This window comes from Meles meles, chromosome 4 (genome assembly GCF_922984935.1).
Source record: "Meles meles chromosome 4, mMelMel3.1 paternal haplotype, whole genome shotgun sequence".
In the NCBI taxonomy this organism is placed as follows: domain Eukaryota; kingdom Metazoa; phylum Chordata; class Mammalia; order Carnivora; family Mustelidae; genus Meles; species Meles meles.
Window position 1 is genome coordinate 86,253,497 of NC_060069.1, and position 144,179 is coordinate 86,397,675.

The 144,179-nt window shown below is 38.3% G+C and overlaps 3 protein-coding genes, 1 long non-coding RNA gene and 1 pseudogene across 5 annotated transcripts; 2 read left to right on the forward strand and 3 right to left on the reverse strand.

The window, feature by feature from the left end:
- Positions 1-19,630: 19,630 nt before the first annotated feature.
- SELENOT (selenoprotein T) lies at positions 19,631-44,624 on the reverse strand. Its single transcript, XM_046001537.1, has 6 exons — positions 44,390-44,624; positions 25,938-26,048; positions 25,189-25,315; positions 22,726-22,813; positions 20,854-21,007; positions 19,631-20,348 (listed from the first exon to the last, which is right to left on the reverse strand). Exons 1-5 carry the CDS (start codon positions 44,524-44,526, stop codon positions 20,883-20,885), a joined length of 588 nt encoding a protein of 195 aa, XP_045857493.1. The 5' UTR covers positions 44,527-44,624; the 3' UTR covers positions 19,631-20,348; positions 20,854-20,882.
- Positions 44,625-44,647: 23 nt separating this feature from the next.
- Positions 44,648-69,647, forward strand: LOC123939730. The gene is made up of 3 exons (XR_006817960.1): positions 44,648-44,760; positions 68,763-68,897; positions 69,511-69,647. It is a non-coding gene; the product is annotated as an uncharacterized LOC123939730 (long non-coding RNA).
- Positions 65,321-99,870, reverse strand: EIF2A (eukaryotic translation initiation factor 2A). 2 transcript variants are annotated; one of them, XM_046001533.1, is made up of 14 exons: positions 99,737-99,870; positions 89,617-89,686; positions 87,681-87,755; positions 84,516-84,634; positions 82,787-82,886; positions 82,346-82,428; positions 80,902-80,975; positions 80,624-80,768; positions 80,332-80,448; positions 77,440-78,011; positions 73,759-73,872; positions 67,891-68,019; positions 66,833-66,898; positions 65,321-66,231 (listed from the first exon to the last, which is right to left on the reverse strand). In XM_046001533.1, exons 1-14 carry the CDS (start codon positions 99,762-99,764, stop codon positions 66,166-66,168), a joined length of 1,758 nt encoding a protein of 585 aa, XP_045857489.1. In that variant the 5' UTR covers positions 99,765-99,870; the 3' UTR covers positions 65,321-66,165. The 2 variants fall into 2 exon arrangements, with proteins under 2 accessions (XP_045857489.1, XP_045857492.1); XM_046001536.1 differs by lacking the exon at positions 87,681-87,755.
- A 421-nt stretch (positions 99,871-100,291) lies between these two features.
- On the forward strand, positions 100,292-105,787 carry SERP1 (stress associated endoplasmic reticulum protein 1). Its single transcript, XM_046001538.1, has 3 exons — positions 100,292-100,517; positions 100,828-100,903; positions 102,172-105,787. The coding sequence occupies exons 1-3, from the start codon at positions 100,434-100,436 to the stop codon at positions 102,210-102,212; spliced, it is 201 nt and encodes a 66-aa protein (XP_045857494.1). The 5' UTR covers positions 100,292-100,433; the 3' UTR covers positions 102,213-105,787.
- Positions 105,788-112,712: 6,925 nt separating this feature from the next.
- LOC123940718 lies at positions 112,713-125,240 on the reverse strand (annotated as a pseudogene).
- Between the last annotated feature and the right edge of the window lie 18,939 nt (positions 125,241-144,179).

The window sequence follows — 144,179 nt, forward strand, 5'->3', positions numbered from 1 at the left end:
TAACCATTTTCTTCCCCTATGATTCAGAGTGAAATCTAGGAATTAGGATACCCTGATTGGAGCCAAACTGGCAAATCAAAAGAGGGTGATAAAGAGACTGTATGTGTGTCCACAGCTAGAAAGAGAACTGCTGAACTCTCTCTGTCACACCTCGTGGTGGCCCAGCAGTAAACGATTCACAGAAGAGCCCAGGTGCAAACCAACCCTGCTATTCACACCCGCTTTTTACACACTGCTCTACAGGACTGGCACTGGGACATGAAAACAGTGCAACATCCATCCAGATTCTTCAGTGAAGATGCTCAAATGAGTCATTTTCTGAATACCCCAGGCACATCCTCTGTGAAACTATTAAGCAAAGTGATAACAGTGGGAAAACAATCAGCCTCTTGCTCCCTTGTTCATGTGAAAACATACCAACACCTGACAAATGCTGAATGAAGAAACAAAGTGAAATCTCCACCAGGGACATACACGGCCTGGAGCCGAATTCTGGGTGTCTCATCACTGCTCCAGCCGTGCTTGGCATTGTGGGTGTAGGACAGACTAACAGTGCCCCATTCAAAGGCTAGTTCTTACCTCAACAGTGTGTGGAGAACCTGGTTTTTCTCTAAAGCTGGGCTATGACTGCTTACAAATTTCAGTTAGACACACAGCTGGCAACTCTCTCTATATAAATCAAATATATTAATAAACCGGTTTTCATTCCAGGTCCAGAATTCACCCCATCCATTTATTTGTTCATCTGCTTAATAAACATTTATTAAATGACTACTTTGTGCCAAGTACTGGTGATACAATGCTTAAACTCACAGTTTCCTCTTCTCAGGGAAAAAGAGAGCATAACAGAACAATGAGGTAAGTGCAGTGATTGGGAGTAGTGCAGGGAGCACCCAAAAGAGACCACCTGTCCCAGCCCAGGAAGGTGAGTGAATCAACTGACTGATCTCAGAATAATCACAGTACTTTCTCCATAAGCAACAACTAATCCCTTTAGTAGATCAACTGGATGTAGGAATCACAAGTGATTCAAATGATGCCCGCAAAGTCACCACTGCCCGGACATTAGTAAATGAATCTATCCTCAGTGCCTTGAGGAGTCTTCCACACCTATCAGTTAGCAAGAAAGGGACAGAGGTGAGTCAGGCAAACCTCATCCTTTACTAAGCACTTATGGAAGTCACAATGACCTCCAGAAAGATGGTAGGAGTCACGGTTCTGGGCATTGCAGGTACAGGGGGATGACCTGACCTCAGTCCAAAGAGAAAGGTTCAACTGTGGATAGAGTCAATGCAGGAGATCTTGGGACATGTCAGAAGGAAACAGATAGCACTAGACAGGGTGTCTGTATGGATACCATCAGGGTCCTCTACATTCACCCTCATCTACACACCAGTGGTCAGCAAAATGCTGGAACAGTGAATGTGGGAGAAGTGACAGGAAGGGGTAACAAGTCACCAAGTGGAGAAGGCATCCATATATACATTCACTCATTCAATAAAAATTTGGCACATGTCAGGCATTGTATGTGGCCTTTGCAGAGTTTATATTCCAGTGAGCAAAAACAAACTAATTTCAAATTCTGATAAATACAATGGAAAAAAAAAAACCACCAAAAACCACAAACCAACCCAGTAATGTGAATGAGAGCTATGGGGTTAAGTAGGAAGATAAATAGAAGGACTATATTTGTATTACGTGATCAGAGAAGGCCTCTCCAAGGGGTTGCTATACAAAAGTTGAGAAGAAACCAGTCATGCATGGAGATGGAAGTAGAGTGTTCCAGGCGCAGAGAACAGCCAGTTCGGAGGTGGAAAGGAGTTTGCCTGCATGTCCCCGCCATAAAAGGACACCCGGAATGAGGTGAGGCTGGAGAGGCTAGCCAGGTAAGAGGAAGCCAGGTAAGGCAGAGGCGTGCGTACCATGGTAAGGAGTTTGGATTTTATTCTATAGACACTTGTTCTTTTAGGGCATCTGACCGCTCATCACCCTGCACTTTTTCTCTGTCCTATCCAGTAACGACAGCTGGGAGCAAGGATGAAAAGCCATGGGAACACTCAAGTACCTCTGGAGAAAATATAAACTGGCAGCATCACTTTGGCCAGCAATCTACCTAGTAAGGCTGAGGACATGTATACCCGACATAAGAAGACAAAAACAAGCTTGCGCACTGCCACAGTTTGTAATAGCAAAACAAACTATCCATCAACAGAAAAATGGGTAAATTGTGGAGTGTTATGGACTGAATGTTTGTGTTCCTCCAAAACTCCTATATTGAAATTTAATCCCTAATGCAGTGGTCTTTGGAGATGGGGGCCTTTGGGAGATTATTAGGTCATAAAGACAAAGACATTCTAGCTCTAGAATGGAGCTAGACCTTATCAGAAGAACCCAAAGAGTTAGCTCACACTCTTTCCTCCACGTAAAAATAAAAGGAGAAATCAGTCTGCAACCCAGAGAAGGGCTTTCACCAGAACCCAACTATACTGGCACTGTGATCTCGGACTTTCAGCTTCCAGAACCGTAAGAAATAAATTCATGTTGTTTATAATCTATCAAGCCTGTGGTGCTGTGTTACAGCAGCCCAAACTAAGACATGTCTCCATACAGTGGAATTCCATACAACAGTGAAAATGAATAATCTAGAACTATCTGAATTAATATAAACAACCCTCAAAAACATTCTCATTTTGAAGGAAAAAAATCATAAAAGGGAAGAGGAATTCAGTATTATTCTATTTATATAAAGTCTTAAAACATGTCAAGCAATCCCACATATCACTGAAGTAGATACACCTATTACGAAGAGAGGCATGGCAGTGGTAGACATCAGGTGTCAGGCTGGTGCTTCCCGCTGGAGGGACACATGATGGGGAGAGGGATGCAGGAGCTTTGACTATCTCTCAAGCAAGGTGGTAAGTTCATGGGCCTCCATTAACTCTTTATATATAAAGAATTTTTAATATCCCAAATGCTCTTCTTTTCTCTTTTAAAAGGCTAGCCAGAAGCAGGCAAGCAAACATAGAGGACATTTGAAGAATTTTTTAGGAGAAGCAACAATTCTTTGAGTCAGCAGAAGCTTTATCTGGATTCTTAAAATTAGAGTCGGGAACCAGATCATGTAAGCCAGAACTTGGAAATTTCTTCTCTCCTCATCCAAAGAATAAGTGATGTTCCTTTAATACATGACATTCTTGTTTTTTAACTCTATCCTTACATAATTCACCAGAGACAGAGACCAGATTCAGAGCTTAACATGAACAATTTAGAAATTCTTTACTCGGGTTCATTCAATTCATGTATCTAGAATGCTCACATGTGATATTCTTCTATTTAAGATGTGCTACATTTCCCTGTGTCCACATTACCTGACTCCTTTCCCCAATGCCAGAATTAGACAGTGATACTACATACTTCCATACACTTCCAAGCTCTTGACAATCCATTCATAGTAGCATTCAACGGAGATGGGGAAAAAAAATCTCATTCCTAATTCCGTAAAATCAAATGATGTATTATGAACTCCTCTGTGGTCAAAAAATAGATATGATGGTATCTGACTAATTCTACAACAAAGTAAGAGCTGGAGACAGAGTAAACTAATCTTCTCTCATACTCCTATATTGATTACAGTTTAAATCTCACATAATCCTGCAAATTTCCAACAACAACACAGACTGAAAGATGCTAAGTGTCTTACTTAGGTCTCACAACTGACCAGGCAGTGAATTAGAAAGAGAGCCTTGATCTTCAGATCTGATCCAATGTTCTTCCTTCTGTTCCTCACCTGGATGCTCTTTGCCCACAGCCAGAGCTCCGAGAGCCATGTGGCTGAAGTGGAAATCATCGGTTAGACCATCCAGGGGCGAGTCCTGCCTCTCCGCTAACTAGCTTTGTGTCCTTGGGCTAGCCCCGGTACTCTCAGCTGTAAACTGAAAAAGATAAAATCAACTTCCCACAGCTATCATGGCCATTAGAGAGAATACAGGTACAGTGCTCAGCCTGCAGAAAGCGGTGTTCAGTGATGGGAGCCACTGTGATTGCTACAGAGACCCAGCAAAGCCCGTGCAAGGATACAAGCAGCCTGTTCACACAGTCCTTCCTAAACCAGGAAATGACCTCACCTCTCTTCTGAGGACCAAGAGAATTAGAAACAGATCACAGAATAATTTAAAAGTAGTTAATAGGAATGGAAAGCTGATTTCAGAAGAGAAAGATTTCATTATTACTATTAAAATTATATTAATAAATATTAAAAACAGTGATAGTAACTTTGTATCATACAAACGCACTGGCTTCTCTGTTACCCACAGATAAGATAACAAAGTGCTAATCAGGATGGCCTGAGTGGCTCAGTTCCTTTGGCCGCTGCCTTCGGGAGTCTTGATCCCAGAGCCCTGGGATCAAGTCCCATATCCGGCTTCCTTCTCTGCAGAGAACCTGCTTCTCCCTCTCACTCTGCCTGTGCTCTCTCTGTCAAATGAATAAATAAAATCTTAAAAAAAAAAAAAAAGAGAAGAGAAGAAAAAAGTGCTAGATCAAACATATGCACACAATTCTGTAAGGGCACATTTAAGTTTCTGCTGCATTTATTCTTTATCAATCCTAAAACAGATAAAATTGTATGTAGAGTATGGATCTGTTTCTGCCTCACTGAACTACAAAGACAAGGTTTAAAATTATATCCTAGTGAACGGCTGTAGGCCCTTCAAAAAGAAAAAAGCAATCTATCCAGAGGAGTGATGATCAGACTTTTCCCTTCTCATGCCCTTAAAAAAATTTTTTCAATGCATGTTCTCCCTTGCATATCCTTTATTGATGTCTATAAGGATTCATAATAAGTTTAAGAGGTTGTGAGGAACGTAATTTCTAATGTACTGTGAATCTTGACAATTTGAAATAAAACATTACTTTCTAAGATGAAGTTGGTGGAATCTAAATGCCACCAACCTTAATGTGACACCCACCCTTAATGTATTTAAAAAATATATGAACTAGCTCTTCCTCAGCACACCACCAGTGTGACAATCACTATTCTTTCCACTTTGGGATATATTTTAAAAATTCCACATAATAACTAAACAAACAAACAAAAACCACCACACACAACATAAAAATACATATACATTTTGTATTTATATATATGCATATTTTTAATAGTTAATACACATATACACATACACATGCGTAAAATCAGATGGCCTGGATTCTAAATTTAAATTGGTCTGGTATGTAGATGGGCCTCAGTATTTTTTTTAAAGCTTCCTGTCTGATTCTCCAGGGCAGCCAAGGTTGATAACGACTGACTGGATTAGAGCTAACATCAGGGAGAAAAACCATTTCCCTAAAAGCATCATAATGAGAACAGACTCCTGCCGACACTCGGACCAGCACTGCAGGGAGGGGCAGCAGGGCCTACTCCTTGTGTTCTCTCCCTTTGTGCTAGAAAGACAAATCACCATCTCTACTCTGAAGATCTCTGGGACACAGTGGTTGTCAGGAATTCAGGGACAGCAAAGGGTTTTCTCGTAAAGCATACTGCCTGCCTCATGCAGAGATCAAGCTGACATCCTCAGACTCAAAGGAAATGTGCTTTTTTTAATCAACTTCTCTAAAGAATCAATGCAACTGTTTCAAGTGTAAGGCTATTCCATCATCTGCTGTTGCAGGGCTTCATATGCCCCTACGAGCAATGTGTCTGGTGTTCCACTGGCTGCTTTAAAGATTTTTCTCCTTATTATTGGTTTCCAAAAGGTAGAAAGCAATAGAAAAAAAATATCAATGAAACCAAAATTTGGTTCTTTGAAAAGATCAACAGAATTGACAATCCTTTAGCTAGACCAGCCAAAGGAAGAGAGAAGACTCAAATTACTTCAAACAGGAATAAAAGAGGGGACATTTACCAAACTTACAGAAATAAAAAGGATTATGAGGGAAAACTAGGAGTGGCTGTATGCTAACGTATCAGATAATTTAAATGAAATGGAGAAATTGCCAGGTTACACAAAATACTGAAACTGGCATAAAATGAAATGGGAAATGTGATTTGGTCTATAATAATAAGAGATCAAATTAGTAATTTTCAGATTTCCACAAAGAAAGGCTTATCAGGCCCAAAGAAAAGATAGTATCTCTGGTAAGTTTTACAAAATAGAGAAGAATTAATAGGAATAGACACTTCCAAACCCATGTTTTGAGGCCAGTATTATCCTGATAGCAAATCAGACAAAAATTGCACAGGAAAGTAAAGATCTATATTGCTTGCGAATAGAGATGCAAAAATTCTCAACAAATGCTAGCAAACCAAATCCAGCAACATATAAAAAAGATTAAACATATGACCAAGTGAAATCTATTCCAGAAATATAAGATTGGTTTAACATCTGAAAATTAATGTAACAGACCATAATACAGTATAAAAGGGAGAAAATATGATCATTTCAATTAATGCAGAAAAAGCAGGGAACTTCCTCACCCTGACAGAGGACATCTCTGGAAACTTAACAACTAGGATCAGGCTTAAAGGTGAAAGACTGGATGCTTTCCACAAAGATCAGAAAAGAGAAGGATGTCTGCTCTAGTTACTTCTAATTATCGTTGTACTAGAGGTTCTGATCAGGGCAAGAAAAAGAAATGAAAAGTATCCAGATCAAAAAGGAAAAAAGTAAAACTATCCCTATTTGCAGATGGAATGATCTTATATACAGAAAACCCAAAGTAATCCACACGTACAAACAAGTATTAGAATGAAGAAACAAATTCAGTCAAGTTACAGAACACATGATTAATATACAAAAATAAATTGTATTTCTACACACCAGCAATGGACATTCTGAAATGAAATTAAGAAAACAGTTCCATTTATGATACCATCAAAAAATACCTAGTCATTATAACAAAAGAAGCCAAGACTTATACACTGAAATTTACAAAACAATGTTTAAAGAAATTAAAACCTAAGTAAATGGAGTAACCCACGTTTGTGGATCAGAAGACTTAATATTGTTAGGATGGCAATATACTCCAAACCAATCTACAGACTGACATAATTTCTACCCAAATTCTGGCTTTTTTGTAGAAATTGACAAGCTAATCCTAAAATTCATGTAGAAATGCAAGGGACCCAGAATACCCCAAACAGTTTTGAAAAGGCAGAAGAAAGTTGAAGGACTCATACACCCCTATTTTAAAACTCACTACAGGGGCACCTGGGTGGCTCAGTAGGTTAAGCATCCAACTCCTGATTTTAGCTCATGTTACCATCTCAATCTCTGAAATTAAGCCCTGCATTGAGCCCTGCATCAGGGGTGCTCTGTGCTCAGCAGGGAGTCTGCTGGAGATTCTATTTCTCTCTCTCTCTCCCTCTTCCTCTGCCCCTCCCCTCACTCTCTTTCTCTCTCTCAAAAAAAAAAATCTTAAGAAAAAAACCAAAAAACCTTACTACAAAACTACAGTGATCAAGATAGTATCATCCTGGCATATAACTAGACATATAGATCAATGGAACAGAATTGAGAATCCATTATAAACTCTTGCATTTATAGTCAATTGATTTTTGACAAGGTGAGAGCACAATTCAACAAGGAAAAATAGTCTTTTCAACAAATGGTCTGAGATAACTGAATATTCACATACCCCCCCCCCCAAAAGCCTCCCCCCTGCCCAAATACAAAGATTAATGCAAAATGATCCCAGACCTAACTTTAAGAACTAAAACTATAGGGGCACCTGGGTGGCTCAGTGGGTTAAAGCCTCTACCTTCAGCTCAGGTCACGATCTCTGGGTCCTGGAATTGAGCCCCGCATCGGGCTCTCTGCTCGGCAGAAGCCTGCTACCCCATCTCTCTGCTGCCTCTCTGCCTACTTGGGATCTCTCCCTCTGTGTCAAATAAATAAACAAAATATTTTTAAAAAAAGAACTAAAACTATAAAACCATTAGAAGAAAACATAAGCATAAATCTCGATGACCTTGAATTAGGCAATGGTTTCTTAGACATGACACCAAAAGAAAAGACATCGATTCATCAATATTAAAACTTTTTGTGCTTCAAAAGACATAAAAGAAAATGACAACCTGCAGAATGGGAGAAAAAATTTGCAAATCACATATCTAACAAAAATCTAGTTTGCAGAATATATAAAGAACTCTTACAACTCAGAAATAAGACAAATAACCCACTTAAAAATGGGCCAAAGAACTGAACAGAGATTTCTCCAAGGAAGATATACAAATGGCCAATAACAGATCAACATCATCTAGTATCAAGAAAAAAATGCAAATAAAACCCTCAATGAAATACTACATCATAACCACAAGGATGGCTATAATCAGTGATATAAGATAACAGGTGCTGGCCAAGGATGTAGAGAAATGTACTACTTATACAACGCTAGTGGGAACGTAAAATGGTACAGCCACTTTGGAAAACAGTCTGTTCATTCCTCAAAATACTAAACATAAAGTTACCAAATGACCTGGTAACTCCACTCCTAGTTATATACCCAAGGGAACTGAAAACATATTTCCATACAAAAACTTTCACACAAATGTTGATAGCATTATTCTTACCAGGCAAAGCAAACAACCCAAATGTTCATGAACTGATACAATAGAATGTGGTGTATCCATATAAGAAAATAGTATTTAGCAACAAAAAGTACTGACCGCATGCTACAACATGGATGAAACTTGAAAATATTACACTAAGTGAAAGAAACTAGTCAGGCAAGACCACATATGACATGATGACTTCACTTATATGAATTATCCAGAATTAGTGTATCTATAGAGACAGGACATAAATTAGGGTTGCCTCCAGCTGGAGGATGCCAGAATAGGGAGAGGATAGGTAATAGGCATAGGCTTTCTCTTTGAGTTGATGAAAATACTCTAAAACTGACTGTGATTGCAGGGTTTGTTTTAGGAAGGACAAAAATGATTTAAAATTAGGTTGTAGTGGGGCACCTGGGTGGCTCAGTCATTCAGCATCTGCCTTCGACTCAGGTCATGATCCCAGGATTCTGGGATCGAGCCCCGCATCGGGCTCCCTGCTCAGCAGGAAGCCTGCTTCTCCTCTTCCACTTCCCCTGCTTGTATTCACTCTCTCACTGTCTCTCTCTGTCAAATAAATAAATAAAATCTTTAAAAAAATAATAAAAATTAAAAAATAAAATAAAATTAGGTTGTAGTGATAGTTGCGTAAGCCTGTAAATATACTAAACCTCAGACTGTATAGTTTTAAAGAGTGAATTGTATGCCATGTGAATGATATTTCAATAAAACTTTTAAAATTTTGGAACATTTTCATGTATTTCCATTATGGAATAATGGAATAATATTTCCATTATTTTTCAAATATTTTCTTCTCCCTGCCCCTTTGAGATTCTAGTTACTCAAAAATTGTATCTCATAGTAGGTCCCACAGGTCACTGATACTCTGTTAATTTTTTCAGTCTTTGGTCTCTTCCTTCAGTTTAGTTTCTTTTGCCGTATCTTCAAGTTTGCCAATCTTTTCATCAGTGTTTAATCTTCTCTTAAGCTCCTCCAGTGAATTATTCATAAAAGATAATGCATTCTTTCACTGCTAGAAATTCCATTTGGTTCTTTTTTTTATACATTCAATTTTCTCTCATCACTGTATTCATGTTTTTAAATATTTGAACATATGTATAAAAAATTATATTAGGGACGCCTGGGAGGCTCAGTCAGTTATGTGTCTGCCTTCAGCCCAGATCATGATCCCAGAGTCCTGGGATCGAGTCCCCCATCTGGCTCCTTACTCAGCAGGGAGCCTGCTTCTCCCTCTGCCTCACATTCCCCCTGCTTGTTCTCTCTCTCTCACAAAGGAATGAATAAAATCGTTAAAAAAATTATATTAAAATCTGCTTATTCTATCATTTTAATCATTTCTGAGTGGTTTCTATTTATTGGTTTTTCAAATGGCCATGACTCACATTTTCCTGCTTTCTATGTGCAGCCATTTCTTATTAAATCAACATTGCAAATTCTTTGTTGGGGAGTGTTAAATTTTGTTGTTTCTTTTACAGGGTGTTAAGAGTGTTCTGTAAGGCATTTGGTTTAATTTTAAATCATGTTGAGCCTTCCAAGGCTTGTTATTAAGCTCAAGGCTTGTTATTAAGCTCACAGGTGTCTTTACTCTGGGCTAGTTTAGCCCTGCTGCCAAGGTGTGACCCTTCCAGAGTCTCAACTGAATGCTCTATATGTATAACTCCATTCTGGCAGCTCAGAACACAAATGTTTCCCAGCCCTTTTGAGCTCTGGGAATTGTTCAGCCTACAACTCCCCGTTCTTTCTGCAGCCTCCTGGGGTTTCAGCAATACTCAAGGAAACTCCTACAGAGACTTCTGTGTGTCTTTCTTCACATAGCTCCCACTTCTATGGTTTCTGCCCCAAAAAAATCCAGAAGGGAGGCCTCACCAGGAACCAACCCTGATCTCACCTTGACTTTGGCCTTCAAATTTTCAGAACTGTGAGAACATAAATTCCTATTGTTTAAGCCAACCACTCTGTGGTTGGAGGCCAAAGCAGCCTCCAAGAGAAAGCCTGGACCACTATATGTAGTTCTTTGCTATTTTCCTCTTAGGGATCAAGGTCCTGCACTGCCTGCTGTCCCATTTCTGAAAACAGCCATTTCACCTATTTCATCTACTTCTACTTTATTCAGGAAGGCTAGTTCAGTTCCAGTTAATCCATCATGGCCAGAAGCACGAGTCTCTTTGCAACACGTTTTGTATCTCTTAACTAAATGATTTTCAGAAATTATGGAGAAGAGGAAAAGATGGAGAGTCACAACCCCACCATGAGGGACACTTGAGAAATCTTCAGTCACCACCCACTATTCTCCAAGAAAAAAAACAAGTACATTATGCCATCTTGATTGGGGTGGGAGTGAGGATCCTACATATATCAGGCACCCCAGCACAGCCCTAGCAAGATAGCAGATTTCAGCATGATAGCACTTCCAGTCCAATTCATACTTGTACTGACATGGAGTTCTCATTTAGTCCAAAAGGGTAATCAATTTACTTTCCATCATACAATTTTCCTTGGAATTAAGAAAAATGAATCCCTCCAGTGAATGTCTAGGGTCAGTGCCCTTCCTGAAATCAGTACTCAGGGGACATGTATTGTCCCTGGAGATTAAAGCCAAGATTATATCCTGGGATGGGCAACAAAGGGCAAGGATGACTTCTCAAAAAAACAAGAAAGAACAATCACACTAAACCACAGGCACTTTAATTACAGTGAATTTCATGCTCTCAGGGCAAGAAGGGACACTCCTTAGCCAAGTAGCAGAAAACAGATACCAAGAGGAATGTAAATGATATCCAAGGGTTAAAAGCTAGATCGTAAACATGAAACTTTTGATTTAAGGAGGAGAATTCTGAGGGAGTCTAGTTTCGGCATGATACTGAACCCTAAGATAAAAGAAAACCCTGGAATACAAAGGGACTAAAAGAACACAAAAACTGACAGTGATTTTTTAATTGAATAAATTACTTTATATATTTCCAAGGTCAAAGATGTCTAAAGAAATACAAAGAGAATGCCAGAATAATGTTTTTGTTAAGAGCCTCTAGATATTTCTTTTCCCTCTGCTGCTGCCTCTCCATTCCCACACCCATATCCTCACTATAGACAGAATCATTTAAAATCCAGATCTGATCGTACTGCTCATCTGCACAAAAATTTTCCATGGCTATCATCCACAGAATGCCCCCCAGTTCTTCAGCTCTTAATGCCCTCAATCATCTTCCCCCAGCTTCCCTTTCTAGCCTATTTCCTACCATATCACCCATCCCTCCTCCTTTGCCCCCCACCCCAATATGCTATGCTCCAGCCCCCTTCTCCTACAGGAATTACCACAAAGACCCTGTGCCTCTGTGCTGAGATGCTGATCCTTCTGTGCCTTCCCCCTTCACATCAATTTATTGAAAATTCTGTCTTCAAGGATTTAAATCCAATGCCTCATCCCTCTGTTCCCGTAGCCCTCTTGTGAGGCTTCTTTTATCAGGATTTAACATGTTTTGCTGTTTGTTATTTTTGAGTGGTTATCTCTTCTGCTATAAGCTCCCTGAATGGAGAAACTGTGTTACACATCTTCACAACTTTTATCTTCCTCATTACCAAACACATAGGAAATCCTCTGAAAAAAGCTTTTAAGAAACTAAATGAAAATGTTATTCTGAAGGTGGAAAATTCCAAGAATAGAGTTGACTTACAAGTGTGGATTTGCTTGGCTCTCAGTGCAGATTCCAAAGCTAGTTTTCCCCGTTCAGTCAGCCTAAGGAAAGGTAGAAGCCCAGAGGATTAAAATACAGGTTATTTTGTTTGTTGGAAAGCATTTCTGGACTCCAGTGGTTCAGAATGTTACCACTTCTTACCATCCAACTCATTAATACAAAAGCTTTGCAGGGAGGGGGGTAGCGAGGGACTCTACACCGAAAGTCTTTTTTTTCCCCTTAAGTTACAAACATTTCAAAGCTGCTTCTGATCACAGCTTTACTTTCCCACACATTCCAAGGAATAGGAACTTCCCTAGAAAGCATTGTGAAACCTCTTCTTTCTGTACCCCCTTCTGCCCTCTGAGGTGGCCCCTATCAACTTTAAGTCCTCAAAGTTCCCTGGCATCTTCCCCTATTCAAAAAGAAAAAGGATTTAATCAGAGTCATTTCTCTTTGTTGGCTTGTTACATCTGAGTCTTTCCCATGAAAATGTTAGTCACCTTCAATTTAGCCTTTATTTAATTACTGGAATGAAAGACTTGCTCTGTTAAGGTAATTTAAAATATTAACACAGAAAAACTTCTCAAAGAGGCAAAGGAGATGCTTTGAAGGCACACTAGGCCTGATAGCAAATCCCTTTCAGGCTTGGGTAGAAAAGAAGGGCTGCCCTCTCTCACCCCATCGGGCAGATTCAGCTGTTATCTGCCCAAGTTGTAACTAGAGGCTGTGGTTGTGAGGCTCCATTCCAGGACCCCAAGAGGCCACTCTGCACAAGCATTTCTCTGAGCATGTGCCCCCTGACTAGTCTTAGTTGTTGTTTTGTTTTTTTTTTCTTTCCCAGCACTCTCCTCCAACTCTCCTAACCTTAACCCAGAGTTCTCAACACTAGCCCTACTGGCATTTTAGACCAGATTATTCACTGCGGTGAGAAGCTGTCTCTGACATTATAGGTTATTTTGCTGCACCTCTGGCTCTACACACAGCTGCCAGGAACAATGAACCCCTGCCTCCCAGTCATGACAATCAAAAGTATCTCATCACCAATGTCCTCTACAGAGTAAAACTCCCAGTTGAGAACCAATGGCGTAACAAAACCCATTCCTTCATCTACCCATTCACTCATAGGAGGCATTTATTGGACTACCATTTTTGCCCTCCTTAAGACTTTCAGAGGCTTAAGTTCTCAGCATGTTTGTCATTACTTTACACTGTACAGTATTTAATTAGCTTTTCAGTATTGTGACTCTATGTAACATTTTATAACTCACAGTTGTGCTTCTCATATGATCTTTCCACATGCATCTTCTGGAAACAAATCTCCTGGAACATACTCCTTCAGTTACTATATTAATTCTTAAGCATAGTGCTTTACTGCAGATTATACAGAAAGTTCATATAAACTTAAAGAAAGTGAGTCTATAACATAGATCACTTTGTTTCCTAGGATGTGTACACACAAGCACACTCCCCCAAACCCCAAGAGAAATAGATGCAATGGAACCAAAGTTACACGTAGCCTGAGGAGAAACACGGTTTTTAGGAGTATGAATTTTGCTTGAAGCTTTAGAAAGTTATTAAAACAAAATTTTTATGTTAAAACTAATATGAACGATTTGGAGTGAAATGAGGGTTTTTTTTTTTTGCATGGATTTTAAACTAAAAGATATCAACAAAGTTTCTTTGCACTTGGGTCACAGAGCCATGGTCCCAGGCAGACCTGTGCTTCAAGAGAAACACTGAGAAACCCTAATTTGGTGACATGAAGAATCTTCATTGAATTAAAAATCCAAGAGCCTAAAGAGAACATATGATCCAAACTCTAGCTCAGAGGCAGGCATGGTGTTTTTAAACTCATCTTATGGATGAGGTAACTTCCCTGCCTAGGACAAGTAAATGCCTATGGAGAGATTTCCATAAATCTCTGAGAGAGATTTCCTCTCTTTCCAGAGAGGCTTTTGCAATTATCACACAAGCAGTAAAGAGCAGAAATGGTCAGGAAAACCACAATTCGTGAATCCGATTTTAGGAAAGGGTCTTTCCAGGTGGGGAAACAGGCTGAGTTAATCTGTAGCTTGCATTTGCTTGTGTTAGGATAAGAATTTGTCATGTCAACTTGCCTTCTCTCCTGGTATTTCCTGTAATCCCTCGCCTTTTTTAGTTTGGTTGATTTGGAAAATTCCAATCCATTTTAGCTAAAGTAAAAGTAAAATAAACAGTTGTGAAGTGAAGCTGAGATTAAAATTTTAAGTCTGCTTTGTTACTGTCTCTTCCTACCCGAAGTAATTTTTTTTTTTTTTAAAGATCTTATTTATTTATTTGACACACAGAGAGAGAGATCACAAGTAGGCAGAGAGGCAGGCAGAGAGAATGGGGGAAGCAGGCTTCCTGCTGAGCAGAGAGCCCAAGGTGGGGCTTGATTCCAGGACCCTGAGGTCATGACCTGAGCTGAAGGCAGAGGCTTAACCCACTGAGCCACCCAGGTACCCCTACCTGAAGTAATTTCTAACGAAGCCCTCTTTGCTGTCATTCCTTCTTCCCCAAGCTGCACCAAGGATGCAGTTGTTTTTCTTTTTGTTTTAGCACTGCACAAACTATAGAATCACAGCAAGATACTTAGCCTCTCCTGTCTTTTCCTTCAAATACTGAAGTACATCTCAAAATCTTTTACAACACCAGATTTCTATATATTATAGAATTTTACTGGGACAATCACATTTATCCATAACCTATTGTTTAAGCATATATTTTAATGCCTTAAAAAAAGTGACTCTAGATTCCATTTAGATTCCATCTCTAGAAAATGTCATCAGCACACTTACCTGCAAACAGATGTACTCCTAGCAACTCAACAGTAACAAGAAACAAAGGAATAGCAATTGTTTTTTTCTTTAGTAAGTGTTGCTAGTACACAAAGTCAATGAGCACAGCCAGTGGCCGCCTGAGGGAATTTGAGAACTGGCTGCCCAGGTTCTAATACCTGTATTAACCAGGCCAAGCAACCCAATGCTGGCTCTATCCATTCCAGATTAATTCCCAAATAGCTAAACACTTAATCTGAGCAGTTTATAACCATAAAACCATAAAAAAGAATCATAATCCTGAATAACAGGAGGTTGGGTGGAGGGAGTAATTAGAGGAAAGGAAGGGTTAACACAGAGCCCGGTATTTTTAGAGTGGCTACCAAGTGAGAAATAGGATTCAAAGATAAGAACGTGACTGAAGTTGCACCAGAGTAGTTTTATGAGACTTTATCATGCTCATTCCTCCCCTATTCACCCCAGCTCCCCCCCCCCCCCCCCCCCCCCCCCCCCCCCCGTCTTCTCTCACTTGGGTGAAGGCTCATGGAGAAGTGAGACCAACTTAGACGGAGAGTTCTGACAATCACATTTGAATCCCGAGGACAACTCTACAATGGATTTTTCAGTTACATGAACTAATAAGTCCTTTGCTTTGGTGGGAAAGCTGAATTAAGTTCAGATTGGGTATCCCCTGATTTTATGGGTTCTGTTATGGTTATTACAATGAAACTAGAAGTACATACATTTCTCTACTCAGAACTATAAACATTTAAATAGATTTGTTTTGGGATGCGTGGGTGGCTCAGTCAGTTAAGTGTTTGCCTTTTGCCCAGGTCATGACCCCAGGTCCCAAGGATATAGCCCCACAAGGAGGCCCAAAAAGGGCTCTTTGCTCAGTGGGGAGCCTGCTTCTCCATTTCCCTCTGCCTGCCACTCCCCCTGCTTGTGCTCTCTTTCTGTTAAATAATAAAATATTTAAAAAATAAAAATGTGTAGATTTGTTTTATGTAAAAATCAAGATTGGTGGGGCACCTGGGTGGGTCAGTGGGTTGGGCATCTGCCTTCAGCTTGGGTCATGGTCCCAGGGTCGAGTCCCAGAACAAGCTCCCTGCCCAGCGGGGAGTCTGATTCTCCCTCTCCTTCTGCCCCTTTCCCTGCTTGTTCTCTCTCTCAATAAATAAAATCTAAAAAAAAAAAAAAATCAAGATTGGTTGTGACTATTAAATATAAGCATCATGTAGTGTCTGGGAAAATCTAGCAATTAAAATCAATTTTATATCCAAAGATTTAACATTTCCTTTTAAAACATCCATCTAAAAGGTTTGCAAACTCAACAAAGTTTAACTAACAAATAGGCTGCACTGATAAAACAGATCACTTGGGACAATGAAGTCCTCAATGTTTTCTAGAAACATAATCATCTCGTTGTGTCTCTCCTCTTTGAGTTCCCATTTTGCTTCATTTTTATTAAGTCATCCTTTTTTAAAAAAATATTTCATTTATTTATTTGAGAATGAGGGAGCAGGCACAAGCAGGCAGAGAGGCAGAGGGAGAGGGAGAAGCAGGCTCCCTGCTGAGCAGAGAGCCCATGTGGGGCTTGATCCCAGGACCCTGAGATATGACCTGAGCCAAAGGCAGATGCTTGACCAACTGAGCCACCCATGCACCCCTCTTATTAAGTCATTCTATTAATGGGAATCAAATAGAAAAAATTTTCTTCTGCTACGTGAATTACATTCTCTTCCAGGATGAGTCATTAATTCTTTTGCCTTGTGCTCTAGGTACAGGGCTCCTCAGTTAGGACCAAAGACTGAGAGCTGCCAGTGTTACCCAGAAGCTTGTCTGAAATGCAAATTTTCTGGTCCCATCTCAGACCAACCTAATCAGAATCTCCAGGGATGGAATCCCAGAAGCTTGTCTGAAATGCAAATTTTCTGGTCCCATCTCAGATCAACCGAAATCAGAATCTCCAGGGATGGAATCCCAGATTTTGTCCCAATGATTCTTAGGCACACAAAAGTTTTAAAACTAATGCTGCTATATGTTTACATAGTTATCAGGTTTCTTTTTATTTTGCTCAAGCTTAACACAGGCAACAGAAGACATTCCATAAGCTTTGATAGCGCAGGGTGACTTAACACTCCTCCCACTCTGAGACCAGTTTATATTTTTCTTCAAGATACAATTCGGAGCTGAGTATCTATTTGCTTTTCTGAAGCCTAGCTAAAAAGAGCCAAAGACTGTTAAGGGAAAGGCTCACCTGGATTATTAAAAAATGTCTGAACTTCGTTTTCTCTTCTGAGATTAAGTTGCCTCCATTAGTCAAGAGGGACAGTCCTCATACTATTTTTCTTCCAGATTTGGGAATGTGAGTATTACTTTCTCAGAATTCTGGAGGTTGGGGGTAATGAAGGACAATGATGTAAATTGCTGCTCTCTGCTCCAACCCTGCACAGAATTACACTACAGAGCTGTTGTTAGTTCCGCAACACCCAAACACAAATAGACCGACCATAATGCTTGAGAAGTAGTTTAAGGTTCAAGAGCAGTAAGACTTGAGTGCCAGACTTGAGAGGGAGGGGTGAAGTGTTAGCACTGCTTGGGTTAAGAAGTCATTAGAAAGTGAACATACTATTTGATACCAACAATTTTTACAAAACAAAATTTCCTAAATACAGTTATCATGTGAAATGCTCTATCGTAAGATTTAATTCCACAAAAAGAGGGGTTCCTTTTACATCAGCTTAATAAGGTATATTTTCACAATGCTATGGTAGTAAGCCCCTAAACTTTACAATCCCTCACGTTTCTCTCAAGAGATATTTTTTAAAGCCTTAGTGTTGAATAACATCAAACCATGCTTAAAAATTCTGCAGGCTGGTTTTAAAAACTGAATTAAAATTATGACAATGATTAAATGCTAACCAATCGAGGTCCCAAACTAACAACATTCAAAACAAGACAGAATTATTACTGGAATCCTGTTATATTTTTGACAACGGTAAAGGCTGACCAACTGCTGTCATTAATGTTAATGCCATAAAAAATGTATTTATATTCTGAAAACGTTATCTGTCTTGCACAACTTGACACTGAGGTATAAAGCCATGTTTTGTCAACATTTTTTTTTTAATTAATCTAACAATTTCTTCCACAACAGCGACTGTGGTAAAAACTCCAATAATATTAGCCAACCTACTGTAATGTTCAATGGTCTTCTACTTAATATAGTACATAAACATTTATAACCTACATAGCCACACCAATTTGTAAGCAACTAATGAATTCTGAAATGTTAGAAATATAATAAAACTAATTCTAAATAGTTTCTTTTTAACTTTCCCCTTTTCCTTGTTTATATTCATGCTTCCCTCTAATTTTTTCACTAGACTCTACTAAATCCTAGATTTAAATAGGGTCAAAGATAAACAATATTGAGATGAGTGTCAAAAACATAACACAACTGAGTTTTATCAGTGTCTAAGCCATTTAAAGCTATTCTCCAAAAGACAAGTTATTCAGCCAAGACAAACATGAAATAAGTTAGAATTTAATCTTGAGTTTTTCGGGGCTGATCTGTCAGATATATGAGAACATCCAAGGCTCGAGTATGGAAGGTCTAAATGCCAAAATGTTAATTTGTCACTAGTGGAACGGCCATCTGCTAAAGAAAGGCCCTACACATGCTGAGCACTGTGTTCAATGTGCAGAAGATAGATATTTGTTTTGGGCTTCTACAAATGAAAGTAATGAGGCTTTAAGCCTGACTAGCCTTATAAAACAGTACACCTGAATAATAACCTCTAAGTAACTTCCAGCTTAACCTCTATTGACTCTTGCCACTGTATCAACTTAGGTTAATAGTTCTGCAGTCCTAATTAAAAAGAGAAGTCGTAAAATCAATAAAAAATTATCAGATTACCTTCCTGTTAACTAGAGATTACAGTATATTCTACCTTGAGGCTGTAAAATCATGAATACCAGACATTATTCAACAAATATTCAGTGACAAACGAAGTATACGATTGTGCTGTTTGGTAGACCAAATGTTGAATTATTTCAAAAATTTTCCTCAAATCCCTTTATTTCTAGCAACAAATCTAGATCTACCTTTTCTATTCCCATATGGAAGCTAAAATATGTTAAGACTGCTGATATATGACTATTTTTCTATATTATGATCCTATCTCTGCTAAATTACCTTTATAGTCCAGCAGTTTAAGTTTTTTGCTTAAAGAAAAATATCTTTTTAGAACTCTGAAAAGATATTAAATTCACTGAATAAAAAACTTTCTAACTTTGTTCCTTAAATATAATAAAATTCTGATATATGCTGTTAAGCAAGTTAAATTATTAGACAAGTACTCTCTACTCACCTAAAATTAATGTTGTAAAGAGATTTAACTGATCTTTCAAGGGAACTGAGTTTCAACTACCCTAAAAATGGTAAGTGACTTATTATTTGTGTATAAAGTATGTTTCTTATGAAATTATCTGTAAGTCAAAAACAAAAATTGAGGAAGACAATTTTTAAATATAATGTTAATAGGTACGCTGGGCAATAAATTCAAACTTTTTAACTTACATCGGCTTAGTTTTTTATTGAGTTAAGTATAAAGGCCCAGTTAATCAACTCATTAGATTGGTCAAGGCAAGACACTTGAACTACATAACAGTATTTAAAAAGCAGTTGGTCTTTTAGTAATTCTCTGGTAATCACACACGCACACACGCACATACACACAAATTGGTAGAGTACTCTGGATATAGGATTTCCCCCCATAATCTCATATAATGCACTGTTCACAATCTGCAGTATTTTGAAAACTATAAATTGGAAATGACCAAATTAAAGATGCCTGATAAACTCTTATAAAGTATTTGGGAACTTCAGCTGTATTCCCCAAAAGATCAATTTTAAACTATAAAAAAGGAAAATTCATATAAAATCACAACAGATTTAACAGACATCTTTGAAAAGAAAGTCAAATTGTAACTCCATTTTCTACTTTTCCAAATATGACTAAGGAAAAAAACGGTACAAGTGGTAACGTCCACATTTTTTAAAAACTGTTAACTGAGTGGATTTGGGGAAGAAAAAAGAGCTATACAGTATTATTGCACTCCACGAATGTGCAGAATTCCAAAATGTGCCAGCACTGAAAAACTGTCTTGCATTGAGGTTTTTCAAGAGGTACAACGAGCCTGCCAAAAAAGCATCTGGTCTGTACTAACAGCTTGCTGTCTTCAGTACAGGCCTTCATAATGTCAGTCACGCTGCTCTTGCAAAAAATCCCTTAATGTCTGAAAGAGAAAAAAGAGTATTTTATTTCAAAATTCACTCTTATAAAATCAACTCATTGATAAGAACTGAGAATACCTCCGGTATGCAAAAGTTAACTAACATCCACCTCTCTGTGTTCACACACACTTGCTTATAATTTTCTATCTCGAGCATGTTAAAAGATTCTGCATACTCTTAGAAACTAGTTATTTGCAAGTAAAGAGAAGATATGTATATAAATATTCTACAATAATATACCAACTCTGACTATTAGAAGTTCCAGTCAAAAAATGATGTTATGGGCCCAGGTTATTAAGCCTTGAAGATAATATTAGTAGCATAACCTTACCTTGTTTTGGCAGGTCCAAGTGCTCTTATCATTTCATAAATTTTAATATAGAAAACATCCATCTATTACATCTTAAATTGGGAACTCAAATGGTAATATATGGAATATCTAGTATGTTGCTGATTTGTGATGAGAATGATACCTATAACTAGTTATTGTATTTTTAAACTACTTACAAAAGAGTTTTCAGTGCTGATAGGTGGGGCTATGATCTATGATGTGGGATTGAATCCATATGCACATTAAGCTTCATTTCATTGTCAAGAATTTGAACAAGCTGTTGCATGGATGGGAGGTGACCAGATTCCAGCTTAGACCACACAGGCACATCTATAATAAAAATAAAAATAAATAGTACCACCCCTTAAAATTAAAGATGAGTCTATAATAAATGTTCATTCCACAAATACTTATTGTCTCTATACAGTTGGGGATACAGCAGTGAACCAGAGTTACCTTTCTTGCTGCTATGGTGTTTACATTCTAATAGGGGAGACACAAAAAGCACTACACATACAGCTAGAAATCACAATTGTGCACTAAGAATTAAAACTAGAAGATGCTAAGGGATATAAGAAGCTAGAAAAGAGCCTTATTATTAAAAGTGAGATATCACTAAAATTGAGAAATACTGTCATTAAAAGTGAGAGCTGAAATATAGGAGAAGACAGGGACAACGGAAGCTGGAGAGGCGAGCGGGGACTAGATCAGGGTCAACAAACTATAAAGCGCCAGTAAGCATTTTCAGCTTGGGAAGACATACAGTCCATCACAGCTACTCAACTCTAATTGTAGTCTGAAAGAAACAACAGGCAATACATTAAGTGAGTGGGCACGGTTGTGTTCCAATAAAATTTTATTTAAAAAAAAGGCAGCTGAACATAGGGTCTACATGGCCATGGTGTGCCAATCCCAAGACTACATCAAGCAGGGCCTTTGGGTGTATTAAATGTTCTGGTCTTTATCTTGAGGACAAAGGAAAGCTACTTAATGAACTTGAGGCAGTGAAGCAATGAGATGGAAATGATTTGCATTGAAAAAAAAAATCACTGTACTGTTTGGAGCTGATATCAGCAGATTTTTCTGTAAGAAACCAGGTAATAAATATTTTAGGCTTTATGGCTCAACAGAAAATCAATGATATCACATAGGTACTTACATAACCAGAGAAATAAATTTCCCCAAATTTTTCACTGATGAAACTCAAAACTTGAGGTATAAACAATAAAATCTGAATTTTATATAATTTGATTTTTTGGTAACCATTAAAAAATTTTTAAAAATACTGTGGACTCATGGGCCATATTGGACAACCTCTGATTTATAGAATGTATTAGAGGGTAACAAAATAATTGTGACTTGGACTAGGGTAATCGTGATAAATATAAACAGGAGTAGAGGGGCGCCTGGGTGGCTCAGTGGGTTAAAGCCTCTGCCTTCGGCTCAGGTCATGATCCCAGGGTCCTGGGATCGAGCCCCACTTCTGGCTCTCTGCTCCTCGGAGAGTCTGCTTCCTCCTCTCTCTGTCTGCCTCCCTTCCTACCTGTGATCTGTCTCTCTCTCTCTCTGTCAAATAAATAAATAAAATCTTTAAAAAAAAAAAACAAAACAGGAGTACAACTCTGAGAAATGTAGAAGGTAGAATTTAGAATCAGACTTGGTGAACCATTAGATATGGAGAGTAAGGGAGAAACTGAGGTTATCCTAGCTTTCTGACATGGGCAACTGGGTAGAATGATAATGGTGCCATTATAAATAAATGAGCAATGCCAGAGCAGAAGCAAACTGGAGTACACAAGACTTGCAGGAAGCAACGGTAATCAACAGTCTGGGAGTAGCATAAGATTCCTGGGTATAGCACCTAGGAGAGATCTAGAGCTCTCTAGAGTTATACATTCAGGGGTCATCATATGGATATAATTCTCAAGCTACAGGAAGTGAGGACCATATAAGGTGGTAGTTTTGCATATTATGAAAAACAGAAAAGCCATATGGTCATTATAAATCATTTAAAATATGTTACAGAATGCAAACTATTCAGAACCCACCGTTCAAAGTTATCTCAAATGCACCTGTTGACATACACTGGTTCTCAATCATGTTGCTCAAGAAGAAAACCATCATACATGCATAGACCTAAAAGAAAATATGATTAAGTACAGCACACAAAGTTATTTTAAAGGCAAAAATTACAACTGAAGACACAGTAATCTTTAAAATATAGAGTCTCATTTTTATTTTTAACAGCTGTTTTTATTTTTATTTTTAGAAATATTTTACTCATTTATTTTTGAGAGAGAGAAAGGGTGAGATCATAAGTAGTCAGAGCGGCAGGCAGAGGGAGAGGAAGAAGCAGGCTTCCTGTTGAGCAGGGAGCCTGATGCAGAACTCGATCCCAGTACCCAGTTTCTATACAGGGGACAGGGGCACCTGGGTGGCTCAGCCAGTTAAGCATCCAACTCTTATTTTCACCTCAGGTCATATTCTCAGGGTCACGGTATCAAACCTCATGTCCGGCTCTGTGCTCAGTGCAGAACCTGTCTGAGATTCCTCTCCCTCTTCTCCCCTTCACCTCCCCACTCCTCACCCTGCTTTCATTCTCTCTCTAATAAATAAATAAAATCTTAAAAAAAAAAAGTTTCTATACAGGCTCTTATTGCCATTCTGTATGTTCAAATAACATACATAGAACAAGGAAAATGCAACATTAATTCATAACTTGATACATACTGAAGAACATATATTCATAATGCAGAGACAGAATTTCCAGAAATTTCATAATAGCCTTAAATAAGTTAAACAAAAGAATACCAGCATAAGAAGAGTTCATTTCACTATTTTTCTAATATAAGGCATGAATTCACAAGAGACTAGTGATGCAATAATCAGCAACTCCATGTATTCAATACAACCTGTCCATGTTCCAAACAAATTATTTTAAGTCAAATAAGAAAAAGGTAGATTAGAAAGCACTAGCATATTAAATTATATTTGCTCCCCTTTTGAAGGCAAATCTATACTCTAAAAAGAGACCAGAAGTTCCTTGGTGGACAGAAAGGTTTTAACAAAATCACCTGACTAAAAAACAGGAAGTAATGAGGATGTCAATTCACAGCAAGTTATTTCAAAAAAGTAAATAAAAATGCCCATAGCGAGCGAGAAAAAGCTCTCCTTCCAGTCTCACTTGAGCTAGGTGGGCTTGATTTCATAGACGTTACCCTTGCATTTGGGAACATTAAGTATATTTTCATGGGAACAATATATAAGAAGTGTCATCAAAGCTCTAGCATTCAAGTACATTCCTCTTCCACAGTAGATTAATAATGTTACATGTCTTCACAAGTAAAATGCACTAAAGCTGGAATCAACAGAATGAATAAATATAACACAAAACATCATGAGTACTTAACTTTCAATTCTTAATCTTGTGCATACCAATCTTACTAATAATGGCTAGAGACACAGTTCAATAAGAGGTAGCACCTGAGGATTTTATGTTTATGTTAAGAAGTCTTGCCCCTTACTGGAAATAAGTGGTTCCCTAAGAGAAAGAAGCAGAGATATGTAGGACTAAACCACTAAAGGTGGTTTGAGCCTAGAACTAAAGAACAAGACCAGATAGAGGACTCCAAAACAGAATACTCCTTAGCAGCAAACCTAAGCAATCTCATCCAAGAGAGAAATACAATTAGTACCATTCCTCAAAGCGGAAAGACCCTCTAGAAAAGATGATTTTAAGTAAAACAAAGAAATCTAAAAAGAATGCATGCCACAGCAAGGCCCTACAAAATAAAAAAGAATTAGCACAATTCATATATATACATAGAGAGAGAGAGATTAACAGAAGTCAAAGGACAAATAATAAAAACAGAAAATTTTAATAAAAACAAATCCAGGGAAATGTCATTTTTAATGTGAATAAAGCCATTAATTAAAAGGCCTACATTATATGTGTATTATGTTCTGTTGGATATGATTTGACCTAATCTATATAATCAATATCCGGTATTAAATTATTTTGTGCCCAGTTTCTACTAAAGTTATACATCCTTATCCTTCAAACAGTTAAAAGAAGGGGTGCCTGGGTGGCTCAGTGGGTAAAAACCTCTGCCTTCGGCTCAGGTCATGATCTCAGGGTCCTGGGATCCAGCCCCGCATCGGGCTCTCTGCTCAGCAGGGAGCCTGCTTCTCTTCCTCTCTCTCTGGCTGCCTCTCTGCCTACCTGTGATCTCTGTCTGTCAAATAAATAAATAAAATCTTTAAAAAAAAAAAAAAAGTTAAAAGAAAAAAATAAGACCTAATTATTCCTAATATATAATTATAAAATCTAAGGCCAAGAAAAAAAAAATCACAAACAAAAAACTAAGGTCAAGAAAGGCTAAATGCCATGCCCAAAGATTGAACAGGTGAATCAGCAACAAGTACTTAGAAAACCAAACAAAAAAGTCATTGAAATATTTTCACTGACAACCTAAAAAACATGCAACTATCAAAACTATTAGGTTACATACCTTATTTTCTTGGCCCCACTGCCAGATGCTAGGAGCTTGCATGCCAAAGAAAGCAAAAGGATCCTTGCCAACAATTATTAAGCCTATTAATACTAGTTTGAAGACTGACAGGAAAGATGCTATGTGTCTATTGAAAGAAAAAAGAAATTCATCAGAAGCCATAATTTTTCACCTAATTCAACTTTAACACACTTAAAGTTGTGTTTAAGACACAACAAAACCTTAAGACACTGTCGAAAAAAAGTGAAGACACAAATAAATGTAACTCAAAACTCAAGTATATGTGTATAGATATTTTCGAGACACCAAATCTAAAGGTTACTAAATTAGAGTGAAAAAGATAGAACTAAAGTTTAATGTGGAGATTTAAAACAAATGTTTATTATAACTTGCAAAATTATACAGCATTAGGCTTTAAAAATATTTATTTTAACAGTACAGAATTTTATACCACTGACTCTATATAAAAATTCAGAAGTTCTTGGTCTATTTCTGCAATAAAAATTATGTAAGAAAACATATCCTTAGAAGATTATCATCTCTGAAATAATCCTTCTTTCTTCCTTCTTAACAAAAAAAATTCTTCCATATTTGGATCAAATAAACTTGATACATATAAAACAGTGTTCTCTGTTTACTGTAACCAACTAAGAAATTATAATAACCAAGAAGAGTTAACTGAACCAATTCACAAGAGTTTACTCAAAAGTGAAAAATATTCACTTTTAAAATTCCTGAAATTTACTTACCTATATATGGGTTGAGGGAGGTAATTTTCTCCTTCAATGCGGATGTCTGGGTACCGCTGGCTTATAACCCGCATGTACTCCTCAAACACCCGCCTATAACCTCAGGAAACACTGCAGAAAAATAAATGTGCTTCTGTTAATCAATTTAGAATATGCCTACACTTACTTTGCATTTAGACAAAGCCTGAAAATTGCCAAGTGTAAAAAAGTGTTTCCCAAGAACAGTGACAAAGTAATAACAACTGATGCTGGATGATGGCAACACGGAGGTTTGTTCACAAATTTCACATATTTACCTCTCCACCATGTATATCCATCTATTAGAACATTAAACTTTATAGATTTGGGTTACTGTTGGGCAGCAGCAAATACCTATTCATATGGCAGCATATTTTGAGCTCTCAAATAAACCTGCTTTTTGCGGGGGTATCAATGAGTATAAATACTGAAATGAAAACAACTCTTATACATACATCTGAAATAGGGACTTTCAAAACTGGGGCACAGGAAGCTTAAAAAATACGAAGGCATGAGACATGAAACTGGTTCTTGTTCCTACTCTGCCCCTAAGTGGGCAAACATGCCTGCTCAATCACAATAAAAGGAACTTAAAAAACTCTTTTAAAGTTCTGACTTAAAATTTGCTTCTACTTTGCAAAGGAAAACAAACATTGGGAAGATAATTTTCAGCAGTATGACAGCAATCCATAACAGTACTAAAGAAATTAAGTCAACAGCATCAAATATCTCCATTAAAATCTCTGAACAACTATACTGTGGATATATGTTTCCCCAGGAAGAAAAGGGGAAAAGGCCACCAGAGTGCACCTGTAGAGGGAGGATACACTGAAAACTTTTTAAAAAACTGAAGACACAAATAAATGAAAGACATCTTGTGTTCACAGATCAGAACTGATATTGTTAAAATGTCCACACTGCCAAACACAATTTACAGATTCAGTGCAATCTCTATCAAAACTCCAATGGCATTTTTCACAGAAGTAGAACAAACAATCCTACAATTTGTAAGGAAATCATAAAAAACCCGTAACAACCCAAACAATCTTGAGAAGGAAGAACAAAGCTGGAGGCACCATGCTGCCTTATGTCAAACTACATTACAAAGCAATAGTAATCAAAATTGTATAGTAGCCCAAAAACAGACACATAGATCAGTGTGGGACAGAATCAAGAGGACAGAAATAAACCCACACAAATATGGCCAATTAATTTAAAACAAAGGAGCCAAAACTGAAGAAAGGCCAGTCTCTTTAACAAACAGCGTTGGGAAAACTGTCAACAACATGAAAAGAATGAAAATGGACCAACTATCTCCCATCATACATAAAAATGAACTCAAAATGGATTAAAGACTTGAACCTAACACCTGAAACCATAAGCCTTCTAGAAGAAAACACAGTGGATAATAGCCCCTTGACATTAGTCTTGGCAATAATTTTGTGGATTAGACCATAAAAGGTATCAAAAGCAAAATAAACAAGTGGGACTACAGCAAACTAAAAAGCTTCTGCACAGCAAAGAAAGCCATCAACAAAATGAACAGGCAACCTATAGAATGGGAGAAAATATTTGCACATCAGATATCTGATAAAGGGGTTAATATCCAAAACATATAAGGAATTCATATAACTCAATAGCCAAAATTCAATAATCTGACTAAACATGAGCAAAAGGACCAGAACAGATACTTTTCCAAAGATGACATAAAAATGGCCAACAGATACATGAGAAGGTGCTCCACATCACTAATCAATAGGGAAATGCAAACCAAAATCACAGACAGTATATCCCCATACTTGTTAGGATGCCTGTCATCAAAAAGACAAAAGAAATAGTATCTGTTGGCAAGGATGTGGACAAAAGGTAATCTTTGTGCACTGTTGGTGGGAATGTAAATGGAGAAGCCACTAGGAAAACATTTTAGAAGTTCCTCAAAAAATTAAACATAGAACTACCATATGATCTAGAAATTCCACTTTTAGATATACCTGGAAGGAAATAAAATCACTCTCTTCAAGAGGTATCTGCACCGCCAAGTTCATTTTAGCATTACTTAAAATAGCCAAGACATGGAAACAATTTAAACAAACGTCCATCGAAAGATGAATGGATAAAGAAAAATGTGGTATAAATACACATAGGGATATCATTCAGAAAAAAAAAAATCCTATCATTTGCAACAATATGGATAAAACTTGAAGCCATTATGCTAAGTGAAATAAGTAAGACAGAGAAACACAAATTGTATCTCATTTTACACAGAATCTTAAGAAAGCCAAGCTCAGAGACATGGAAAGTAGACTGGTGGTTGTCAGGGGCTGTGGAAGATGCAAAATGGGGAGATGCTGGTGGAGGATACAAACCTCCAGTTATAAAACAAATTCTAGGGATCTACTTTACAGCAAGGTGACTGTAGCTATCAATACTGTTTTGTATACTTGGAAGCTGCTTAGAAAATAAATATTAAATGTTCTCATCCAATTAAAAAAACTAATTATATGACTTTGTCAGTGGGCACATATGGATGCCTTAACTAACCTTACTGTGGTAATCATTTCGTAATATACATGTATATGAAATCATCACCTTAACTATACATAATTTCTTCTGTCAATCATAATTCAATAATGCTGAGAGAAAAAAAAAGGAGGTGGTACCACCAAATCAAGAGAAGAGCTTACAAATTCAGGTAAGCGAGTTAAGCACTTAACTGCATTATAGTCTAAGTCAAGGAACACATAAAATGAGCAAAGTAAAGAGGAAGCAGAATCAGTAATTAACAGTAATGTAAAACCTAAGGTGCCAACTTTGTCCATCACACTGTGATCAAGGAGAAACATACCAACTACCAGGATCAGGTTTATATCTGGAAAGGTCTACAGTCCAAATATTAGTAAATCTTAATTTTTTTAAAAGATTTTATTTATTTGAGAGAGAGAGAAAATGAGAGAAAGAGAAAGAGAGCATGAGTGGAGAAAGGTCAGCAGGACAAGCAGACTCCCTGCCGAGCAGGGAGCGGGATGTGGGACTCAATCCGATCTGGGGACTCCAGGATCATGACCTGAGCCAAAGGCAGTCGCTTAACCAACTAAGCCACCCAGGTGCCCCGGTAGATCTCAATTTAAGAAAAAACTCACTTGGGGCCCCTGGGTGGCTCAGTGGGCCACCTCTGCCTTTGGCTCAGGTCATGATCCCAGGGTCCTGGGACAGAGCCCTACATCAGGCTCTCTGCTCAGCAGGGAGCCTGCTTCCTCCTCTCTCTCTCTCTCTCTGCCTGCCTCTCTGCCTACTACTAGTGTTCTCTGTCTGTCAAATAAATAAATAAAATCTTAAAAAAAAAAAAGAAAAATTTTAATGTTGCTTTTGTTTTGAGGATATTACAAAAAATACCTATATGCCTAACTACCATGAAACCAAGAAATGGCAACTGATTTCAATACCCTCAAGTATGCATCAATGTTTACACAGAATTAATTATCTAAAATGACATTCTCTTTTATTTTTTTAATTTTTAATTATTTTTATTCACATATAATGTACCATTTGCCCTAGGGATATTCTCTAACTTTTAATGTAACATTGTGAGAGCTGGAGACAAAATTAATTGAGTTGAAACTTTTTTTTAATAGATGAAGGGGAAAATATGAAGCCCAAAGAGATGGAGTGACTTTCCATGGTTATACATCCATATGTACTATTTATTAATTCACTCACTCAAATACTTACTGAATGCCTACCACATGTCAAGCACTATATTAGACACTGGGTATGTAGTGCTGAGTGACACAGATGCTGTTTTTAGTCAGGGCTGAGAGACATGGACTTTGTGATTTGAGATCCTACCCCTTTCCACCAGACCAAATAAAAGAGTTGATGATGTAAGAGTTCTTCTCCCCTCTGTCCAGGAACTAAGTTCCCTTTGGTCAAAATGCCACAAGCAAGTACCCATATAGTTGACCTCTTGATGGCAGAGATCTCTGAGGTTTTTCCAAAATGAACATCTAGAGATTCTCCCTCTGGGAGAACTAAAACCTGTAAGGCTCCAGAAGTCCCTCATATTTGCTCTGCAAGTGCCAATCTGTTACCAAGGGAAGCCCAAAGAAGCCCAGCTAGAGAGGTGTACCTATGTGCAGGCAACACTTCTGGTCAGATTCCTCCTAGTCACCTACTTTTCTGGCTACTGTGCTCAGAATCCTAGCTCTATCCTCCGTCCTCCCAATCCCAAGTCTTCGGTATGGTCTCAGATCTTTGGATCGAACTCCAAATGGAATTAGCCCATAATCTTGAAATCCAAAAGGGACTTTAAAACTGTATTTTTTTAAAAAAATATTTTATTTATTTGACAGAGAGAAATCCCCTCTAGGCAGAGAGGCAGGCAGAGAGAGAGGAGGGAGCAGGCTCCCTGCGGAGCAGAGAGCCCGATGCGGGGCTCGATCCCAGGACCCTGGGATCATGACCTGAGCCGAAGGCAGAAGCTTTAACCCACTGAGCCACCCAGGAGCCCCAAAACTGTATTTTTTTCAAATTTCCAGTTATAAAACATGTAAGTCATGAGGATGGAATGTATAGCATAGTGACTACAGTTAATAATAGTATATGGCATATTTAAAAGTAGGTAGGAGAATGGATCTTAAAAGTTCTCATCACAAGAAAAAAAACTGTGACTATATGGTGATTGCTGTTATCTGAACTTACGATGGTAATCATTTTGCACCACATAAAATATTGACTGTTTATGTGTACAACTGAAACTAACATGCTAGGACTTGAGTCAAGATGGTAGAAGAGTAGCAGACTGAGATGATATCAGGTTGCAGGAGTTCAGTTAGATAGTTATCAAACCACTCCAAACACCTACAAATCCAACAGGAGATCGAAACTAACATGCCAATTATACCTCATCAAAAAACAAACCAAAAAAACCCCCCAAAATTTACCTATTTATTTCTGAAAGATGAAACAGTTTATAAAATTGATACAACATATTTTTAGACAAGTTTACTTACATATAAGAAATTTTCCTCCCTATCATTGCCTTCAGAATTGTGAAGAAAACCTAAGGAACTTTTTCCTATATAACTGTTTTCCCAAAATCAATTTTCCTGTTTTAAAACAGTAATCTCTACTGCTGACAGATGTTTTCCAAAACAAAACATACCTGGTGTTTACTGAGGTGGACAATATGTGAAATTCAAGGCACACATGGTGAGGACCCAGTCATTTTCACTTTTATTACCACCCTCAGCTCTTTTCAACTTACTTCATTCTTTCTGGCTCTGTGAGGAAAACTCTTAATTCTACTATCTCCCCAACACATAAATATGGAAACATGCTAAAAATATGCTGCAGCATCTGCCTCTTCCTCCTGCTGTGGGACCAAAGGTCCTTAAGAAGTAGATTTAAACTCTGAAATCTTAACATTAAGTCCTAATCACTTTGCACATCCCCAGTAATATAGAAATGTCTTACTATATGGAGTCTACTTGTGCAATTGCTCACTTTAAAATATTTTTCACAGTACTTTTCTAAAAGAAAAGACCTGCATACAAATTAGATGATCTATGTGTAAGGAAATTTAAGAAATAAAGAAAATGCCCTGTCTATACTATTTCAAATAGATTCTGTGCTTTTTGAGTCCATCATGCATTCAGTGTCCTGATTCACTATGCCAACCACCCCCCTTTTCCCCTTTCTACATTATATCTGCCCCTAACTGTAGTAAAATACTTATATCAAACTTGAACCTATCACAAACCCCAATCTCTCACATCTTATTAAAGGAAAACAGGGCATGAAAGAAATTGAGGAAGACACGAAGAAATGGAAAAACATTCCATGCTCATGGATGTGCAAAAGAAATATTGTTAAAATGTGTATGGAATTAGCTATCTAGAGCAATCTACACATTCAACGTAATCCCTATCAAAATACTACCAACTTCTTTCACAGAACTGGAACAAATTATCCTAGAATTTGTATGGAACAAGGAAAGATCCCAAATTCCCAAAGGAATGTTGAAAATGAAAACCAAAGCTGGTGGCATCACAATTCCAGACTTCAAGCTCTAATACAAAGCTATAATCATCAAGACAGTATGGTACTGGCACAAAAACAGACACATAGATCAATGGAACAGAATAGAGAGCCCAGAAATGGAACCTCAACTCTATGGTCAACTAATCTTTGACAAAGCAGTAAAGAATATCCAATGGAAAAAAAAGACAGTCTCTTCAACAAATGCTGTCAGGAAAATTGGACAACCACATGCAGAAGAATGAAACTGAGCCATTTCCTTACACCATACACAAAAATAGACTCAAAATGGATGACAGACCTAAATGTGAGATAGGACTCCATCAAAATCCTTGAGAAGAACACAGGCAGCAACCTCTTCAACCTCAGCTACAGTAACTTCTTGCTGGACACATCTCCAAAGGCAAGGGAAACAAAGGCAAAAATGAACTTTTGGAACTTCATCAAGATCAAAAGCTTTTGCACAGCAAATAGTCAACAAAACCAACAGACAACCAACATAATGGAAGAAGATATTCACAAACGACATATCAGATAAAGGGCTAGTATCCAAAATCTATAAAAAACTTATCAAACCCAACACTCAAAGAATAACCCAATCAAGAAATGGGCAGAAGACATGAACAGACACTTCTGCAAGAAGACATCCAAGTGGCCAAGAAACACATGAAGAAGTGCTCCACATCACTCGGCATCAGGGAAATACAAATCAAAACCACAATGAGATACCACCTCACACTGGTCAGAATGGCTAAAATTAACAAGTCAGGAAATAACAGATGTTGGCAAGGATGCAGAGAGAAGGGAACCCTCCTACACTCTTGGGAATGCAAGGTGATGCAGCCATTCTAGAAAACAGTATGGAGGTTCCTTGAAAAGTTGAAAATAGAACTGAAAATTGCCCTATGACCCAGCAATTACACTACTGGTTATGTACCCCAAAGATACAAATGTAGTGATCCAAAGGGGTACCTGCACACCAATATTTATAGCAGCAATGTCAACAATAGCCCAAATGTGGAAAGAGCCCAGATGTCCACCAACAGATGAATGGATAAAAAAGATGTCGCGTATGTGTGCGTGTGTGTGTACACACACACATGCATGCACACACACACTGGAACATTACAGCCATCAAAAAAAAAAAATGAAATCTTGCCATTTGCAACTACTTGGATGGAACTAGAGTTCCCCATGCTAAGTGAAATAAGTCAATCAGAGAAAAACAGTTATCACAGGACCTCGCTAATATGCAGAATTTAAGAAATAAGGCAGAGGATCATAGGGGAAGAGAGGAAAAAAATGATACAAGATGAAACCAGAGAGGGAGACAAACCATAAGAGACTCTTAAATCTTAGGAAACAAACTGAGGGTTGCTGGAGGGGACGTGGGGTGGGAGGATGGAGTGCTGGGTGACGGACACTGGGGAGGGTATGTGTTGTGGTGAGCGCTATGAGTTGTGTAAGACTGATGAATGATAGACCTGTACCCCTGAAACAAATAATACATGTTTATAATAATTTAAAAAAAAAGAAAAAGGGGCAAAAGCTCAGATATTTGTGAAATAAATATTTAAGATTTCTATTTTTTGCATCTCTTGAATTCACCTTCCCTTTTTATTTACAATAACCTCCTTTCTAACTGTCCTCTTACCCACACACAGAACTGAATCCTGTTTACATAATGAAACCAATCCCTTGCCATCACTGACAGTCCAGAAAAATGCAAACCTGTCAAAGGAAGGCTTGAGATCCCTCCCTAAAAGTGAAGAAATGGGATTTTAAAGTGACTATCTCCACAAAGGTGAACACTTAACATGTTTAATCTTTCAAAGGACTGAGAAGATAAGTGAATCTTCAGAGAAAACAAAGGATAAAGTACGACTTACTGAGAAAAAAGTACAGATGTGAACCAGGGAAGAGTGAATGACATCTCCACTTTCCAGTTTTCTATTTTAGCTCGTCTTAAGGCCTTGATAAATCCCTGCCTTTGGGTTCTAAGATTATTCTCTCAGTAATTTTAAAATGCATTTCCAAACGTATTGTTCAAACCAGTCAAAAAGGTTTCCGCTACTTGCATCCTAAGAATTTCAACTAATATTTCTCCCACACTGTACCTAGAAAATCAGGAAGATATTTTGTAAATACTGTGCTTTCTAAATGTCCATAGCATTGCTCAGTTCAACAGCTCACTGATCATTCAAAGCTGTGTTTTTAGATTTAATCTTTACTTTTTCCTTGTTCTGTTTAGTAGATGAAATATTATAATAATAAACATTTGTCTGGTGCATCACCTGCTCTAAGTGTTTTAAGGAATGAAATCTGCAAATGTTCTATAAATCACACAAGACACAAGGTATTTAAGGAGTGAAAAATAGACTAAACTGATAAATGTTTTTAAAAGTTGCAAACAGGAGTGCCTACACACTTTGAAGATTAAAATGTGGGCCAGAATTTGCTGTTTTTTAAGAAGCTGCAAGAGCAGCACCGAAAACGTATCAGCTTGTCAGATTAAGGAAAAGTAATTATACGAAATCAAGTGATCTCCCTTTTAGCAACCTCAAATCTTGAAACATTACAGTGGCCACCGCAGTGAAAACACATACAGGAAATATGCCTAAAGGAGCTTCTAAGATTCCTGGCTTCTTTACTAAATGTATTCCAAAGATGTGACAAACCTAAAATTTTATTAGTAATCTGTTTTTATTCTCTCCATTCTTCTGGTCTTATTCTGGAGGTCACTAGCTTCTAGCTCTGTATCTCTGACATAACATTTTAGGAATCCTTTTGCCTATTCCACCAAGAATTTATAAATTGCTTATTAGCTCCTTCCTGGGGAAGGAATTTTACCTGTTTACTCTGGAAAACACTTATTAACAGATTTAGAAGGTATGCAGTCACTCAATAAAGATGACTTGATTAAAGCATTCAATAAATGGTGACAACCACATTTTGTAGAATTCTTTGTTTCATCCTAAAATGCTCCATATATGATGCCAAGCTTTTACTCTTTTCAATACATTTTTTAATTGAAGGTATGATTCACAGGCCACAGAACTCACCCTCAGTGTCTTTCTATAAGTTGTTAAAGGGTCTGACAGTGTTCTATGTTGAGTCAATGGCCAAACTGAAGAAATCTCTGGGCTGCTTTATACCGCTTTCCTATTTGACCTGTATATTTATTAATTGGTTGGTTGTAGACTGATTTCACATGACATTAGATTAAACTCAGTAAAAAAAAAAAGCCAGGAATCTTAGAAAGAAAGCCACCAACAGGATAATGCAGTTATACTAATAAGTAAGGGTATGTCAGGTATCAGAGCAGCAGAAAGATGACTGGCAGTAGCACAATGAATTCTGGTAGCTTAACCCCACCAGTAGAGGCATGCAGACCAAGCCAAGAGTGTTACTGATAAGAGTTACGTTCAAAACTGAAGTTTTACATGTATTACATTCTATGCCTAACAGTTTCCAAACTGGAACAGAAGTCAACCAGGTAAAAACCTACCAGAAATGAACAGTATTAAGTGATAGCTATCGCTAGTCCAGTTAGGAATATGGGGCAGGAGGGGACAGAGAGGATAGTTAGGTTATTTCAGGGCAAGCCACAGTGGACCACAACAGGCTGTACTCACTTTTTCAATAAATACTGACTGAAGACAGTCAAAAGAGAAAGAACCTAGAACAAGAGAAAGCAAAAAAAAAAAGTCCATGCCTTTTTGGTGTTGGCAAAATTCTAATGAAGAAGACAGTAAACTGGTAATAGTCCACTGAAGAGGATACAGTTCATCATTTTAATATTGATAATACTGATAATATCTGAAGCTGTTTATCTGAATATCTGATAATATCTGAAGCTGCCACTTGTGTGGCAGGACAAACATCTATTTAATCAAACATCTGCTCCTCTGGGGTGCCTGGGTGGCTAAGTGGGTTAAACAGTATTGATAATACTGATAATATCTGAAGCTGTTTCTCTTGTTTGGAGAAACAGAAAAACGAAGACAAAACCTGAGGGACTATGGAAACTACATCATAAAACCAAAATGGAGAAACAGCAAACAGAAGTCGAAATAAGAGCCTATATTCAAAAATATTCTACAAGAAGCAGTAGTAAGAGGTAAGGCAACACTACCAGAAATTTCAAAACCAAAAAGCAAAATCAAAAAATATTTTGAGGCAATGTATCATATATATATATACATATATATATTTATATGTTTATATTTTTAGGCCCTAAAAAATTGATCAGTTAGAAAACTGTTGAAGATGAATAATAAAATTGCAGAAGACCTGAATACTATCATTAGCAGATTTCATGCATCCATCAGGTTTTATTATCAATAAGAAAAGGGGCGCCTGGGTGGCTCAGTGGATTAAGCCGCTGCCTTCGGCTCAGGTCATGATCTCAGGGTCCTGGGATTGAGCCCCGCATCGGGCTCTCTGCTCCGCGGGGAGCCTGCTTCCTCCTCTCTCTCTGCCTGCCTCTCTGCCTACTTGTGATCTCTCTCTCTGTCAAATAAATAAATAAAAATCTTTAAAAACAAAAAAAAGAAAAAACCTCTGATAGCCCAAAGAGCATTTGCAACAACTGACCATGTTATATCACAAAGAAAGCCCAGTAAGTAAAAACAGCCAACGTCGTATTCTCATTACGTACTCAATGCTGTATTCTTATTATAGTGCAATAAACTAGAAATTTAAAAAACCCAACCTACTTCTCTAAGATCTTCCAGTAGGAGTTTAACCAATGTAACAATATCAAAATTTTAAATGTAATACCCTTTGACCTAATCATAATACTGTACTTCTGTGGATTTAGTTTACAGAAATTATTGGACAAGTATACAACATATCTAAGGATATTGACTAAGTAATTTTGTAAAAAATCAGGATCAACCTAAGAGTTAACCAAAAAGGCACTAGTTAGATAAATTAAGGAACACTCATCTTATGTAATACTATGCCTGCTGATGCATATCTATAATTACTGAACAGTAAGTGATGGAGGGGAAGGAAATTTTCCAAAAAAAAAAAAAAAAAAAAAGCATACAACTATGAACACGATCACTTCTGTAAAATTACATAATACAGCATGTCTGTAGAGTTGTCCTGAAGGCTGTTCTTCTAAATGTTAATAGAGGGCTACAAGGATTTTTCACTTTCTTGTGTATACTAAGGGGAGAGCAAAATATGTGACCCCAAAATATGCCACTTTGGCATGTGGCTTATTTTGAGCTGAAGGCAATTTAGACCAAACAGACTCCAAACAAAAAAACTCACTGCTCCCTTAAACTAGGTAAAAGAATCTGGATAGGCCCAAACAGAAAGCTATTAACAGGGGTAACTTTTTATCTGAAAGACTTGTGTAGCAGGACAAACATCTATTTAATCAAACATCTGCTCTTCTGGGGCGCCTGGGTGGCTAAGTGGGTTAAGCTTCTGCCTTCAGCTCAGGTCATGAACCCAGGGTCCTGGGACAGGTTCTCCGCTCAGCGAGGAGCCTGCTTCCCTCTCTCTCCCTGCCTGCCCTTCTTGTGATCTCTGTCAAATAAATAAATAAATAAGATCTTTTACTTAAAAAAATCTGTTCTTCTTATTGTCCTGTGAATCACCCTCCTCCCCTCTAGAGCCCCAGGCCCCCATCCTATTTCTTCCCTCAGGATACTATATAAATCTCAATTGCCCAACTTATTCTTGCCTTTCATGTTTTTATAGGGCTTTCCTAAGTATGTAATTAAATGTTTTCCTGCCATTCATCTGTCTTACGGCATTTTAATAGACCAGTCAAAAGAACCTAGAAGGGCAAAATAAAAATGTCCCCTACACTTTTTTATTATTTTTACAAGAAACCTGTATTTTTATAGCCAGAAAACTAATTTCATTTTTTTAAAAGATGGAAGTCTCAGAGTAAAGTTTATTTACCAAAGTTCTCATCACAACATTAAAGACAATAAAAATAACACATTATAACAAAACTTGAAAAATGATTGCATTTATGCTACGCTAGTTTTTAATAGATTATCTGCCTCCAGCTTTATTTCCTGTCCCCTCCCCCTTCTCTGTGCTGAGTCAGGTTTCATTTACATATGATCTTCCCTTACCTTTATAAAGCTCTTTCTCTACATCTCCTGGTGCTTTTCCCATACCCTTCAAGATTTCATTTCCTCCGGTCAAAGCCTTTCAACTCTCTGGGAATAACCTTTCTTTCCCCTAGGGTTTTAAAGCCCTCCATTATGACCTCTTTTAGAACACTCTGAACAGGATACTTTACTGTAATATTGTTTAACATGTCTCTGTTTCTCCCATCAGACAATGGGCTTTCAAACAATTAGTAAAAAACTAATATTTATCTTCCTAAACAATTAAAAATAAATATTTATCTTCCCTGAACAAAAGGGGAAAACAAGTAGCATGTAAAAAAGGGCATAAAAAAACGAGGATTTGATTTCATCAGCAGTTCTTGATAAAACCTATGGCAAGATTGCTTCCTCACCAATCTTAGGCTGCACCCCAATCAAGGTAAGATATGTGAAAACATGACTTGATTTCCCTTTCTGGAAAGCAGAAAAGGTGACAGAAATGAAACACATATGCATGCTTTCATTTTTTGCCTTGAAGCTTCCTAACAGTATAAAACAGTAACAGAATATTAGTAATTGGAATGCAACCAACATTTTCATGTTACAGACAAACAAACTGAGAGCTACTAAAGAGATTCAATAATTTCCAGGAAGTCATTCAGAAGGTAAGAGTCAGATCAAATAAGAACCTGGACCTCCGAGCTGTTAGAGCAGTAAATACAGTTTTCCAGTAACTGTACTATTCAAAATTTATGAGGTTATCTTGGTATTTCCAAATGACACATTCAATTTGATTTCCACTACTTACCTTAATGGCAAATGGTAAGGAAAGAATATTTCGATTTTTCTGTAAGAGGAGATAAAACCTTTAAAACCATTCACATTTTACCTACCTCTAAAAGTTTTGGACTAAAGTACTTTGTGCATTATTAAGTACAAACCACTAGTATGTGTACATTATTCAGTTAGATACTGCAGTTTTTTGTTTAAATAGTAAAAAACAAAACGGTGACTAAGTTCTACGTAATTACAGAAAACTTAAAAAATCTAACATAGTGGTAGGTGTAGCAGCCAGCATTTTATTTGTTCTCCAGTAACACTCCATTAGTACTCTTCTATCTGAATCAACTTACTACTCCTTTATTTCAATGATTCTAAGAAGTACATTTCTCCTATTTAGCATCGTTGTGAAAAATCAGTATTTATCTTATAATCATCTGTGTCACAATTTAAATGGCAGTATTTTTCTCCCTCTGAGAGACATATAAAATAATGGTGTACCTTAAAATCCATCATATCTTAGGTTTGGTGAAAAGCAGTAACCCCTGGGTGGCTTAGCAGGTTAAATGTCTGCCTCTGGCTCAGGTCATGATCTCAGGGTCCTGGGATAGAGTCCTCATCCAGAGCCTCCTTCTCCCTCTGCCTATCCACTCCCCCTGCCTGTGCCCCTCTCTCTTTCTTTCCCTGACAAATAAATACACGAAATATTTAAAATAAATAAATAAACACAAATTAAAAATAAGTTTTTAGTTTTAGTTACTATGGCTCTTTTGGGGAGACAAAAATTTCTTTGTAGGATATTTCCCTGTTATCGTTTTAAAAACTCAGGATTCCTCCCATTCCTTCCCACCAAAAAGAAAAAAAAAAGTCCTAAAATTTGACTCCTTTGTTTATCATTCTAGTGAATGGCACAGCACAACTCCAGAACTCAGGAGCCATCTCTGACACTTCTCCCTCCATACCTCCTCTCCCTTCCCCCAGATATGTAACCCATCACCAAAACCCCAAAATTTATCTCCTAAAGATCTGTTAAACCTGTCCCTTTACATTCTAGTTCTACCACCACCACTGTATTCCAAGTTCCATCATCTCTCACCTGGGCAGCTCCCAATGGTCCCCCTAAATGGTTTCCCCATTATCTATATTCTTTGTCCCGTCTAATGTCTTTTCCACAGTGAGGCTAACTGATCTTTCCTTATGGTCTACCAGACATTCCAGGATCTGTGCCACCTTCTCTTTGGACTTTGAGGTCAGTAACCTTGGCCTCCTAAGCAATTACGTTCTCTTTACTACAAGGCCATTGACCATGTTATTCCTACAGCTTGAAAGCTCTCTAGCGATAAATTTTATCCTTTAAATCTCAGTTCAAAGTTGATTTCCTCATGGAAACTCTCCCTAATCCCCTGACTAGGCCTGTCTCATATAATATATAACCTTTCCTTTATAGCACTGAACACAAGTCTAATTTTATATGTTGTCCATGGATTAATGACTGCTTTCTATTCTTGCCTATGATGTCTATGAGAAAACTGAATTCCAAGAACCAAAGTACCTGCACAGAGTAGGTGCTCAAATATTTGAATATGCAAATATAAGTCTATGGTAACTAACATGATCTTTAGGGCTCCAATTTCTCAGATTTCTTCAACTCATCCTTTTACTAATCTCAGCAAATATCAACATCCCAATCAGCCGTAGGTCTTTATTTTCTTGCCTCCATATCATGAAAGCAAAGTGTGAGTGTGTATAATTTAAATAAAACTCTGTTCTTGGAATAGTTGTTTCATTTTACCTCTTAAAAATACTTTTAGGGGCGTCTGGGTGGCTCAGTAGGTTACAGCCTCTGCCTTTGGCTTGGGTCCTGATCCCAGGGTCCTGGGATCGAGCCCCGAGTCGGGCTCTCTGCTTAGCGGGAAGCCTGCTTCCTCCTCTCTCTCTGCCTGCCTCTCTGCCTACTTGTGATCTCTGTCAAATAAATAAATCTTAAAAAAAAAAAAAATGCTTTTAGAAGCTGGTTGCCCTAAAATTATAGCAATGGATTCTTAAATTAACAAAAACTGGAAAATTCCGTATTCACTTGTTTTGCAATCTTTAATTTATTATTCTTAGTGAATCAATCATTAAATATCCAAATAAGGATTAACTGCAAAGAGCTGTACCCGGTAAGCTCTTTATTTTTTTTTTTAATATTTATTTATGTATTTGACAGAGAAAGAGATCACGAGTAGGCAGAGAGGCAGGCAGAGAGAGAGAGAGAGAGAGAGAGGAAGCAGGCTCCCTAGTGAGCAGAGAGCCTGATGTGGGACTTGATCCTAGGATCCTGAGATGATGACCTGAGCCAAAGGCAGAGGCTTTAACCCACTGAGCCACCCAGGCACCCCTATTTTTATTTTTTATTTATTTTTAGGTGTTTTTTTTTGCCATGATCTCAGGGTGCTGGGATCAAGCCCCACATCAGGCTCTCTGCTCAGCAGGGAGCCTGCTTCCCCTTCTCTCTCTGCCTGTTGCCTACTTATAATCTCTTTGTCAAATAAATTAAATCTTTAAAAATAAAAAAGAATAAACTACAACTGATTGAATGCTGTAGGTATGACTACATGTTAAATCTCATATATGAGGAAAATAAAACATGCATACAAACATCCGTCAACCAATATCTGTCAGTATACATTTACACATAAAATGCATTTATACATAAAAATCACAAGAAAGGAAAATGTTACAGGAGACCTTTATTTTAAGCTTTGATTAGAGAACTTCCTTTTTTTTTTTAATGTTCAATGTTTAAACATCCAAGTAAGCAGGATAAGTTTTTCTCCCAAATATGAAGTCAATGTTATCAAACTCATCTAATTCTATTGCTCCATCAATTGACATAAACCAAAGACTTAGATGTGTGATGCAATACTGTGCACTTCTGGAAGCTTCATGGAGGATAATATGTATATTATTCACCAGGATTATCTTTAATCCTTGGCACAAGCAGGTACTGAATGAATATTTATTGAAAAAAATACATGAATATAGAATAGGAACGTTTGTTGTAAGCTGCTTTGCACACTCTCTCCCTTTAATTCCATTTGTGTGTTGTGCCTCTGTCTTATTCTATTAGCAATTATAAAAGTGACACAATTAATAGATGATATACTGAGCTACAGTTAAAGAAAGAGCACTCATAAAATAAAGGACACAAGCGATTGAAAAGAAGGTAAAAATAGCTCTCTCCTTTGTTCACAGTGGTAATTTTTTTTTTTAAGATTTTATTTATTTATTTGAGAGACAGAGATCACAAGTAGGCAGAGAGGCAGGCAGAGAGAGAGGGGTAAGCAGGCTCCCTGCCGAGGAGAGAGCCTGATGTGGGGCTCAATCCCAGGACCCTGGGATCATGACCTGAGCCGAAGGCATAGGCTTTAACCCACTGAGCCACCCAGGCGCCCTCACAGTGGTAATTAATGAAAAACTGCATTTTATAGCACTCAGATTTTGAACAGAATTAAAAGAATTTTCATATATTTATCCTCAATTGTTTTAGTTTCCTCTTCTTTCCCAAACTTGCAAATGAACGTCCAAGAGAGTCTACCAAAACCAGAAACACAATATTCAATCTACTATATACAGAGTAATCTCTGGGGGAAAAAGTACCAAAAACAAGCTGAGTATACCTGTATACGGAGGGCATACTAATAAAATTCTTTCTCATCTACGATTAAAAAACAAAACAAAACAAAACTGAAGAACTTTTGTATGTAATATGCTCCGGGTTACTGCATAAGAAAATTCTCATCAGATTTTTGGGCCAAGTTTGTACTTAAAGGAAAAAAAAAAAAGAAGGAAAGAAAAAATGACAGAGAAACTATGTATCAGAAACTCAACTGAAGTACTTAAGACTTTCTAAAAAAAGTTTAACTGAAGAACTAAATGCCCTTCCCTATAGTTGTTATGAACATCCTCAGTGGACGGTACACTTGTTAAATTATTCTGAGGAGTATTCCAATAGAAACAATTGTAAAAGAAGAGTACTTTGGAAAAGCACAAAACAGGAAGTGCAAAAGTAGGACAGAAAAATTACATACCTTGGAAATGCAGTCTTTTTAAACTACTTAATCCAAAGTATCACAATCCTTAACAGTAATTATAGGTTGAAAAAAATGACACTTTCTAATTTAAAAAAAAATTATGGGAAAAGTTGCAATGGTCAAGTCATAACTCCCATTTACAGTATTATATGAAAATGATATATGCTGGCCACACAGTAAACAGTACAAGGAGTTGTTCTGTTTTGTTTGTTTTAAATCAGGAGGAAAGTGCAAAGTTTTTATAGTTTTCACTCCAAAAATAAAGTCTCATCTCACCATCTCACTTTCTGACTCTAAGGGTAACTTAAATTGATTTTTTAAATTTTAAATATTTGCTTACTCTTTAAAGGACAAGCAAAAAATAGTTGGGTACACGGGAAATCTAACCTTTAGTACACTTAAATTAATAAAAGTTTAAAAAAGCCTATGATCTTGAAAAAATGTCATCTTTTGCGATACAAGATTCCAATTTCTACAATTTTACAATTTTCGTTTGCCTTTCAAATCTTCCCCCAACCCCACCTACCGTATTACATGCATCACTGCTCGGGTTCTAACACTTAACCATATAACGACAAAATCACTTACAGTACAAAGTCGAAAACTGCTGGGATTTTTTTTTTTTTCTGGTTTAGGTTTTTTTGTTTGTTTGTTTGTTTTTTCTTTTTTTCTGTTTCTCTGAATGCACAAGAGATTTGAAAGGTATAAAGACATGCGGGTACCCGCAACTCCTGGGAGGCGAGTGTCTGGGGAGTTGGGGGAACAGGTAAGAGTTGTCTGGGAGGGAACCACACTGTCGGAAGATGAACGTGCTCCTTTTAAAAGACATTTTGGAAACTGCAAAGTGAGAATCTGCCTCCCTGGACCTCTCGGCGCCCCCCAGCTGTCAGAATCCCCACTCCCTCACTCAACAGTCACCCTGGGAGGTCCTGGAGAACAGGCGCCTGTCACTCGCGGGTCTCCTCCAACGACCCGAACTAACCTTCGCCCAGGAGGGCAGCGAGGGCGCCTGGCATAACCCTGGGAAAGGGGAGAGGAAAGGGGCCCTGGGCGGCAAACGCACGCGCTCGTCCGCCGACGCTGCGCCAACTCATGCCCACCTCCGCAGGCAGCCGGGTGGCCATGGTGTGACGCCGCCGACCGGCCCTCGGTACTGACAAGGGGCCCCACGTCTTCGCCTTTCAGCACTTAACCTTCCCGTGCCCTCCTTCCCCACTCCCACCATTCTAGGAGGCAAAAAAGAACTGAGCCAAGAGAACGGTTATGCCTGGAGAAGAGAAGGGCGGCCTGGCAGTCCCGGGAAGGACCCCGGGGGAGGCAAGCTGCAAAAGGCTCCCGGCGCCGTTCTTCCGGGCCGGGGGAGGTTCAGCCCGCTAGGCCGCGAAGCCGGGGCCTCGCGTAAGGACAGGGGCCTCGCAAAGGCGCGACGGCGCTGCCGGGGCCCGGCACACATACTCACCAAATCTGGAACTTCAGCAGCGGCCCCGTGGCGTACTGCATCTTTAATCTTTTGCTAGGCACGCCGCCCAGGTTGGCCGAGGCATCGCTCCGGATCACCGCCGACGCCGCCACCAGGAGAACTAGCAGAAACCTCATCTTAAGCGAGCCAGCCACTTCGGCCGCCCTCAAACGGAGACTGCAGCTAGGCAGCCCAAAGCCCAGCGCGAGCTGCGAGCAGCTCCCCACCGCGCAGGCGCGATCCGGCAAGGTCGGGAGGGAAGCGGAAATGCGCCTGCGCAGGCCGGCGCCAACGCACGTTCTGGGAGGCAGAGCTGACCTGTTTCGCTGTCCTGACCCACCATCTTGGATGTGTGCGGAGACTGGGATGGAGTGAGTTGCGTGGGGAGGGAATGAAGTAGCTGGTGGGGTGTCAGAGAAGCCTTAGTCATTGCACATGCGGGGTCTAAATACAGTGTCACTTAATTCAGACATTAATCTGCCTGAAACACTTGGGAGAGCCCATTTAGCAGCCTTGATGCAGGTGCGGGAGATAAGAAAAAGCCCAAGCCTTCCCAACGGTTAAAGCGTCCCTCTTTGAGTGCCGTACTGTGGCTCTTGCTTTGATCTTACAATATTGCTCTTAGAGAGTGAATTATTTTAAAGAGACTTTTGGAAAATTTTGATCATGTAGAGGAGTAGAATAATTACTCATTAACAACCTTTAACAATTACTGGCATTTTGACAGTCTTCATTGTCTATGCATAGCTCTAACCTGTTCTTCCTCCAGGGATGCAAATATCAGACATCCTATTATTTCACTTGTAGGTATTTAAATATGTATCTCTAGAAAATAACTAGTCTTTGAGGAAGAAAAGAAAAATCTGACAAAACCATTATCCCACCTTTAAAAAAAACACAGTCATTCTCTGATACCACATAACCAGTTTGAAATGTTTTCTGTCTTAAGTATTTTTCTAAAATCAGGACCAAAATAAAATCCGTTGCCATTGATTGATAGGTCTTTTAATTTATGTTAGAGCAATTAAAACGAAGAATATACCAGGAATTGGGAAGTTTTATCATTTATTGCAGTAAAGGGAAACACACACCTTTGGGAACCAAGGGGAGTCTCAGAAAGATGGTATTAGAAAGACCCTTACAGTATATGGGCTTCAGTTTGATAATTTGGGGAAGAGTCTTGGGGGTAGCAATGGAAAATTTGATCATAATTTTTAAAGTCTTAGTATTAATAAATATAGGTCATTCTGGATCATTTATGCCAGGTATTTCAATTATGAAATACATCAGATAGGAGTTTGAGAAACAGTGGAATAGGAAAGTCTCAGTAAGTGTGTGCCCAAAGTTGCTTATATCTAATAGCTCAATTGTAACACGTGATCAAAATTTTTTTCTTATTTAAGGATGCAATGAGAGTCTGAAAACATTCCACAGCTGTTGATTTCAGTTCACTTAGACTTTAAGTGACAAATACAGACTTTATGTATATCTTAGGACAAAAGGAATTGCAAAACCAAAATCAAATTTTTTTCAGTAATTACACTGGTGGCGATACTATTTTGTTTGTATTATTATTCTAAGACTGCTGCATGTAATGTGGGATAAAGCAAGTGAGTGGTTATATTGGTGTCAGTGGCAATGGGACCTTACAGTAGGAGAAAGGAAATAGATTTAAATTAATGTGTTAAGAAACACATCACAAGGGGCGCCTGGGTGGCTGAGTGGGTTAAAGCCTCTGCCTTAGGCTCGGGTCATGATCCCAGGGTTCTGGGATCGAGCCCCACATTGGGCTCTCTGCTTGGCAGTGAGCCTGCTTCCCTTCCTCTCTTCCTCTCTCTCTGCCTGCCTCTCTGCCCACTTGTGATCTCTGTCAGATAAATAATAAATAAAATTTTTTAAAAAAGAAATACATCATGATAAAATGGATAAGAGTACAAGAATTTTTTTAAATTAAGAAATCTATTGGAGGGGCTCCTTGGGTGCCTCAGTGGGTTGGGCCTCTGCCTTCAGCTCAGGTCATGGTCCCAGGGTCCTGGGATCGAGTCCCAGGTCGGGCTCTCTGCCTGCCTCTCTGCCTACTTGTGATCTCTGTCTGTGAAATAAATAAATAAAATATTTTTTTAAAAAAAGTCTATTGGAATCATTTGCAATAATGGATTAGAGAAGATACATCATATAATCATTTCCATAGAATTTGATAAACTCATTTATTATAAAATTCTCAATGACTTAGAAGGAAATTTTCTTAACCTGATAAAAGTTGTCTAACAAAAAATGCAGATATCATACTTAACTTGAAACATTAGAATCCCAAGAAATTCCCAGTTCAACCAAAAACAGGTCAGATATACCCACATTCACAGCTCCTGTTCAGCATTGTGCTGAATTGTACAACTGTGCACTGTACCTTGAAAATTTAATAATAAGAAAAAGTAGAACATGTAAGGACTGCAAAGAAACAAAACTTCCACTCTTTATAAACAATATAATTATATACATAGAAAACCAAAAAGAACCTACAAATTCAGTGTCCAGAAAGGTTGCTAGATAAAAGTTCAACTTACAAATGCCAATAGTTATCTTTTATCAATAGTTAGAAAATGCAGGCTTTTTTTTTAAAAAGGGGGGGCTATATCTTAATATTTTCTGGAATAAATCTACCTGAAGTGTGTAAACCTCTCCAAAAAAAAAAATCTAAACCTTTCTACTAACGCTTCAAGGCAAATTCACTGAGCCTTCCCTGCACTGTGGCCCTTAAACACTGAGAACTGACCTCCCTACTTAGTCATCATATTTCATTGTAATCAGTTTTTACTATATTAGTCACTTCTGCTCTTAGCTGAGTTTGGTAAGGGCAGGAAACGTCATTTATCCTTGTACCCCAGGTGACCATGGAATTTTTGTAACTAACAATGAGGATAAAATGAAAACAAACACTATCAAGATACTGTTTATCAAATGTCTACCATATACAAGGTGCTGTTAAGGGCTTTGCCTATATTATTTTTATTTATATTCTGTAAGAAATTAATGGGAAACCAGAATGGGAATGTAGGCAGGGTAGATGGTAAAAAGTCTTAAGTGCCAGGCTAAGCAGTTTGAATTTTTTTCGTATAAAAAATGGGAGCCATTAGAGATTGGTGGCATTATCAAAGCACTATCTCTGGAAGACAAATGTGATAACAGTATGGGTAAAGATTGAAGTAACAGACATCTAAAGGAAAGGAGTTGTATACAACATGGAGAAAGTTAACCCAAAATACTTATTGTAAACCACCAGGCATAGTGCAAAACTAGGGCACAAAACTAACTAGTCTAATAATAAGACTTGGTGGATTCTTGGTCTTAAAGAAGGTCATGATTGGGTAAGAAAATATTTCAAGTGGGACCAATAAGATGTGCAGAAGTTTGGACACGTGGCTGGCTCAGTGAATAGAACATGTGACTCTTGATCTTGGGCTTATAAGTTTGAGGCCTACATTGGGTGTAGAGATTACTTAAAATCTTAGGGTACCTGGCTAGTGCAGTTAATTGAGTGTCCAACTCTTGGTTTCCACTCAGGTCGTGCTCTCAGGGTCATGAGATGGAGCCCCGCATTGGGCTCTGTGCTGAGTGTGGATCTGCTTGAGACTCTCCCTCTCCCTTTGCCCCTCCCCCCATGCTCGCTAGCTCTCGCTCGCTCTCTCACTCTAAATAAATAAATAAATAAATCTTTTAAAAAATGTATAAAAGTTGGTAAGTGGAGAATCTCATTAAGCCTAGATTTCCACAGCCGGTGCTCAGATTGTGTGGGGCCATGACTGGCAAACAGACAGATGTATATTTAGGTGGGGTTTGGGGGAACATGGAATTAATGCTTCTGGGAAATAATGCATTATAAGAGAAGAGGTCAAAGAACAAGAGCCCAGTCAGCAACAGAGCACTGGTCTCTGGAGAAAAGATGATTGCAGCCCCAGCACAGTGACCTGCACTCAAATTCCTCCTCATCCCAAGTAAATTCTAAAAATTGACAGATCTAAAAGTCTAAGAATGAGGCAAGCATTGGAACCCCAGAAGTGCAGCTTTCAACAACTGTTCTCCAAGAAAAGAATATAATGCAAAGAGAAGAGAGACATTCTCCTATCCAGAGACACAAAGTATGGCACCTTAAGGGATCTAGCATATTAGGGTTGTGATGGGCTGGATGTGCCCAGATACTGACTGATCCCAGTGGTCAGTGAAGTAGCTAAAGTGTGCCAGCAGGGGGCGTAGTGTCTGGCAAAGCAGAGGTAGCATTCTTCAGAAAACTTGTGGTGTGAGCAGGGTAATTGTGACACTTGATAAGAGTGAATTCACTTACCAAACGTAAGTCAGACATCATTGGGAGCCTCCCAGGCCATACCTGAAAAGGGAGGCAGGCATTAAATGGATCTGCATGTAGAGCCAACGAGTCAGTAACATATAAGTTGGTATTAATAATGTACTCCAAAAATATTAACAATAATAATGTACTCCATTTATTTTCAGAGGCTGCTAGTTTGACCCAAAATTCAAGTTATGAATTTTCTTAATCTTCTAATTCAAAGAAATAGTCAACATCCATAAGGTCAGCAGAGCTGGCCTGAGGGAGTTTCTTTGACAAATACAATTAATACAGTTAGCAGTATGAGGAAGGGTCTGAAGATTGATGGCTTTGAAAGCCGCACTGAAAAACAACAAATTCAGCAGATGGTCACAGGTACTACAGATTCTTTAGCAGAGAAGAAAAGTGCTACAGCTTTCTCAAGAAGGTCATTTGGGGGCTTTAGTGCAAGATGGACTAGAAAAAAGAATGGAGAAAGAAGAGCATAGGGGTGATGATCACTGGTTTTGAAGTCTGATCCTCCTCTCTCTTGCTAGCTGTGTGGCCGTGAGTTTCCCTACAGTTTTAATAAGGATCAGAGCAAATAAAATGATATATGTAAAACTTGTAGCCTGGTTCTGTGGGTAGTGATAGTTGTTACTGTTTGTTTAAAGTAGTAAGAGTTTGACTAGGAGATGCTACATGTAAAGGAAAAGGAGAGATTTTTTTTTCAGAGGAAATACTGGCTAATTTGGTGATTGCCAGTGGGTGGTCTAGAGAGTGAATATTATGGGCTGAATGTTTGTGTTCCTCCTCAAATTTATATATAGAAGTCCTAACTCCCAATATAATGGTATTTGGAGGTGAGGTGAGCTGGGTTTAGATTTGCTCATGAGAGTGGGACTCCCCACAAGCACACACAAAAAGAGGTCATGGGAGCACCCAGTATGATGGCTGCTGCCTGCTGCTAGCCCAGAAGACGGTCCTCACCAAGAACCAAGTCCACCAGCACCTTGATCTTGGACTTCCCACCCTCCAGAACTGTGAGAGATAAATGTCAATGGTTTAACCTAGTCTATGGTATTTTTGTTATAGGAGCTCAAGCTAAGACAGTGAGAATTCAATAATCACATCTCTAGCTCAGCTGTTTTTCTGATTTAGTTGGTCTAGCATGGGCCTGGGCTTCCATATGTTCACATTTCTTCAGGCAATTCTATTGTGCAGCCAAATCTAGTGAATTAGGCTTGAGGTCTCTTAGGGATTCAAACTGTGGTCCTCTATGTCTTCAAATCCCCAGAAAACCCAGCAAATTGCTCTGAGCCTAGAAGTTACTCGAACTTTTGTTGCAATGAATCGCAATGGGGAAATTGGTAAGCAATAAAAGAAGATAATTTTATCGTCAACATGTTAAATTTCAACTTTTGACTGTGTATCCATGTGAACTCATGCTGGAAATGACTGGTAATATGGCACTAGAAAGAAAGAATGTACACCTATGTACTTAGGAATCATTTAAATGCAAGTGGTAACTAAAATTATGAAAGAACATCCAGATATGGTTAATATGTCAAATTCTTGAGGCCTCAATTAAAAGCATTGGATGGAAGGCAAATTAATATAACCAGGTAAAACTGAATTTTAAAACAATATCTAGAGGGCATTTGGGTGGCTCAGTTGGTTAAACATCTGCCTTCGGCTCATGTCATGATCGCAGGGTCCTAGGATCGAGTCCCACATCAGGCTCCCTGCTCAGTGGAGAGTCTGCTTCTCCATCTGTCTCCCCTCCCCACTCATGCGCGCTCGCTCTCTCTCTCTCTCTCTTGCAAAAATAAAATCTTTTAAAAAATAAAAATAAAAACAAATCTAGAGAACATAGCTTGTATAGAAAACCAATATTTGGGTTTTTTTAAAGCTTTTATTTATTTACTTGACAGACAGAGATCACAAGTAGGCAGAGAGGCAGGCAGAGAAAGAGGAGGAAGCAGGCTACCTGCTGAGCAGAGAGCCTGATGCAGGGCTCGATCCCAGGACCTGGGGATGATGACCTGAGCCGAAGGCAGAGGTTTTAACCCACTGAGCCACCCAGACGCCCGAAAACCAATATTTGAAGCAAATGTATCCATTTCAAGATCAAAAGTAAGAAATAAAGTACCATGTACAAAATTTAATTGATTAGCAAGTTATCTTGTGGGAGCTTCTTCATTTCAGTATTAATAAAGTAGATATATGTTGTTGAAATGCTTCCCAATATTGACTCCTCTTCTTCTGGTAATTAAAAGTACTTTAGTCTCTCTTCCGGGGACCAGCTTGACTCCCTGCACACAGTGTTGTCAATTATGATGTCCAAAAGCCTTCCCAGCCAGAGCTGTGCCAATGTCCAAAGCCAAAACTACCGAAGTTGATTAATTCTGACAAAAGAACTCCGAGGACAGTGCTAGACTCCAAACTACTCAGCTTCCTCTCATCTCCAGGACCACGTTCTGTGTCTTTTCATTTGAATCTGTGAGTTGCAACATATTTTGCCTCTATGCTCTTCCCCATAAGTTAGAGTCCATTTCTCTTGCTTGCAAAGCCAGAGCTCTTAGAGCCATGTATCTTTTCTTTGCGTAAGCCTGGCTTAGATTTTCTAACTGCTGTCATTCCCACCTTCAAGTCTTAAGCCTAGAAATACAGACAGACATTATGTGGAAGTTCAGACGGTAGACTATCAATGTCTGGGAGGCCATTAGAAAGAGGGAAAGACCCTGGCCAGCAAGCTCAGAATCAAGGCCAGACCTCAGACTTCCTGAAGGGGTGACATCATGAGGCCTAGATAGAAGGCCTAGAATCAAACTCCTGTCCATACAAAAACCACAGTAATGTTTATAGCAACTTTATTCACAATTGCCAAAACTTGGAGATAGCCAAGATGTCCTTTAGTAGGTGAATGGATAAATAAACTGTTGTACATCCAGACAGTGGAATATTATTCAGCACTATCAAGCCACGAAAGAATGTTAAATGCATATTACTGAGGGAATGAAGCCAATCTGAAGAGACTGCATACTGTATGATTCCAACTAAATGGCATTCTGGAAAAGGCAAAAGTAAGACAGTAAGATCAGCAGTTGTCAATGGTGGGAGTGGGGAGATGAATAGGTAGAGCAGAGGACTTTGAGGACGGTGAAATTGTTCTGTAGGATACTATGATGGATACCTGTCATTAAACATTTGTCCAAATCCATAGAACATATGTCAAGAGTGTTGTATATTATGACGTGTGAACTATGGACTTCGGGTGGGGGTGATGTGTCAATGTACTCATCAATTGTAACAAATGTACAACTCTGGTGGGGATGTTGACAATGGAGGAGGCTATGCATGTGTGGAGGCAGGGGATATATGAGAAATCTCTGTACCTGCAGCTCAGTTTTGCTGTGAACCTAAAACTACTCTTAAAAAAGTTAAAAAAAAAAATCCTCCTTTCCTTAGCAGCTGCCAACCCAATACCATAACAGTCTTGTTAGGGTCAGGCACTATCACTTCCTCCTCCGGGGAGAGGGAGGATGTCCATAAACTAAGTAGACTTTACATCAGATGAAATTCCAGTAGCTTCTACACAAGGCTAGCTTCATGGCTGTGAGTCCATTTCGAGGACTCAGTGCTTAGAAGAGCCTGCTGATTGGCTGGCTCAGTCAGTAGAGCATGTGGCTCTTGATCTTGAGGTCATGAGTTTGTCCCACCTTGGGGATAGAATTCACTTTTAAAAAGGGGGTAGGGGCTCTGTACTCAGCTTATTAACTTTGCCATCACCATCTTAAAATTCTTCTTTTTGAACAAGGAAACTCCACATTTTTATTTTGCACTGGGGCCATTACTTCTACGCCCAAGGTGTATCACGTCCCTACCGTCATCATTACCAAACTATCTAAATTCCTTGAGAAAGTCTTTCTCTGCCAGTGTTCAAATGCAACGTCTGCCTAGGTTTTATGGTCCAAACATAAGATTTCAATCAATTAGGGGCTTGGGGGAGGAAGCACAAGCCAGGGACTTCAGGTTCCTTAAGTGGGTGCCAGATGTCAAAGGATGTGGGGAGGGAGGCAAAAACAGAAACAAAAAAACAGGCTGGGCACAATAAAAGATTCTCTCTGGCGATATCACAATTCTAGGACTTGACTTGTTTAGCTTCAACTGAACATGGAAAACAAAACTGTGCCTAGGAGTAATTTTGCCTCAGTGGAAATGTAAGCAACTCTGCTTTGCTAGTCTTTTAGGATGCTAAAAATACAGCTCCGTTTTCTCCAAAAAAGAACTAAATTCCTAAGAGATTTCTGAAGGTATTCCCAAGTCACATCATGCTTGATCTGCAACTAACTCGGGGTTACATAGTATCTATTTTCTCTTCCAAGTGTGCTCACCGTCCCTCCATTCTTTCCCGGCTCAAATAAGCAACTGAGAGGTTGCGTAAGTGTGACGACTCTGACACAATTCCAATGTCTTTCCTTCACTTCTCCTGCTTTCCGTCTTCCTCTGTGCATCTCCTGTGTATCTTTTTGTCTGTAATTCATTTTTGTTTCCTGGCTGCTTCCATTTCTTGCTTAGTGATCTTAGGAAAAGGAATCTCCTTTCTTTCCTTCATTTGTAAATACCAAATGACCTCAGTTGTAATTAAAGAATAGTGAAAACTTGTATCAGGGAAAAGAGAAGATATGTTTGTATGTATACAGTAAAGAACAAGTATCTAAAGCACACAAAAATGACCAAAATCACCCTTAGTAATATCCTAAAAATTATTTTTCTTCATTTAAATATATATATTTTTAAAGTAGCATTCAAAATTTCTAAAGGAATTGTCATTCTATTTGTATATATTTCTTATTCTGGTGCTAGTTTTTAAAAATTAATTTTTAAATTGCCTTAAAAAAATGTAGGGTGCCTGGGTGGCTCAGTTAAGCATTTGCCTGCAGCTCAGGTCATGATCTCAGGGTCCTGGGATCAAGTCCCACATCAGACTCCTTGCTCAGCAGGAGAGTCTGCTTTTCCCTCTCCCTCTGCCCCTCCCTCCAGCTTGTTCTCTCTCTCTCTCCCTCTCTCTCTGAAATAAATAAAATCTTTTTTTTTTTTTTAAGATTTATTTATTTATTTATTTGACAGAGAGAGAGATCACAAGTAGGCAGAGAGGCAGGCAGAGAGAGAGGAGGAAGCAGGCTCCCTGCTGAGCAGAGACCCCGATGCGGGGCTCCATCCCAGGACCCTGGGATCATGACCTGAGCCGAAGGCAGAGGCTTAACCCACTGACCCACCCAGGCGACCCTCAAATAAATAAAATCTTAAAAAAAAATGTATACATAGTTCTTCCATTTAATACTTCATGGGCTCACCTCAGCACCAATAACTAGTTACATTATTACCTCTCTAGGAAAACATATTCCATTTTGTAAATATTTGACCTATAAGCAACCTCTTGGGACATGATTCATTTGCAGCCAATAGATACCTGACAGAATCAGGAGAAAAGTAGAAATAAGTCTGATGGCAAGGGGATAAAGAAGGTTAATTCAAGGAACTCGGCAATGAAAAAAAAGAAAAAACAGCAAACCAGCCTATTAGACTGGCAACTTTTAAGTGAGCGAGCATATTTTTCGGTTTATGTTATAAAATTTCTAATTCTTTAATTTCCTTATACAACGCTCTGATTTTGGAGCCCTCTCGTGGCCATATCAGGAATTGTTTAGGTAAAACAAAAGGCTTTGAATTTTCAAATTCACTTAAAATATGATTCTATATGTTATAAACACTTTTAGAAGTGCACTTTTCTGACTCCTGATTTAAGAGAGCAAAAATAGGACATGGATTTGGCTCTGTCCTGTCTCGGGATCTCAGAGAAATGCCAGGAAAGTGGTGGTACAAGCAATACACCTATGGTAATGCTGGGATGAAGGCAGTAGGCTAGAAACTGCAAAAACTCTAGAAAACAGAAAGTAGATAGAGTCATACTAATGGGCTAACCGATCATCTCAACAACATGCCAAGAAAAAGATGAGGTGAAGATAGGAGCTGGTTGAGCCCCAGAGAGGTTTCATTAAGCTTTCACTGTAAATAGGTCCCCCAAATGGCAGTAGCGTTTCCATGCCTGACTCCTAACCTCACTGACCACACAGCTGCCCCTGAGAGGTCCCCGTAGAGGTGTAACACTGCTGGGGCCTGTGGCTGAGCCCTTGTGTGATGGGGTTACACACAGTCTCAGCAGGACTATGGCTGTCAATGGATTGTACCTATAGGGACACAGCTAAGGAGCCAAGATTAAAATGCTTACCTTACGATTTACTTTTGGAAAACCCAACATCTTCTTTTTTTTCATGTTTCACAGACTTTCTGGTGTAAAATTTCTTTTGGAATTTATGCATATTAACTTTTACTTGCCAAGGGATATAAATTCTGGAAGTATTTCATTCAAAAAAGGAATGTAGCAGTTTATCTGAAGCGGGTTGGTGGCCCATAAACTCCTTTTCATTAACCTTTTGAACAATAAAGGCTTAAATGGCTCAATCTTTATCAAAATCAATCTGGCCCGTTGTCTTATTTCTTAAAGAAAAAGGTTTAGTTGTTAATATACCAGTTTGCAGTCATTCATGAGATTCACTCAAGTAACTCAATCATACTTTGGTATGGTCTCAGAGTGACAGCAGTACCCAATATCAAAACAGATCAAATAAAACCCCCAAACAGGTGAGGTTGGTGAGGGAAAAAACAATAAAGGGAACATTTACATTTTTAAAAAGGATTTTATTCATTTTTTTGAGAGAGAGTGAGGGAGAGAGAGAGAGAGAGGGAGAGAAAGCACAGAGAGAGGAGAAACAGACTCCTTGCTGAATAGGAAGCCTGACATGGGGCTCGATTCCAGGACCCTGAGACCATCATCTGAGGGGAAGGCAGATGTTTAACCGACTGAGCCACCGAGGCACCCTGAGAACATTTAAATTTTTAAATATGATGTGACCCAGCAATTCCACTTCTGGGCATTTATATAGTGGGTAATATAAGAAACAAAACAATGATATACTGTATTATGATTATTTTAATGTTAGTTTGTACTCTTGTAAAGTGGAAGTTAGCAAACTTTGTCTGTAAAGGGCTAGAGAAGAAATGTGTTAGACTTTGCAAGCCACATAGTCTGTTGTGACTACTCAACTGCAGTTGTAGCATGAAAGCAGGTATGGCTGTCTTCCAATAAACTTTAAAGACACAGAAAGCTGAATTTCATATATTTTCATGTGTCACCAGATAATCTTTTGATTTCTCAAACATTTAAAGATGCAAAAACTAGGCCCCCTTGGGTGGCTCAGTCAGTTAAGTGTCTGTCTGGTATCCAGTCCCACGTTGGGCTCCCTGCTAAGCAGGAAGCCTACTTCTCCCCCGGCTTGTACTCTTTCTTTCTCTGACAAATACATAAAATCTTTTTTTAAAAAATGCAAAAACTACACTGTGCTACACAGAATGTAGCCCAAGGGCTGTTGCTGCTAAGCTCTGCTCTACAGCACCATTTTTTAAAAAGGCTGCATGGTATTCCATCCTATTAAGGATAACATAACAAATGTCACTGTTCTAAACATCACACATTTTTACAAACATTTACTTTCCTCTCATGCTACTTCAGACATCAGGAGATATATACCGAAGAGTAAATGAATTCCACCCAATCTCCGTAACACTGAGTAATCTTAGAAATGAAAGGTGTATGGTAGTCATATACTGAACTGCAAGAAGACAATTTCTTATTCTGAAGTCATCTCAGTTGATGATTTTTAAACTGTACAAAACTATAATCTTTCTTATATAAAAGAATTAATCATAACAAATAAGGCTAACGTTCCTTTTGATCACCCTCTACCCTAGTCAATGTCACCTGTTTAGTGTACAATCTCATCAAACTTTTTCTGTTAAGTTTACATGCTTAAATGTACCCATGGAAACGTCAGTGTTAGTTTGAAAATATTCAGTATCTTATTTTTTGGCAACATACATAGCATTTTAAAAAAAGATTTATTTATTTATTTATTTATTTATTTATTTATTTATTTATTTGACAGACAGAGATCACAAGCAGGCAGAGAGAGAGAGGAGGAAGCAGGCTCCCCACTAAGCAGAGAGCCCGATGCAGGGCTTGATCTCAGGACCCTGAACCTGAGCCAAAGGCAGAAGCTTTAACCCACTGAGCCATTCAGGTGCCCCACACATAGCATTTTGACACAAATGATCATCTCTTTTTTCTTTCCTAAGAAAAGAATTCCTTTTTTTTTCGAACAGTAGAGTTGGGTTTTGGTCTTTTTTTCTTCCCTCACTGGGAAGCTTGCTTAACTCATAAAAGATAAGGAGAGCCTTTGTGTCTACTTAAGTGCCTCTCCTCAAGATTATAATGTCCTTAGAGATGACTCTGATAAATACCAAAAACGTTTTTGAGATAAGTGTCAACTCTATGGTCAACTAATCTTCGACAAAGCAGGAAAGAATGTCCAATGGAAAAAAGACAGCCTCTTCAATAAATGGTGCTGGGAAAATTGGACAGCCACATGCAGAAAAATGAAATTGGACCACTTCCTTACACCACACACAAAAATAGACTCCAAATGGTTGAAGGACCTCAATGTGAGAAAGGAATCCATCAAAATCCTTGAGGAGAATGCAGGCAGCAACCTCTTCGACCTCAGCCGTAGCAACATCTTCCTAGGAACAACGGCAAAGGCAAGGGAAGCAAGGGCAAAAATGAACTGTTGGGATTTCATCAAGATCAAAAGCTTTTGCACAGCAAAGGAAACAGTTAACAAAACCAAAAGACAACTGACAGAATGGGAGAAGATATTTGCAAACGACATATCAGATAAAGAGCAAGGGAGATTTTTATGAGAATCTGGGATTTATAGATTTTCCTTTATAATGAATATAGCAACGTATTTAAAATTTCAATCTCAAGCATACTTTCATCACTTTATCCTCTTTTTTCTATCACCACACTCTTACTCCAAGAGAATAATATGTTTAAAATAAAAAAATACGTAGTCAAAGAAATCAGTGATTTTTATATTGACATGTGCTCAGAAAGGAAAACATTTTTTTTAAAGAGTTGAATAGATTAAATGATTACAGAAATACAGACAATTCTAAAAATATGAGCTGAGGAATTTTGGTAGGAGCAGTTAGCCTGGAAAAATATAAATGCATTTGACTAAAACAAAAGTCAACGGTACTATCTTTGAGATAAACATTTTAAAGATAATGTTTACTGTAAATTCTTGCTATAAGTGCATAATTAATTTTTTAAAAATTGTTAGGCTGCCAGGCCAAAAAATAATTATACTATCTCAGGATGTACGATTTAATATTTTATTAAAAAACAATTTTTTAAAAAGATTTTATTATTTACTTGAGAGAGAATGAGTGAGAAAGAGAGAGCACAAGTCAGGGTGTAGAGGCAAAGGGAGAAGCAGACTCCCCACTGAGCAGGGAGCCTCATGCCGGGCTCAATCCCAGGACCTGAAATCATGACCTGAGCTGAAGGCAGACACGTAACCAATTGAGCCACACAGATAACCCAGTAAAATAATTTTTAAGGTAATACATTGTAAAAGTAATCTATCTGCTTAAGTTTCTATCATCAGAAATGAATTGATATTGAAAGCAATTACATGTGTGTACATGTACACACACTTCCATCCACCCCCACACATATATACCCTACACACAAAACATTTAAAATTCCACAATTTTTCTATTTTGTTTTTTTCATTCATTTTTTAAAATTTAAATTCAATTGACGTATAATGTATTATTAGTTTCCTATATAATACTCAGTGCTTCTTAGATCACATGTCCTCTTTAATGTCCATCATCCAGTTACCCCGTCCGCGCACCCTTCTCCCCTCCAGCAACCATCAGTATGTTTACTATGATTAAGAGTCCATTATGGTTTACCTGCCTCTCTGATTTTGCCTTATTTTCTTTTTTTCTCTCTTCCCCTATGAGCCTCTGGTTTTGTTTCTTAAATTCCACATATCAATCAGTGAGGTCATACAATAATTGTCTTTCTCTGATTGACTTATTTCGCTTAGCATAATACCCTCTAGTTCCATCCATATGGTTACAAGTGGCAAGATTTCATTTTTTGTGTCTCGGTAGTATTTCCTTGTGTGTGTCTATATATACACATCTTCTTTATCCGTTCATTTGTCAAGTGGACATCTGGGCTCCTTCCATAGTTTGGCTATTGTTGGACATTGCTGCTATAAACATTGGGGTGCAGGTGCCCCTTCAGATCATTATATTTGTATCTCTGGGGTAAATCCCTAATAGTGCAGCTCTATTTTCAACTTTTTGAGGAAACTCCATGCTGCACCAGCTTCCATTCCTACCAACAGTGTAAGAGAGTTCCCCTCTCTTTGCATCCTTGCCAACATGTCATTTCCTGACTTGTTAATTTTAGCCATTCTGACCAGTGTGATGTGGTATTTCATTGTGGTTTTGATTGTACTTCTCTGATGCCGAGTGATGTGGAACACATTTTCGTGTGTCTGCTGACCATTTGCATATCTTCTGCCCATTTCTTGATTGTATTATTTGTTCTTCAGGTATTGGGTTTCTTTATAGATTTTGGATACTAACCCTTTATCTCCTTAGACATTTGCATATATCTTTTCCCATTCTGTTGGTTGTATTTTGGTTTAGTCAACTGTTTCCTTTACTGTGCAAAAGCTTTTTATCTTGACAAATAGCTCATTTTTGCCTTTGTTTCCCTTGCTTTTGGAGACGTGTCTAGCAAGAAGTTGCTGCAGTTGAGGTCACAGAGGAGACTGCCTGTGTTCTCTAGAATTCAGTGAATTCCTGTCTCACATTGAAGTCTTTCATCCATTTTGAGTCTATTTTTGTGTGTGGTGTAAGGAAATTTCATTCTTCTGCATGTGGCTGTCCAATTTTCCTGACAGAGTCTGTTGATAGAGACTTTTTACCACTGGACATTCTTTCCTGCTTTGTTGAAGATTGGTTGACCACAGGGTTGAGGGTCCATTTCTGGGCTCTCTATTCCATCCCATTGATCTATGTGTCTATTTTTATACCAGTACCATACTGTCTTGATGATTACAGCTTTATAATAGGCTTGAAGTCCGGAATCATGATGCCACCAGCTTTGGTTTTCTTTTTAAACATTCCTTTGGATATTTGCGGTCTTCTCTGGTTCCATACAAATTGTAGGATTATGTTCCAGCTTTGTGAAAGAAGCATTTTGATAGCGATTGCACTGAATATATAGATTGCTCTAGGTAGCATAGACATTTAAACAATATTTGTTCTTCCAATTAATGAGCATGGGTGCTTGCTTCGGCAGCACATATACCAATTAATGAGCATGGAACGTTTTTCCATTTCTTTGTGTCTTCCTCATCTTCTTTCATGAGTGTTGTATAGTTTTCTAAGTTCAGATCCTTTACCTCTTTGGTTAGGTTTATTCCTAGGTATCTTATGATTTTGGGTGCTACTGTAAATAGGATCAGTTCCTTAATTTCTCTTTCTTCTGTCTCATTGTTAGTGTATAGAAATGCAACTAAATTCTGTGCATTGATTTTTTATAACTTGCCACTTTGAATTCCTGTATGAGTTCTAGCAATTTTGGGGTGGAGTCTTCTTGATTTTTCACATAGAGCATCACATCATCGGCAGAGTGAGAATTTGACTTCTTTGCCAATTTGGATGGCTTTCTTTCTTTTGGTTGTCTGATTGCTGAGGCTAGGACTTCCAGTACTACGTTGAACAAGTTGTGATCGTGAACAACCCTGCCATGTTTCTGACCTTAGGGGAAAAGCTCTCAATTTTCCCCCACTGAGAATGATATTCACTGTGGGTTTTCTGTATGTGGTTTTTACGATATTGAAGTATGTTCCCTCTATCCCTACACTGGAAGAGTTTTAATCAAGAAAGGATGCCGTACTTTGTCAAATGCTTTTCCTGCATCTATTGAGAGGATCATATGCTTCTTGTCCTTTTTTAAAAAAATTTTTAAAAATTAAAAAAAAATTTTTTAAAGATTTTATTTATTTGACAGACAGAGATCACAAGTAGGTAGAGAGGCAGACCGAGAGAGAGCGGGGGAACCAGGCTCCCCCTGAGCAGGGAGCCTGATGCTGGGCTTGATCCCAGGACCCTGGGATCATGACCTGAGCCGAAGGCAGAGGCTTTAACCCACTGAGCCACCCAGGTGCCCCTGTCCTTTCTTTTATTAATGTACCGTATCACACTGATTGATATGCGGATGTTGAATCACCCTTGCAGCCCAGGAATAAATCCCACTTGGTCATGGTGAATAATCCTTTTAATGTACTGTTGGATCCTATTGGCCAGTACCTTGGTGAGAATTTTTGTATCCATGTTCATTAGGGATATTGATCTGTAATTCTTTTTGGTTGGGTCTTTGTCTGATTTGAGGATTGAGATAATGCTGGCCACATAGAAAGAGTTCATAAGTTTTCCTTCCATTTCTATTTTTTTGAAACAGTTTCAGAAGAATAGGTATTCTTTTTAAAATACTCGGTAGAATTCCCCCTGGGAAGCCATCAGCCCTGGACTCATTTTTTGGGAGATTTTTGATTACTGATTCGATTTCCTTGCTTGCTATTCGTTCTGTTCAGGTTTTCTATTCCTTCCTGGTTCAGTTTTGGTAGTTTATGTGTCTCTAGACTGCATCCATTTCTTTCAGATTGCCTAATTTGTTGCATATAGATGCTCATATGTTCTTATATTTCCTATGTGTTGGTTGTGATCTCTCCTTTGTCATTCATGACTTTATTTATTTGGGTCCTTTTTTTTTTTTTGGATAAGTCTGGCGAGGGGCTTATCAATCTTACTCTTTCAAAGAACCAAGTCTTAGTTCCATTGATCTGTTCTAGTTCTTTTGATTTCTATTTTATTAATTTCTGTTCTAATCTTTAATTCCCTTCTCCTGCTGGGTGTTGGCTTTATTTGCTGTTTTTTTCTCCAGCTCCTTTAGGTGTAGGGCTAGGTTGTGTATTTAAGACCTTTCTTATTTCTTGAAAAAGGCTTGTATTGCTATATACTTCCCTCTTAGGACCACTTTTGCTGCATCTCAAAGACTTTGAACAGTTGTGTTTTCATTTTCATGTTACCATAAATTTTTAAAATTCTTCTTTAGTTTTCTGGTTGACATATTCATTTAGTAGGATGCTCTTTAGCCTCCATATATTCAAGTTCTTTCCAAATTTCCTCTTGTGATTGAGTTCCAGTTTCAAAGCACGTGAATGGAAATAAGAAGGGAACGATCCCAATGTCTTAGTACCAGTAGAGACCCGATTTGTGATCCAGTATGTGATCTCTTCTGGAGAATGTTCCATGTGCACTTGAGAATGTGTATTCTGTTACTTTAGCTTGGAATGATCTGAATATATTTTGAAGTCCATCTGGTCCAGTGTGTCATTCAAAGCCCTTGTTTCCTTGTGATCTTCAGCTTAGATGATCTGTCCACTGCAGTGAGTGGGGTGTTAAAGTCCCCTACTATTATTGTATTATCAACATTTCTTTAATTTTGTTATTAATTGGTTTATAATTGGCTGCTCCCATGTTAGGGGCTTATTTACAATTATTAGATCTTGTTGAATAGACCCTTTAATGATGATATACTGCCCTTTCTTATCTTTAACTAGTCTTTGGTTTAAAATCTAATTTGTCTGATACAAGGATAGCTACCCCAGCTTTCTTTTGATGTTCATTAGCATGATAAATGGTTTTCCAACCCCTCACTTTCAATCTGGAGGTGTCTCTGGGTCTAAAATGAATCTCTTGTAGATAGCATATTGGTGGGCCTTGCTTTTTTATCCAACCTGATACCCTGTGTCTTTTGATTGGGGGATTTTAGCATATATCCATTTTTAGTAAAAGTAACCATTTACTTTCAGAGTAACTATTAAAAGATATGAATTAGTGCCATTGTATTGCATTCAAGGTGACTGTTACTGTGTATTGTCTCTGTTCCTTTCTGGTCAATTACTTTTGGGCTCTCTCTTTGCTTAAAGGATCCCTTTTAATATTTCTTATAGGGCTGGTTTGGTGATCAAATTCTTTTAGTTTCTGTTTGTGCTGGAAGCTTTTTCTCTCTCCTATTTTGAACGACATCCTAGTTGGGTCAAGTATTCTTGACTGCATATTTTTCTCATTTAGCACCCTGAATACATCATGCCAGTACTTTCTGGCCTGCCAGGTCTCTGTGGATAGGTCTGCTGCCAGTCTAATATTTCTGTCCTTGTAGGTTATAGACCTCTTGTCCTGAGCGGCTCTCAGGATTTACTCTTTATCTCTTTGATCTCAAAGTTTCACTATTCTATGTCAGGGTGTGACCAATTTTTGATTTTGAGAGGGGTTCTCTGGACTTGGATAGCTGTTTCCCTCCCCAGATTAGGTAAGTTCTCTGCTATAATTTGCTCCAGTATACCTTCTGCCCACCTCCCCTCTTCTTCTGATATCCCAATTATTCTAATATTGTTTTTGCTTTATGGATCACTTATCCCTCGAATTCTCCTCTTGTGATACAGTAGTTGTTTATCTCTCTCAGCTTTACTCTCCATCACTTCTGTCTTCTATATATACTAATCTATATCTACTAGTTCTCTCTTCTGTCTCATTTATCCTAACATCTAGAGCCTTCATTTTTTATTGCATCTCATTAATAGCCCTTATTTCGACTTGATTAGATTTTAGTTCATTTCTCCAGAAAGGGATTCTTGTGTCTTCTATGTTTTCTTCAAGCCTAGCTAGTATCTTTAAAATCATTATTCTGAACTCTAGTTCTGACATCTTACTTATATCCATAATGATTAGGTCCTGGGCAGTCAGTACTGCTTCTTCTCTTATTTGAAGTGAGTTTTCCCATCTTGTCATTCTGTTCAGAGAAGAGATGAACAAGAGAACAAAAATACTAAAATGGCAACAATGACCCCCGAGAAATATACACTAAACAAATCAGAAGGGACCTGAAAGGAAAAAAAAAAAGGAATATAATCAGGTAAACAGACCAGAACTGGGTCTTGTGTGTATTTTGGTCTGTTTGTTAGAAAACTAGATCCCAAAATTGTAAAGTAAGAAAAACTTATATATGTAGAAAAATAAAATACAATAAAAGCATAGAATGTACATGTAAAAATGAAAACTGCAATCACGCCTGTCTCCCTGGTCTCCATCCACAGTGTGCTCACCCAGCCTGTGAGCAAGCATTTCTATCTCAGGCACATGATCCGGTTTCTAGTCTCCAAATCCTGTAGACTCCTACGGTGCCCACCCATGCAGCTCCTCCCACGGGAGGTAGGGAGACAGTTTTGCCACAGTTCTGCCGCTTGCTGGGCCCCTGCTTGGAGAGTGGTCACCCAACTGTGCCACAGTTCCTAGTTTATGGCAACCCTGAGCTGAGAACCCACTCCTGGGCTTGCTGATTGCAGCCAGCTTCCCTGCTCCAATGCCTGGGAATTCTGCCATGTGGGCACCTCCCCCTTCCTGTGACCCCAAGGATCCTGAGACCATGCTGTCCCACCTAGAATTCTGCCCCACTCTACCACCTGAGCACCTTTCAGGCAGAGACATTTCTCACTGGAGCAGACTTTTTGTCTTATTTATATATTTGACAGAGAAAGAGAGAGCATGAGCAGAGGGTAGGGTAGGGGGACACAATGGGCAGAGGGAGAACCAGACTCCCTGCTAAGCAAAGAGCCCAACATGGGGCTCGATCCCAGGACCCCAGGATCATGACCTGAGCCGAAGGCAGATGCTTAAACGACTGTGACACCCAGATACCCCTGGAGCAGACTTTTAAAAGTTCTGATTTTGTGCTCTGCTGCTATTATCACTTGCCGGGGCTGCTGACAGAGGCTCCTTCTCCCCACGGTTTATCTTCCCATTTATTGCCTCAGATTCACTTGTCTGCACCTTGTACCTTGCAGAACGTAGTCACTTTTCCATTTGCATAGTTGCAGCTATTTTCTTAGATCTTTGGTTGTGTTCACAGGTATTCAGAATGATTTGATAGCTATGTAGCTGAATTCCTGGGACCAGATGAAAACTAAGTCTCCTATTCCTCCACCATCTTGGACTATCCCTCTGTGTCAAAATACCACTCAAAACTAATGAATTACCAAATCTTAGTAGAAACTCTGGGATATCAGTAAACTCAGTCGTCTATTCTTGTCTCTCAAGCTGTTTCTTTATTCTTTTACCTATCAGTTTAAAGATTACCTCTGGAAAATGAAAACCTGTATTAATGCAAATGAAATAAAAGCAGTTTCAAATGTTACGGTACCTGGTTGACTCAGTCAGGAAAGTGTGTGACTCTTGATCTCAAGGTCATGATTTCAAGCCCCAAGCTGAGTGTACAGATTAGTTAAATTAATCAAACTTTTAAAAAAGTGACTTCAGGGGCGCCTGGGTGGCTCAGTGGGTTAAAGCCTCTGCCTTCGGTGCAGGTCCTGATCCCGGGGTTCTGGGATCGAGCCCCACATCGGGCTCTCTGCTTGGCAGGGAACCTGTTCCCTCCTCTCTCTCTCTGCCTGCCTCTCTGCCTACTTGTGATCTCTGTCTGTCAAATAAATAAATAAAATCTTTAAAAAAAAAAAGTGACTTCAAATGTAAACCTGATTAAAAAAATTAATTGTAATAGACACTATAAATTCATTTTCATAGGTAAGTGTCTTGAATTATCATTACATCTTTTTTCACCATATGAATAAACAATCAAAATAATCAAGACTCGAGTACAGCAAATTAATCATAGTTCATGTTTCAAAAATATTTACTTCATCCTTGAATCACTAGATCTATTATCTGAAATATCAAAATAAAATGTTTTACTATTTCCTGTTTTTAAAGTCGATATTTACTTTAGAACTAAGCAGAAAAACTATTTCAAATACTACAAATAACATAATCAATTTAATATGTTTAGCACAATCCGATTTTTAAGGCTTTAATTTAAAATTTGGACAATATAATAATTCTTTAGGATTAAAAAAAGCCATTTTATACATTCAAAGGAAAAATTTCCCAAACTTGTGTTATTAATTAATAAAGGACTTGTTAACTTAGGAACTTATAACAAAGCCAATGATTAAATTTAAATGTTTTTATTCACATGTATGGTAAATACTGTCCCCTAATAAAAAACCAATGACATTGTCTTTCAATCTGTCAAACTTATTAAAAAATTCATGTAGTTTTTTTCTGTATCATGTGTTGACATGGTAAAGGATGCAGGTTGTAAAAATCAATTTAACAGACATTATTAAATAATTTCACACAAATGCAGAATCTTGGATAAATGGTTAAAATTATAGATGAACATTAAATGTGGGCACATGGATATTTCATGTCCACCAATGGGTTTAAGAGAAAATGTGTTTGCACTGATTCCTGGTAACAACTTGCTTTCTGTGAATCTTTAAACGCCCAATTCCAAATCTTCCAACTCCTGGATAAGGGCTTTCTCTTTTTGAATTTTCTCCAACTAGAAAAGTTAAAAACAACAAAGTTATTAAATAGGAAATGAAATAAAATAATTACTGGATATATAGCCAAAACAGCAAAGGAGAAAAGTTAATAAAAAGAGTATTTCTGATACTTTAACAATCTACTGGAAAATACAGATTTAAAAATACAGGGAAAACAAGCTCTAATTTGTTTCCTGGTATGAATCAAGGGGGCAAAGGACAGATGCTGTCTTATTGTAACATTGAGGGTCCAAGAAATTTTCCATTCAACACTTGGGCTTCCCTCAAAAGGCAAGAAAAGAGCAAACAGGGCAGTATAACCTGAGATATAGGAAGGAAAGAGAATCTTATGTTTATCTATTTTAATAAATTGCCTTTATTTTTAATAGCAATGGCCTTAGTATACCTCTTGGGAATAGTGATTCTCTCATTCACCATGATCTACATCCTATCTTCCCCTATCCTTTTCTAAATATAAAAACATTTTACCAAATATACGGCATATGTTTTCAAAATAAGTTTTTCAATTATAAGCTCTCCCACTTGATTAAACAATTGTTTATAATAAAAAGAAGAATGGTAGTAATTACAAGCATAAATGAAACATGTAAAAATGACCTGATTTTTTTCTAGCTGTTTCCCAGCTGCTGCTTGTTCTTTCAGTTGTTCGATTGCTTTCAGTTTCTGCAAATATCAAATATATTATGAGTCAAGAGGAAGGAAGAATAAGTAATTTCAGAATGCAAATTTTCTTAGTAACAACGCAATCACATGGATGGGAAAAATGCGTAAGAAGAATCAATTATCTTACCTTTGGATCAAGGATAGTCTGTTAAAATGCTAAGGCAAAATTTTTTCTTTTTTAACTTATATGTAAAATTGGATATGTTAAGAACATGGGATTTGGCAAAAAAATTTTTAAGCTCTCAAGTACGTATTGCATTATATGTACATGTATAAGTATGTAAATATATCACCAACTTTACCACTTCTTCCAGCACTTCATTGTACCCAGACAATGTCTTTGGCTTTAAGAGATATTTTGTAATGCAGCCTGGGAAGGCTCTAGAAACCTGGTTTTACCCCAGGGCCATCATCACAAACTGGCTGCAATATGACAAATTAATAAACTTCTTTTTGTCTCTGTTTCTTCATCTTCAAAACTGGGATAAACATCTGTTCCTACCTATCTCACAAATGTCTGATGAAATACTAAGTATAAAACTGTTCAGCATACTTCTGTACAAAGGTACATTTCTTTTTTTTTTTTTTTTAAAGATTTTATTTATTTATTTGACAGAGAGAGATCACAAGTAGACAGAGAGGCAGGCAGAAAGAGAGAGAGGGAAGCAGGCTCGCTGCTGAGCAGAGAGCCCGATGCGGGACTCGATCCCAGGACCCTGAGATCATGACCTGAGCCGAAGGCAGCGGCTTAACCCACTGAGCCACCCAGGCGCCCCAAATGTACATTTCTTATTACTCCAAGAATCAATAATAAAAACTAATAATAGCTATCAGACATTTGTGACTAGAACTAAAATCAGTTCCCAGATTATAGAATTTCATAGAGAGAAAGCAATAATCAGAACTGCTACAAACTTCTTAGATGCCTATCTTTATATATTCTCATGGATTTCTTTCAATAAACACATCTGGTTTTTACTTAAGTGTCTCACCTTCTTTAGGTTCTTGATTTTTTTGTCTATTTCAGGGTCTCCAGAGGTTGATTGTGAGACAGTATTTCGTGGTGTGCTCTGTGGGGAAGGAGTAGGTGCCAAATCTGGACTCTTCTCATTTCTTGCTTCCTGCAGGAAACATTTTCAAAAATTCAATTTTCTAAAACGAAAACATTAAAGTACTTCAACCAACACAGTCTTGGTATATAAAATGCAGAAACCAAAATATGATTTTATCTTTTATACTACATTTTATATAAATGATCTGAATTGAAAGTCTCATGAAGTAGCCACACATTGTCCCATAACAGAAAGATACAATACAGCTTTAAAAAAAAAAAAAAAAAGAAAAGAAAATCACAATATAAGGAGACACCCAAAAGGATTTTACCATGCAATCATCATAGGGAACACTTTGTTAGGTCTAAAATTTGGAGTTAAAGTAACATAATAATAAAATACTAATAAATGATAAATTAATAAATAAAATAATAAAATAGAAAATAATCCTATATATGAAAAGAAATGGAATGATTTTAGCAGAGAAACACAGGAGGTTTCTGTATCAGCCTACAAGCATTCCAAACTTTTGGATATTTTGGGATGTGCCACTATATGAATGGTTTAGAAATGTGAGAGGGCCCGTCTAATTTAAGGTTTTTGAAGTTTCACTTTGATGATGTCCTCCAAAAACTCTAATGAGTATGTATGATCAAGTACATGTAATGGATAATGTTACCAGATAAGCCCTGCAGAGATTTATTTATAATCAGATCAGTTCAGCTCTGTGACAAATTCCTAAGCAAAACTCAAAGGGATATTGCTCTCAATGTAATCAGACCTCTGATTCTGAAACTACTATTTCCCCTCAGGTGCCATATACTTGTTTTCTGGCCTTTGTGTGTGCTAGAACAACTTCAGGTTGCCTGGCTGACCCTACTTATCGTTTAGGCCTTTTGGAAAATTCTCTCCCAACCCAGAAGACTGGATTAGTTGCACAACACATGGTATGTACTCCTGCTGTAACAGTATATTATACTATCTCCCATTAGATTGTACCAGAGATTTCTTTGTTCACTGTTCTGTTTGTGCCCCCGGCATAAGACCTGCTTTATGGCACATGCTAAATAAATGAAGTAGTCAAAGAACTACTCTGCTTTTGTAATTATGACAAGACATACATTTTTACAAGAGAGGGGAAAAAGGTTATTTAAGGCTTTATTAGCTGCAAGACAGAACTTCTATTTCTTCCTTATAGAGTTCCCAGTGGAATACACAAAGCCCCACGGCCACAACTCTTACTCAGAGTTTTGGGTAAAATGCTCTGAATACCAAAGCATCCTAGGGGGACATGAAACACGGTATCACTCCTACATCCTCGTGTCTAGAAATATTTGCCTGAGAGTTTTGGAGAGCATAGAACTGGAGTCAGTTTTTCTTTTTAAAGCATGTTAGTTGTACTTTTTGTACATTCCAGTTCAACAAATATTAACTTCTAACCTTCCATGTGAAAACTCATTACTGAGCAAGCACTTTAATAAATAGAAAGAAACTGTTTAGATCCTACTCCTAAGAAGCCTGTTTATTCTAATAATATGCAGTTTGGTACTTTCATAATAGAAAACTAAAGAAGAGTGAGTAAAAGGGTAAGAGAGATACTGTGCCTATCAAAATTCACTTCTGGGGCACCTGGATGGCCCAGATGGTTAAGCATCTGCCTTCGGCTCAGGTCATGATTCCGCGGTCCTGGGATCGAGTCCCGTATCAGACTCCCTGCTCAGTGAGAGCCTGCTTCTCCCTCTGTCTCTCTCTCTGAATAAATAAATAAATCTTGAAATAAATAAATAAATAAAATCTTGAAAAAAAAATCATTTCTGATTAAATGAATAAATAAATAAAATTTTGAAAAAAAAATCATTTCTGATATCAAGTAAGAATTTTTAAAATTTAGTTTGCAAAGAGCTGGGAAAAATTTTCTTCTAGGAAAGAAGACTAATGTCAATACATGTGAAAAACTACTAAGTGAAATATGAAATTTAACTTTCCACCATATTTTTGAAAACCAAGAATAAGTTAAAATGTCTGCATTATTATACTTAAATTCTGGTCATTCTCTAAAAACAATGCATATATGGTAAGATTAGATTCTTAGGTTCAATTCCTTTTGGTAGAGTTCATAAGCTTATAAAGTCATCACTAGTTTATAAAAGTAGTTGGTTAGATTATATGCCTCTGACGCCTTTATCTTTGATTACTTAACTCAAGAGTCAGGGCTGAGAAAGTGGCTATTGTCATGGACCATTTCCCTTTGTTCTATCACACGACATTAACTCCAACCATCCATTTCAATAGACATTTTACTAAAGATGACATACAGATGGCCAACAGACACATGAAAAGATGCTCAACATCACTCATCATCAGGGAAACACAAATCAAAACCACAATGAGATATCACCTCACACCTGTCAGAATGGCTATAATCAACAACACAAGAAAGAATAGGTGTTGGCAAGGATGTGGAGAAAGGGGAATACTCTTGCGCTGACAATGGGAATGCAAACTAGTGCAGACACTCTGGAAAACAGTATGGAGTTTCCTCAAAAAGTTAAAAATAGAGCTACCCTAGGATCCAGCAATCACACTACTAGGTATTTACCCAAAGAATACAAAAGTACTAATTCAACGGGATACATACACCCCAATGCTTATAGCAGCATTATCTACAAGAGCCAAATTATGCAAATAGCCCAAGTGTCCGTCAACTGATGAATGGATAAAGATGATGTGGTATATACGTACAATGGAATTATGAGCCATAAAAAAGAATGAATCTTGCCATTTGCAATGACACAGATGGAGCTAGAGAATATCATGCTAAGTGAGATAAGTCAGAGACAAACGCCATATAATTTCACTCAGATGTGGAATTTAAGAAACCAAACAAAGGGAAAAGAGAGAGAGAGAGAGAAAGTGGCAAACCAAGAAACAGACTCTGAACTATAGAGAACAAACTGCTGGTTACCAGAGGGGAGGTGGGGTAGATGGGTTAAATAGGTGATGGGGGTTAAGGAGGGCACTTGTTGTGATGAGCACTGGGTGATGTATGGAAGTGCTCAATTACTGTATTGTACACCTGAAACATTATACTGTGTGTTAACTAACGGGAATTTAAATAAAAATTTAAAGAAAATCTTCTAAAATAAATAAATAAATAATCCTTTCCCCCTATTTATTTATTTATTTATTTATTTATTTATTTGACAGGCAGAGATCAAAAGTAGGCAGAGAGGCAGGCAGAGAGAGATGGATGCAGGCTCCCTGCTGAGCAGAGAGCCTGATGCGGGGCTCAATCCCAGGACCCCGGGATCATGACCTGAGGCGAAGGCAGAGGTTTTAACCCTCTGAGCCAAACAGGCGCCTCATAAATAAATAATCTTATAATAAAGAGGAAGAAACATCATTTACAAAAATAAGATTCTTAAGTTGAGTGGGCTTCAGAAAGCCCTTACATCTCAATGAAAAGGAATCTTATACTGCCACTATGGACAGAATGGAGGTTCCTCAGAAAACTAAAAACAGAGCTACTGTATGACTCCGTAATCCCACTTCTGGAGATATACCAAAGGAAACAAAATCATTATCTCAAAGAGAAACCTATATTGTGTTCATTGCAGCATTATTCACAATAGCCAAGGTGGAAAATACATATAAAATGGACTAGTATTCAGGGGTGCCTGGGTGGCTCAGTTGGTTAAGTGTCTGCCTTCAGCTCAGGTTACAATCCTGGGGTCCTGGGATTGAGCCTCCTTTGAGCTCCTTTGAGCTCCTTGCTCAGTGGGGAGTCGGCTTCTCTCCCTCTCCCTCTGCCGCTCCCCCTGCTTGTGTTCTCTTAAGTGGGTACTCCCAATCTCTCTCAAATAAATAAATAAATAAATAAATAAATATTTGAAGGAAAAAAAAGGAAATCCTCCCATTTGCAATAATATGAATGAACATGGTGGGATTATGCTAAGTGAAATAAGCCAGACTGAAAGAAAATACTGCATGGTATCACTTATATGTGGACTCTATTAAAAATAAAGTAAAACTCTTAGAAACAAAGTAGAATGGTGGTTGCCAGAGGCTATGGAGTGGGGGGCATGGGGACAGACTGGTAAAAGGATACAAACTTCTAATTACAAGATGAATAAAGTCTGAGGATCTAATATATAACGTGCAATAATACTGTATTGCAGAACTGAAGTTTGCTAAAGAAGAGAACTTCAATGTCCTCACCTCCCAAAAAGCAAATACGTAAAGTGATGGATGTGTTAATAAACTCAATTGTGGGCATCTTTTCACAATGTTTGCCTATAACAGCTTATCACATTGTACACTTAAAAATTTTTGTCAATTACATCTGAAAATATTAGCTAGGAAAAAAAAAAAAAAACTCTAATCTACCAGTACTTAAAAGGATACTACTAACTTGTAATATTCAGGGCCAGTAAGGGATTTCTACTCACACTGATGAAAGGACAATTCCTGATTTTATACAAGTCAAATACATGGAATAGATCATTATGCTTAGAATGACCTAAACCTGACCTATTTAAAGATTATCTCTGGAGATGAAATACATCAACTACAAAAGAGCACTCTGATTTTTTTTTTAAAGCTCAGATTTTAGCAGACTGGTTGAATAATACAATTCTATGACTTAAAATAGTAACTGCCTACCAAAACATAAGCAACCAAGATATGTCAAAATTCCAGCATTACTAGCAAGACTGCATTATCTGAATCTTAAAAATGTGATCATGATGACTTCACTACCAGATACTCCTAGCCTGGCTGACTGCACTATCACTGTAAGCCATATACAATCGTCATTTATCAATTATTACACTAGTTTGGTTTTTTAGCTATAAAATCACATAGAAAAGGGGTGCCTGGGTGGCTCAGTCATTAAGCATCTGCCTTCAGCTCAGGTCATGATCCCAGGGTTTTGGGATAGAGCCCCGCATTGGGCTCCCTGCTCGGTAGGGAGCCTGCTTCTCCCACTCCCACTCCCCCACTTGTGTTCCCTCTCTCACTGTGTCTTTCTCTGTCAAATAAATAAATAAAAATCTTAAAAAAATAAAATAAAATAAAACCACAAAAAAAATTATTTTAGAACAATTCCATTGTTTTGGGTACTTCTGTTTAGACTCCCAGTTAAACAATTTCCTACAGTAATGTAATACTGAGTAACAAAATGGCTTTATGGTCATGTAATTCTGATCTCTCTTAACAAACACATGCTTTCAGAGAGCAAACCATACCACTTCACACAGGCTCCAACAGAAGGGTCTATAACAAGTAACATACTACGTAATCCCATTAAGGTTTCAGGTTTTAAGATCTGATCCAGTTTCCTCGCTGCCTCATTATATAAACAGAACTACCCAGAAAATCATAGGCAAACACAAAAGAAAGACATTCTGGTTATTTAAGTCTAACTTCAACTACATTTTATAACACAGTAGTCAAGTCTTAGGGTGCCTGGGTGGCTCAATTGGCTAAGTGGCCGGCTTCTGAACTGAGCTCCAATCATGATCTCAGGGTCCTGGGATCAAGCTCTGCATTGTCCGGCTCCATGCTCAGCAGGGGAGTCTGCTTGAGGATTCTCTCTCTCCCTTTTCCTCTGCCCTTGCCCCTGTTCATGTGCATGTACACACGCTTGCTTTCAAATAGATAAATAAATCTTAAAAGAAAAAAAAACACACACACTAAAAAACCCACAATAGTCAAGTCTTTAGGACTACAATCTTTAAACTTTGACGCTTAAATTAAGCTAATTTAACTGGTTTTATTTTGTTTCAAAATGATTAGTGTCCCAAATACCTGTTTTGCAGCTTTCTTAGCCTCATGCTTCCTTTGATTTTTAAGGGCTGTTTTTGATAATGGCTTATCATTTCCTACTTGTGGTTTCATATTCTGAGGTGGTTCCTCCTCATGCTGTGGAAAATGTAAAATAAACAACTGTGAAATGGAATCCATGTTTTTAAAAACATGCATCACAAATTATACAATTTTGTTACTGTGGGATAAATTTTATTAAATTTATTTTAAGATCACTGGCAAAGGCTATTTTAAAACTCAGTAGCAGGCACATTCCAACTATCAGGATGGATTTAATGAGGATCTTATTATTAGTGGATATATGATGGTTTTCAGTTATACAAGTGCTGGCAAAACACAGTATAGTTTTGTTAAAACAATGGAACTTTTCTTAGTACTACTACTGCCATACGCTTCATAGGAAATCAGATACTAACAATAGCTTCTCCCAGGCTCTTTTTGGATCTGACTACTGCCAACTGAAACCCAGTTACTTCATTTGCTTTCTTTACACAAAGAATTACTTGCTAGGTCTTTACATGCAAAATCAGAGATTAGAAGATTAAAAATAAAAGCAAATTAAAAACTAAAACAGACCAGAAGGAAAAAAACAAACAAACAGCAAGTGGTAACTGTATATTTGTAAATCCAGGATTAACATAATGAGGAAGCTCAAAAAAACTAAATGACTGGTCAGACTATAATAATAAGAGAAAATCATTTCCATCAGGAGATATTTATATAACCATCCATCAACTATATTCCACAACAGAAAGGATCACTTAAGGATAGGCTCAAGGAGGAACTAGCATAAAACATGGTGACTATGGTTAACAACACTGTATCATATAACTGAAATTGCTGAAATTTGCTGAGAACTCAAATGTTCTCACCACAATAAATAAATAATAATGAGGTTGTAGATTCATTAATTAACTAGATTAATTAACTATATCTCACAATATATACATATATCTAATCACCATGATGTACACTTAGATATCTTATCATTCTACATGTCAGTTATATTTCAATAAAAAACATATATACACAGGGGCACCTGGGTGGCTCAGTGGGTTAAAGCCTCTGCCTTCGGCTCAGGTCATGATCCCAGGATCCTGGGATCAAGCCCCGCATCAGGCTCTCTGCTCTGCGGGGAGCCTGCTTCCTCCTCTCTCTCTCTCTGCCTGCCTCTCTGCCTACTTGTGATCTCTGTCTGTCAAATAAATAAAAAAACCTTTAAAAAAAAAACCATATATACACAGGTTTAAGTCATCTCCACAGTTGCTTGAGGCCACATGGAGCATGGGTGGTCGCACCACAGCTTCTTATCAGGTTCACGTTTACTTATTGATTTCCCTCCAAACTGCTGTTACCTCAGTGTTAACTGTCTCTTAGACTATCATACTCAGCACATCTAAAGAACCAGATCTCCATGAAGTTTCCTAAGTACTAGATTTCAGATCTCTGTGGTACTTGTAAGTGCTATAAGGAGATGGGCAGGGCTCAAACACTGAAGGTACAGGAAGAAGAAATAAGAAACCATACTGTGACTTTAACTTAGCTGCATCAACTATTTCAGGTCATCAAAGGTCTCGGTGTGTACATGCTCTACCTCAAGTAACTGAGTATTTGTAGAACAGACAATGTGATGGCAAGTCTCTTTCACTTCTTTGTTATCCACACTGCATACAACATTAGTTAAGACAGCAGTATTTGCTGAACATGTATTTTATACATCAAAATTCTTTCCACAGTGGGCTCTCCTACAGTACCTTGCTTTGGGTGAGAAGCTTCTAGTCATGAGAACGTCAAAAAAAAAATGGCAAAGCAATTAAAAATGATGTAAGGAAGGACGAGTAATAAGGCTTCTATACTATGTACACTATGTAGTCACTGATGGACTTTCATTTCAGACACACAAAAAATCCACATGGCTACTACGGATCATGAGCTTTTCTGGTCTTAGTACTGTGCCCACCATAATTTCATCCCTATTAGTAAAATTTGTTTTTTCATTTATGTCAAATAGTACCAGACTGTTTTAATGAATATACTATAAAAGTGAAGGTTTCTTGGAAAGCCAAGAAATACTTAACAGAATTCATTTGTGAATTTTTATTTATAAAAAAAAGCTAGGAAGTTTTTCTTGAGAGAAAATCCCATCTCTTTTTTGTCCCTTTTGCTATCTAACCCTCTTCCCTTGTGAAGTTATTTACAAGAATGTCTTTGTTTCTATTAATTTCTTGACTATTTTTTTTTGCCACTTAGCTCATTTCTAGAATTTGATACAAACAAAAATTTCTCACTGGGCATATAATTCCTTCAACTAAAATGATTTGATAGGATCACATAATCACCACGTCACATACAAAAACAAAAATTTAGTGGAAATCTTAAATGTTACAACAATGCTGGTTTTTTAGAAGTTCTTACAAAGTTTTATCACTATTTTCAAAGTTTATTTCTCTTCCTCTCCCTATCAAAACAAATTAGTTTTATGAATCAGAGAATAAAAATACATATTGACTTAGAATTTATTCCTCTTGTACAACCTTACAGATATTTAGAAGCTAGGATATATTGAGGTTGTTTCTGTTTTTATCTTAGGCAAGGAACATTTTAATAAGAGAATAAGACAAATCCAAAGACTATTGTACCTCTCTTTTTTTATTCTAAATGCCAAGTATCATAAATGGGGCTTAATTTGTTCATATATTTCTATATGTTTTTAGTAAATAAAACAACAAGAATGTTTAAACAGGACACTTCAATGAAGTCAAGAAGTTACAGACTACTGCTAGGTTTTGTGGAGGATGGCTATTCTTCTGTTTTTGAGAGGGTTAGGAGTGGCACGAGGGAGGCATAGGAATATTTATCCTCTGAAAAAGTATCTACTTCCCTGACTGCCTAATAGTTAAGTGACTATATAGGCCTATTTACTTGGTTCCAACTTACACCGATTGTATGGTCACCACTATAATACTAGTAATATTATTGTTCATTCTTGCAGAACAACTTTATTCCTTAACATCATCCCAGAGACTCAGGTCATTAGTAAATGCTTCCCCTGAGCTCTGAGATGCTAACATTTTAAAGCAGATCAGAATCTGACCAATGCTCTGGTCCTAAATTTATGATATAGATGGGAATGGACAGCCTAAGGAAAACAAATACGTTTTGTTTGACCAACAGTGTTTTAAAAATTGAGAAATTTTATGTAAGAATCCAGACTTGTTTTGTCTTGAAAAATCAAACATTTTGGCAAACTGTGCCCAAATCTCCTATGGAAACAATCAGCTGCTGCTGTGTAGTTGCGGTGACCTTTAAAAAGGGCATGGTCTCTCCCTTTCACCATTCTCCCCCAGTCACCAAAGCCTTACATTACCAGCCTCACCTGACAGGCATCTGAATTTGAGCCCATGATCTCTATAAAGCCAGTATGTTATACTCCGTTCTCTTTCCCATATATGTAAAACGTGAACTGCTTTCAATTGACTACTTTGTCAACTTGACAATGCTAGCTGTTCACAATCTTCAGCAGTAGGTCCTCCATGATTTCTACTCTAGGGTTAATATTCTAATCAGGTACTAAGTAACGCAAGAAAATGCATGAGAAAAAGGTCTCCAGAACTCCACGCACTGAAAAATCTTTTCCCACCAAGGTAGTAAAACTTTGCTTACCAGTTTGGAATTGGTGATTGGCTTATTTCTTAAAGCTGGGGGTCTGTAAGCTGTTGCAACTTTAGGTTCTTCACTGGGTACATCACTTGGAACTGCTTGGTAAGTTATTGCTTTTACTGGAAATATTCCGTCTAAAAATGGCTGCCAAGAAACCTGCCATAATTCTCCATTTGACGGGACATCATACTTGTGCAAGACAGAGCCAGTATAATGCCAAATCTTGTACCCATTATTAACACGTAACCTGGGAGCACACGTGGCTGTTAAGATATGCTCACCATCAGGGCACCAAGCAAAATAGGTAGAATCAGAGGCCACTGGTTTAGAAATAAGTTTGTAGTTTTTAACATCCCATACTTCCATTTGTCCCCTCAGATTTCCAAATCCAGCTAGTACTAATATATGTCCGTGTGGGCTATAGTAGGCAGCATTACGGGGACCAGTTCCAAAGTCAAACACAGGATCACATTTCAAGTTGAAAATTGTCGCTTTGGCAGGCATAAAACCATAAACAGCACAAAACTCAGTAGAACTAGAATTCCAAACAACATCATAAATGGGGCCATTTTTTGCTAGAAAAAAAAATATAAGACCCAAATTAGCAATAAATCATTACATGAATACAATATTTATTAGCCAACTTATAACTATATAATATTCATAAACATGTCAAACAGTAAAAAAAAAATCCAAAAATTTCAAGATATGTTATAATTAAAGTATTATATGATATACTATGGCAATTAATGCTTTACGTTAATTTCTTTTAAACATTTTGGCAATGTAGGCTCATAGAAACATACATTATTAGTCCTATTAATAAGCTAGTTTTCATTAGAAAAGGTAATATAGGGACATAGTAATAAAAATACAAATTATATAAAATGATATGCCACAAAATAAGTCCCTCCACACAAAGGCAACCCTCTATTATATTCTTTGTATTTTTAAAATATTTTTGTTGAAATTAAGCATCTCTCTTGAACACATATATACACTCACACTGAAGTTCTTTGCTGTTTCATTTAGTACTCTATCTTGGAGATTTTTCCATATGAGCACATTAAGATCTGCCTCACTCTTCCAGTGGTAATGTATTCCTGTATATTCTCAACTGTGAGCGTATACAAACACATCTGCGGGAATGAACCTGGCTGCTCAAAGGTGTGTACCTTTACTTGATAAAGTCAAAATGCCCCTGAGAGAAGCTGTACCATTTTACATTATCAAAAGCATTTTTTTAAAGATTATTAACTTTTTTTTTTGAGCAGTTCTTAAGTGTACGTATTTTCCCCTCAGTCTCTCTCACACTGTGTAGTTTCATACTTTTATCTTTGCCAAGCTACTAAGAGAAAAACCTTTCTATTTCTTTTCTTATAAACTAAGCACCTTTTAATATATTTATACATAATTTCGTTTGTTTCTGTGGACTGTTTTTTACTGTCCCATGCTTGTTTTTCTCTCCAGCTATCGTTCTTTTACTGATTTACTTGATAGAGTAACAAAATTCACCTTTCCCATATTCATCCCTTGTCTGTCTAAAAATTTTTCCCCAATTTTTTTTTGTCTTGCTTAATTTATGGGCTTTTCTTCCTCCCATGTAGAAATCTGTATTTTATATATTCGCTTTCCCTTATTCTTCTGCCATGTTAGAAAATCTTTTTTCACTTTCAAGATTAGAAGAGAAGGTTGGGGTGCCCGAGTGGCAGATCAGTTAAGCATCAGACTTTAGCTCAGATCATGATCTCAAAGTGCTGTGAATGAGCCCTGTCTTGGGTTCCTGCTTAGCTGGATGTTTGCTTGTCCTTCTCCCTCTGCCCCTCCACCTGCTCATGCTCACTCATTCTCTCTCTCAAATAAATTAAAGAAAAAAGATTAGAAAAAAAAGAGGAAAAAATCAACTTTAGAACCAGTTTATCTAGTTAAAAAAAAAAAGACAACAAACCTTGGCTTTTTAATTTTTAGGTTATTTTGGAAAGAAATGACATCTTCATAACACTTCTATTTTTTTTTTAAGATTTTATTTATTTGACAGAAAGAGCAAGCACAAGCAGGGGGAGCGGGAGAGGGAAAAGCAGGCTCCTGGCTGAGCAGGGAGCTTGATGTGGGGCTCCATTCCAGGACCCTGGGCCGAAGGCAGATGCTTAGCCTACTGAGCCACCCAGGTGCCCCTATGAAACTCTTCTTAATAAAGGTCACATTTTGCCTCTTAGAAGTTTTGAAGTTTTCTTCCCATTAGTCCTATATATTTCTTGCCTTTTGTTAGTTTCTATAGGATCTTTCCTTTCATTATGTTTTTCAAGTGGCTGCTTATATTGTGACTTCATGTACATGCACAGATATGATTCTGTTTCTCCTTTCAAAACTGTGTATTTATTCTTTTGATCAGTTACACTGACTAGGTCTTCCACAATATTAAATTATAGTAGAATCCTTGATGACTTCAGAATACAAAGTTTTTTTTTATAAGGAAGTTTTTTATAAGGAAGTACCTTATTTTTACATGCTCAATTCAAAATGAAAAGTCAAATTTTAGAACTGTAATATTCTCAGTAATTTAGTTCATCAAAACAAAAATGAAATGGTAACATTCCTCAGTTCTGAAGACAGTGCTAAACTCACTAGACCAACTTACTGTCATAATAAGTAAGTCCCTAGAGAATACTACAATGACATTACCTCACTCAACAAGTTCCCCAGAACTAAATAAACTGGATTTTGTCAAAATAATCTATGTTTAGGGATGATTTTAAGTTTGTTAATTAAGAGAAATTTTACTTTAAAGGTTATTAAAATATTTGAGTTTTATCATGTGATCAAGAATTTGCATTAGATCCTCTTTATGGCACAGTGCTCTATTGTTTCATCACAAGAAGTCAACTGAATACTCACGCAGTTGCACAACAGCACTTTCTCCATTCGCTGCAATGTAGTGCAGTGTTTGTTCCCCATAGTAGGATGCTCCTGTCTTGTCAACATCTGTACTAGCTATTACTAACACAGCAGTAGCTATAATAGTAAAAACTTTAGTTAGATTTAAAACACAAATTAACCTAATATTGATAAGAAAAAAATTCCAAAAAATGTAACAGAGCACATTTTCATTAAATAAGCATCACTATTCTTTTTTTCTAAACATACAGGAATATGTCAATATTTGATAAATGAAATATAATTATCATACCTTTTTTATTCCATAGCATTGTAACCTTATCAGCTTTAAAGAAACTTTTATTAGCTAAAGCTGCATGAGGTCCATCAAAATTAGGGTACTGATACAATCTAACAAATGAAGGTGCACCCTTACTTCCTGGAACATAGACAGCCACCTGAAATACATATAAATCATTACTTAGTTTTTTCAGGCACATAAACTAAGATGGACATGTTTTTACAGTCACTAAGAACCAGGAAAAGGTTTAATCTAGTTATATTCCACATGAACAAAAACAAAGAAATTACCTTGTATGGTTGAGGTCCAGGCGATAACACAAAATCATTAATTTTTTGCAAATGCAATTTATTTGCAATTGTGTCTGAAAAAAAGCAAATAGTGTTAGATGGACGAGAGAAGCTAATAGGAACATGATCAATTCTGACTGCATTATAAAAGATTAATTTAACTACACATTGATACTATTCATTACAGTCTCATGTAGGTAAGGCGTTATGTATGGTGGAAAAAATATGGAGTGGGAACAACAGACCTAGATTTGAATTCCTACCCAGTCACTTACTAACTGGATGACCATGGTGAGTAATGGGACTGCACATCTAACTACCACTGATGATTTTAAGAAAACAGTGTTCTTTCTTATATAAATGTCCCACTAGGTAACCAAGTAGTAGATGGGGGAATTTCTCTTTATAAAAGTAATATAGCTTCCAAGTGACAGGGGAGGTGGGGAGACTTGGAAAATTAACAATTTGTAACCACTCATAAAATAATGGATCGAAGCACTGAACATTAATGTCAGCTAATCCTACAAAATTAAAGACCATAAGATGTAATTCTTCTTGATAAAAGAATTGAGCACTGCTTATGAGGTAGATTTGCCCTCATCACCCCAAAAAGAAGAATCTGAAGCTGACCAGTCCTAGATCCAAGAAGCTATTTAGGGGACAAATGAACATGGTAAACTATAGGATAGGATACAATAGCAAAATTCAACTATGAGAAAAATATATGACAAGTAACCTTGTTTCCTTACTAATAAATCTCAATGGGGGGCAGAGGAGATGGGAGTGGGAACTGATAGCTTGAAAGAAACTTAAAGATATATATACCAATTTATAATGTGAGGAGCCTTATTTGGAGCCCAAGTTTAAAAAAAATTATAACATTTGTAATTATTAGAATTTGGATACTGACCAGATATTTTATAATCTGTGATAATGGTATTGTGGCTAAGTCTTAAAAAATTAAAGAGCCCTAATCCTCAAGGATACATACTGAGATATTTATAGGGAAAATGATGCTATGTCTAGGATTGACTTTAGCAGAGTAAGAGAGAAAGATGTTAGGTAGAGAGATGTATGGATGAAGCAGGACTGGCAATGCACTGAAGGTTATTGGGACTAGGTGTTGACTTTTATGTTTCAAATTCTACATAATAAAACATTTTAAAAATCCATATCACAGAACTTTGATAGCAACTAAACACAGAAAGAGTATGCAAGTATTTTAATTTAATAGCGATTATTAGATAATAAAAGCTTATTATAAAAAAATCTTTGTTGTAGAATTTTAGTTGGCACTTAGACTTACAAAAGTTATCCAAATGAATTAATGTAACAATGATTATTAAAATATTAACAGTATTTAGGAGAATCCTATGATGCTATATAAGGCAATAAAACTATATACACTTAGAGTAAATAATAAACTTAGTTCATATATCCATACTAAAATTGTTGTTCTCAAAGAAGTGAACTTCGTTGTTAACATTTCGGGCGCAGACAGTTTCATCTTCTGACCAAGATGGACACCTATGTTGAAAAGAAAGAGTATGAACAAAATTTAGACAGGTGTAACCTCACATGTTAACATGCTGAAGTTAGTAATATTACTTACTATTTAAGGAAAATTACTGATAAATATGTCAAGTCAGATCCCAATAGCTTTAGTTAGCATTTGTACTAGAAAGATACCATTCTCTTTCATTCAAATAGTAAACAAAAGAAAGATCAAGTTTTTCCTCTATTACATTCCCATATACAAAATCCTTTAAGATCTAGACTTTGGTCAGACAAGTTATTTTCTATTTTAGTACCTGAGAAAAATATTATTCAATGAATTCATTTAAACTACTTTGTAAATAATTAGTATTTTAAAGCATTTATTTACCAATTTTGCATTTTTTTCTGGATGAAAGACTTCAAACATGTACCAGTTTTCACATCATAAAGTTGTAGGTTGGGTATCCCAGCTGTGCCATCTTTAGAAGCTAAAATAAAAACATTTTTTTTTTTTTGCAGTAATTGTCTCCTAACACTAGTAAAAAGAATTCTTTCAAAGAACAACTTTGAACAAGATTATAAAGATCAAGTGAAAGAGTTGCTTTGAATCAACTTTCTCTTTTAGCTTTAATTATGGATTTAATCATCCCTTCCTAAAGCCACAATTTGACAGCTGTTTGAACAAAAGTTTAGCATTTCTGAAATGAGTTAATTACTATAGATTTTAAGAATACTTAAGAGACTTGTATTAAGTTTGACATGGTTTTCAGTTAAATGGATTAAATTTTGTTATGAAATCTTGTATCTGTAAGTCACACACACAAACACACAAAATTATATTAACTACTCATGATCCTCAATTTCCTTTTTATTTACTTGAAAATGAAGATTCATTCAAGTCTATGCCTCTTGGAAGAACAAACCTAGAGGGTTTATAACCCAACAATGGGCTATTATACATTTAACTTAACATATGCCCACGTTATTAAAACATGTTTAAAAAGCCCCTATACCAGTTCTAAATTATTACTCATCTATGAAGCACAGCCATATAAAATGCTCATATAACATGTTATCTTATCTTTAAATGTGTTAAAATATGGCACATTTCCTACACTTTGTCATACCATATACATTTCTTACCTATTGTGTCTATTTACTTCTTCTTTTGGAGTGACAATAATTATTTGTTTTTTAAATTTATTTTATTTTATTTTATTTATTTGACAGAGAGAAATCACAACTAGGCAGAGAGGCAGGCAGAGAGAGAGAGAGGAGGAAGCAGGCTCCCCGCGGAGCAGAGAACCCAATGCTGGGCTCGATCCCAGGACCCTGAGATCATGACCCGAGCCGAAGGCAGAGGCTTTAACCCACTGAGCCACCCAGGAGCCCCAATTACTTATTTTTTAAAGGTTTTATTTATTTATTTGAGAGATCACAGGTAGGCAGAGAGGCAGGCGGGGGGGTGGGGGCTCCCTGCTGAGCAGAGAGCCAGATGCGGGGCTTGATCCCAGGACCCTGAGACCATGACCCAAGACGAAGGCAGAGGATTAACCCCACTGAGCCACCCAGGTGCCCCTGACTGGCAATGATTTTTTTTTTTTAAGATTTTATTTATTTATTTGACAGAGATCACAAGTAGGCAGAGAGGCAGGCAGAGAGAGAGGAAGGGAAACAGGCTCCCTGCTGAGCAGAAACCCCAATGAGGGGCTCGATCCCAGGACCCTGGGATCATGACCTGAGCTGAAGGCAGAGGCTTTAACCCACTGAGCCACCCAGGTGTCACCTGGCAATGATTATTTAAAACATTTTTCATTTAAGGGCCATTATTATCCTTAATTTTTGAATAACCACCAACCAGTGGTTATTCACTTGAGCTTTTTCTTTTTCTCTATCTCATGATGGATCTTTTCACTAACTTACTATACCTTCAAATTACTTAAAGTACATTATATTGTGGCCATGCAAGATTCACTGTTCAGTAAAGATACTCACAAACACTATTTACTATCTAAAGATTAATTACTTTCATATAAGGTTTTAAACCTTCTCTTTTTTATTCCCCCCACTGAACTGAATTGGTCCTGTCAATATTTTTATAATTGGAAAATACTTACTAGTGTAAGGTTGCCATGTTGCCAGGACAGTGTTTTTTGGTGAGAACTCAAGGCAAACTGCCTTTGGGAGGTCGAAGGAATGCAGCAGTCCCTTGTTAGTGACATTGATAACATTTATTCTGGTTTCAAAAGAAAGTACTTCAGCAATGAAATACTGTTTTAAAATAGCCAGCAAGATCCAAAACATGCATGCCTCTTTTCAAATAGAGATTGCTATAAAGTGGTCATTTTCATAAAAATCAATTTTCAGTTAATTCTAGAAAGTATCTAATGAACACCTTAAAAACAACAACAAAAACCAAGTGTACATTTTACCAAAATGCCCCTATATAAGGTTGGTACTGGGAAACACAGACTTAGCAGAAGGATATAATAGATGATTCCATTTTTAGCTGAAAAGAAAATTGGCCTTTAAGTGGACATAGAGCTAACTTACAGATAAGCTGACATGTATCAAACCAAGGGAAAACAGAAGTGCTAAACTGAAAGTATATTTTTTAATTTGACTAAATGGAAGTTGTAGTGGCTGTGAAATCATCAAGGAGACTTTTGATGTATATTAAAATCTCAGAAGTAATCTCCAAAAGATAAGACTAAGAATTATGGTGATATGATAATGATAAAAATTATAATAATTGTATAATAAAAGCCGTTCCACTTTTTGGATGCTTTATATGAACATGTTCTGATCTAACCACTTTATATACATTTTCTCATTTAATCCTCACAAGAGACTTAAAAGATAGGTATTATTGTCTCTATTTTACAAATGGTAAAAGCGAGGCTTAGAAAAATAAATGATTTGATGATTTGTCTAAGATCATACTATTGATAAATGCCAGAGTCAAGTTTTAAAACCAGTTTGGCTCGACTTATCTTATGTACTCTTATAGGTAAAGGAAAAAAAAAAAGATACTCCATCTTACTTTAGAAATTGCTTAAAATTACTTTGTTCTACTCAAGTTTGTGCCACTGGTTTAGGTAGGCAACCAAAAAGGCAAACAAAGTGGGTAAGAATGAATGATTACTGCATGCTGTTTAAATACACACACACACATAAATACACAGGATTCTTTACAAGTTACTATAAATTACGTATTTTAGAATTACATGAAACTTTCTTTTTTGTTGTTGTTGATAGCCTTTAATAGTTATTCTTAGTTTAACAGAGTATTTATTTACACTAAAAAAACTCACATATTTAAGGAAAAATCAGTTATAGTTTCTGATTAATTAACTATGACCTCAGCAAAGACCACAATCAATACACTACATCTGTTTCTCTTGTCCCCAGAAACGTTATATGTTGTTGTGGTTGCAGAAACTGCAGGAAATAAATGCTAGAACCAGGGATAGAAAGTATCTATTTAAAAGATGGCCACAACAAATGGGCACATATTAAAAGGTTTGAGAGCTGAATACAACAGAAAGCCAATCAGGGATATGAAATACATTAGGTAAATAATTGTGAAGGTGAAAATAGACTTACTCAACCAACTCTAAGCTAGTAGAGTAAGGGATACCTCAAAAAGATAATAGACAATGAAAGGAAGTATATTATGTCTCATTATATAGTAAATTTCTATTAGCTTATTACTCACAGTGTAAACTAAAATATAGATTTTAATCTTTTTTCGAAATTACTCTTAAAATATACACCTTAAAAATAAGGGATGCCTGGTGGCTCAGTCGGTTAAACGTCTGCCTTCAGCTCAGGTCATGATCCCAGGGTCCTGGAATCGAGTCCGGCATCTGGCTCCCTGCTCAGCCGGGAGTCTGATTCTCCCTCCATGTGCTGCTCTCCCTGCTTGTGCTCTCTCTCTCTGACAAATAAATAAGATTCTTAAAAATGAAACAAAATAAAATAAAACTCAAATACTGACAATAGGTCACACCAAAATTAAGAAAATTTGAGATTACATTCTTTGAGACTGAGATTAAGACTTTGTTAACATTGTGGATAAGACCCAATAAGATCTTTTCTTTTTTTTTTTTAAGATTGTATTCATTCATTTGAGAGAGACAAAGAATGAGTTGGGGTGTTGGGGGAAGAGCAGAGGAAGAGGGTCAAGTAGACTCTGTGTAACATGCATACCCCAACGTGGGGCTCAATTCCAGAACTCTGAGATCATGACTTGAGCCAAAATCAAGAGCAGAATGCTCAACTGACTGACCTACCCAGGCACCCCCAATATTACTACATTCTTACTAATTTATGAGTAGTAGTTTACTGGTTGGCATCAATAACTTAAAAAAATAAGGTGATTAACATTTTTAATTACAAAAACTAATTCTGCCAGCTACTCATAGTCATCAAAAGTGAATCATCTAATTCAACACAATCTTTTTAGCATTAATTTAAAAAAATCAGCTGTTTAATCCAATCTGACTTTAGAATCCATCATCACTGTGTAACAACTTTTAAAATGTACTTTTCATATTAATGAATACATTTTCTACCTTTTAAAAAACCTAAGGTATTATATCTGGTTAAAAACAACAACAAAAATAACTTTAAATCAAGCAACAAATACTTAGGCATTTTCCTGGTTCTCTGAACTGAAATGTAGTGACTATGGAAAAATTGAGAGTCATTTTCTTAGTGAAATTATGAATATTTAATCAGAATACTTCTCTTTTGCAAAACGAATTTTGTAATCTGATTATTTTATGTAACAGAAAAAAATTACACTAATGTACTTTTGAATAATTTATAAAATACTTAAATGACATACTTTTATATACAATAAATCTCACAGAAATAACTGTTGTTACTAATTTAAAAGCAAAGATATAAGTATCTAAGTCTAAGGTAAACAAACAAAAAAGTTATTCTCTAAGTGTTAGCGCAGAACTGAAGAAACCCTTACCAATAACATAGAGCACTATTTAGAACAACTCAGCTTCTCCAGCATTAAATTAACTGCCTCTTTTAATATATTTTTAGTCCTAAGAAACTATGGTAAGTCAAGTCATGGCATATAAACAGAAGTTAACTTTAGAGTTCTAGGGGAGCTACACTGGAGATAATATCTAACTACATCATTAAGTAAAGTTACTTATTTACTAATTTACTAATGACATCCAAAACTGTTATTCAAATAATGCCACTTATGTTTTATACTCATGATACACATATAAAATGTTATATAAAGAAACACTAACTTTTCTCCGTTGCCCCAGGCAAACAAGGTGCCATCCTTACTAAAAGTATAGACTTTGCAATTTTTCCCAGATTCCCTGAAAATGACAAGAAAAAAAGTTTAATAAGCATTACTATTTTTCAAAAAGTGATTAAAAATTTACAATTTTTACAATTAAATTACAACTAATTTAATGATTATGAACTTACATAAATTTAAAAAGTAATTCCAAAATGCTTTAGTCTACCAAATGCCTTATCTCTTAAAATGCAGTGCCAACAACCACTGTAAAGTAAGGTGGAAACTGGAAACTGATGTTACATCAACAGATCAATCTTAAGAAGAAAAGAGAGCCCTTTTGGGTGAATAACTAGTTTGTGTGAAAACTCAAAAATGTAAGTGAACATGGAAGTCACCAGCTGTCAGCCCTAATCTTGAGCGGGCTGAAGGATTTCAATATGGAGACTTTGTGAAGAATGCCCCAGATCACCTGCATAACAACCTAACTATGGATAGAATACCCTCAAGTAACCAATAAGTGCCCCTAGATTTGAAGGACAAAGATCTTCCATTAATTTCTGATGTACAGAGACCAGAAGTGTAACAACAATCAGAGGCTCTTCACGTTAAACTGTGGATGCAAGATTCTCTATAAGAACAGACCTAGGAAATCAGACTTCTTGGCAATATTCTATTTAATGATCAAAACTCTATGTACTATATCTCTCAACTGGAGATGGCTACTAGGAGTACATCTCCCAGCAATAAGGAATATACAAACAGAAATGTGTATGTGGGCACATGCAGAATGTCCATATGTGTAGTCACATAAAACCAGAACTTCATCAGCTAACAACCATTTAAATTATTAAACAACAAGCACTGAGAATTGACCAGGACATCCCCCTTAAACTGGATACTATCTTTACATTACTAATTCGTCTGAAGATGATATCTGTGTTTCTGCCATCACATAATAATTAGCTTATACGCAGTTTGTGGTTACTGAAACATTATTTTTAGTCCTCTTCTCACATAAACAACTATGACCAAGAAGTCCTCCATCTTCCACCTGTGCTGCAACTTATTTCATTTAATACCCAGTTCTTGGATATACAGGTTTTTAAAAGCTCCCCATGTCATTCTAGTGTGCAGCCAAATTTGAGAGCCACTCATCTAAAATCTCGACTAAGGTCACAGGAATCAACTTTGGGGGGGGGTCACACTAACCTTAAGATGGGACACTTTGAGCATTGGGAAGAAAAGAAATCATGAGTCCATATTGATATATGCAAGTCTATCCTTTCATTCTTATGCTGAAAAAAAACACTTGGTTTCTAATGATTTTTAATATGTTATATATTTATTTATTTATATCATACAATGGATTTAAAATAGCAGTATCAATTTTCTGTTACCAAGAAAACAACTGAATGCATTTCAGAATTTTGCATGTCATCATATGGTTATGCCACCAACTTAAACTTAGTATTTTTATTATAATTTTCTGTTTACCCATTCATTGTTTTTTTCTAGGAAAAAATATATCTGTATCTACCTAGTTATATATATATTTTTTCTATTTCCTTCCTTTCCTATACCTTTTCCATTCTCTGACTTCATGAAGTCTACAGCCAGTGGTTTGGTTATCACATTTGCAAGTTTTTCTTCGTTCCCCAAGATAAGATTCTTCTTAGCTAAAGGCTTGAACCCAAATATACTAACGTCTACACTTTTTCTTTTAAACATGCTGAACTATTATTTTCACATCTAAAGATTGATCATTTTTCTCGATAAAGATTATGCATTCTTTCCATCTACTGTTGATATTACATAACACATCTCGAAGAAACTAGCCTATCTGTTCTTTCTTTCTTGTTCAGAATATAACAGCAAAAAAATAATTTAGGATGTATCATATAGTTCCCCATAACCTCAGTCAACAATATAAACCATACCTTGGAAACAAAGTGCTTTCTGTAAAATGTGGTGGTCCATTTACCATGTACAGTCCTTCTGATCCTCGGACTAAAGAAGCAAAATGGAAAAAAACGCCATCAGTTTGTTAATAAATACTCAGTAATCACAAATATTTTAAAAAACAAAAAGCTTTCAGGGGCACCTGGGTGGCTCAGCCAACCGAAGCATCTGCCTTCAGTTCAGGTACTGGGGTCTTGGGATAGAGTCCGGAGTCAGGCTCCCTGCTCAGTGGGGAGCCTACTTCTCCCTCCTTTTCCCCCAATCCCTGCTCATGCGCTCTCTCACTCTCTCAAATAAAATCTTAAAAAAAAAAAAAAAAGCTATCAAAGTATCAATGAAATTATTAAACATTTCCTAGAACTATAGAATGTTAGCATTAAAAGGGTACCTTTTTCAATAAATAAATAAATAAGTACATTTTTCTTAACCCTATTGCATGAAATCCTGCAACTGTTGGGAAGTCAATAGGTACTGCAATGGAATTAAGGTTTATGTCCCCCCCACAAATTCCATGTTGAAACACTTATCCCAATGTGATAGTATGTGGAACTGGGGCCTTTTGGAAGTAATCCAATTCATGAGGGTAGAGATCTCATACATCAGATCAGTGCCCTTCTAAGAAGAGCTCCAGAGAGCTAGCTAGCTCTCTTTATGCCATGTAAGGATATAATAAAAAGTTGGCAGTCTGCAACCTGGAAGAAGAGGATATAGAAAGCAGGGTAGCCGTGTGCTTTATTTAAAAAAAAAAAAAAACAACCATAAAAATACAGAATATGTTCAAAGTTCTTAAAAAAGTAAAGTATTATTAATATATTTACAATTTCTCAAACTAAGAGAACAAGTGGGATGAAACACATTTACTATGTTTCCAATAACAGTAAAATCCTAAAAACTAAAGCCAGAACAGAATTCAAGATTAAGCAAAAACATCCACAGAATTAAATATTTTTATTTATTTTTTAAAGATTATTTATTTATTTGACCAAGAGAGACAGTGAGCATAAGCAGGGGGAGCAGCAGGCAGAGGGAAAGGGAGAAGCAGGCTCTTCACTGAGCAGGGAGCCCGATGCGGGGACCCAGAACCCTGGAATCATGGCCTGAGCTGAAGGCAGATGCTTAATGACTGAACCACACAGGTGTCGCAGATTAATTATGTATTTTTAAAATGGCTGACTTAGAAGCTTCTAAAGCTGAATCAAAGAAATTGATTTGTTCATTTGAAAAATGCTTCCTGAGCAAAAATAAAAACTACCTCCCAAAACTTACGTAGAGTACTAATGATACAACAGGGAGGACAATCAGCTTTGTCCCTGACCTCATTAATCACATAATCAATCAAATACATGGAATTCTGTAAGTGTGCTTAGTGCTATAAAGTAAAGATTTATGGAGCTAATCCAGCAAATAACAGGGAGTTTTGATCTAAAAATGGAAGGTTAGGGAAAGTGTTCTGGAGTACAGGATTTGTGCGCTGAGTTCTGGAGGATGGATAGTAGTTAACAAGCAAAGAGAACAGCAACAAGTGCAAAAACTCCATGGCAAAAGAGATGATAGAGCATTAGAAGCAACTAAAGGCCTTTATGGAAGTAACTGAGCTGGAGAAGAAAACAGGGCTCAGACCAAGCACGATCTCTTGTGGACTAAGGCAACACTGGTCTGTGGCCTAAGGTGGGAAACTTCTAAAGGGTTTTAGGTAAAAATTTTTTTAAAAGATTTTATTTATTTATTCAACAGAGAGAGAGATCACAAGTAGTCAGAGAGGCAGGCAGAGAGAGAGGGGGAAGCAGGCTCCCCGCTGTACAGAGAGCCCAATGCGGGGCTCAGGCCCCGGACCCCGAGATCATGACCTGAGCCGAAGGCAGAGGCTTAACCCACTGAGCCACCCAGGCGCCCCTAGGTGAATTTCAAGAACCAGTTTTGCATTTTGAAAAGGTCGATCTGGTCCAGCATAGAGAATAAACTGGAAGAAAGACTGGATAAGACTATTCAAGACAGTTCTACAGTGGTCCCACAGGAGAGTGTGGATACTTGTACCGGTCGGGTGCAGTGGAAATGGAAAGTGTGTGTTCAATATTTAAAAAGATAAGACTGGCAGAACCTGGTGATGGGCTACTATCTTGTCAGCTAAAATTCTTGCTAGCAGCAACAGTTAAGCACTGAATAGAAGAAAAACTTATACTAAGGTTCACAGTTGTAATTCTACCTGCTTCCTTTTCCACAAATCTTCCACTCTTCCCTTTAGTGAGAAAGCAGCACAACTGGTAAACAGGGCCACTCTTTGCTCCATTTTCCTTCTCAAGGTACAGTTCTCATAATACTGATTTTCTTTCTTTCTTTTTTTTTTTTTTTTTCCTTTAAAGATTTATTTATTTGACAGAGACAGAGAGGGCGAGAGAGAGCACTGGGGAGAAGAGAGGGAGAACCAAGCTCCCCATGGAGCAGGGAGCCTGATTCAGGGCTTGATCCCAGGACCCTGGGACCATGACCTGATCCAAAGGCAGACACTTAACCAACTGAGCCACCCAGGAGCCCCATCATTACACTGATTTTCTACCTGAGAATTAACTAGTTCAATTTTCAGATATTGAAAGTAATATAACTTATAGTCCCAAAGTAAGTAATTTAAAGTCAGGAAGTTATTAAGGGAAAGAACCACTGATGAACAAGACAAAAAAAATCTATGCCCTCATGCAGCTTCCACTCTAGTGGAGGGACCAAGATAAATAAACACACAACTAAATGATGAGTTGCTTGTTAGATATCCACAAGTACATAAGTCCATACCATGTTTCCTCACACACAAGCACTAGACGGAATGGTCAAACTGTTACAGGTCATTTGGCCTTGAATAGAATGAAGCCTAGCAAAGTGTTCTGCGTTCTGCATGTACCAAGATCTAAACTTGTAGCACTATACAGCTTACAAGGCAATGCTCTATATGATCAGGTCCCTTCACAGCTCTGTGTGCTAGGCATGAGGGATTTTAAAAAATGAATCCACAACTGCATTCAAGGCAATAATTTCAAAGGAGCTCAGTCTATTGCTATGCCTTGAATGAAACACTGAGATTTTAAAACTATGAACTAAAATTCTCTAGCATCAAAATTCTCAACTGCTTCTCAGTTTTTTGGCTAAGATCAAGTGCAGCATCAAAATTCTTTTACTACATAGGCAAAACAGTGCTATTTCTCATCACCGAATCATTTGCTGTAATATAAGGTACAACTCATTAGCATTTAGAATAGGCCATTCTTTTCTTTAACCCATTGAGACACCCAGGTGCCCCCAGGCCATTCTTTTCTTAATACTATAATAACTAACAGCTTTAACAAACACTTATCTCAGGGTTTAATAAAAAGTGAATCTACCAAACTAGGGAGTTTAGTTTCCAGATTACACTTTAATACTAGGCTACATACAATTGTTGGCCTAATGAGGTCCCTCCCACAAGCAGCTATTGTGGTTTAACACACTAAGGGCTCTCCTACAGAATTTACATATAGGCCTAGGAAAATAAAACAACATATCGTCAGTGAAGTCCCAATGAAGCTGCAGTGTAATGAGAAAATGTGCCACAGATGATGCAATCAAACCATACTCTGTTTTAACTGCTGACCCTGAGAACATAACGCCTGAAGCGACTGGCAAAAAAAGAAAAAACAAGCTTTATCGATCTCATCTCAGGCTCTTGTGTTCTCATGAACTTGGAACTACTAACTTGATCCTCTTTTTTGATCCATTTTTCTGTTATCAGCAACCACAATGTTATAGTTGGGGTGAAATTCAAATTTTTGTATATTATACAGTTGACCCCTGAACAACACAGGGGTTAGGAGTGCTAAATCCGGTGTAACTCAAAATGTGTGAATAACCTGACTCCCCCAAATATTTAACTACTAATAGCCTACAGCTGACCACAAGCCTTACTGCTGATATAAATGATTAACACATATTTTGTATATTTCATATCTTCATACCAAACTAAGGTGGAAAACTCCAAAGGATTTACTACAGACCGTTTACCACCCACATCATTCAAATGTTGAAACTTAATCCCTGATGTGGTGGTATCTGGAGATTGGCCTCTGGGAGGTGATTAGATTCTGACAGGGAATAGGATTAGCACCATGTAAGAGATTCCCAGAAGCTCCCTCTACCCTTCTAGCCTTATGATGACACAGTAGACAATGGCTCTCTTTGAATCAGTAAACAGGTTCTCACCAAACAATCAAATCTTCCAGTACCTTGAAGTAGACTTTCGCAGACTATAAAAGTATGGGAAATAAACGTTGTTTAAGCCACCCACTCTATGATATTTTTGTTACTGGAGCCTGAATGGACTAAGACAGTGTAGTAGAGAGAAACAAAAACTACTTAACCCACCCTCTTTCATACAGGTTGTTAACTCAAAATCTTAAAAGGCAACACTCGACAGAAAAGTCCGTGTAAGAAGTGTCACTCTTGAGTGTCACTCAAGAAGCATTCAGTCTCATGTGGTTTTCAGTTCCTAGTTTTAGTATGTTTCTGGAGAAGCAAAATCTTGAGTGAAATTGATCAACTTCTTTTCAACATGCACAAGTTCGCATTCTAAATAAAGAGTTTCAAAACAAAAATCCAAAAAGTTGTATGTTCTGATTCCATTTATATAACATTCTTGGAATGACAAAATCACTGAGGATAGATCAGTGGCTTCCCATGGTTAGAGTGGAAAGAAGAGTATGACTATAAAAGGGTAGCATCTTTTTCTTCTTTTTTTAGAGAGAGAGCACGTACAGTGGGGGGTAAGGGGTAGGGGTTGTGCAGAGAGACAATCTTACGTAGGCTCCACACCCAGGGCAGAGCGTGACACTGGGCTTGACCTCACCACCCTGAGATCATAATCTGAGCCAAAATCAAGAGTTGGATGCTCAAATGGATCCCCAGGATCCCCAGGGTAGCATCTTCTTTGTGATGATGGAGCAGTTCTATGACAGTGGTGGTTACATGAATCTATATATGTGATAAAATTTCTTAGTACCATATATACACACAAACTGGTGAAATCCAAATAAGGATTATAGTTTAGTAAATACTACTGTACAAGCACCAATTTCCTAGTTTTAATAATGTACTATGGTTATATATTATCACCGGAGAAAGCTAGGTGAAGGGTTCACTAGGAACTCCCTTTATTGTTTTTGTGACTTTTTATAAGTCTTAAATTATACCAAAATATAAGGCTTTATAAAAGACCACCATTTTTTATGATGCTTTTTCAAAATATGGCAAGAAATTAAATCAATCAAAAGTCTGGAAAAAAGTTCTTCTTTCTTTTTTTTTTTTTTTAAGATTTTGTTTGTTCGAGAGACACACAGAGGGAGAGTGAGAGGGAAAAGGAGACTGCCCGCTGAGCAGGGAGCCCAACATGAGGCTTCATCCCAGGACTTTGAAATCATGACCCTAGCAGAAGGCAGATGCTTAACTGAATGCGCCACCCAGATACCCCTGGAAAAAAGTTATTCAACATTTCTCAAGAATGGATTTGCTTGGGAATACCAAACAAAAGTGTTTCATTAAAATAAAACATTGGGGGCACCTGGGTGGCTCAGTGGGTTAAAGCCTCTGCCTTCAGCTCGGGTCATGATCCCAGGGTCCTGGGATAGAGCCCCAAGTCAGGCTCTCTGCTCAGAGGGAGCCTGCTGCCCCCACCTCTCTCTGCCTGCCTCTCTGCTTACTTGTGATCTCTGTCAAATAAATAAATAAACTCTTAAAAAAAAGAGAAAATAATAAATAAAATAAAAAATGGAATAGATCAAGATTTTTGTACTAAGATAAAAACAAAGTCCATGAGACAAAAAGTACAAACCAGAGCTACTTTAAAACTGGTGATACTGGTGGTTATATTCTTATAACAGATATGTCTATTTTAGGGGGACTAATTATCAATTGATTCATCATAAAAATTATATTGGGTCACTACAGTCTTGTTCATACATACAATCACTATTTTTTTTCTTTTCTTTTTTTTTTTTAAAGATTTTATTTATTTGACAGAGAGAGATCACAAGTAGGCAGAGAGGCAAATGGCGGGGTGGGGGGGGCCGAGCAGGCTCCCCGCCAAGCAGAGAGCCCGATGCGGGGCTCAATCCCAGGACCCCAGGATCATGACCAGAGCCAAAGGCAGAGGCTTTAACCCACTGAGCCAACCAGGCGCCCCTACAATCACTATTTAAAGCAAATATTTTATTTCACACCTCCTTACACAGAAGCGTAACCAAAATGCTTAATATAATAACAATATGCATAACTAAAATGCTTAAATAAAATAATATAAAGTGCTGTAAGACATTTTGGAACCACTAAGATACTTTACTGGATTTAATCAGTTTCAGTAACTTATACAAGAATAAATGGATATACACAGTGTATTAGAAGACACAAAATCAGATTCATAACAGAACATAAATTGTATTACAAGTTAACAAAAGTAAAAATATAAATATGAATTCAAAAGTTCTTTTCAGTAATGAAAACAATTTTTCTACATGACTTTTTATGAGGAATTCATTTTATTTATTTTTATTTTTTAAAGATTTTTATTTATTTATTTGACAGAGAGAGAGATCACAAGTAGGCAGAGAGCAAGGGGAAGAAGGCTCCCCGCGGAGCAGAGAGCCTGACGCAGGGCTCGATCCCAGGACCCTGAGATCATGACCTGAGCCGAAGGCAGAGGCTTAACCCACTGAGCCACCCAGGCGCCCCGTGGAATTCATTTTAATTAGAAATGACTGAATTCAAAACATTGAACAGACTGTAGAGATAGTTTAATATAGTGTACTGAGAGTTGCTATGATCTGTTTTTAATGATCTTCCCCTGTAATCAAAGGGGATCTGGAAACATGCTCTATTAGAAAGAAAAACCTAGAACGTGAACAGCTCTTTTCAGTAAAGCAACAAATAAATGCCAGAGTTTCACACAGAAAAACTGTTTAAAATCAAGAATATTAAATATTGTATTTAAATAATCTTTTTAAAAATTAGTAGCCTTCCTGGATACTCATATACCATTTATTGCTCTAGGCCTGAATTAATATGAGAAAACTACTAGGTTTCAACGAACAAGGGTTCTATGCCAGGGATATGGTGATCATTATAATGGGATATTTTTTCCAATCCTTACATCCACTGCAGTACCTATCAATGTAGGACAATGACTCCATTTTGAATAAATTAACTCAGTGGCCTCAACCAGGCAAGCTGATTAGAAATATGGGTTTCACATAAGGACCACTGTTTTACATGCCTGGCATCCAGAATCCACCTACTAGAAGACTCTAATTTTCCAGGGAAAACTGTCCAAGCATGAGAATATAATTTGGTCCTGGTGATTCGATTAACAACTGAATGATTCAAAGATAAGCAAGATCCAGCCAGGCCAAGCCAAACAGACGGCATTGAGACTGGCAAAAAGCAGGCTTTCCTTTGGGGCTGCTGAGCTGGTTGAATATAAACATGGAGAATGTTAGCCTGAGAATGAATTTTGTTTTAAACATCTATTTATTTATTTATTTAGAGAGTGCTTATTTATTTAGTGAGTGCACACCTGCAAGCAGGAGGAGGGAGAGAGAGATGGAAAAAATCCCAAGCAGATTCCCCACAGAGCACAGAGCCCAACTCAAGAGAGGCTTAATCTCATGACCCCAAGAGCATGACCTGAATTGAAATCCAGTCAGATGCCCAATGGATTGAGCCACACAGGTATGCTTTGGCTTTTTATCATTTCCAATTAAAAGTTATGTCTAACAAGGGGCGCCTGGGTGGCTCAGTGGGTTAAGCCGCTGCCTTCGGCTCGGGTCATGATCTCAGGGTCCTGGGATCGAGTCCCGCATTGGGCTCTCTGCTCAGCGGAGAGCCTGCTTCCCTTCCTCTCTCTCTGCCTGCTTCTCTTGTGATTTCTCTCTGTCAAATAAATAAAATCTTTAAAAAAAAAAAAAAAAGTTATGTCTAACAAAATTTACTGAACAATGTCCAAATTACTTTAAACTCTAAAATTCCATGAGTCTAAGTTTAAAAAAAGATGTTGGAAGTAAAAGAATCTATTATTGGCTGAAATATCTATGCTAACAATGTTTACAAAATTAATCTGTGTGTTTACGTAAAAGAAAAATGGACCATGGAGTTGAATGACTAAATATAATCATGATTCTGCCAACTTGGAATATCAATCTCTCTGGGCCTCCATGAATATGAGAATATGAGGAACAGAAAGACTAGTTGACCTTTAAGCTCTTACAAAGTTCTTGATTTTAAGCATTATAAGAAAATTGTCATTCTTAGTTAATTTGACTGTAAATGAAGTGATGATCCTTCATGAACTTATTCCTCCATCAAACATTCAGGGTGTCTATTGTTTACCATGCACTGTACCTGGTACTGAGAAGTCAGGGAGGAGTAAAACTCTGCCCCCACTACCAAGGAGTTCACAGTCTAGCAAGGCAGAAAAGCATCTAAACAACCAGATAATTAACCTATGTGAAAAAAAAAATTCAAGTATATATGAAGTATAAAAATAGCCTAGGACTGACTGATCATCTGGGAAGAGTGGAAAAAAACTTCAAAAAGCAATAATGTTTGAAACGAATTTTAAAGATGAAAAGAAGTAAGTCAAATCAAGAGGAACAGGATAGTCCTAGGCTGAAGAAGTTCATTTTTCAAGGGTTTTATAAGCAGTTTTTTATAAGCAGTTCAATACTGATGGAGCACAAGCCGGGGGGGGGGGGGGGCGCGGGGGGGGGGCGGGGTGCGCAGGGATGCAAAGAGCTTTTCAAGGATTATGAAGGGTTCCACATTCTATGCTAAACTGGAATTTACCCTGTAAGCATCATGAAGACCCTGTAAGGATTTTCAAAGGGGAAAAATTTATAGATAATTTTAATGTACTATTTTTTTATTAGAGTTCAAGTAAGTATTTAGTATTCCAAAAATGTGAACATACAAGTTATCTTTACGAAGTCAGAGAAAAAAATCCACTTAATTATGTAATTATGCCTTTTAAAACAGTATCTGCCTGGCATAATCATCTAACAAATTATAGTCAGCATTTGATAAATATCTGATGAAGGAACTGCAGTAGCCAGACTGGTAAGAGTGGACGTGGTACTTAATAATAAAGATCTTAAAATGCAGAATGGGAAAAAGTGCAAGTTTTTAAAGGTTCCTTTCAAGTCTCAAGGGGACATAATCCCCTTCCTCGAAAGTAGACAACCTTTCTGTTAATGACTTTCTCCCTTCTACATAAGCTGTCCACGACTTTTAAAAAGCCTCTATTCTTTTCTTTCCCAACACCCCTCTCTGTATTTGATAGTCATGTGAGAATCCTAACTGTTACTGTAGTCCAGTCTTCTCGGACACAGTCCAAGACTAAGTTAATTATCTTTTCCAAAATTATAAACTCTAACTTCACTTCAAAATCTCAGGAATCCTCTCATGTTCAAATTCGAAAATGCTCATAACCATTTCAACATCAAACGTTGCCAGATCATTTCTATAATACTGCTACAATCCCAGAGCACACTTTCATCACTTTAAATCAACTAATACAGTTCTACTCTCTCTATTCTATTCTCTATTCTAATCTAATTAAAGCAAGGAGCACAGAATTTGGTATTACTTAAGTTCAGGTGTATTTAATATGTGTGCTCATTCTAGGGACTTAATAATTTGTTTTTGTTTGTTCCTTATTAAAGGGATAAATGATTTCTCACTGTCAACAAGGTCTGTCACCAGATAAGGGTTCGTATAAAACCAGTGCTGCAGACCCGGGGTAACAAATTCAACCAGCATTTTCTGATCTTATCTTCCTTCCCCAATTCCAGTGGAACTTGAAGCGACAGGGAGGAATGATGCATGGGCCAAAAGGGTGGGGAATGTTGGGGCCCAGAGCGAGGGCCTCACTTCCGATTGCCACGCTACACCAAGAAACCCAAAAGGCCTTCGAGATCTTCCACAACCCACAAGGAAAAGTGCATCAGACACCAATGCTTCTCGGGTTATCCCCAAAAGCAAAGACACAAGAAGAAAGTGCTCTGAAAAGCAGTCCCTCGCTTGTTCAGGACTCACCTGTCAGGAGCGGCGTGGACGGCGCCATCTTGTTCCGGAAAGAGAAACCCACGCGCTTGGGTCAGAGTTCACGAGGGCCAAACCCGGCCCCTACACGTCTGTTCAAGCGTGGAAACCGCGCAGAGCTATTTCCGGTATCACAAGCCTCGGGGCCAATTTACTTCCGGTTGGAGAGAGTAGCGGAAAGGAGCCCGAAAGCGCACGCGCAGCTCCGGGGCAACACTTTTAAGAGCGTCGGGAGGCTCGGCTTCGTCTTCCCTCTTCTGCTTCAGCAGGCGGAGCGCGCGCTTCCGCGGGGCGGATCCCGTCCAGTGCTGACGTTGGCAGCCGAACCCGAAGTAGTTCGAGGTTACGGACGGCACTGCCCGGTTGTTGCGTTGCATTTCCTTCCTCTTTCAGTCCACGCTCCCGGCGGCGGCCAGAGCGGCGGCGCAAGAATATCCCGGCGGCCCGCTGTCGTCTCGCGCGCCCGCCTCTCGGCCGGCCAGTCCGGCGTCGTCAGTCAGGCGGCGGCCCGCGCCCAGCCAGCGGCACTCGTGCTCGCTTAGCCCAGGCCCAGCGGCCGGAGCTAGTGCCCCGCCTGAGAGCCTCCTAGCTCCGGCGGCACAGGCACCGGGAGCAGAGCGTCGCGGCGGCACAAGGGGAGGCGAGCGAGTGCGTCCAAGGGGTGCCGGGGGCAGGTGGTGGCGCCGCGAAGATGGTCGCCAAGCAGCGAATCCGTATGGCCAACGAGAAGCACAGCAAGAACATCACCCAGCGCGGCAACGTCGCCAAGACCTCGGTAAGGAAAGGGCAGGCGCCCCTCGGTCCGCCAGCCCAGGCTCAGGCCCGGGTCGTAGGGCCGCGTCGAGTTCTCCCCGAGACCCGAGGCTAGGGGACCGGGGCCGCGAGCTGGACGCTAAGTTGGCGGGGGCAGGCTGGGGCGGGGTGGGGGAGGTTCGGGAAAGTGGGTGCCGGAGCTTGGCGGTTCGGGAACGCTGGGGAAACCTGTGAGTTGAGAGGACCCGGCCACCTGGACCGAGGTGTAAGCTGCAGGAGCCCGGGGTCGGAACGGGGTTTTGCATTTGAAAAGGGAATCTTCATTTTTACAGAGAAATGCTCCCGAAGAGAAGGCGTCTGTAGGACCCTGGTTATTGGCTCTCTTCATTTTTGTTGTTTGTGGTTCTGGTAAGTGTTTGGGGGCTACCTTTGGGTAGGGCGTTGGATGTACGGTTTGGGATGACGTGGTGACCCATAAGTAGTGACTCCTACCAGCGTAGTTCTCAACTTACCTGCCGTGAGCCCCACATAAGTCTCTCTCATCTGAACCGAATTACTTGTCCCACATATGCACAGAGGGTGGTGCTCCAGAAATTTCTCACAGGTTGATTTGTGCTCACAGGAGATCAGAAAAAGAGGTCAGGTCCTTAGTTAGTAATGATCAAGTTGGAAGAAATTTAGACCAAAACAAAAAAGCCTCACGGAATGAGAATTCAGAATGTTTTGCAGCCTCATTATCGATACATTTGCAAAAAAGCTTAGGAACGTGATGTATGTTATGGACGTTGAACTTAGTTTAATGTGTCCCAGAGTCTGATGTTTTTATGTCAGAATTGGGTACATTTTATAAAGTAAAGAAAGCTCTTGCAAAGAATTGATTCTGTATAAAGAAAACCTTTCTTTCTGTATAAAGAAACCTGACTGGCAACTTAATATATGAGACAAATGTTTTTAGATTAAAGAAACGTTTGACATATGGTAGGAAAAATAAGTTATCAGGTTAACTTGCTGTTAAAGTAATAGATTCTTGCCTCTACAAATTACAGAATATCCTTTCCTCTGTTCATTTATTATCTTCATTTATTATTAATATGCAAATTGTTGCATATTAAGTTGTTGATAGTGAAGTACACGTTTTTGTTTTTTACCTTCTGATATTTAAAGTTACTGATGTTTCTCTTAAACATTTCACTTTGTCTCCTTCCTAAACTTACTAGTTAGAAGCTCTCTTGATAAATGGCTAAGAGCCAAGCAATTTATATAACCTAAGGATTATCAAATTTCAGCTTTGTGAGAATGAGGAAACATGATTATATTACAGGCCAGACCTTAGAAGGACACTTAATATTTTGGGGATAAATCAAAATAATTCTATGCTAGAAAACGTATTTGCTTTGGTACTTGAAGTTCTTTCTGAAATGATTGCGTGTTGCAAAATCTCTTGGACATTTAGGCATAAAATTCAGAGAAGCTGAAATTTAAAAATATAATTTGACATTCAGTTGTCTAGAATAGGCTTGTCTTTATTTTTTTATTTCAGTGAAGTTGGGTAGCATTTACAGATAATTGAAAAGGTGCTCTTGGGTTCTTGTGAAGTACCTTAATAAGTATTTATCGTGCCAGACCTATTTTATTCAAAGCATGCTTACTAAAACATTTGCTCTTTCTCTTTACAGCAATTTTCCAGATTATTCAAAGTATCAGGATGGGCATGTGAAGTGACTGACCTTAAGATGTTTCCATTCTCCTGTGAATTTTAACTTGAACTCATTCCTGATGTTTGATACCCTGGTTAAAAACAATTCAGTAAAGCATCCTGCCTCAGAATCACTTTTCATATCATCCTTCATTTGTCATTCCAAGGTTTCTTCACAAGTCATTCCAAGTTTTCTAGTCCATACCACAGTGCCTTGCAAAAGCACCACATGAATAAAGCAATAAAATTTGATTGTTAAGCTACAGTAGTGGACCCTACTTATTCAGTCAGTAAAGAGTAAATTTTTTTAATGTGGTTATTAAAACAGTATCCAATATAGATAATTAGATTAAATTTATGTAGACAGGGTCTGGATTTTCTTAACCCTAATGTGTAAATGCAATTAGCTTAATTTAAAACTCGGAGTTACGATCTTTATATAGCTAGGCACTTTATTACTGTATCTTGAATTGAAAGCACACTCCCGTATAGGGTCATGTTACAGTCCTGTAATAAAGTGCTTATAATGGAACAACTACACAGTTAGCCTAGTTTTCCCATAACCTTTAGCACCTAAATTTTTTAAAAGGTAAATGCGTAATATAAAGGGAGATGCTAATAGCTACAACATCTATTTTAACTATTATTTCTGTTACACTACCTTGGATTTTGCATGAGTAATTATACTAATCTGAAATGCCATAAGAAAACAACTTGATTGAGCATTTTTTAACTTAATGAGTCAATTTATTTTCACTAAAAGCTACCGTGGTGGAGTAAAGTCAGGGAAAGTATGTCACCATTAAATTCACCAAAATTATTTTAATATATCAAAGGGGTCTACTATGCTAGACAATATTTTAGGGAAAAATACTACTAAAACTGGGTGTCTCATCAGGATATACTGATGAGTCCAATGTGCCATAAAACATCTTAGCACATTAATAGCACTTTTAATACCAAAAAAGGCACATCAACTAAAAACTTAGTTTGGAAATAATTTTCTAGATCTATGATTAAAATTTTGTTAGGGTACTAGATACATCAGACTAAAGTGCCATCTGGAATTAAATGGATTTGCTGATAAGGATCAGTGTTTAGTCTTCCCTTTGTTTTATAATTATAGGTTATGATCAAAGTTTCTTTTTACTAATGGTAAGGGTGAGAAGGCAGGTTTTGGGTTTTCTGGTACCAGAAAATTTAAAGTTTAGGCTATTTAAATACGTAGTCATAACTTGATAAAAAAAAAAACAACGTGAGAGTGTATCAGTGAATTGGAAAGAAAGCTGCTCATTTGCTTTGTTAATTGTCTCAGGATATCTCTTTTAAAATAAACTCAGAAGGGAAATCTTCCTAGTCATGCACAGTCTGAACCTCGGAGAGAGCTTCTGATACCCCTAATTACAGGGGGAGAATGAAGGAGAGGAGCAGGTAAGAATGTTTAGGAACTTAACTACTCAAGAATAGGGAAGGAATCAGCTGACCTTGGATCAGCAGGTTTTTATCTGCATTGTTAACCTGCCTTTCTCACCCAGGAAATCAACCCTAGACTTGTTTCCCTCTTTGAAGCAAGGGTCTTGGTTGACTAATTCTATTTTATTGTAACTAAAAATGAAAGTTTTTGTTCTAAATTTATAGCAGGTGCCTTATTCTTTGCTTTGAGTGAAACCATTCCATATCCTCTGGTTTACTATAGATAATTGGCTTTAAGATGTTAGGGGTTTTTGTTTTTTTTTTTAATTGTACGTGTCTTTATTAATTTGACTGTTAAATTGCTATAGCTAGCAATCATTTTACATATGTAAAGTTGCATTCCCTTTGTATTTCATGTGTAATTTCCTAATTGAGTACATTTTATATTAAGGATGGATTATGCATGTTTGGGTCAATGAAAGCTATGTCTTACTTGATTTGTCCTTTAAAAATAAAGTTCCCTGAATATTTGATGCCTTCTAAAAGGAAATGATTTTACAGATTTCTTATCAGAGTTTACTTTTTATAGTTAGTAGAAAATTATTTTAAAGAATGCCTACTATTATGTTGTACTTGAGTTAAGTAAGTACTCAGAGAAACAGATTAAAAGTTTATAACTGGGAATAAGTAGCAAGAAATACATTAAAAGCACAGTGAATTAAATACTTCCTTTCCTAGGGTTTATCCTCATCTCATTAGCCAAGTCTCATTCGAGGAAAAAGCACAGTTCCTTCGGTCTTCCTTTCCCAGTTGAATTTTATGTCATGCAGTGTTGAACACAGTGTGATAATATTGGGGGGTTTTCTACATTATCCAATTACTCTTTGTCATTTACCTTTAACATTTGGAGGAGTTGTCAGTGATTTCATTGTATCCATTGGGTTGTATATAATGTTACTCAAAATAATTGAGTTGGCCTCCAAAATAAGGAAAGCTTTTTATTCTAACAGGATGTATTGTAATGGGCTTTGACTTAACATCAAAGAAGTATGTATTGAATTCAACAGCTGGGCCATCGCTCTTCTCACTGAGGTTACTGGGGTTTTGCTGGCACAAAGGAATATCATGGAGATCTGGATTGTGTTCTTGGGAGGCTCATCATCAACAAAATTTTATTGCTCTTATAGTATCTAAAAATTTAGAGCCTCAAATTTTCCACTTAGAAATTGTTTTGACGTTTGATTTGTCTTTACCTACCTTTTTATTTAGTTTTTTAACATACTGTTTGAGATGCAAACCAGAACTTTAAGAAACGAGTTGGGTTCAACAGCAAATTCTCTGTCACTTCTCTTAGAGAATCATTTCCTGTCAAAATTTCATCCCACTCTAGCTGCTTGTACTGTGTTAGCTTCAAGTTGAATTAGAACAGAAATTTCCTAGTTTGAAAAGACCAATAATGAGCAATAAAGGCTAGAAGCCAGGCAGAAGGAGAAAATTCAGACGTCTGGACTTAGTTAATTCAAAGTAAATTCATCTATAGTACAGAGTCCTAAAGATAGAAAGGACATAGGCAGTTTAGTCCAACTGCCCCAGTTTACAGGGAAAAAAAAAAAAAATCATTTATTGAGCTATGTGCCAGATACAGAGTTAGAGCTGTGAATACAGAGTCCCAGCACACAACTATCTTTCAGTCCTATATTTTCAGACTATATTTGTGGTCAGTGTTTCAAGAGAAAAGTAAAATCAGATAAATGGTTTCCACTCTCTCAGAGCTTGTTGAGGTAGAAGAGCAGAAACTAGAATCAACATATCCGGACTCAGCTGTATCCTAGAGAAACCATAAGAATGACTGCAGAACGTCCACACACAACACTTCTCTTTTCATGAGCTCTTTACTTCTGCTTTTAGGAAAACCAGTAATTTTTAAAATTTTTTTGCATGTTGCAAACTTAAAAAAAAAATTGTCCTTTTATAGATGCAATGTCTTTTGAAAATGCATTTAAGTGACAAATTTACTATTGATATTTCCTGTACAGCACAAAAATAGATCAAATCAGTAATGTTATTCACTGTAACATATCCAAGAGTACATTTTTAAAAGGTATTTTATTATATAACCTTAGTGTATTTTGTTTTAAAAATTTTCATCTGTGATGTTGAAAAAAGTCTGGTAGCCCCCCCCCCCCAAAAAAAAGGAGTCATATGTCTTACATAGGTCCTTTTTATTACAAAATTTCAGTGAATAAATTATGTGTGAGTTTTTTTCACAGTGTGAACTTCTTCGGGATGCAGATAGAACAAATTTGCAAATTTAAGTAAAATTATGATTTCAATGTTATTAAAAGCATTAGTAACAGGTTTTTCTTCTTTATTCATTGTTATGAAGTCTGAACCAGGGAAATGAAAAGAACTGATTTTAGACCGAGAAGGAACTTTAGAAATTATCTTGATTAGCCCTTTTATTTTACACTTGGAGAAATTATGGCCTAGAAAGTGATCTTTCCCATTACCAATGAACCATTGACAGAACTAGGATTAGATAACTAGTCTTGTGGTGACTAAATTGGCTCTTTTAATATGTTGAGTGCTTAAGAATTCTGATTCTTCTAGAATGTCCTTTTTTTTTTTTAAGATAACATGTTAATCTCAGAGTTCTGTGAAGGTAAAATCTGAATACCTACTAAACTTCAGTGGCTTCCTGCTGCCATTGGAATGAGTATCTCTTTAGCTCTGATTTTTTCAGGAAACTTCACAGCATGGCCCAACCTACCTTTTCAGCTTTGTCTCCCACTGCTTCTCTCCTCAGTCAAGTTAGCCCAAAAGTTCACTTTTCAAATACCTGTGCTCAGTGTTTTTGCTTATTTTCCCTACATTACAATACTACTTTCCCTTCAATATCTAGCTTAAGTATCACCTCTGTGAAGTTTTCCCATGTCATGGGAATTAGAAACACTGTCTTTGGGATTGATGACTCTAAACCAGTTAGCATTTATTATGTTGCCATGTTTATTTGCATTCTCAGTTTCCCAGCTAGAATATGGAATCCTTAAGAACAAATGCCATATTTTTCATTTTTTCATCTACTTCCACCACCCTTGAGGCTAGTATGAAACTTTTTTTTTTAAAAGATTTTATTTATGTATTAGCACAAACAGGGAGGAACAAGAGAGGGAGAAGCAGTCTCCCCATTGAGCAGGGAGCCTAATAACGGGGCTCAATCCCAGGACGTTGAGATCATGACCCGAGCTGAAGGCAGCGCTTAACCAACTGAGCCACCCAGGGGCCCTGAGGCTAGCATGGAACTTTACACACATGAGGGGAGCTCAACATTTTAGATGAGTGATAAAGAGAGCACCAAGTGCCCTATCATATCAGAATAATCTTTGAGGTAAGAACATGTAAAATAATCCACCCCTGATACAAAAGCCATCCCAACTACTTTCAATCTTGGCAACCTCTGCTTGATGGCTGGGCTCAGCACCATAATCCAAGTTTACCCTTCAAATGAACTCTCTTAGGATAGGCTTGATGTTTGGAAACATACCAACAGTTGTATTTGTCCTTCAGGCATATTTGAGAACCGTTCATTATAAGTGTCATTGAGAAAACTATAAAATGTGCTTTATAAAGAAAGCTGACACCTCACCACACCAGTCTGCCCGGTTATAAGGAAAGAGTCTGACAACACTGTTCAGAGCAGGTGCCTGTGGGCTGTCAGCCGTCCTCTGTCCCAGGCCCCATCCTATAGCACAGAAAGGGACAAGGAAGTCACAGTGGGCACCTTTCTCCAAACCAGCCCACAAACCCAGATGGTTCTGTTCTTCCCAAACCAGATCCAGTCCCTGAAAGGGACAGTTTATTCTCTTCAAAAGAAATTCCCTATAGCAAGGTCACACCACACTGGCAAGCTTTTATCATGTCATGTGGTTACCAAACCAGATCTCTGACATTGGACAAAGGAAACTCTCAGGGTCCACCTAGGAAAACAACATCCATGCAGCCATGTGGAAAACCACTTAATTCCTGACACCTGGGAGCACCGTGGGACTAGGATGAACCACCAAGATTCACGAGTTTGTGTTCTGACACTTGAGCCACCAATTAATGAACAACTGTAGATGCCAAGGTCCAAATGCATCTGGGATTGAGACAGAGCTGACAAAGCCCAAATCATCAAGATAAACACTAGCAATATCCAAGCATATTTCCACCTAGTTCCACCGTTGGTTACAGGTGCACAACTTCCTGTTCTTTTTTCTTTTTTTTAAGATTTTATTTATTTATTTGACAAACAGAGATCACAAGTAGGCAGAGAGGCAGGCAGAGGGAGAGGGGGAAACAGGCTTCCGGCTCAGCAGAGAGCCTAACTCGAGGCTCGATCCCAGGACCCTGGGATCATGACCTGAGCTGAAGACAGAGGCTTTAACCCACCGAGCCACCCAGGAGCCCCCACAACTTCCTGTTAACCACAGATAGGTTACATGAAGAAGGTCTAACAGTCATTTCTGCTTGATTGAAAACAGCATCAGAATGCTTTTCAAGGGCCACCTGGCTGGCTCAGTCAGTAGAGCATGAGACTTGATCACAGGGTTGTGGGTTCGAGCCCCACTTGGGTGTAGAGACTACTTAAAAATAAAACCTTTAGAGACGCTTGGGTGGCTCAGTTGGTTAAGTGTCTGCCTTTGGTCAGGTCATGATCCCGGTGTCTTGGGATTGAGTCCTGCATGGGGCTCCTTGCAGAGTGGGGAGCCTGCTTCTCTCCCTCTCTCTCTGCCTGCCACTCGCCCTGCTTGTGCACTTTCTCTCTGTCAAACAAACACACACAATAAAATCTTAAAAAAAAAAAAAAAAAAAAAAGAATGCTTTCCAAGGCCGGATCCCTTTCTTTTCTAAACATTATGTTAAAGCCCATCTGTATTGACAAGTACCCACAGGGAAAGTGGACCAACAGAGTTTAATAACCAGCCTATGTCAATGGTCTTATCTATTACTCAGAGTGGGGCCAGCAGACCCACAGTAACCTGGAAGTCTGTTAGGAATATAGAATCTTGGACCTCACCCAAGGCCCACTGTATCAGAATTTTCATTTTTACAGGGTTCTTACATAACTCATATACAAATTAAACTTTGAGAAGTGTTGAAGAGGTCTCAGAGTTCTGGTTCTGAAATGAATACCTAACTTCCTTGGGACTTGTTCTCTTTGGCTACAGAAAAGAAAGCACTTACCCTCCTGTTTGATGCAACTGTTGTGAAAACTTGATGGTAAAAGCACTTTGAAAAGCTAAAATGCTCTACATAATAAGATCCACTAATTTTACGAACTGCAAAAACAAGATATCTCCCATAGGCTGAGGGGCCTTCCTCGTTGAAAACAGAAAGTAACAGTAGCCTCTGTATTAGACTTAGCAGAAGTCACCTACTTCTTAGGGTCACTTGCTATTCACATATCTTGAACTAAATCTCCCTTTCCCAATCTTCTGCCTTCTGAATCGCTTTTCAAAACTTACGGGACTGTGAATCCTATCTAGCTAATCAGGATTGGAATAAGAAGACATACTACATTTGGAAAGCTGAAGGGAAACCGGGGGGTATATGGGTCTCAAATGAGACTGAGCCACCCAGGCATCCCACCTTCGCTCATTTTAAAAATAAACATAGGTGATGGGCATTAAGGAGGGCACATAATGTGATGAACATTGGGTGTTATATGCAACTGATGAATTATTGAACACTATGTCTGAAACCAATGATGCGTTTTTTTTATTAACATATAATGTTTTATTTGCCTGAGGGGTACAGGTCTGTGAATCATCAGTCTGACACATCTCACAGCACTCACCATAGCACATACTCTCCCCAGTGTCCATAACCAAACCACCTTCTCCCTTCCGCCCCCTTCCCCAACCCCACCCCCACCGCAACCCTCAGTTTCTTTCCTAAAATTAAGAGTCTCTTATGGTGGGACACCTGGGTGGCTCAGTGGGTTAAGCCTCTGCCTTTGGCTCAGGTCATGATCTCAGGGTCCTGGGATCGAGCCCTGCATTGGGCTCTCTGCTCAGCAGGGAGCCTATATCCCCCTCTCCCTCTGCCTGCCTCTCTGCCTACTTGTGATTTCTTTTTCTCTGTCAAGTGAATAAATAAAAATCTTAATAAAAAAAAAAGAGACTCTTATGGTTTGTCTCCTTCCCCTGTCCCATCTTGTTTCATTTTTCCCTCCCTACCCTCCATGACCCCCCGCCCTGCCTCTAAAATTCTTCATATCTGAGAGATCATATAATTGTCTTTCTCTGATTGACTTATTTTGCTCAGCATAATACCCTCTAGTTCCAACCACATCATTGCAAATAGCAAGATTTCGGGTTTTTGATGGCTGCGTAGCATTCCATTGTGTATATATATAATATTTACCATATCTTCTTTATCCATTCATCTGTTGATGGACATCTAGGTTCTTTCTATAGTTTGGCTATTGCAGACATTGCTGCTATAAACATTCGGGTGCACGTGCCCTTTGGATCACTACTAATGATGTATTATATGTTGGCTAATTGAATTTAAACAACAACAAAAACTTAGATTTACAGAGAAGTTGCAAAGATAGTACAGAAAGTTCCTTTGTACACTTCACTCAGCTTCCCCTAATGTAAATGTCTTATGTAACTATAGTACACTTGTCGAGATTAAGACATTAACACTGGAGTGATACTATTAGCTAGATTAGGACTCTATTTGGATTTCACCAGTTTTTCTACTAATGTCCTTTCTCTATTTTAGAATCCAGTCCCAGCTACCACATTGCAATTTAGCCCTCATTCCTTTTTTTTTAATGAGTAAACCACCTAATATAGAATATTATGCTTTGGAGTTTTAAATATTATAATTATAAAAAATTTCCAATATACGCAAAATAACATGAGATGTCTACATGTCATCATTAATATGCCACAGTTGTTAAAATTTTGCCATATTTGTTTTAAATCTCTTTTTTAAGTATAAATGAAGTATTAAAGATACAACAAATACACCCTTTGCCTTATGAAGTCATTGTAGGCCATTCCTATGCATTTTTGTACCTTTACCACACATATATAAATTCATAAACAATACATATTCTTGTGAACTTTTAAGATTTACATAGGTAGTGTCAAACTGTACATTTTATATGCAACTTTATTTTTTACTCAGCGTAATTTTGAGGTTTCTCCAGTGGATCTGATTCATTCATTTTAATTGCCACATAGAGTTTACCTATTATGAATAAGCCACACTTATGTGTCCAGACTCCTGAGAGATGTTTTTATGTGTTCACTGTTACACTCTGGGTTGCAATGAATGTGGATAATTATACCTTATTTCCTCTTTTTAAAAATTTTTTAAAGATTTTATTTATTTATTTGAGAGAGAAAGAGCACAAGCAAGGGGAGCAGCAGAGGGAGAAGGAGAAGCAGGCTTCCTGCTGAGCAGGGAGCCTGATTCGAGTGCTCTATCCCAGGACCCTGGGATCATGACCTGAGCAGAAGGCAGACGCTTAACAACTGAGCCACCCAGGAGCCCCTATACGTTGGTTCCTTGTATAAATATATAGAGAATTTTCCTAGTCTAGAAGTGGAACTTAAAAAAAAAAAAAAGATTTTGTTTGTTTATTTTAGAGAGAGAGAGAGAGAAGGGGTACGGGCAGAAGGAGAGAAAGAATCCCAAGCAGACTCCCCACTGAGTGTAGGGGGGAGCCAAATGCAGGGCTTGATCCCATGACCCTGAGATCCTGATCTGAGCCAAAGTCAAGAGTCAGATGTGTAACTAACCAAGCACCCCTAGAAGGGAAATTCCTGAGCATGAGGTATATGCATCTTCAAATGTGTTAGGTATGGTAAATTAACTATCCAAAAAAGATTGTGAAAAATTAAGTTTCCATCAGCAATATGTAAGAGTTTTTATGTCCTTGAGAGCTCACTAAAATTTTATTTCATCAGACATTAACTTTGCCTTTCTAAGAAGAGGGTAAGTTGATTCAGAGTTGTTTTAATCTGCATTTCTCTAATTACTAGCAAGGTTGAGCAACTTTTTTTTTTAATTTTTAAAGATTTTATTTATTTATTTGACAGAGGGAGATCACAAGTGGGCAGAGAGGCAGGCAGAGAAAGAGGAGGAAGCAGACTCCCTGCTGAGGAGAGAGCCACCGCAGAGCTAGAGCAAAGGCTTAAACCCAATGAGCCACCCAGACGCCCTTGAGCAACTTTTCAAGTGTGGCTCTAGACTCATTTGCATCTATTCCCCCCCCCCCCCACCCGCTTGGTTCCTTTGTGATGTTGGGAAATCTTTTCAATTCTATTTCTTCAGTTACAAATGAATTAAATGAGCAAATAGAGTAAAGCACATAGAAAGAGACTGGCATAACAGGGTGTCCCAAATTCACTTGAGATCAGTTCCTTCCCTAGATTTGGAACTGTCATCTATGGTTCTTTTTATCAGGATATGGTATTTAGAGATTACAGTCTAACTCTAGGGGAGTTTTTTTTGCAAGTGTGTTCTCATTGTTACTAAGATTGTTAGTGATCAAAACCAAAAAATAGGTATTTTTAAGGGAAAGTACATCATGATTTTATATTGGTATTTCCAATTCAAATTTAAGATGACAGATTTTCACTAGTTTCTTGAATTTTATATTTGCATTCTTTTTTTTCCCCCTAAATTCAAAATCTTGGTTCCTAACAACAATAATGTGATTACTTAGTCACTTTATCCTACTAAATATACAATAATTTCAAAATATAATAACAATTTTGTTAACAATATGGCTATTGAAAGCAGTTTCTAAAAATATATATATATTTATCTTTGAAGTTCTTTTTGTTCTTAGGCAGTATTTCATGAGGGATATAGAGCCGAATTATTAGCCTTTATTTGTATGTATGTCTGTATTATGTATGTATGTAGGTTTCACAGTGCTTGGGTTTTATTTAACATCATGTCCATGACCCGAGGCCAGCTTGGAATCCACAGTCAGCATAGAGTCACATGGTCTGGGGCCCACCGGGACGCCCGTTCTGCCAGTCTACCCTGTGCTGACATAAGCCAAGGGGCCCCCATGAAGCAGGCATGGGACTCAGTTCACTTGCAGGTTTTTAGAGCCCTTGTAAAACGGATTCCCAAAGCAGCCGCCTCTCCCGAAAAACGGTCTGACCGTGATGGTGGGCGGGGCAGGGTGGGCTCCCAGGTGCTGGTCCTCTTTGGTTGTGGTCTAAGCTTGTCTCAAGCTCTCTCCAGGGCCACTTTTCCCATGAAGAAGGTGATGGCAAAGTTACGCTTGTACCAGTCTCTGTTATAATACATGTGCTTCAGAACATTTTTACTTAGAAATCCCTTGTAAAAGTCAGCCACTTCTTCTGCGTGTAATGTTGCTTTATGACCTGATCCAACTCTCAGTTCCGATCCTTTCGCCATTAGTCTTGAGCGAATAAATTCTTCTTTTCCTTATGAAATGTTGAGTTCTGTTTTGCCCAAAGCTGTTGGAGCCATTCTTGTGATTCTTGCCCTCATTGTCTTGGCTTTTGTTCCAACGATGATTCGTCTTCGGGGAAGTAAGAGTGAACGGGCCGAAGGCTTGAATGTTTACTGGAGGTCTTACCCAATCACGGCAAGATTTTCTTGGAGCGCAGAGTGTGGAGACCCGGCCGGAGGCCGCATCCCTGCGCTCTGCACCAAGCTCGCGGCGAGCTGACCACCGGGCCCGCGAAGCCTGGGTGCAGAGCAGAGGCAGAAGGGCCCTCCCCCCGCCGCCTCAGCTCACGACAGCAGATGACCAGCTTCTAAATCGTCTGGAATTTCTCTGTGGGATTGTGCCACTAACTTATTTAATTAGGCTCACTTGTCCCATTTGACTTTGCTTTTCAGGATTTGTTTTTTTTAAAAAACAGCTTTTTGGATATGTAGTTCACAAATCATTCAATTCACCCATTTAAAGTGCGCCCTTAAATCGTTTTCAGCCCGTTCAGAGTTGTGCAATGATCACCACGGTCAGATTTTCATAACTCAAAAGGAAATCTAATATTTCTGGGCTCTGACCACTCAACATTCCCCGCCATCCCCCATGCCATAGCCTAATGCCACCACTAATTTCTTTTGTCTCTATATTTGCCTATTATGGACATCTCATATAAATGGAATCATTGACTATGTGGTATTTTGTGACTAGCCTCACCCATGTTGTAGCATGTATCAGCACTTCATTCCTTTTTAAGGCTGAACAATATTTCATTATAAGGATATGCCAAATTTTGTGGATCCACTCATTATTTAATGGAGATTTTAGGTTTTTTGCACCTTTGACTCTTACGAATAATGTTGCTATATACATTTGTGTATAAGCTTTTCCGTGGACATATGTTTACATTTCTCTTGGATGTATACCTAAGGGTAGAACGGCTTGTCAAATGGTAACTCTATGTTTTAACTTTTCTGAAGACCACTAGAGTGTTTTCCAAAGTAGATGCACCACTTTACATACCAGCAGTGTATAAAGATTCTAAGTTCTCTACCTTCTTGTCAACCCTTGTCAAAGAATGTCAACATCCTCTGTTACTACTGTCTTTTTTATTCTAGCCATGCTAATGGGTATGAAGAGTTATCTCATTTGTGGCTTTGATTTTCATTTCCAGGATGGCTAATGACTTTTGTATGCTTATTGGTTATGTGCATATCTTCTTTTGTGAAATATTTTTGGAGATCCTTTGCTTAGTTTGGTTTATTAAGAATACTCGGGGTGCCTGGGCGGCTCAGTGGGTTAAGCTGCTGCCTTCGGCTCAGGTCATGATCTCGGGGTCCTGGGATCGAGTCCCGTATTGGGCTCTCTGCTCAGCAGGGAGCCTGCTTCCCCCCTCCCTCTCTGCCTGCCTCTCTGCCTACTTGTGATCTTGCTCTCTGGGTCAAATAAATAAATAAAATCTTAAAAAAAAAAAGAATACTCAGTAGAGGGCACCTGGGTGGCTCAGTGGGTTAAACATCTGCTTTTAGCTCAGGTCATGATCCTAGGTCCTGGGATCAAGTCCCACATTGGGCTCCCTGCTCAGCATAGGACTCTCTGCTCAGTGGGGAGTCTGCTTCTCTCTCTTCCTCTGCCCTCCCCGTTGTTCATGCTCACTAGCTCTATACTTGTCATTGCAAATGGGAAGATTTCATTCTTTTTTATGGCTGAGTAATACTCCATTGTATCTATATACCACAGCTTCTTTATCCATTTATCTGTCAGTGGATACTTGGGCTGCTTCCATAATTTGCTACTGTAGATAATGCTACTAAAAACAACAGGGTGCATGTATTCCTTTGAATTAGTATTTTTGTATTCTCTGGGGAAAGTAGTGCAAATGCTGGATCATAGGGTAGTTCTAGTTTTAACTTTTTGAGCAACCTCCGTAGTGTTTTCTACAGTTGCTTTATCAGTTTGCATTTCCATCAACACTGTAACAGGATTCCTTTTTCTCCATATCCTTTCCAACACTTGTTGTTTCTTGTGTCTTTGATTTCAGCCATTCTGACAGGTGTGAGGTGATAGCTCATTGTACTTTTGATTTGCATTTCCCTGATGATGAGTGATGTCAAGCACCTTCTCATGTGTTGGTTGGCCATGTCTTCTTTGGAGAAATGTCTATTCATGGTTTCTGCTCATTTTTAAATTGGATCATTCGTATTTTGAGTGTTGAATTTTATAAGTTCTTTATATATTTTGGGTACTAACCCTTTATTAGGTGTATTATTTGCAAGGATCTTTTCCCATTCAGTAGGTTACCTTTAAGTTTTGTTGACTGTTTCCTTCATTGTTCAGAAGCTTTTTATTTTGATGTTTACTTTTGCTGTTCTTTCCCTTGACTCAGGAGACATATCTAGAAAAACGTTGCTATAGCCACTGTCAGAGAAATTACTGCCGGTGCTCTCTTCTAGAGTTTTTTTGGTTTCAGGCCTGATATTTACATCTTTAATCTATTTTGAGTTTATTTTTGTGTGTGGTGTAAGAAAGTGGTCCAGTTTCATTCTTCTGCATGTGGCTGTCTAGTTTCCCAACACCATTTGTTGAAGAGACTTTTTCTCCTTGTATATTCTTTCCTCCTCTTTTGAAGATCAGTTGACCATATAATTGTGGGTTAATCTCTGAGTTTTCTTTTTTTTAAAGGTTTTATTCATTTATTTGTCAGAGAGAGAGAGAGAGAGAACAAGCAGGGGGAGTGTCAGGCAGAGGGAGAAGTAGGCTCACCGCTGAGCAAGGAGCCCAATGTGGGACTTGATCCCAGGATTCTGGCATCATGACTGGAACCAAAAGCAGATGCTTAACTGACTGACACACCCAGGTATCCCTATTTCTGGATTTTCTTTATGTTCCACTGATCTATGTCTTCTTCTTCTTCTTCTTCTTCTTCTTTAAAGATTTTATTTATTTATTTGACAGAAAAGAGAGAGCATGCACAAGTAGGGGAGAAGCAGGCAAAGGGAGAGGGAGAAGCAGGCTCCCCACTGGGCAGGAGCCTGACATGGAGCTCCATCCCAGGACTCTGGAATCATGACCTGAGCTGAAGGCAGACGCTTAACCAACTAAGCCACCCAGGCGCCCCATGTGTCTGTCCATTTTTGTGCCAGTACCATACTGTTTTGATTAGTACAGTTTTGCAATATACTCAAAGTCTGGAATTGTGGTACTACCAGTTTTGTTGTTTTGTTTCTCTTTTTTAAGATTGCTTTGGCTATTCAGGGTCATTTGTGGTTCCATACAAATTTTAGGATTGTTTGTTCTGGTTGTGTGAAAATGCTTTTGGTATTTTGGTAGGGATTGCATTAAATCTGTAGGTTGCTTTGGGTAGCATAGACACTATGACAATGTTTGTTCTTCTAATCCATGAACAAGGAATGTCTTTCCATTTCTTTGTGTCATCTTCAATTTCTTTCATCTGTGTTTTATAGTTTCCAAAGTACAGGTCTTTCATGTTGGTTAAGTTTGTTCCTGGGTAGTTTATTGTTTTGGGTGCAATAGTAAATGAGATTGCTTGCTTAGTTTCACTCTCTGCTGATTCATTATTAGCATATAGGAATGCAACAGATTTTTGTATGTTGATTTTGTATCCTGTGACTTTACTGAATTCATTTATTGGTTTTACTAGTTTTTTCATGGAGTCTTTTGGGTTTTCTCTATATAGTATAATGTCATTGGCAAATAGTTTAAATTTTAAGACTTCCTTTCCAATTTGAATGCCTTTTATTTCTTTTTGTTGTCTGATTGTTGAGGCTAGGACTTCCAGTGCTTTGTTGAAAAAATGTAGTGAAAGTGGACATCCTTGTCTTGCTCCTGACCTTAGGGGAAAAGCTCTGTTTTTCCCCATTAAGTATGATGATCACTGTGGGGGTTTTTTGTTATGTTGATGCAAATTCCCTCTAGACCTGCTTTGTTGAGGACTTTTGTCATGAATGGATGTTGTACTTTGTCAAGTGCTTCTTCTGCATCTATTGAAATGATCGTTTGGATTTTGTCCTTTCTCTTATTGATGTGAAGTATCACATTGATTTCTGAACATTGAACCACAATTGCATCCTGGGGAAAAAAATCCCGCTTGATAGTGCTGAATGATTTTTAAAAATGTATTATTGGATTCAATTTGTTACTATTTTGTTGAGGATTTTTGCATCTATGTTCATCAGAGATATTGGTCTGTAGTTCTTGCGTGTGTGTGTGCGTGCGTGTATGTTTGTGGGTGTGGTCTCTTTATCTGGTTTTTGTATCGGGGAACACTGGCCTCATAGAATGAATTTGGAAGCTTTCCTTCCTTTTCTATTTTTTGGAATAGTTTGAGAAGAATAGGTATTAACTCTTTAAATTTCGTGGAATTTGCCTGTGAAGCTGTCTGGTCCTGGACTTCTGTTGGTTAGGCGTTTCTTTATATTACTGATTCAGTTTCATTGCTGGTAACCAGTCTGTTCAAATTTTCTATTTCTTCTTCCTTCAGTTTTGGTAGGTTATATGTCTATGTATTTATCCATTTTCCGCTAGGTTGTCCAATTTGTTGACATATAATTTTTCATAACATTCTGTTACAATTGTTTATATGTCTGTAATGTTTTTTTATTTCATTTGTGATTTTGCTTTTTTGGTTCTCTCTATCTCTCCTTTTTTATGAGTCTGACTAGAGGTTTATCGATTTTGCTAATTTTTTTTGTTTCATTGATCTGTTTGTTTTCTTAATTTCTCTATCATTTATTTCTGTTCTAATCTTTATTATTTCCTTCCTTCTGCTGGTTTAGGGTTTTGTTGCTCCTCTTTTTCTAGTTCCTTGAGGTGTAAAATTAGGTTGTTTGAGATTTTTCTTGCTTCTTGAAGCAGGCTTGTGTTGTTATAAACTTCCCTCCTAGAACCACTTTTGCTGCATCCCAAAGACTTTGAAATTATGTGTTTTCATTTTTTTTTGTTTCCATGTATTTTTTAAATTTCTTTGATTTCTTGGTTGACCTACTCATAGTTTAGTAGCATGTTACTTAACCTCCATGTATTTTTCCTCTTTCTAGATTTTTTCTTGTGCTTGATTCTAGTTCCATACTGTTGTGGTCAGAAGGTGCACGGTACGACTTTGATCTTTTTTAATTTGTTGAGGTTTGTTTTGTGGCCTAATATGTGATCTGTTCTGGAGGCTGTCTCATGTGCAGTTGAAAAGAATATATGCTCTGCTGTTTTAGGGTGGAATGTTCTGAATATATCCGTTAAATCTATCTGATCCAGTGTGTCATTCACAGCCACTCCCACTGATTTTCTATTTGGATGATCTGTCCATTGATGTAAGTAGCATGTCAAAGTCCCCAGTTATTATTGTGCCACTATCAGTTAGTTCCTTTATATTTGTTATTAGCTGCTTTATGTATTTGGGTGCTCCTATGTTGGGTGTGTAAGTATTTACAATTGTTATGTCTTCTTTTGGATTGTCCTCTGTAATATTATATAGTGTCCTTCCTTGTCTCTTGTTATAGTCTTTGTTTTAAAGTTTATTTTGTACCATAGAAGTATTGCTACTCTGGCTTTCTTTTGACATCCATTTGCATGCTGGATGTCATGCATGAAACATTGCATGTTTCTCTATCCTCTCACATTCAATCTGCACGTGTCTTGATGTCTGAAGTGAGCCTCTTGAGGCAGCATATAGATGGGTCTTATTTTTTTAATCCACTCTCTCATCCTATGTCTTTTGGTTGGAGCATTTATTCTATTTTCATTCAAAGTAATTATTATTATTTTTTTAAAAGATTTTATTTATTTATTTGACAGACAGAGATCACAAGTAGGCAGAGAGGCAGGCAGAGAGAGAGGAAGGGAAGCAGGCTCCCCGCTGAGCAAAGAGCCTGATGCGGGGCTTGATCCCAGGACCCTGGGATCATGACCTGAGCCGAAGGCAGAGACTTTAACCCACTGAGCCACCCAGGCACCCCTCAAAGTAATTATAATAGATGTGTATTTATTACCATTTTGTAATTTGCTTTGTGGTTGTTTTGTAGTTTTTCTCTGATACTTCTCTTGCTTTCTTTTGTGGTTTGTTGGCTTTCTTTAGTGATATACTTGGATTCCTTTCTCTTTATTGTTTGCATATCTGTTCCTGGTTTTTTTGAACAGAGGTTACCATTAGGTTTGTATATAACATCTGCATATAATAGTCTATAGTAAGTAGATGGTTACTTAACTTTGAATCCATTCTTTACTCCTCTTCCCTCCCATGTTTTAGGTATCTGATGTCATATTTTACATTCTTTTATTTTATGAATTCCTTGACTTTAATGAAATACTTATTTTTAATGTGTTTTTATTTTTCTTTTCCTGCTTTCACTTATGTCTCTCTTTTCTACTCAAAGAGTATTAATATTTCTCATAGGGCTGGTTTAGTGGTCATTAATTAACTCTTTCAGTTTTTGTTTGTGTGAGAAACTCTTTACCTCTCCTTATATTCAGAATGATAGGTTTGCCAGATGGCTATGGTTCTTTTTTTCCTTCCAGTGCTTTGAATAGATCAAGCCACTTTTTTCTAGTTGCAAAATTTCTGCTGAAAAATTCTCTGATAATGTTATGGGGTTTCCCCCTTGTATGTAACTACCTTATTTTCTCTAGTTGCTTTAAATTTTTTTTCTTTATTGCTACTTTTTGCCATTTTAATTGCTATGTGTTGATGTAGATCTTCTTGGGTTGATTTTTCCAGGGGGAATCTTTGTTGTCTCCTGGATCTGGATATCTGTTTCCTTCCCCAGGTTAGGGAAGTTTTTAGCTATTATTTTTTTTCAAATAAATTTTCTTCCCTCTTTTCTCTCTTTCTCTTCTTTTGAGATGCCCATAATGGGAGTGTTATTATGTTTGATGGAGTCACGGAGTTTCCTAGGACTATGCTCAATTTGCATGATTTATTTTTTCTCTCATTTGCTCAGCTTGGTTACGTTCCATCACTCTGTCTTCCAGGTCATTAATTCATTCCTCTGCTTCCTTTAGCCTGCTATCATTCCCTCAGGTGTATTTTTAAATTTCATTTGTTGTGTTCTTCATCATTGATTGGTTCTTTTTTATCTTTTTTTTTTTTTTTTTGACACAGAAAGAGAGAGATCACAAGCAGGCAGAGAGAGGGGGAAGCAGGCTGCCCCCTGAGCAGAGAGCCCAACACAGGCTCAATCCCAGGACCCTGAGATCACAACCCGAGTCGAAGGCAGAGGCCCAACCACTGAGCCACCCAGGCGCCCTGGTTCTTTTTTATCTCTTTGTTAAGGATCTCGCTGATGTCCACTCTTTTCTCAAGTCCTGTGAGTATCTTTGTGATCATTACTTTGAATTCTCTATGGGGCATATTACTTATACCTGTTTCACTTATGTGTCTTGCTGTGGCTTGGTCCTGTTCTTTTATTTGGGTCATATTCCTGTCTCCTCATTTTCTCTACTCTCTGTGTCTCTTTCTCTGTGTTAGGAAAGTTAGTTATGTCTCTTGTTCTTTAAGGTAATGGCATTGTGAAGAAAAGGTCCTATAGTGTCCTGTAGTGCCGTGTCATCTGTTCCCCGGGACCTGCCACTTCAGGGAGCATCTCCCATGTTTGTTGTGTGAGCTCTGCTCTTGAGGCCTGGCCTCTTTTTCCTTTAGGCCAGCCATCTGCAGAGGCTGTCTTTGCCTGTTGTGGGCAGTGTTTGGTCCCTGCTGGGTGGGGCACCTTTTAAGAAGGTATGCACTAGTCTGCCTGTGAAATGAGACCTCCACCATTGCTGCCAGAACAGAGACCCTGCAAAAGGGAGGTCTGAAGACACAGTGCTGGTGAGGTTTGTGCCCGTCTTCTGGGAGCGGGGCTGGGGGTTGCTGCAGTGCTGGGACTAAGGCCTGACTCGTAAAAGTGACTCTGCCAAAGTGCAGGGGGCAGGGCTTGGTGTAAGCAAGTTAGGCAGCAAGTGTCCACACTGCACTGGTTCCCACAGGTGGCCTTGTCCTCATGCTGAGCGACAAGGGAGGGAAATGGCACCTGCCAGTTTCTTTGTTCCCAGAGGGGTCTTCCCGTGACCACTGCTTCTCAGGGCCATGCTCTGACACGAGTAAATCATTCTCTGTCTCATTTGCCACATGTGTTTTTCAGATTGCTCCTTCTATGCTGTTTTTCTGCTGGCCATGGAGCTATCTCTTTAAGGGTGGGGACTCAGCTTCCTCATGCTCTCTAGGCTCTCCCGTTGTCCACGAATTTTTAAAATTCCAGGCTTTAAGTTCTGCTGGTTGCAAGAACTCCTGAATTTCAGCCCTTCTTGCCTTCCAAGCCTGATGTTATGGGGATTTGTCTTCCCTGTGCAGGCTCCCTGTTGTGATAGTCTGTTTCTCATTCTTCTCTGAGACCTGGCTCTCTCTCAGCCATGAATGGCCATGGTCCCTTTTGCTCCCAAACCACATCTTCACCCTTCTTACTTTCTTCGATGTGGCCTGTTCTCTGTCTTTAGTTGCAGAGTCTGTTTTGTCAGTCTTCAGCTCATTTTCTGGGTTATTTACATGATGTGAGTGTTATCTAGTTGTATCCTTGGGAAGAGGTGAGCTTAGGGTCCTCCTACTTGGCCATCTTCCCAGACTTCAGATGTGCAAATATATTTTTGAGATAAATTCTTAGAAGTGAGAACTTCGGGTCAAAGAATATATACAGTCAGACATTAACAAATTTCCTTCCATTCTAGTTTACATTCCTAGCCAGTATCCCTATGTGGTTACCTGTTATAATGTGCTATATAGGACTGAACGTAACAACGTGTTTTCTCTAGTTTTTGGTGCCAGTCCCATGGTTGTTCCTTTCGTCAAATTGTTAATTATGTTGCTCAAATATATATTTTTATTAATTTTTTAACTTCTTGGTAAAAGTTTATGGTTTATCAATTTCTAATATTTCCATATATATTTACTCTAAATATTTTGAGGATATGTTAGGCATATTTTATTTTGTTCTTTAAAGATTTCATCCATTTATTTGACAGAGAGACAAAGAGCACAGCAGGGAAGTGGCAGGCAGATTAAAAGGGAGAAGCAGGCTCCCTGCTGAGCATCAGCAACGCCAATGCAGGGCCCAGTCCTGGCACTCCAGGATCATGACCTGAGCTGAAGGCAGATGCTTAACCGACTAAGCCACCTAGGTGCCCCTGTTAGGTGTATTTTAGTTCAGAAATATCTTTTTTGATCGTTTTTTTTTCATTATGTAGTATCCATCCTAATAATGCTTTTTGACTTAATCTATTTTATTTTGTGTATAAATATATATTCACCTTTCTTTTGGATATTATTTGTACAGTATATTTCTCTATCCTTTTGTGTTTAATCTTTCTATGTCATTTTTTGTGTCTTTTTAAATAGCATATACTTGGATTTTGATCATGTTTTAACTTGTCTTATCATCATCATCATCGTCATTTTATTTTGCTTAGTTTTAACTTCCATTTCTACCTTCTGTTGGATTGATTGGGACTTTAGCTTTCTGGGACTTTTTAAGGGTAAAATATACCTTAGCGCCATGACATTTTCTTCATTATAATATTTTACCTGTGGCTCTTTTATTTCAGAAATTGGAGGGATACCTGGGTGGCTCAGTCAGTTAAGTGCCTGCCTTTAGGTCAGGGCCCTGGGATTGGGTCCCTCATTTCATCGAGCTCCTTACTCAGCAAGGAGCTTGCTTCTCCCTCTGCCTCCCGCTCCCCTGCTTGTTCTCTCTCTCTCCCTCTGTCTCTGACAAATAAATAAAGTCTTAGAAAAGAAATTGGAGACCATCTTTTCATTAAGTTGTAGTTCCTTTGTCCTCTTCCAGCTTAGGAAAAATTTGAGAAAAACTTATTTTGTAGAAGTTAGTTTGAAATTATTTTCCTCTCTAAGACATAATTTAAGTGTACATAAAGCACACAGAACTGTATCTTACACTGTATGAGGCTTTTGGAAAAATACATTTTTATTTTAATCTCTTATACTCTACAAATATTTTGTAAATTCCATCAAAAGAGATTCTTTTGAATATTCCCGTTATTAGGAAATACACACTAAAACACTTATGGTAAGATTCATGATGTATGTAACTTATCTGCAAATGGTTCAGGAAAATAACTACACATACATACATAGATTTATTAGAAAGAAAGGGATAGAGGGAATGATAAACGTGAATGGTATACAAGAAACAATAAATGTTGGTGAGGTTGTGGAGAGAAAGGAACCCTCTTGCACTGTTGATGGGAATGCAAACTGGTGCAGCCACTGTGGGAAACAGTACAGAAGTTCCTCAAAAAGTTAAAAGTAGAACTACCTTATGGTCCAGCATTTGCACTACTAAGTATTTACCTAAAGAATACAAAAATATTAATTCAAAGGAATACCTGCATCCCGATGTTGTTAACAGCATTATATACAATAGCCAAATTATGGAAGCAGCTCAAGCGTCCATTGATAGATGAATGGATAAAGAAGATGTGGTATACAGAATACAATGGAATATTCCCACTTACAACAACATGGATAGATCTAGAAAGTATAAAAATGCTAAGCAAAACAACTCAGTCAGAGAAAGACAAATACCATTTGCTGTCACTCATATGTAGAATTTAAGAAACAAAACAAACAAGCAAAGGGGGAAAAAGAGAGACAAACCAAGAAACCGACTCAAGTACAGAGAACAAACTGATGGCTACCCCAGAGGGGAAGTGGCAGGGGGGTGGATGAAATAGGGGTGGAGATTAAATAGAGTATACTTATCAGGATGAGTACCAAGGAATGAATAGAATTGTTGAATCATATAGTACACCTGAAATTAATATAACACAGTATGTTAACTATAATGGAATTACAATTTTTTAAAAAAATCTCTTTAAAAAGAAACAAAAGTGAATGGTATAAAATGTTAACAATAGGTAAATCAGGGTGAAGGATCTAATTATGTTTTGGATACTATTTTTAAAAATTTAAAAAAAAGATTCTATTTATTTATTTGACAGATCACAAGTAGGCAGAGAAGCAGGCAGAGAGAGAGAGAGAGGGGAAGCAGGCTCCCTTCTGAGCAGAGAGCCGATGTGGGGGCTCCATCTGGCACCCTGAGATCATGACCTGAGCCTAAGGCAGAGGCTTTAATCCACTGAGCCAACCAGGCGCCCCTACTATTTTTATTTTTGCAATATTTTATAATTTTGGAATTATTTCCAAAGGAATTTTAAAACTTCATATTTAATAAAAGGTTAGAAAGGTAGCTTCTTTTTTGAGATTTTTCATTCATGGCAAGTAAAACATACACACACACACACACACACACACACACACACACACACACACACCCCCAATACATATTTTTGATGATTGGGTGCCCTCTAGTGTTCAATTTCTGCAACTACAAAACTAACAAATTCAAACTCAATTTCTCAAAACTGGTTTTGGAAAGAACTTTTGTTGACTTCTTTATGATGGCAACATAAGACATGCAAAGAATATGTGTGATATCAATATTAGTAGAAAAAAGAAAAATCTCAAGCTACTAAACTATGAAGGAAAGAACCATGCATTGAGATATCAAATGCAGATTTCTACCTCCTTTAAATCTTAACAAAGTCGCAAGAAGACATCAAAGTAAATAGAGGATTCAGGAGGACTCCAAGCAGTGCACAGAGTAGTCAAAACTAGAGGTTTACACATAATCCATGATAATTACGTGGCATAGAATTTCTTCAAAACATCCACATACTCGAGGTGAAGCGACCGCAGCAGGGAAACTGGCAATATTTTTTTTCTTTTTTTTTCTAAGCAACAGATGTTGTGGGGTTTTTGTCCCAAATAAATGCCATTACAATAAAAAGAACAAAGTGAGTTTCACATCTGACTGAAGGTAATTTAGTATCATCAATTTTAAAAGAAACGGAATACTTTAATACATCCATCTGTTGAACAAACCAAACCACTCACTCTAGCTATGTTTTAGACTTCTTCAAGGATTGTGGCTATGGTCCAAATTCTAACCCTCAGAAAGATCAGAATGTAAAATGTTGAGTTCAGTTTGGATATGCTCAGCGACTTCACCATCATCCCCGTCATCAAACAGATTTTGACACCATCTCCGTGAACACACATAACTTGCCTTTGACGGTAGCTTGTCCTGGAACTTCATCGCTCCGGCTTTATCAGCAGGACAATGTGAAATATGTAACTTTGCTGTCAAGGAGTCTTGTAAACTCACCGATAAAATGTCCAAAGTTCTTATCCTAACCTTTCTTTCTCAATTTCTTCTGACCGTCCAAACATATTGCTTCCAATTGCCCATTTCCCAGCCTTTAGGTCACGTGGGCGTACTGGCCCATTGTCCTTGAACTTAGTTCTCTTATTTCGGGCTCATTCTCATTCTTATCTCTGCACCTCTTTCCACCTCTATTCTTGGGCATGGCTGCAATGGAGGTGTGGGTCTCTGTCTCTGTCCCTCCTGCGTGAGGAACAGCCGCCATGGGAGGCTGGGGCCTCATTTGGGAGAGCATTAATGTGTGGGAGAGCATCCGATTAGGGGTTCCTTATTATTTCCCTTTTGTGCCACTCCACCTTTCTCAGAGTTAAACATTCCTTTTCTATTGTCTCAGCGAACCCTTTAAAAACTAAACCTGGTATATTTGATGGAAGTCTAAAATTCCTCTGTAATTAATCTTCCTTCTGTAAGGAAGAGCTCAAATGCTTTGATTTCAATCATCTCCCTCTTCCATATTTTATGGAACGGTAGTTATACAACTACTGTTTTATAGTGGGGTATTTTTTTTTTTTTGCCCAAATTAGCCATTATTGTTTTTTATGAGCATGTTTTTACATGCTCCTTGTTTATGAGCACGTTTTATGAGCATGTTTTACATTGCTCCATGTTTTTCAATTTCTTTGCTCACCATTCTTTCTTTCTTTCTTTTTTTTTCTTTATTTATTTGACAGAGAGAGAGATCACAAGTAGGCAGAGAGGCAGGCGGGGGGTGGGGTGGGGAAGCAGGCTCCCTCTAAGCAGAGAGCCCAATGCAGGACTGGATCCCAGGACCCTGAGATCATGACCTGAGCCGAAGGCAGAGGCTTAACCCACTGAGCCACCCAGGTGCACCTCACCATTCTTTCTTGCATGTCATTCCTTTCAAGTTCCTTTTCCTTCTTCCTGAAGTACATCCTTCAGTAATTCTTTCAGTAACTAACAGTGAGAGATAAATTCTCATTTTGTTTATATGAAAATGTTTTAATTTTTTTCTTCTCTCTTGAATGAGTTGGGTACTGATGTCCACAGTGACACATTCTCCTTCTGCAATCAGAGGACAGTATTCTCTCATCTCCCCACCATTCTAGTATTGCTGTCATAAAGCCAGCCATCAGTTTATTGCTCTTTCTTTGTGAGTTACAGGTATTTTCTCTCTGGGATCTCAAATCTCAAAAGACTTTGTGTGTTTGGTGTTTTTCAGTTTCACTAAGGTGTTTGTGACAGTGGGTCTATTTTTATTTTTCCTGATTTCCAGATCATAGTGATCCTTGAGTTTGGGGATTTATGTCTTTTACCATGACTAGACATTTTTCTGCCATCTCTCTCTTCAAATTCCTCTCTTTTCATTCTTTTCTCCTAGAATTTCTGCTCCAGCTATGGTTAGCCTTCTCACACTGTCTTCTATGTCTCTTCATTTTTGGTCATAATCTCTTCTCTTTATCTCTCTGTATTTATCATTATCTCTCTTTATCTCTCTGTGGTATTTTGGCTCATTTTTTCCACATCTGTCTTTTGGCCTGATCATTATCTCTTTAATTTTATTTAATGAGTTTTTTTCATGCATCAGTTGTATGAGTTTCTTCTTAATTTCAATAATTTTTTTCACTTCTAAAATTTCTATTTAATTCTTTCTCAAATTTTCTCCTCAGTCTGCCTGTTTTTAAAAAATAGGGTCTTGTTTTATTTAGTTTTGACTATTTAAAAATATTGTTAATAATTTCAGAGATAATTATTTTCTTCTGCTTCAGTTTGTCTTTTTAGTTATTTCAACTTCTGGTACTTGTGTTCACTGACTGTCACTCGTGGTGGAATGATTTCTCATGCTTTTTAAACAATTTTTTATAGTAAACTCATCTTTAGCTGGGACTGTGTTTTTTGAGTCCAGAACAGAGACAAACTTCCTTGACATCTTCCTGATTTGGTGGACACATTTCATTCTGATCCACTCTTTCACTGAGGGTGTAGACCTTTAAAAGTCACAGTTTATTTACCTCCACCTCCTTAACCTGTGTGGAACCAGGTGCCTTATAGCCTGTGAATTTATTCTCTTGAGGGGATTATTTTTATGTTTAATTTGGCAATTCTTTGAATGGAAGGGTAGAGTTTTCTAGTCCTCTTATTGGAACTGGGAGGCCTGACCTTGTTACAGGATGATTTTTTAACAAGGCTAAAATCAGAACTTCCATGCAGATATAACATGAACGTGTATTAAATATTTATTCAATTCATTGTTAATGAAGGTGTTGGTAGGATGTTAACTAGTTCGAAGGAGAAATCAAAGGAGCACAAATTTATATGGAATAAAGATGTGTTGAAATGAATTTATAAATGAACAGCAAAGTGGGCTTTTTCGTGGAAGGGAGGGAGGTCAATCCCAAACATCCCCAGACAGAATATATTTGCATGTGTAATGAAAACACGTACTTTGCCTTGCGATCACTCATCCCCAGGTTTGCAGAATTGTAACATAGCTGCGGGCAGTGCAAGGCTGGAATCCGAGTAACTGCCAACGTGGGCTCTAAATAGGCTTCGTTTTGCCTCAAAGAATCCCAATAATCTTTTCTGCTCTTGCCCAAATATTCTTAAAACTGCCGGTCTCTCTTTGACCAAACTTTAATCAGTCTCCTCTCAAATCTCATGTTGTGGACTGAATGTTGTGTCCTCTGCAATTTGTGGAGGCGGAGAAAAATCAAGGCCATCCCACCTCAGGTTTAGCCTTAGCATAAGTACAGCCATCTCAGACCCCTGTGCTCAAGGGCCGAACTTTCCCCAACTTTACTTTAGTTCTAAGGACCCCCACCCTGCTTTAGTAACAGGAAGCCCCACCCCACTTTAGCAACAGGAACCCATAAATACCCCTGCCTTATACTCCGCTGTGTTGGGTATACTTGGGCCCAAGCTTAAGCTTGTTAAATAAACCTTCGTGAGATTGCATCCATGTTGGCTCCTTGGTGGTCTTGGCTCCTTGGTGGTCTCTCGGATGCGAAAACTCGGGTACAACACGATTCATATGTTGAAATTCTGGACATCCCCCCCCCACCCCCAAGATAGGAGGTGGGGCCTTTGGCAGGTGATTAGGACTGGAGGGTAGAGCTCTCGTGAATGGGATTAGTGCCCTTATAAAAGAGGCCCCAGGGAGTCCCCTCATCTCTTCCCCCATGTGGGGACACATAGAGAAGACGACCATCTATGAACCAGAAAATGAGTTCTCCTCAGACACCAAATATGAGGGCACCTTTATCGTGCGGACTTTCCAGACTCCAGAACCATGTGAAATAAATGGTGTTTAAGCCGCCTAGTTTGTGATATCGATGAAGGGTAATAGAAGGCAGGTAGGCAGGGAAGAGGTCCCCCACCCCACCCCCAAGAGGAAACCATCCTAAAAAGGATTTTACACCACCCTGGAAGGAGCCCTCCACCCTTTCCCATGGGATAGAGAGATGACAAACATCTAACTGGATGACAGGCGCAGGGAGAGTTAATCAGATTAAAACAGCCTGTCAACAAGCCCATAAAAGCTCCTAGATTTAGAAACTGGGGTTGTCCCCCCAAGTCCCCTCCCTCTTCGGGAGCTTTGTGCTGTCACTTGGGTGTCACCCAACAAACCTTGCTCTGCTGCCCACCACTCTGCCTGGTCTACCTTCATTCTTCGAAGATGCGTGACCAAGAACCTGGGGCACCCACAGAACAAACATCCTGTAACAATAGTTTTGTTGCAGCAGCTCAGACTATGGCATCTCTTTTCAACTAGGACCTGACTTTTGGGCTTCTGTGTTTGCCTTTCCCTTGTTCAATTTTAGCAAGAATCCTGCCAAGTTAGTTTGGCCAGAATCCCCTATCCTTGGAATGGGGTTGGGTGCCTCAGCCTCCACGATCCCCTAGGTGATGTCTGATTTCTCTGCCTCCCTTCGGCAAGAATCCCGTCAAGTCAGCTTAGCCGGAGTCCTCCCTGACCGCTGATGTTTCCTCCGAGTAATTTTCCATTCACTGACCCCCGCCCCATCCTTGGCTATACATTCCCACTTTTCCTTGTTGTGTTTGGAGTTGAGCCTGATCTCTCTCCCCCACTGCAAAACCTCATCTCAGTGGTCCCTACACCTACAAAAATGGTCCAGATGAAGTCTGCTTTACTGTTCTTTGACAAGTGTCATGAATAAATTTTGTGAACACAGCCTTGGATTTTTAAGTAATTTTGCAGAGAACACCTTTCCTTCATAATGACTTCCTTATCTTCATAATAAAAAATGCACTATTTTCTCTTCAATCTTATGCTCAGTTGATGGAGCCTGACTTGGGGGTGAGAGTCAGGGAGAAAGAAAGAAAAAGAATTACTTTAATATTTCCTCCTGTTCTCCCAGAGTTTCAGAAAAATAGAAGGAGCCATAAATACGCGCTTGATTGTAATCACCCTTGGGACCTTAATGTATCGGGTTCTTTATTTATGGAAGAGTGGGTGATAGAGAGTGGGAGGGCAGTTGCTGATTTATACAATATGCACAGGGTACAAATACTTTAGGATTACAATCCATTCTCCATCTACCTACTACTCTAAACCATTCCTTATGGAGCATATTTTGAAAACCACAACAGGAGTTTGAGAGATGAAATCACAGGCAGGATTTTCCTTTAGATTTCAGGTTGGACCTTCTGGTTTCTGTTTCTAGGAAGGAAGATTAAGCAGATTTGGCTCATGTATGATTACCCGAGGGCTGAGAGCACTTTGTGGGGAGCCCTTCCTGCCCAGCCCCTGGGAACTCTAAAGAAGTTTGAGGGATGAAAAGTCCTTGTCAGGTGGGATAAAAGTCGGGAAAGATGACCTCTTCCTGCAGCAGCGGGCAAGCAGCTGGCACTGCTTTTCACTGATTTTATGCCTTTGTCTGTGAGGCAACCGCAGTGTCCTGCACAGAGAGGCCCTCAACAGAGGCAGTTGGGGATTCAAGTAGAAGAGATTAAGGGGATGGGGGAAAAGGCGGAAGCATCCTGTTTTCTTACATGTGGGGAGTGATGGAAAATTTACAAGGAAGGAAAGACTGTTCAGTTTGCTTTAAACACTTGTGTGAAGTAGAATTCTGAGGAATGGAATTAGGAGGTTGAGAGAGCTGTGCAGATTTTAATCCGTTTCATGCAGACCCTATAAATCAATGTAATACCATTTATAGGGTAGCATGGAAATCGTGAATAAGTGCAAAGAGCAGGATGTAAAATAATATGTACACTGATATATCCATACTAAAATGGGAAAGAAATATGGATATTATTAACTTTTTTAAAAAAAGATTTTTTTTAATGTATTCATTTGAGGGAGAAAAAGAGAGAGAGAGAGCAGGAGGAGTGGTGGAGGGGCAGAGGAGAGAAGCAAGCTCCCCAAGAAACAAGGAACCTGATGTGGGACTTGATCCCAGGACCCTGGGATCATGACCTGAGGTGAAGGCAGACACTTAACGTACTGAGCCACCCAGGCACTCCCCCCACTTTTTTTTTAAACCAGAATAGGATTACTTGTGTATTTTATTGTATTTTATTTTATTAAAGATTTATTTATTCATCTGACAGAGAGAGACGCAGCAAGAGAGGGAACACAAGCAGGGTGAGTGGGAGAGGGAGAATCAGGCCTCTGGCTGAGCAGGGAGCCAAATGCAGGGCTCAATCCCAGGACCCCGGCCGGGACCATGACCTGAGCCGAAAGCAGACGTCCAATGACTGAGCCACCCAGGCCCCCCTACTTGTGTATTTAAAAAATTATTTATGTTTTGATCTATGTGACCATAATAATAATTGGATTTTTAAAAAAATTTTTTTAAAAAGATTTTATTTTTACTTGTTTATTTGAGAGAGAGAGAGAGAGAGAGAGAGAATGAGAGAGAGAATGAGAGAGAGAGAGAGAGCATGAGAGGGGAAAGGCCAGAGGGAGAAAAGCAGGCTCCCCACTGAGCAGCGAGCCCGATATAGTACTCCGTTGCAGGACTCCAGGATCATGACCTGATCTGAAGGCAGTCGTTTAAGCAACTGAGCCAGCCAGGTGCCCAATAATTGGATTATTTAATTTAATTTAATTTATTTATTTTAAAGATTTTTATTTATTTGAGAGAGTGAGAGCACGAGAGGGGGAGGGTCAGATGGAGAGGCAGACTCCCTGCTGAGCAGGGAGCCTGATGTAGACCTGATCTGGGGACTCCAGAATCATGACCTGAGCCGAAGGCAGTCGCTCAACCAACTGAGCCACCCAGGGACCCAACTGGATAATTTTAAAAAGCAAAAGTAAAGCACCAGAAAAAAAATGCATTTTCTTATTGTTATTGTAATTATGACTTAGAGTGCAATCTTTCACATTTGTATAGACATATTTGTCTATGCATATTTGTATATACATAGACATATACACATTTGTCTATACATAGACACATTTTTCTATACATATACACATGTATATACACATATACACATGGATATACATATACACACACACATATATATAACCTTGAAGTCTAGTGAATAAGACATAGTGGGTTATTTAAGGGATGGTGGGAAATACCTATGGCAAGATAACCTATGGAATTTTCAAGTCGTGTTTGCTCTCTCTCAGTTTCGCTCTAATTTAGGGCTTCGAGGCTTCAGAGACACTCGCAGGGTATGCAGAAGCAACCACAAGTCCGATGTTCCTCTGTTCTTTTGCAGAAACCTAGAGAAGCAATGGAGCCGGGGGTTAAGGAGGGTGAGAGAGGCCAGAGGCACAGTTCTCTGGGTTCCCTGGGGCTGGAAGGGGCCCCTTGGAGGAGATTGCCCAACACCCTGCGAGGGTGGAGGTTGAGAACCCCTCAGGCCTACCTCGAGTGACAGTCGGAGAGTCTGTGCCTAGGGTCTGTGAGCTGGAACCTCGTGTTTGAAATGTGGGTCAATACAAAGTCCTCCACAGAGAGGTAACCGGGTGCAGCGGTAGCTTTAGCCGACATCTCCCTGACCGCTGATGATACGGAGCATCCCTTCGTGTGCGGCTTTATCCTTACTGTATCTTCCCTGGACAAATGTCCATGCAGAGCATTTGCCTCTTGAAAAAAATTAGTGATTTCCCTTTTGATCACATAGCTGTAATAGTTTCTTGTACGTTTCTCATAGAAGTCTCTTATCAGATACGTGATTTGCCAAAGTTCTTTTTGCTTTCTTGACAATGTCCTTTGAAGCACCAAAGTTTTTCATTTTAATGGTGTCCACTTGGTTTATTTTTTCCCCTTGCTACTTATACTTTTGGGGTCATGGCTAAGAAACCAGCCACAAAGGTTTATGCCTGTGTTTCATTTGAAGAGTTTCACAGCTTCAGCTCTTACATTTATGTTACATTTATGTAACATCGATGTTGTGAGGTAGGGGTCAGACTTCACTCTTTTGTGTGTGGATACCATCATGCTCATTTACTGAATCATTTACTGAAAATTATTCTTTTCCTACTCAGTCTTTTCGGCACCCTTGTCCAACACCGATTGACTGTAATCGTGTTGGTCTGTTTCTAGATTCCAATTCAATTCCTTTGATCTAATATGTCTCACTTACATCAGGACCACGCTGTCTTGATTACTGTCACTTTATTGTAACGTTTGAAATCTAGAAGTTTGAGTTGTCCAACTTTGTTCTTTTTTAAGATTGCTTTGGCTGTCGTTGGTCCCTTGCAATTCCATATGAATTTTTTAATATTTACAAAGAAGTCACTTAGTATTTTGAAATTTTGGGGTTGAATCTGTAGATCAATTTGGAGGATGCTGCCATCTTAACAATATTAAGTCTTCTGATCCATGAAAACATGATGTCATTAGGTAGGTTTAATTAGGTTTTCTCTCATTTCTTTCTATAGTGTTTTGCAGCTTTCAGAGTGTAAGTCTTGCACTTTTGTTAAATTTATTCATAAACATTTTATTCTCTTTGATGCTATTGTAAATAAAATTGTTCATTTCATTTTCTGTTGGCTCACTGCAACTGTATAGAAACATAATTAACTTTTATATATTGATTTTTGTATCCTGTACTCTTTGAACTCATTTATTACTTCTTATAGTTTAGTAGAGTTCCTAGGGTTTTCCACATACAAGATCATGTCATTTGCAAAGAGAGTTAATTCTACTTCATTCCAACCTTCATGTCTTTTATTTCATTCTCCTGCTTAACTGCTCTGCCTAGAACGGTCCAGTCAATAAAGTGTTGAGTGGAAGTCTTGAGAATAGACATCTTTGTTTCCTTCCTGGTCTTAGGAGAAAAGCATTCAGTTTTTCACCCTTAAGGATACAGCTGTGAATTTTTTGTAGATGTCCTTAATCAGGTCAAGGAAGTTCCCTTCCTTTCCTAGTGTGAGTGTTTCTATCATGAAGGGCTGTTGAAATTATGAACATTCTTGTACATTACTTGTGTTGGGTACACATTAAGCACGCACTTCTGTTGTGTGCATACCAAGAAGTGGAAATGCTGAGTCATTGGGTATGTATAAGTTTAGCTTTCATAGACACTGTCAAACAGCTTTTGAAAGTGCTGCTATTAATAAACACTTCCACCAACAGTATATGAGGATTCCAGCTGCTCTCTGGGATGGTGCTGCATTAAACCACTGGCTGAGAGAACGACTTCCTCACCTCGGCCATCAAACCCCACTGCTTCCTGGTCTCCCTGTGTGGGCAATGGCGGCGGGCAGTGGTAACTAGACTTGTGACAAACGCAGGAATTGCCCTGATTCATTGCTCCCATGTTGGCTTTGGTGGGAATTCAATTCATAGGATGGAAGAAAAGGATTTAACATCTACCAACATAAGGTGTGAAAATGTTATTTTAATTTTCTGGTTTTTACTAGTACTGATGTTCAGACAAATTTTCATAGTTTTGTCATTTGTATTGTGTGATGTTTCTGTTCAGGTCTTTTCACTTTTTAATTTTTTTTCAAACAAAAATCTGGTTTTTAAATTAGTTTTCAGCCCTCTTTATTCATAAAGACATTGTCCCATTATCTGTAACGTCTTCATATTTTTAAATACTATTTTTTCAGAATCACTGTCTATCAGTGGCTTTTCATTATGTGCCAGTCATTTCCTTATGATTTTTGGCATCGATGCCGTGACTCTTCCCATCCACAGTTATACAAATATTACTATATTTTTCTCAGTATTCTTTACATGTGTTTTGTTCTATAATGTAACTGAAATTTATTTTCATGCATAGTGTGAAGTAGAGATTTAGCTTTATGTTTCTTTAACATGGTGTCAAAATTCTGACAGTGGAAAGAATCCACAACAGTCTATGATTTTTCATCACCTTTGACAGGGGCCAGGTTAATCTGTGCTGGCTTAATTGCTGCAGATCGGGAAGGAGGTCTTTTTTCCCCTCCCCCAGCAGAGTGGTAATACGTGTTCATTGTAGGAAATTTGGAACCACGGATGTACCTAAAACCCAAGTCAAAAACTGGGACATGAACTTACCTTTACTTCAGCCTCATCTCAGGCCTGACTCCACTCCTGTGTGTCACACATGAACACACAGCACAGTTGTGTTCCATGACCCTGATTTTAACTCTTCTTCCCTGATCTCCAGCGGATTGGTAACTGTAGTGACTCCTGCTGACCTCAGCTTAAGTCCCTGAGGATGTGAATCATCTTAGTTAGCAAGAGTTCTGGAGTTAAAATTTGAGACTTGATGAATACTTTTTCTTTTTTGACCTGGCACAGGATTGCGCAAACACTGCAGAAAAACTTGTTCCAGAGAATTCCACCACCTCTCTCCAGAATGCTTCACTGGTTAATTCTGGAGACAGAAGTCTCTTGCAAACATTCACCCCAAAGCTCTCCATGAAATTCAAGCTCCAGTTTGTCTTCCAGTTTGTCTCAGATCAAATAGGCAGCAGCTGTTCACCATTCCTCCCAGGGCATTCGTGCACTTGTGTCCCTATGGTAGCTGTACTCAGGTCAGAGGCGCAGTTGTCCCCTCTCTTCCAGGCTACAGTGGGTCCCCCGGATTAACAAGGAGTTTTTTCTTTTTAAACTTGTCTTTTTCCATTGCAGGAGTGTTGTTTAGTTCAGCATTTATGAAAGCAGATGCTGAGGCGGACCACTTAGGTTATATTTTGGGAGGGCTTAGTCAGTTAGCCATTCTTTCTTGGCTTCAGTTTTTTTCTCATTATTTCATTAAAAGCCACTGTCAAGGGCAGCCTGAGTGGCTCAGTCGTTAAGCATCTGCCTTTGGCTCAGGTCATGGTCCCAGGGTCCTGGGATTGAGCCCTGCATCAGGCTCCCTGCTCAGTGGGGAGCCTGCTTCTCCCTCTCCCACTCCCCCTGCTGTGTTCCCTCTCTCACTGTCTCTCTCTGTCAAATAAATAAATAAAACCTTAAAAAATAAATAAAAGCCACTCTTGAATAGGACTTTCTTGGGATCCAGGTATCAAGAAAGAGCACAGAGTTCTCATGTAACACTTTGGATTATTTCTAACAACTTTTGGATTATTTCTATTATATTTTGCCTTTTGTTTTTATTTTTAATTGTGATAAAATACACAGAGTTTACCATTTTAGCCATTTTTCCAAGGGAAGCCTGATTTTCTTTTTATCATAGTAAAGAACACATAAATTCACAAATTCACCATCTGAGCCATTTTTCAGTGTAGCTTTAGTAGTGTTGAGGACATTCCCGTTGCTGTGAAACAGATCTCCGGAATGTTTTCATCTTACAAAACTGAAACTCTATATTAAGCAATAACTCCCCATTTTCCCCTCTTCTCAGACCTTGGCAACCACCATTCTACTTTGTTTCTATGAACTTGACCACATTAGAGTCCTCATATAAGTGGACTCATATGGTACTCATCTTTTTGTGACTGGCTTGTTTTATTTAGCGCATGTCCTGCAGGATCACCCCTGCTGTAGCACGTGTCCTCATCTCCTTCCTTTTGAAGGCTGAATAATACTCCATAGTAGCTCTTGACCACAGCCTGTTCACTCGTTTATCCACTGCCGGGCCCTTGAGTCCCTTCCACCTTTTGTCTGTTGGGATTTATTTGTACTATAAGGAATATTTTTGTGTTTGGGGACGAGATATATTTGAAGGAAAAGTGAGCAGGAAGGGGCGATAGGCCACTGCTGTTATTTCTGTGTTTATTCTAAGCAGCAAAACAGTCTTAGAAGAAAGTCTTTCTGTACCAGTACCCAGGGTTAGACTTTGTGACCCTCTGCTCATTTGTGTTACCAACCTTGTACAGTCCCCGGTTCTTCCGTGCTTACTCTCTAAGGAAACGAATCCCTTGGCTAATTTGGGACCGTTCGTCGGAGAACAGACTACAGCGTGACACAGCAGCATCAGATAGGGACACTTTTCTTTCTAGTTGAGATTTTATGTAATGCCACACGCTTGCAAAGTGTTATGGGATCAATTTGGCCAGGAAAGCATCTTAAAAATCCTGTGAGGATTTACATTTTAATCAGTTCAATGCCCTGAAGAGGATGGTAAAATTTCTAGATCTAACAGGAGATAAAGAGATAGGCTTATTCCTGGCCTGGCAGCACCGGGGGGGGTGGGAGGGAAGAGAGAATGGGATGGAGAGGACCTTCTTAATGCCCTTTCATGAAATTCACATGCTACAAAAAAAGCAAAATTTTCTCTAAGACCCCCCAAAATGAAAAACTAGCTTTGGGACACATGCCTTTGAGTCTCTAATTGACTCCTCCACTATATCTAAAGTTCAGTAAACAATACTTTGTTACCTTAAAGCCCTTCCAGTGGCCATCCTTCATCTTCACCAAGGGGAGCAACTAATGGCTTCGACAGAATGGCAGCCAATGCCCAAGCAACCGCGGTCGAATAACCAGGGAAACGAAGTGCAAATTTCCAGGAAGGAATTCACCCCCAGCCCCAGAAAGTAACCAGTGCAGCAGCCTTAGTAGTAAGCCACAGACCTTGTCAGTATCTTGATCATCAGTAACCTAGATGTTAAAGGCACCTGTCCCCAAAGCGTAACTACACAGAATTCACAGTAGGACTCAGTGTCTCACCATGAGCTAGGGAAGTGTTATATTACACAATTGAGCTGCTTTGACATCTCTGGCCATTTCATCTTTTCTCTTGGGTCATTTTGCCTTCGTACCTGATCATTCACTGCAGTAGCGGCCATGTAATCACATGTTATTACGACAATCTTACCATCCCTTCTTCTCGCTGTGAAGGCCTATTTAGCCAGAGTGATTCCATCTCAGTTAAACAGTGATTTTGTTGTTTACACAGTAAAACTTAAACTGACCCCCGCCTCCCCAAGGAACTTACTTAGAAGCAAGTCCAGGAAACCAGTAAAATATGGTCGACCAATCCCAGATAACAGCCTGAATGCAAGGATGAGTCAGGCCAGGTGGATACATCCAATCACTATCTCCCTAAAGAATGTGGGCCCCGCCTTTTGGGCGCCAATTCTGACCAAGGTGATAGGCTAGTTCAAAGAGCTACTCTGGGGTGAATTGTAATTCAGTTGGCCACCCGTGTGTGACCTAGCATGACTGTGCAGCTTTCTCTGTGTGTTGCAATCTCATTGGCCACCTGTGTGTGTGGCCAGGCTCAACCACATGGCCTTTGCTCTATAAAAGTTAGTCTGTGAGGCTGGGAGGGGTCACTCTCTCTGTAAGAGGCGGCCCCAAACAGTTGGTTTGATTCTCGGTGCTGGCACGAAATAAAGCTTTGCTTGACCTTCACTTTGTATCAGTCCCGCTCCTTTAATCACGGACCTAACACTCGCCTAGCTGTGCTTTAAGTCCTTCGGGGATATTGGCTTCCTGTTGGAAGGCTCCTCTTCTTCATGCAGCCTGACCTTGACTACACTCTTTACAACAGCTTTTAGTTTTTTCTGTTTTCAGTTGACTGATTCAGGACTGAATCACAGAGAGGTTAACTAGCTTTCCCAAAATCACACAGTAAGAGCTAATGCTGGGCTGTGAAATTTCCTAGTCGTTTCAGAGCCGTGGGTTTAAATTAACCTCCAAGATATCAAGTAGAGTATCTTGAAATGAATATATTTGCATACATTCTGTATTTGCTTATGTATGAACCTGTAAACATTTAGAAATGATTAAGAAAAACAATCCTTGTTAATATTAAGCCAGTTATCACATTTTCCCCAATTCTGTTCATTTTACTTACCCCCCCCCCCCCACGGTGAACCAGAATGAAGAATGAATGAGGAATATCATGAAATTTTCTAACTGAAAATTTTAAAAAGATTCACCTCCCCAAATGAAGAGTGTTTGTGCATGTTTCTTCTCCTTTTCTTTCAAATCCCTCATCAATCTTTAGGCATGGAAGCCTTTCAAGCATGGAGTATGATCATTTGTGAAGATGTGCCTTATTACTTTGCTTCTTCCCAGAGAAGGGCTGTTTGTTTCTTTCTCTCTTTCTCTGCTCCACTGATCCTTTAATCTGGGCTTTTCCAGGAGCTGAAACAGAAAAACATTATTGATTTGAGAGTTTGCTGCTTGAGTGACTATAAACTGTGACAAATTAGTGCCTCTTGGGTCACCACACCTGTGACCATGATAATTTAGAGCAAAAGTAAGGTCTTGAACCAATACTACTGTATTCCCTCAAATCCAAGATGCTACTGATTGTAGGAAGGACCATTATTTTGTGAATCACTAGGAGAGAAAAAGAATGCTGCCAATTAAGCTGAGGCACAGCTGGAGTCCTTATGCAGTAATTGGGCACACAAACCTCTCATTACTTTGACAGTTCTTTCATCTAGTCGGAGGGACTTGGCAAGACCTTCAAATTCATTCAGGTGCGAATCTTGGCACGTAATAAGTCGGTGCTTCTCAGACTTGACTGGGCACATGAATCACTTGGGAGTCGTGTTAAAATGCAGATTCTGGGGCGCCTGGGTGGCTCAGTGGTTTAAGCCTCTGCCTTCGGCTCAGGTCATGATCTCAGGGTCCTGGGATGGAGCCCCGCATCAGGCTCTCTGCTCAGTGGGGAGCCTGTTTCTCCCTCTCTCTCTGCCTGCCTCTCTGCCTACTTGTGTCCTCTCTCTCTCTGTCAAATAAGATAAATAAAATATAATAAAAAAATGCAGATTCTGATTCAGTAGGTCCGGGATGGAGCCGAAATTTTGTATTTCAAATAAGGTCCCAGATGGTGCTGGTTGTCCACCAATTTTTGGGTAGCGAGGTGACAAGCAATCTTTACACGGACCTCCTTAACAGAATGTAACTCCTCTTGATCTGCTCAGGGACATCTCCCTTTCTTAGGCCTCAGACAGCACTTGCTTGTTGCTTCGCAAGACAATAGAGAGCCTGCAGTCACTCCTCCAACAATAGATATTCGCTTTACAGACGTCAAACTTGGGTCCCCCACCTTCACCGCCAGACCTTCCTTTGTATCCAATGACTTTTTCAATACAGAATTGTAGGGTAAACAGTTTCAAGACTTTAAAAAAAGCAATAAAGCTTAACGCATTCAATAGGACAATGTGTACAACTTAACAGAAGATAAAACGGACAACCACAACCAAGTTCATTAACACACAGGCGATGACAGCTAATGTCACAGCTGCTGCCGGGAATACAGTGAACACAGGAGGCCATCCGCTTGTATGACTCATTCTGATTTCTCTGCAGTAATAATATGTGAAAAAAGAAGAATATATGAAAAGTATAATGATAGTATATTAAAAGAACAGGAACAATGAGAGGGCAAGGAAAAATACTGGAAATGAAACTATATATCATACCTTGCATTTATCTATGTTCATGATATATTTATTAAGTATTTATTTATTTATTTTTTAAACAATTTTATTTTATTTGACAGAGACAGAGATCAGGCAGAGAGAGGGGTAAGCAGGCTCCCTGCTGAGAAGTGCGCCTGATGCAGGGCTCCATCCCAGGACCCTGGGATCATGACCTGAGCCGAAGGCAGAGGCTTTAACCTGCTGAGCCACCCAGGTGCCCCTATTTATTAAGTATTTATTATAGGTAGGGCACTGCTTTGAGAAATTGCATTGAACAGAGGCACCTGGGTGACTCAGCCATTAAGCATCTGCCTTAGGCTCAGGTCATGTTCCCAGGGTCCTGGGATCCAGCCCCGCATCAGGCTCCCTGCCAAGCGGGAAGCCTGCTTCTCCCTCTCCCACTCCCCCTGCTTATGTTCCCTCTCTCACTGTCTGTCTCTGTCAAATATATAAATAGAATCTTTAAAAAAAAAAAAGAAATTGTAGTGAACAGGCAGATTCACAGTTCCTGCCCTCATGTAGCTTATAATTCATCAGGGAGGCTGACATTAAAAAAACTTACAGTCAATTCTCAGAGATACAGTCAGACCTCAGAAAAAGTTAGTTCTCGTGGATTCTGTGTTTGCAAATTTGCCTATGTATGGTCTACTAGGTCTAGAACAAGATACTACAGATGGGGGTTTTAAATAGAAATTTATTTTCTCAGAGTTCTGTAGGCTCTAAGTCCAAAATCAAAGTGCTGGAAAATTCAATTTCTGGCAAAGCCTCTCTTCTTTGCTTGCCGATGACTGATTTCTCATTATGCCCTCACATGACATTTTCTCCACAAACCTGAAAGACAGAGAGAGGGTGTCTCCTCCTCTTCTTATAAGGATACCTGTCCTTTTGGGTTAAGGCCCCACCCTTATGATCTCATTTAATCTGAATTACCTCTTTAAGGGCCTATCTGTAAATACAATCACATTGGGAGTTTGGGCTTCAACAGGTCAATTTTGGGAAGTCTCAATTGAATCCTTGACAGCCTCTTTCCTAAAATCTACTTAACCCCAAATCCATACTTGCCATGTGTTCATGGTCATTAATAGACATATGCAGACCATCTCAAAATTTGTGTTGCGGACACATCATGTTCCCAGTGGCAGTCGAACAGGGTGACTGCTGCCTTCTTGGTTTGGTTCTATACTCTAAACAATGTCTTCTTCATGGTCTATAGGACTTTCAATGCTCTGTGTTTTTCAGTCACAAATTTTGAATCTCCTTTAAAAACTATCAATGCATTCAGAGACACTTCTAGATGAATATAGGTGGTTTGGGAGACTATCAAGCTCTGGTCATCCCAGAAGTTGGAAAATGAAGCCTTCTCCATTCTTGGTTCCTATAAAGAAGCAAAATAAAGAAAGAAATGCATAGAACAGTCTTTCTTCATTTTCCTAATAATTACTTTTTATTTGTTTCCAGTTTGAAACATTTCTCATTAGAGAATTTGATCTCATATACTTGAGAGGAATTGAAACGACTTTTTTCCAGTTCCATTCAAGGCTTGTGTTCTGATTTCCAACCACCAGGTGGAGACCAAACAAAACTAATTAAAGTATTCCCAGCATCTTCTGGTTCATACAGAACGAGAGCGATTCCGTAAAATCTAAGTTAGGGGCACAAAGAATTTTTTTCCTCCTGTGTGTGAGCCACTGATCTCTTAGGGAATAAAACCTCACAGATCAAAGACCATATGCAAATTCAAAACAAACGTTTTTCAAAGAGAACCATCAGGTGTTCAATCAATGACTTTTTAAAATTAAAATTGGGAAACCTATATTTTAAATCCGTTTAACAAAAGCAAACATATTTACATTTCTGTGCTACACTATCGCCAGTTGGAGGATGGGTGAGTTGAAGTAGAAAAAAAAAAAAACCCAGCCAAAAAAAAAAAAAAGAGAGAGAGAAAGAGGAGGAAAAAGAAGAAGACACAAACAGGCTACACACCGTGAAACATGGAGCTGTTGAAGGCCTAGTTGAAACATGGAATGGGAGCCGAGTCCGACTGTGTCTGAGTGTCTGTCTCGGGGCCAGCAGTTTTTTGATCCTTCTCCTTGTCCCTGTGCATGGAGGGTATCCGGGTCAGCAATCCCACAGAGCTCTTTCAAAAGCTGATTAACCTTCAAGCATCCCTTTTCTGAACTGGGAATCGGGTCTGCTTTTATTTGCAAACTTCAAAGTTCAATATTAAAGGGAAGATTTTTTTTCCCCCACTGAACTTGTAAGATCTTCCCACCTCATGTAAAGAAATCGCTTGAGTTTTTTAACTTCCCTCTGTAACTTTAGAAGTGTCTTTAGGGGTGAGATATTTGCTATTCACAAGCAGCCAGGGAGTTTTAGGTCCATATATGTGTATTTTTAAAGTTAGAGGTTTTTCATTCTACCATATTTGAAAGTTATAGGTCATTCTAGTGGCCACATAATTCTGAATTCTGAACCTTATTGCCAGTCAAATCGATGGTCTGCGCCTGTGTGTGAGAGCCATCGCAGGTCACGTCTATGCTGCCTAATTAGAGCCTTGAGAAGACGTTCTGTGACAGGAACAAAGATAAAATTTCTCTTCTGGGAACATAGGGTAACGGCAGATCCTGCTTCCTGCCTCTTGAGGGATCCAAAAGTTTCAGTCACTACAGCTCACCACAAAGAGGGGGAAATGGCCCCGTGTCTGTAGCTTACTTCTCCTTATTTACCAGGAACTGGACACAATAGGATTAGGAGCCAGATCCCAGTTATGGGCAGAACTCTTTGTGAGGGTCTCATTGTTCAGATGAAACGTAGCAAACTGTCTGGCACAGTTGTCATCATAACGCTAGAAAGTAGCGGGGATATCACACCCAGGCTCATTGTTTTAGAAAAGCCCATCTCATAGGTACTGTGAATCACCACCGTTTGTCATGTTTGATGCTTCTGTGCAGTCACATCATATGGAAGTTGGTGGCCTTTTAAAAAGCAATCCCATGGTATTCCCATTTCTTCCTACACCCCTTGGAGATTTAAAAAAAAATAAAAAAAAAAGCCAACACTGTCTTGTTAATAAACCAGCCTCTACTTACTTTTTAAGCACTTTAAACAAAAACAAATTAAAAAAAAAAAAAAGATTTTAGCAAGCAGGGGAACGGCAGGCAGAGGGAGAAGCAGGCTCTCCACTGAGTAGGGAGCCTAAATGGGGACTGGATCTGAGGACTGTGGGATCATGACCTGAGCTGAAGGCAGACGCTTAACTGGCTGAGCCACTCAGTGTCCCTAAACAAAAACAAAATTGCCTCCCTGGAAGCCAGCTGTGTGGTCTTGGAAGTTTCTGGGCCTCTGAGTCTCCAAGGTGGAACAGTGTGCAAAGATGATATACTCAGGAGCCTGAAGAAGTGTTAGAATCTTTATTTACATTTTTGTCCATCTGAAATGTAAAGAAATATATTCAGCTCTACTAATATTTTATATATAGATCATGAGAGCACAAGTGTATAATTTATAAATGTACAAATTTGGGAAGTGCCTACTTAAAAATGTTTACTTTTAATGCATCTGATCAAAAAAGTGTGATTACTGATCTAGACATTTCAAAGATTGGGTTAGATTTAGTTGTTTTTTGTTTTTCTGTTTGTTTTGTTTTGTTTTGTTTTCCAAACTGGTGGTTGCAACCTATTGCTGGGATGTGCAATTAGGGGATCTTTAAAGAGTGAAATAAAATATAACATACCAGAATGCATGGCTCCTAGCAAGAATAGCAAGAATTGAGTATTGTTCTGTGAAACTTTTTAGATGAACACATGTGAGCATGGGATCCAACTTAAAATGTTTCTCCTGTTGTGGCTTGTGGTTAAAAAAGTAGGAAGGAACCGGACTTGAGTGATTCTCAAAGCGTCATCCCCGGGGCCAGCAGCTACAGCAGATGGGAACTTAACAGAAAGGCAAATTCTTCAATCCCACCTCAGATGGTATCAGAAAGTGGGACTGGAACCCAGCAACTGTGGCTTAACGAGTGCTCTAGGTGATTCTGAAGTTCTAAGGTTCAGAGCCACTGGCCCTGAGCATCTCTAGGACCCAAGTGGTTACAAAATTTCAGACTTAGATATTCA

Excerpts from the sequence above, each read along its gene's own strand:
- EIF2A (XM_046001533.1), bottom strand. The coding sequence starts at position 99,764 with ATGGCGCCGTCCACGCCGCTCCTGACAG. Across the intron at positions 84,635-87,680 it reads GCCTGGGGCAACGGAGAAAA|AATAAATGTTATCAATGTCA; the intron begins GTTAGTGTTTCT and ends TTTTGAAACCAG. Across the intron at positions 80,976-82,345 it reads CTTTGAGAACAACAATTTTA|ACACAATTGCAAATAAATTG; the intron begins GTATGGATATAT and ends GCTTTTTTTCAG.
- SERP1 (XM_046001538.1), top strand. The coding sequence starts at position 100,434 with ATGGTCGCCAAGCAGCGAATCCGTATGGCCAACGAGAAGCACAGCAAG. Across the intron at positions 100,518-100,827 it reads GCAACGTCGCCAAGACCTCG|AGAAATGCTCCCGAAGAGAA; the intron begins GTAAGGAAAGGG and ends TCATTTTTACAG. Across the intron at positions 100,904-102,171 it reads TTTTGTTGTTTGTGGTTCTG|CAATTTTCCAGATTATTCAA; the intron begins GTAAGTGTTTGG and ends TTCTCTTTACAG.